The sequence below is a fragment of the Magnolia sinica genome, chromosome 6, assembly GCF_029962835.1.
Source record: "Magnolia sinica isolate HGM2019 chromosome 6, MsV1, whole genome shotgun sequence".
NCBI lineage: Eukaryota > Viridiplantae > Streptophyta > Magnoliopsida > Magnoliales > Magnoliaceae > Magnolia > Magnolia sinica.
The window spans coordinates 91,821,678-91,965,856 of record NC_080578.1 but is presented as its reverse complement, the minus strand read 5'-3'; the positions used below and the strand labels follow the sequence as shown (position 1 = coordinate 91,965,856).

Sequence of the window (144,179 nt, the reverse complement as noted above, 5' to 3'; positions counted from 1 at the left end):
CTTAAAGATTGTTGTTGACCGCTGAAATGTGTAAAAATTAAATATTCCCATGGATCCAAAAAATAATAGATATTGGAGAATTCCTAAATATAGGAGGGAGATAGAGGAAAAGTTGTAGACTAGAATAAAATGTTAAAATTAAATTAGCCAAGGATGAATATTGATTGAGAGAGTCATGGTGGTTTTGGAAATGTACAGAGAGTGGGAGATATGTTTCAGATCTACATTGGATGGGATTATAGGTTGAGTCCTTGTTTTAGTGCCCATATGGAGCGTGTCTCGAGCTAACCAAGTGCCATTTGGGAGTAATGTACATGAGATCCACCCCGTCCATCAGGTGAGTCGCCTCATGTTCATGGTATATCCGGAAAAATCGGGCAGACCCAAAACTTAGGTGGACTAAACCGTAGGTAACTGAGTAAATTCATATGCCCCAAACTTTTAAATTCATGTGGTGTGGTCCACTTGAGTTCCCAAATGGCCTAGTTTTTGGGGAGTCCTTTCATCCTGGTATGTTAGGTGAATGGATTGGATTGGATGTCCTAGACATCTCACCGTGGCATGACCAATGTTGAAAGTTATAATGGTACACGTACCCATCACAATTGTTTCCTTTGATGCCGTCTATCTCAGTTTTGTACAAGAATTTTGGCGCTCATGGCCAAGCAGATGGTTGTGCAGTTGATAGACTAGGTAGATCCTATTGTGTTTTTTATAATAAAAATAAATTTCAAAACTAAAAGTTATTTTTAGAAAGTAAATAAAAATAGTAATTATTTAGACTTTCCATAAATAGTGTGTATAGCCAGTCGATAAAAGAATGAGTTTTTGCTTATGCAACCAGGGTTCAAATCTCCTCGAGGACGGTGCATCGTCTGCGCACGCACGTGCACGGCACATTTAGCACTTCGCACGTGCGCATCGTTGCAAGGAGCAATAAATGCCACGTGTCGCTTATGTGGATACAGTTTTTCCTGTTGGATAACTGCTCCTGTTTGAATGGGTACATAAATAACTGCCATAGGACATAGAGTCATGTCATTTCATAGAAAGACAATTATTTGCTGTGAAAGGTTATGGATTTCTTATTTGATGCAGGACAATTAACTACTTGCTCTAGAAGCTCAAACTGTTAGAGTATGGCAAATTAATCTTTTTATCTCATAGCCTAGGCCCCACATCTCATGGGTTAGGACCTCGTTCGAACCCCCTTCGTGGGCCCCAAATCACATGGGCCGCCCACCCCGAGTGTGTCCCCGCAACCCACGGCCTACCCCACTCGAGCCCAGTGTGAAAATGCCCCTGCATTAATTGTCTTACATCAAATTAATTTCAGAGCGGGAGGTCTCGTTTTCGAGACTCCTCACCAGGGGTGATTAATGTAGGGGCATTTTCACATTAGGCTTGAGTGAGGTCGCCTGTTGGATGCAGGGGCACACTCGGGGTGGGTGACCCATGCGATTTGGGGCCCACAGGGGAGGTCTCGTGTTTGATATTTCTTACCAGGGGTGAGTAATGCGTATTTTACACCGGGCTCAAGTGGGGTAGTCCGTGAGATGAAAGGACACACTCAGGGTGGGCGGCCCATGTGATTTGGGGCCCACGAAGGGGGTTCGATCGACCAAGGTCCTAACCCATGAGACATGGGGCCTGAACTATGAGATAAAGGGATTAATTCGTCATACTCTAATAGTTCGAGCTTTTAGAGCAAGTGGTTAATTGTCCTGCATCAAATTAGTATCAGAGTAGGAGGTCTCGTGTTCGAGACTCCTCACTGGGGGTGATTAATGTAGGGGTATCAATTGCTAACACTTAAATATGCAAATTTTCGTATTGAAAATCGGATTGAGAGTTCATTATATCTTGAAGACAATTTGCAGATTTCCTTTGTTTGCACTTGCTGAAATTTTCAAAAAAAATGGCAGCAAATCTATCTTGAGAAATTGACTATTCAAGTCGAGCCTTGAACCCGATAGATCTAATCGTTTCGTTATCATTTTCTTCTATCCTCCATTGTGTATAAGAAACACTTAAATTTCTAATATTCAAGACAGATTGTTTATCTTTTTACAATGGAGGCAATTCATTCTATTCAAGTTATGAACCAAGACTTTGTATGACTGGATCGTTTTAACGGTCAATTCTTCTAAAGATGGCAGCAGAAGGTGTTTTTTTTCTGACTTCTCTCAAGTTGTCTTACATTCTAAATGATGATCTGTCTTTTCTACCCGACCTAAAAGAAGACGACTCAGATCAAGTGAAGGAAGAACGGAAGAAAAGGAAAGAAGATGATTTTCTATGCAAAGGTTATATCCTTAACGCCCTCTCTAATTCTATCTATAATTCGTACTATAAAATATCTTCTGCTAAAGATCTGTGGACAAAATTGGATCAAAAATATAAAACTGAAGAGATTAGTACTCAGAAATTTCTGATTAACAATTATGTCCACTTCAAGTTTAAAAATGATCAGCCAATTCTCTCCCAAGTAACCGAATTACAGAACTTGGTTGATGAATTGAAGATTGGTGGGATAGATCTTCCTGAAGAATTTCTGGTCGGTGTAGTAATTGCAAAATTACCACCATCATGGTTTGATTGTAAAAAGAAACTGAAACATGATGAAAGAAAGTACACTCTTGAAGGGCTTTAATGACATATTCGTATAGAAGAAGAGTGAAGAAACCGAAACAAGAAAGAAAGTGCTTCGGAAAATCATTCTAAAGCAAATATTGTATAAGATGACAAGCCAAAATCTCAGAACTCTAAATCTATTCTCCCAAAGAAAGATATAGAGTTTAAGAAAAAGGGCAAGTGTCACTTCTGCAATTAGCCTGGACACTACATAAAGGAACGTTTACACAGGAAGAAACAACTGAAAGCTCAGGCTAACATGATAGAAGACCAACTTGTAGCAATGGTTACTGAAGCTAACACAGTAATATCCGATGGTGGATAGTGGTTAGATACTGCTGCAACCATTCATATATCGAAGGACCGAAACATCTTCAAAACCTATGAAAGTATAACAACTGGACAAGAAGTGAAGATGGGTAATAATGTTCATGCAAACGTTGTTGGAAAAGGAACAGTAGAGCTTCAGTTTCCCTTAGCCAAAAGACTGACACTAACAAATGTATTGCATGTACCTGACATGTCTAAAAATCTAGTGTCAGGCAATTTTCTCAATAAGAGAGGATTCAAAATAGTGATTGAGTCTGATAAGTTGGTTATCACCAAGAATGGTATGTTTGTAGGCAAAGGATATTCATGTAATGGTATGATTAAACTGAATATTAATAATAATAATGATGTTTCCGTTTATATAGTGGATTTTGTATCTTTATGACATGCTAGACTATGTCATGTTAATTATCATTAAATGAAAAGGATGATGATCCTATGCCTTATATCAAATCATGAAATTCAACAAAAAGGGAAATATGATGTATGTGCCCATTCTAAAATAACCATAAAACCATTTGGGACTGGCATGAGAAAATCACAACCTTTGGAGATAATTCATTCCGATATCTGTGATTTAAATAATACCTTAACTCGTGGAGAAAAAAAGGTATTTTATCACATTTATCGATAACTTCACTAGATTTTTCTATGTATACTTGATAAAATTTAAAGATAAAGCCTTTGAAAAGTTTAAGCTTTATAAGGCCGAAGTGAAAAATCAATTGAATGTAAAGATTAAAGCTCTTAGAAGTGATAGAGCGGGTGAGTACTCTTCTAATGAATTCAACGACTTTTGTGAATCAAATAGTATAATCCATGAATTTACGACACCTTATACACCTCAGCAAAATGGCCTAGCGGAATGCAAAAATAGGACATTAGTTGAGATGATTAACTGTATGATATTAAATTCTTGATTACCACTGAATTTGTGGGGGGAAGCATTGTTAACATCAAACCGTATTCTAAATGCTATAAAAATTGGATATCTCCCTATATGAATTATGAAAAAGAAGAAACCATATCTTCATTACCTCAAAGTGTGGGAAAGTATAGCAGAAGTCAGGATTATTGATTCTAAGAGAGTAAAATTAGGTCATAGAGGAATCAGGTGTGCTTTTGTGGGTTATGCGATTCATAGTCCCGTATATAGATTCCTGATTCTAGAAAAAACTTCTTTTGCTCACAAAAACATGATTATAGAGTCTAGGGATGCTATATTTTTTGAAAATACAGTATACAAAGACTATATAAATAATCATACAAAAAGGCTAGTTAATGAAAATGTAATAGAACCAATGAACGAAAAGCCTAACAACTTTCATGATAAATCTAACACTCATCCAGAAGGAAATGAACCAAAGAGATCGAAAAGGAAAAGAAAAGAAACATCTTTTGGCTCAGATTTCTATATGTTCCTTATAGAAGGAGATAAAAATGAAATAAGAAAGGAGATTACTCTACCACTAAGTATTGAAAGTGATCCATCAACACTTAGTGAAGCTCTCTCATCTCCTGATGTACAGTTTTGGAGGGAAGCCATCGACGATGAAATAGATTTCATAGTCTCCAATAAACATGGTGTTTAGTTGATCTTCCACCAGGTTCAAAGCCTATAGGATGTAAGTGAATTTTTAAAAGAAAGTTTAATCCTTATAAAACCATAAATAAGTTTAAAGCTCTATTGGTAGCCAAAGGATTTAAACAAAAGGAAGGTATCAATTTTTTTGATACATATGCTCCTTTTGCTCGAATATCTACCATTAGGACTTTAATTGCTCTGGCAATAATTCACCACTTAGTAATCCATCAAATGGATGTCAAAACGGCATTCTTAAATGGTGATCTAGATATAGAAGTCTATATGAAACAACCTGAAGAGTTTGTTCAACTTGGGCAAGAGAAGAAAGTGTGTAAACTAGTTAAATCTCTCTATGGGCTTAAGCAAGCTCCTAAGTAATGGCATGAGAAGTTTGATCAAGTAGTACAATCTAATGGTTTTAGAGTAAACCAAGCAGATAAGTACATATATATTAAAGGTCAAATCATTATCTGTCTATACGTAGATGACATGCTAATATTATTTGGACCAAATGAGGACCGTATGAAAGAAACTAAAACGTTTTTAAGTACCAACTTCGACATGAAAGATATGGGTAAAGCCGATGTAATATTAGGTATTAAGATTTATAATCTTAATGATGGAATAGCCTTAACACAATCTCATTACCTAAAGAAAGTGTTAAAGAAGTTTAATCATTATGATAGTAAACTGATTTCAACCCCATTTGATCCAAGTATTAACTTGGTTAAAAATACTGGTAGATGTAAAGCACAACAAGAATATGTGAGTGCTATTGCGAGTTTAATGTATGTAATGAATTGCACTAGACCCGATATAGCATTCACAGTAGGAATGCTAAGTAGGTATACCAGTAATCCAGGACAAGTATACTGAAATGTGATTTCGAGAGTTTTAAAGTATTTAAGAAGAACCATAAACTATGGATTGCATTATAAATCATATCCCACTATACTTGAAGGGTACAACGATGCAAGCTGGAATGCAGATAGCATAAAATCTAAATCTACAAGTGGTGGGATATTCACCCTTGGAGGAGGAGCAATATCATAGGCATCTAAGAAACAAATGTGCATATCTCATTCTACAATGGAAAGTGAGTTTATTATACTTGGTGCTTCTTGTAAAGAAGGTGAATGGTTAGGATACCTATTGTTGAAAATCCTGTATTTACCAAAACCTACTCCTTCCATATCTATCTTTTGTGATAGTCAGGCTACTCTTTGTCGTGCTATGAGTAAGACTTGTAATGGTAAGTCTAGAAATGTAGGTCTAAGGCATAACTTTGTTAAATGATTGCTCAGAGATGGAGTAATCACAGCAGAACATATAAAATCCATCCTGAACTTAGCAGATCCCTTGACAACAGGTTTATCAAGAGATTAAATAAGAAGAACCACTAAAGGAATGTGAGTAAGATCCATAAAGATGTAACTTTCACTCTTGATAGCAACTCTGCCTATGTTTTGAAATATAAGCTAGGTTCAAAGGAACAAACAAGTCAAGTATGTAACTGAAACATATACTAGAAAAAGAAATTTTGAGTCTTATTCCTAAAAATCTAGTGTTTAGTTTATGCATTTCATAAGAGGCCGAGTACTAACTCTTAATAGATCTATAAGTAGAGTTTGCTGAGATGAAGTAGAATCATCTTTGATACATTTACCTATATGAGTAGAGAAGTGAGGCTACTTTTAAAGAGATTGGGATTATTTCTATAATACTCATGAAATAAGGATACACACAAGGCCAGAATTGTGCGAACTTTTAGATCTCCAGTTATATATGAATAGATGTATGTTATGTGTCCGGTGCATCATATAAGGTCCTTAGTTTAAGACTAATGGGTCATTAAGTACTTGGCATAACTTTGATACGTATACACTAAAGTAAAGGTTCAAATTCAAAAGATACCTTTACTTATGCACCTATTTATACTGAATGCCATTCGTTCTAGAATCTGATTTTAATTTTGAAATTGTGGGGGATTGTTATGTTTTTTAGAATAAAAATAAATTTTAAAAATAAAAATTATTTTTAGAAAGTAAATAAATATATTAATTATTTAAACTTTCCACAAATAGTGTGTATAGTCAGTTGGTAAGAGAAGTGATTTTTGCTTATGCAACCAAGGTTTAAATCTCCTCGAGGATAGTGTGAAGCACAGTCCGCGCCCGCGGCGTGGGCTATAGGGCTGCTTGGGCACTTTTTGGCACTTTATTAGGCGTACTTAGCACTTTGCGCATCGTCGCAAGGAGCAATAAGAGCCTTAGTCTTTTTGGCACACGGTTCAAACCTTTTTGGGCTATGGTTCAACTGGTATTGAATCGGGGTCTACCCTAATGTTTTATTACTTTTTTTTTTTAATGATTGAGAGTAATTATGACATGATTATACATGTAGCACCTATGCCACGTGTCGCTTATGTGGATATAGTTTTTCCTGTTGGATAACTGCTCCTGTCTGAATGGGTACAGAAATAACTGCCATAGGACATAGAGTCATGTCCTTTCATGGAAAGGCAATTATTTGTTGTGAATGGGTATAGATTTCTTAAAGAGGCTCTTTAGCACCTCTTCAGGAAGAAATCCATAACCTTTCAATTGATATAAATCCTGGATACTATAATCCAGAAGAGGATACTCTTAATCCTTAAGATTATATCATCTTCTGTACAATTACTCTCAATCTAATCTCTTGCTGAGTTTTCTCTGAATGTCTTAAGGCATATCGGTGTTAAAACTAGAGATCTGTTCAATACTTAAATGTGCAAATTTTCGTGTTGAAAATCGGATTGAGAGTTCATTGTATCCTAAAGACAATTTGCAGATTTCCTTCATTTGCACTTGCTGAAATTTTCAAAAAAAGGGCAGCAAATCTGTCTTGAAAAATTGACCATTCAAGTCAAGCCTTGAACCTGATAGATCTGATCATTTCGTTATCGTTTTCTTCTATCCTCCGTTGTGTACAAGAAACACTAAATTTCTAACAGATCCCATACACATAAAAGTAGCTTCTCTCCCACATGATAAAAGTCACATAGCCAATGCCGGAGTGAGTCATACTAGTAGACCTGTGGATGTCTTCCGGCAAGGATCTTCCCAAGCTATATTAATAGCATGACTAAAATTCTCCAAAAAAATGATTGCGTGCAGCATGTAAAAAACTATGTTTTGTGGGCTCAATGTTGAAAGAGTGCGTTTAATTTGGTACTGTGATTGCATGCAGCGTGTAAAAAACTATGTTTTGTGGGCTCAATGTTGAAAGAGTACGTCTAATCTGGTGCAGTATTGATGTTTGTTCCACTGATAAATTTTTGGGTCAATTGAAATACGTTGTGATTTTTTCGGTTGACTGAGAGATTGTTGATGTCTCGGTCAACTGAAGGTGTGATTGAGTGGAATGCTTAAGTGCGCTGTTTTGTTTCTAATTCTGTACTAGAGTTATATAAACTGGGTTAATACAAGATTATGGTTAATATCTGAGGAAGAACAAAAGGAGTTTAGTATGTTTTTAAGGGCCTTAAAGGAGAAGCTAGAGTTTCTCATCTGGAAGTTGTTCCATCTCTTCTAACTTTCTAATTATAGTAGATTGTTGTCACTTGGTGGTGTGATTTTTTCCTGCAATGGTTTTGAGGTTGTTTAGATTTTTCTTTTCCTATTACATTATGTGATTCCGTCTGAGGTTGCTTCCACACTGGATAAGACGTGTTAGGGCTTGTCACGTCCCCCAACAAGTGGTATGTTAAGTAATGTTGGTTAGGCATTGAGGTGTGGGTTGAAGCTGTTAATACAACTTGTTATTTAGTGAATCGATCTCCATCTACGCTGATTAATTGTAAAATTTCAAAGGAAATATGGAGTGTTTATGAAGTTGACTGTTCAGGACTACAGATTTTTTATTGCGAAGCATACTATCATATACCATCAGTTGAAAGACAAAAGCTAGACCAAATAACTAAAACATGTACTTTTGTTGGCTATATGACCAGATTTCACACAATATCATATTTAATTGGGACGTCAAGTTTGATGAGGGTTATTTGTTCTATAAAGATGAACACAAGGAAATTGAAAAATCGACGATTAACGTTGAGATAGATAAAATTAAAACACTTGAGGAAACTGAGCCATATGAAGAGGTTATGGCACCACCTGTCATGAGAAATCTACCAAGAGATCGCAAAGTATCGTTGAGATATATGGATAACTCAAATGTTATGTTTTCTTTTATTACAGATAAGGGGAATCCATTTACCTTTTAGTAAGCATTAAATAATACAGATGCAGATAAGTGGATTGTAGTGATGCATGATGATATGGACTCTCTGAACAAGAGTGAAACGTAGGAGTTAGTGGAGCTACCCATTGGGAGGAAAGTAATCGGGTACAAGTAAATTTTTAACAAGAAACTAGATAAATGCAAGTGAATTTTCACCAAGAAACTAAATAAGTACAAGGCAAGATTGGTTGCAAAAGGCTATGCTAAAAATGAAGGTGTCGACTTTGGTGAAATATTTATGGTTGTGGTCAAGAAAGTATATATCATATTCATATTTAAATTGGTTACCTAATACAATATGAAATTGAAACAGTTAGATGTGAAGACTACATTTCTACTTGAGGAACTAGAAAAGTAGATCTACTTAAAGGGTTCGAAGTACATGGAGTATAGAATAAAGATTATACGTTAAAAAAGTTATTGTACAGCCTGAAACAGTCGCTTAGGGAGTGGTACAAAAAGTTTGAATATTTCATATTGAGCTAGCGGTTTTTCATAAGCGAATTCGATTATTATATCTACTTCAAATCACTTAGTAATAGATAATTCATTATTCTGGTACTGTATGTTGACGAATGCTTATCAACAATTATATTATGTCTAAAATCAATATATTGAAGGCTCAGTAATTTAGGACATTCGAGATGAAATATTTGGAGACTAAAAAAGGATTCTCGTTATCAATTTAAACAAAGACATGGAAAAGAGTAGGCTTTGGTTGTCTTAGGAAGATTATCTTGAGGTCTTAGTCAATTTTGAGTATGATAAGGCTAACTCGGTTAGTACAACATACACTTCTCACTTTTTGGCTTTCTTCAGAGCAATGTTTTACGTCAGATGAAGAAAAATAATATTTTATGTACCCTACTCAAGCACAGTTAGTAGTCTTATGTACGTCAAGGTTTGCAATAGACTAGATATTTCAGACGTAGTTGGTGTTGGGAGTAGATACATGTCAAACCCTGGTAAGTAACACTGGGAGGCAGTGAAATAGTTGTTTCATTACATACGAGGTACGATAAACTACGTCCTAACATTCGAAAAATTTAAGGAGAGGCCTGTAGGCTATGTAGATTCGGATTATGCCAGTAATGTGGATAATAGAAGGTCAACTTATGGTTGCTCATTTGTGTTAATGGTTGGAGCGATCAATTGGATGTCGAAGCTTTATTCTGTGGTTACTCTTTCCGCAACCGAAACGGAATATATGGTAGTGACAGAAACATTCAAAGAAGTTGTTTGGTTGAAATGGATGATGAATGAATTGGGGCTTCAGAAGGAAGTTGTGCATGTGCATTGTGACAATGAAAGCATGATCAAATTGGTGAGGAACTCGTTATACTATTTCTAGAGTAAATACATTGATGTCCATCATCATTTTACCTAACATATGCTAGAGGAATTAAGGAGATGTTACTCTTGAGAAGATTCAAACCAGTGAAAATTCGACAGATGTTCTTATGAAGGTGGTTCTTGTAGAGAAGTTTAGATTTTTCTCGACTTCTCTTGGAATGGCAAAGAATGAATGAAGATGGAGTGTGCACGAGAAGTGACGATGTTCGTGCTATTATGAAGGAGAGTGGATATGGTGATAACAACTTCGAACAGTGAAGTTGAAGGATTAAAGCCACGGTGGAGATTATTGTAAGAGTGCCTTTAATCTGGTGCAGCGCTGTTCGGTCGATCAAGGAATTCTTAGGTTGACCGAAGCACGTTGTGATTTTATCAATCGATCGAGATCTGTTTCAGTTGACCGAGAGACTTTGTTGATGTCTCGATTGATTGAAAGTGCGACTGAGCTGAATGCATAAGTACATGGTTTTGTTTTTAATTTTGTATGGGAGTTATATAAACTGGGTTAATACAAGATTAGGCTTAATCTCTGAGGAAGAATGAAAGGATCTTAGCACGTTTTCAAAGGTTTTGAGGAAGAAGCTAGGGTTTCTCTTCTATAAGTTATTCCATCTCTTATAACTTTTTTATTATATTGGCTTGTTCATCGTTTGGTGTCATGGTTTTTTTCCTGAAATGGTTTTTCCACGTAAAATTCATATGTTCTCTGTGGTTGCTTAAATTTTTCTTTCCATATTGCGTTGTATAATTCCGTCTAAGGTCGCTTGTAAGCTGGATAAGTCGTGTTAGGGTTTGTTGTGTCTCTAACACTCAATATGTTTAAATATTCAACCTCCACTCCATTCACAGGTGAGCCTTTCTATTTTTATTGGACAACTAAAAAAATTTAGCCAAATGCAAAAGAGAGGCGGGCCCATCACATGACCAACACAAAATCATTCTTAAAACAGTTACCTATAGGTGGTGTGGCCTGTTTAAGGCTGATTTTTAGAATTTCTATTCATCCTAATTAGGTGCATCTAATGAATGGATTGGATGAATATACGCAACATGGTGCGCCCCACACACAACGTATGGTTGGAGTCAGATATGAGTTGTTCTCTTTACTATGACCTGACCTCACTTGTGGACATAGTTTAAAAACTCAACTCAATATCCAACTGAGTTAGTAAAGCTGACTTGAAAATTCAATTGGACTGAACTTATATTTAATAACTACAAATTCATTATGCTAACAATAAATGCTTAAAATTGGATGAATATAACCGCATGTAGTTAAGGAAATAGAATTAGTAGATGGTCAGTTGGTAAATGATGTCACATGCCACATGTTTGAGTCTCTTGACTCATGCTAGTGACTCTGTTTGAGTCATGCCAAGTCCACTGAGTGGGCAACCTATAAATTGGGGCGCAACCCTGATCCTAGAATCTCAAAACACAATTCGAACTAGTGCTATGATAAACCTGAATAACTTAGAAATTATAAATGAACCTGAACTCTGATACCCTGGAACCCTAATAGACTTTGCACATAAGCATATCGTGTCATGCAACGATTACCCAAACCCTCCAGTACCAAGTGTGGGACATGCATTGTCAGATCCCCAGTCCTTCAAAACCCTAATGGTTCGATCAGATAGAGCCCGTGATAAAGCACCTCGGTTGAATACTCGAATCGTATGTTAACCCACCAAGTATGTTCGATCTTTTTCTCAAACGCTAGGATGTTCAAAAACCATGATGAACGTAACATTTAAATTATAGGTTAACTAAAGAAGCTCATCTGAACAAATCCCCAAACCCTAGGACGATGAAAGATCTCATTTTGAGTTGAATCTAGGCTCTGTTAGTTCGATCGATATAACTGTTGGTTCGACCAACCTGTGTAGCTTGAAAACCTGAGAAAATCTTATTTTTTTCGGTTCAAGTCAATTCAACTGACAACCCCTACTAGTCCGACCAACAGTCCACGAATTTTAATACTCTTGCAAATCATTGGCTTTCTAATTGGGGCTATATAAAGCCCTTCTGCTTTTTTTTTTTTTTCTTTCATGCAAATCATCGACTTTTTAATTGGGGCTATATAAAGCCCTTCCGCCTTTTTTTCTTTCATTTTAAATAGAAAGAAGGGGGGATTGAGAGAGAGAGAGAGAGAGAGAGAGAGAGAGAGAGAGAGAGAGAGAGAACAAACCGCCTCACATGTGCATGCATGCCCTTCATAGGTGCATGTATGCTACCTGTGCTCTATCCAACGAGTACGTGTGAGTTTTATGAAGTTGAATTGGTTTATAGTAACTGCCCAGTTGCGTGCTCAAGTTTAATGCCGGTGTAACGTCGATGGATTGTACTTGTGGGCCCAAATTCAAGGCCAAGTCACTAAATTGAGTTAGCCTAGGCAATTCGGTGAGTAGAAGCACCTTATTAGATTCTAAGGGTGTGCCTTGACTGTTGCTTTTAGGAACAATATATATAGGTTAGGTTTGCCACTTTTATTAATCGTTTATATGGGTCAATTGTCACATTTACAAATTATTTAAGAAAATTTGATTGCCATCTCCATGAACCGAAAAAAGAATGCTTTGTACTTCTCTATGAACCGAAAAAAGAATGCTTTAGACTGCCGACCCTGCCTTATGTTTTAATGAACTTCGTCCTTGATATTTATACCCCTTGTGGCCTTTTTTGGTAGGAACCTTTGTTGTCTTTTTATTGCACATTCTCAGCTTAAGTCACTTTTTAAGTTGAACCCTTTTATGCCAGAAGGGCTATTAGACAAAAGGATTTCTCATTCAATTTGATTGTCATAGATCAGGTTGCTTGTAATTAAGATTAATAATGGTTGGGTTGATACGTATTCAGGCATATAAATTTTACCGGATGCCTAATCATTATGGGCATACTTTTCTCTATATTTCATTGGGTGGTTAGCCACTATGGGTGTTGCATGCCAGTTAGATGTGCATCTCCTAACCTCAAATCATTGATAGGTTAGATTGCAAGTAGATATGACTAATAATTATAGTAAATTGATTTGTTTGTAAATTAGACTGCTAAAAAACTAAGTAGATAATGATTATTGATACGCATTCGAAGTGTGCAAATTTTATCAGGTGCCTAACTAGTATGGGCACACTTTTCTCTATATTTTACTAGTTGATTAGGCACTATAAACATCATATGCTAGTTGGGTGTGCATCTCCAACTCGAAATTATGGTAGGTTAGCTTACTCGCATATTAGGTCGTTAATGGTTTATCATAGGTATCCTAGGCATATGGATTTTATCGGGCACTTAACATGTATCAGCATACTTTCGAGCATTTTACTGATTGCTTAATTTATTATGTGCATCCTTTTTCTGTTGTGGATCTTACTATCTAGTTAGTCAATTGGGACGAGCCTTTTTATACTTTACTGATGGGTTAGCCGTTATGGGCAGTCACATGCTAGCTAGATACACGTCCTCAACCTTGAGTCTAGCTCTCGCATCCTTGCATACTAAATAGGTCTTACCTTGTAAAAATTCACCTACCATGTTGTTACATTACATTGCATGTGTGAATAATATGTATGAGTTATATATTGTAAATTGCCATTTTAATAATAATCTATGCTTGTCTATTATGTCGCGTGCTAATGTTGGAGGTATTTCTTTACTATTTAGGACTTTGACGCCTTCCATTTGACATATGTTAGAGTTTTAGGAGTAGAGTGAGGCTTTTGGGGCACAATGTAGAGCTTACTAGGGAGTAGAGAGTTGATGAGCTTTTCTTTATTTTTTTAGTTTATGTCTTAAACAATTTATTAATTATGGTTGTATACCCCCAGCCGGGGGATTCAGATGTGTACATTTTGATACTTACTATGGCACTCTCTGGTTTAGTTATCTATACCTGTCTTTTGTTACTACTGTGTTAATTTATATCACTCTGATTACTAATTGTGAGTCGAATGTTAAACTGAATATGCAGGCAAGGTAGAAATACTCTTGCGTGCAGCTCTTATTTAGTTCACACCTCAAACTTGAGTTTTGGGTCTCGTTGCTCGGGTGTCGGGTTTTGGAGTATGATAGGTTAACTAGAGTCTCGATACATATGACCATTATTGGCCGTTTTCTTACGTAATTTTCAATAGTATTCTTTTATGTGGAGCCTCATAGATTCTTTTTTGAATTAGTGGGTTAATAATTTTGAATTGTGCTATTGCCATGTACATTCTCTTGTTTCCATGGTGCATAATATATTCTAGTTAATTCTCTTCGCCAATCATTTTCATAACATCATGTGCATAGTTGATTCTCATCGACGATCTGCTTATTCTTCTAACTCTCTTTCTTCGATTATTTTTCTTTGAATTTTGATTTTTCACTGGTCTTCTTTGGTCGATGCAAGTGCAGTCGTTTGGTATTCCTTACTAGGTCAACCTTCTCTCTAGGAGCGATCATCTTTCTCAAAATTTTCATGATCATATTGATTCTCATTATAGACGGGAAATGATCAGTATCCATGAATATGGCTTCTTTTTCCTTATCTGAGAATTTCAACATTCCTGAATCAATATTATCTTAGATAACATTTCTAAAAACAGTACAATTTATAGTTGAATGAGAACGTGATTCATGCCATTTGTAATATTTGATTTTAAAAAAATTGTCAATCATAAGAATTCTGTCTTAGAGAAAATTTAATATATATATTGCCAAAAGCAGGTCAAGAATCTCATCAGCCTTTGTTATATCAAAAGAGAAATGCCTTCCACGTTTTGGAAGTTCTTTGGCAGCATTTGAACTTTGAGAAAAGGATTCACCATCACTTTTGGTTAAGACTATACAAACAAAATGTTTCCTTAAATTTATTTTGGCTAATACTATGACACCTTGTCATTGTGTGGTCACATGTGGGCGGGCCCCAAAGTGGCTAGCAGGCTACCATGCACACAGTGAAGGTTGAACTTTGTCCCACATCGGAAGCGTCATCTGAAGTTGGGATCACTGTAAGTTGGGTTCCTTCCTTAACAGGCATAACGCGTTTTAAATCCGTGAGCTTCGACAACGTGGGAAATATCATGTAATGTGGGGACGGGCCTTACAAGTGGTATCAGAGCCAAGGACAGTTCTGCCCTTAGTGGGGGATATTGTGACGCCTCGTCACTGTATGGTCACATATGGATGGGCACACGTGTAGGCCGGCCCCAAGGTGGCTGACAGGGTACTGTGCACACGTAAAATTTTGTCCCTACATCGGAAGCATCATCCGACGTTGTGGTGGCTATAAGTTGAGTTCCCTCCTTAACAAGAATGATGTGTTTTAAATCCATGAGCTTTGGCAAAACAGACAATATCATGTGTTGTGGGGACGAGCCTTACAAATACTATCTCATAGTTTGGGTCAGGAAAATATGTCCCAAGAGATACATTCTTCTTCTGGCTTTCTTCATGTAAAAGTCATTCGTATTTGGTCACTCTAGTAGATAAGTCAACCCAATCTTCAAAATTTATCCTCTCAAAATTCTTTTAGAGTTAAATATATAACCCTTCCATGGCCAGTTTGATTAACTGAGCCTCTGGCATGAAGATTCTACATCTATTTCTCGCTATCTTGAACCAATCAATATAACTCTCAACTGGTTCATTAGGTAATTTCCTTAAGTGAGACAAATCGGCTAAAAATAAATTAGGCTCAATTCGAAAGAACCGAGAATGAAATATTTCTTCCATATCTTGCCAGGCATGCACTAAACTTAGAAGTAGATCAATATACCATGCCCCCCAAGTGCGTTGTTGTCCACTATGAGCTGTCCCATTAGGGGTATGCTGATAATTTCCTCACATTCATTCAATCGGTCATTGTGACAATTTCTTCTAATATTGGCTTGAGGCAGTGTATTTTGGGCAACTTGCCTTGATCCAACCAAACATTCCATGGAGGTGGAATCGGTTTTCTTGTGGAACGTTTCAGGAAAAACAAAAAAAAAACAAAAGGACCTCCATGTTGTGCTGTCATGCTTCGGAGAATCTCTGATTGAAAAATCTTAAAATTCGGTTGACAACTTTGACCTGAGCCCTAGATTGTTCCGTTAATTATTGTAAATTGCATGCATCTTGCAAATTACTCAGTAGTGAGCTGTGGGAATTCTTGTTGTATTTTGTTTTAAAATAGCATTAAAATTTGAATTTTCAAATTTTCGGTAATTTTCCTTCAATTTTGAAAAGTTGTAGTATTTTTGTGTTGTGGGTTTTGTCCCACATCGGATTTGAAAAGGTAAACTATCTTGTATATAAGATAGTATTTTTGCTTAGGGCTTGAGCCCCTTTCAGGGGGCATGTGAATTTGGTCCTGTGGGGGGCTATGCCACATACGCGCGCGCGCGCCGAGCCGAGCCGTGCCGTGCCGAGCCGAGTCGAGTCCGAGTTCGAGTCCGAGTCCGTGTCCGTGTGCGTGTGCGCATGCGCGTGCGCGTCGCGTCGCGTGTGCGCCTGCGCATGCGCGTGCGCGACGCGACGCGACGGGACGGGACGGGCTGGGCTGGGCTGGGCGTGGGCGCGGGTGCGGGTGCGGGTGCGGGTGCGGTGTGTGTCGCACTTGCGCCTTTTCGTTTTAAAATAGAGAGATGCGTCCCTTCCGGTTGGTTGCACCTGTTGGGTTTAAACCCAACGGACCTAACCTTTTGTAAAGGGTGCTTATGCACCACTTCGGAGTCTATATAAAGACTACCGATTCCAGTTTTAATACACGAAAAATTCTTCTCTTATAAAACGCTCTCTGATATTCGGTTTTAAGCAATTTTCTACTGAGTTCATCGCTGAGTCAACTCAGCACTTTCGGATTAAACTGCAAGTGGTTCGAGCCCATGTACAGTGAGTGCACCGCTGGGACCGGGTCATAGTCGTTGTATCCTGGAGGTCGATTGCTCTGGAAACCTGTTGCACTTGGGACGTTGTCCAAGGGGAGAAAATTCGATTTCAAGCCAAGTGACTCAGTCACGCCTCGACTCAATTCAATAAGTTCTTCTTTCTCAAAATTTTATTTTTCTTTTTTGGTTCTCGATTTTTAATAGTCTATTTAATTCAACCAAATATTCCAACAATCTTGAAATTGAAATTTGTTGAATTACATGGACTATGGCTACAGTAACAGTAAATGCTTCTGCTGAGTTAGCCAAAATCTAACTGTTCGCTGGACAATGCTTTAAATGGTGGAAACAAAAACTGATATTCACACTGACCACCTTTAAAGTTTCATACATTTTATCTGAATCATTTACTATAGATCCAACAAATCAAACTGAAGTAACGGATGAAAATAATTGTAAAAATTATATTATAAACTCTTTATCAATGAACTATATGACGTATATGCTTCTTACGTGTCTGCCAAAGACATATGGACTGCTTTAGAAAAGAAATACATATTAGAAGATGCAGGCGCTAAGAAACATGCAATTGTTAATTTCCTTCATTATGAAATAACAAATGATACACCTGTCACAAATCAGATTCATGATTTTCAAAGTCTAGTTCATGAACTATCGACAGAAGGAATTAAGTTGGATGAAGTGTTTCTGTCAGGAGCACTAATAGAAAAGTTACCGCCCTCCTGGAAAGAATATAAGAATAGAATGAAACATAAAAAGAACGGTATTTCTTTGGAAACCACTATCGTACACATACGAATAGAGGAGGCCAATAGAATCAGAGACCAAAAAGAAAATAAAAATGAGATAGATTCAAAGGCGAATCTTGTAGAATCAAGTCGGGCAAATAATAAGAAAAAGGGCAACTGTCATAACTGTGGCAAACCTGGACATTATGCAAATGAATGCAGGCTCAAAAAGAAGAATGCAAATAATCAATTCAAGAAAAAGGGAAACTGCTACAACTGTGGAAAGCCTGGGCATCATGTCAAAACCTGCAGGCTTAAGAAAAACAAAGATAAGCCGCAGGCTAATCTTACAGAAACAGGCAATGAGTCTGACATGATAGTAGCTGTGGTGTCAGAAGTCTTCCTTGTAAACAACTTGGAGTGGGTACTAGACACTGGTGCAACTAGGCACGTGTGCAAGGATCGTAGCATGTTTACCTCCTATCAAGTATCAGGAGATGATGAACAGGTGTTCATGGGTAATGCTAGAACGTCTCCAGTTGTAGGGAAAGGGAAAGTACTTCTGAAACTCACTTCTGGAAAGACTCTGATGTTGAATGATGTCCTACATGTGCCCGACATTAGAAGAAACTTGGTCTCTGGTTCACTCCTCAATAAGGCTGGTGTTAAGTTAGTATTTGATTCAGATAAGCTTGTAATGACTAAGAATGAAACTTTTGTTGGTAAGGGGTACTGTAGCGATGGCTTATTCATTATAAATGTATCCAATGATAATAATAAGAAGACATTCAGTTCTGTTTATACCGTTGAACCTTGTTATCTATGGCATAGTAGATTAGGTCATGTGAATATAACATCTTTGAAGAAAATGAAAAGATTAGGTTTATTACCTAATATATCTAATGAAGAATTTGACAAATGTGAAACATGTGTCGAATCAAAATTCATTAGAAAACCCTTTAAACAAATAGAAAGATCATCTATTCTATTAGAGTTAATACACAGTGACTTAGGTGATTTTAGAAATCACATGTCTAGAGGTGGAAAAAGATATTACATAACTTTTGTAGATGATTACTCTAGGTTTACTAGAGTCTATCTGTTAAGGAACAAAGATGAAGCTTTGGATGTATTTTCTAAATACAAAATTGAAGTTGAAAATCAGTTAAATATAAAAATTAAAAGACTTATAACAGATAGAAGAGGTAAATATAAATATTCTCAATTTAGAGAATTATGTGAAAAGAGTGGAATAGTTCACGAAACTACAGCTCCTTATACACCAGAATAAAATGGAATAATAGAACATAAGAATAGAACTCTAAAAGAGATGATGAATGCTATGTTAAACAGTTCAGGCTTACTCTCAAATATGTGGGGAGAAGCAATTTTGTCTACTTATTATATCCTAAATAGAATTCCTTCTAAATCTTCGGAACAAACACCATATGAACTTTGGAAGAATCATGTTCCTAGTTACAAATATACTAAAGTGTGGGGGTGTCTTGCTAAAGTAGGATTACCTGAAATTAAGAAAAGAAAGTTAGGTCCTAAAACGACCGACTGTGTATTTATAGGGTATGCACAAAATAGTGCAGCCTACAGGCTTCTAGTTTTAAAAACTAAGGATAATATTCTAGATCCTAATACAATTATAGAAGCTAGGGATGCAGAGTTCTTTGAGAACGTATTCCCTATGAAATCTAAATTTATACGAATAGAGGAAGTCAATAAATCAGATATTGCATCTACTAGTAAAAATGCATACGAGAAAGTAGTAGAAGAAATACAACCAAGAAAAAGTACTAGGGTTAGAAGAGAAACTAACCTAGGAGATGGTTTTTTCACTTTCTTAGTAGAAGATGATCCTACAACCTATATAGAAGCAATTAACTCTCCAGATGCAACCTTTTGGAAGGAAGCAATAAATGATGAGTTAGAATCTATTATATCTAATAACACTTGGAAAATTGTAGACCTACCACTGGAAATAAATCAATATGTTGTAAATGGGTGTTTAGAAAGAAACTAAAACCAGATGGGACTATTGATAAGTTTAAGGCTAGGTTGGTAGCGAAAGGCTTTAAACAAAAAGAAGGAATAGATTACTTTGATACTTACTCTCCTGTAACTAGAATTACAACTATCAGGGTCTTAATAGCGATAGCCTCCATATATAAACTGGTGGTACACCAGATGGACGTAAAGACAGCTTTCCTAAATGGAGACTTAGAAGAAGAAATATATATGGAACAACCTAAGGGTTATAAGATATCAGGAAAAGAAAATAAATTATGTAGACTAATTAAATCATTATATGGTTTAAAACAGGCTCCTAAACAATGACATGAAAAATTTGATGGTGTTTTAAAATCAAATAGTTATCATATAAATGATGTAGATAGATGCGTATATAATAAAATTTCTAAAAATGATTATGTTATTATATGCCTTTATGTTGATGACATGCTTATTTTTGGAACTAATATTAAATTACTTAATACAACTAAGAAATTCTTGTCATCTAAGTTTGACATGAAAGACTTAGGAGAGGCTAGTGTAATCTTAGGTATTGAAGTAACCAGGAAAAATGATGTTATTATATTATCTCAATCTCATTACATTGAGAAGATATTGAGAAAGTTTAACCATTTTGACTGTTTACCTGTCAGTACTCCTTATGATTATAGTGTGACTCTCATGAAGAATACAGAAAATAGTGTTTCAATTGGAGTATTCCAGAATAATTGGTAGCCTTATGTATCTAACAAACTGCACTAGACCAGATATATCTTTTGCAGTAGGAAGGCCCTGGAAAAGAGCATTGAAATACCTTATCTAGAATTTTGAGATACCTAAAAGGCAGTATGGCGTATAGTTTACATTATAATGGTTATCCCCCTGTATTAGAAGGATACAGTGATGCTAACTGGATCAATAATTTAAATGAGACAAAATCCACTAACGGAGCAGTTTCTTGGAAGTCTACCAAGTAGACATGTATCACTTGGTTGACTATGGAATACAAGTTTATTGCCTTAGAAAAGGCTGGATCAGAAGCCGAATGGCTTAGAAATTTCTTAATTGATATACCATTATGGCCAAAGCCTGTATCGGCCTGTCTATTCATTGTGACTATCAAGTAGCTATAACAAAAGAAAAGAGTAAAATATATAATGAAAAGATCATACGTATTAGACTCAGACACAACATAGTGAAACACATGTTGCGTGATGGAGTCATATATATTTACTTTGTGAGGTCAGAAAAGAATCTGGTAGATCCTCTGATCAAAAGACTATCTTAAAGGTTAGTCAATGATATATCGAAGGGAATGGGGTTGAGACTAATATATAAGTTACCAGTGTCAGCAACCCAACCTATATATACAAGTGGAGATCCCATGAGATAAGTTCAATAGGTAAACAACAAGACACGAGGTAGACGATTGCACTGAGTTGTATGAGCCCCTTCTATGGTGTACAGTGCGAGCAGCAACGCAGAAGGATGAGTTGTTAGAACTCTTAATGAATCCATAGCCATATATTTGGTGGTGTATACAGTTGCTGCATACACTTGATGGAATTCACCTATATGGGTGTGGAGGTGGAGGCCGCTTCCTATGAGAATCTAGGCGAATTCTCTAGAGCACTCATGAAATCCAGGTAATGGTGTATGGCCGAAACGCACCGAACCGCAGAATCACTTGCAGAGGAAGAGTTGTGTGAGTGGCATGTACTTGCGATCTACATTAAAAGGATTCAGGTTCAAGACTATGGTGTCACCTGATTCCTGTAGACCTGTCTTGCTTACTCTAATGTCGGTTCAAGTCTATGGTGACACCGGCACCATTGCACAACTATTACGCTTTAATCCGAAAGGGTTTATTTTAAAACATGTGGGGGATTGTTGTATTTTGTTTTAAAATAGCATTAAAATTTAAATTTTCAAATTTTCAGTAATTTCCCTCCAATTTTAAAAAGTTGTAGTACTTTTGTGTTGTGGGTTTTGTCCCACATCGGATTTGAAAAGGTAAACTATCTTGTATATAAGATAGTCTTTTTGCATAGGGCTTGAGCCCCTTTCAGGGGGCATGTGAATTTGGTCCTGTGGGGGGGCTATGCCAATAGCTCTAATTTATGCCATTGACCACACACGCGCTCGCGCACCGTGCCGAGCCGAGTCCGAGTCTGAGTCCGAGTCCGTGTTCGTGTGCGCGTACGCGTGCGCGACGCGACGAGACGGGACGGGCTGGGCTGGGCGTAGGCGCGGGTGCAGGTGCAGTGTGAGTGTACTCACGTGGGTGTGTGTATGGGTACTTGCAGGGCTGTATGTGCGAGAGTGTACTCGCACTTGTGCTTTTTCGTTTTAAACCAAAGAGATGCATTCCTTCCGGTTGGTCGCCCTTATTGGGTTTAAACCCAACGGACCTAACCTTTTGTAAAGGGTGCTTATGCACCACTTCGAAGTCTATAAAAAGACTACCGATTCCAGTTTCAAAAATATAAAAAATTCTTCTCTTATAAAACGCTCTCTAATATTCGGTTTTAAGTATTTTTCTACTGAGTTCATCGCCGAGTCAACTCAACATTCGGATTAAACCGCAAGTGGTTCGAGCCCATGTATAGTGAGTGCACCGGGGACCGGGTCATAGTCGTTGTATCCCGGAGGTCGATTGCTCTGGGAACTGTTGCACTTGGGACGCCGTCCAAGGGGAGCAAATTCGATTTCAAGCCGAGTGACTCACCACGCCTCGACTCATTCAATAAGTTCTTCTTTCTCAAAATTTATTTTCCTTTTTTGGTTCTCGATTTTTAATAGTCTATTTAATTCAACTAAATATTCCAACATATCTCGCCCATAACATAAAGATATCATGTGTGCCAAATGGCCGCATCTATACTGCTCATCTTGGACTGTCTAGATCCTGCCCAAACACATCCACTTAAAATTTCCACCATCGCATATATTCATCTCAAAATGCAAACGTCCATATGGGAGGACAAAATGTAGATATCAAAAACCATAGTGGGCGCCACAAATTGATTTGTATGCCATAACATATAACCGTTTGTTTAAAAAAAAAAAAAAAAGCCAAGTATTTATTGGGTCCGATCTCTGTTTCAAGGCTGACTTAACAAATTTACAGTCGCCATTTAATGCCGAACTCCTTTGCTTTAGCCCTTATGGCTAAGGACGTCAATCGCTATTTTGCCATTTCCCCTTTATCAGACTAATAACCGCAATTCAATGGGATCATGCATCCAAACACGCCCAAAATGATAGATTGACTAGATGTCATTAAAATATCATGGTGGGCCTCACATATCAATTTATATGTTAAGCTTAACATAGAATCGATTGTATTGGGTCTCGCCTCTCTTTATAAAACTGTAGTCACAATTTCAAGCTCAACTCCTTTGTGTTAGCCATTAATGATAAGGACTTCGATCACTATTTGCCATTTCCACTTTATTAGACTAATAACCGCAATTCAATTGGACCGTGCATCCAAACACACCCAAAATGATGGATGGATTAGATGTCATTATAAGATCATGGTGGGGCCCACACATCAATTTATATATTAAGCCTTAACATAGAAACCTTTGTATTGGGTCCAGCCACTCGTAAATTGTAGTCACATTTGCAAGCTCAACTCTGTTTTAGCCATTTCGATCACTATATTTGCCATTTACTCTTTTATCATCCTAATAATCACGATTCAATTGGATTCTGCATCCAAACATGCCCAAACTGATGGATTGATTGGATGCCATCAAAACATCATCGTTAGCGGCCCCCCCAAATCGATTTGTACATTAAGCCTTAACATAGAAAATGTTTGTATTGGGTCCAGCCTCTCTTTCAAGGGCAACTTTAATTCAATTTGATTGTTCATCTAAACACCCAAAATTTTCCTAGAAAATCCATTTACCATCTGATTTGGATTACTTTAACATGACTAGTTTCCAAAGAATCAGATCCAATTTTCTTGGATCATTAGCTTTGATAGTACATGCTTTTTATTGCCCCACTTGCGATGGACGATTCAAGATACATCAAAAATAGAAACCAATCGAATCCGACCGCAGGAAGAAAGAAAAGATGTAGGTGTTGTTTGGATACCAATCTTCATAGTTTGATATTTTCTTCATCTGTCATACAAGTGGTTGATGAGGGATCTATTAAAATCAAAGCATACAATCATGTTATGTCAAGTATTCATTTATTTTATGCACACACTACTTATGTTATTACAGTCATCATTACAAATTGGACAAAAAAAGAAAGAAGAAAAATGAAAAAAAATAAAAATCAGCCTCTGAAATTATTGAACTGGTTTGTGTTTAGGCGGCGAGGTCGAATTCCAGATCAAGCTTTCATGGGATAACGTGTTTTTCCTCTTTCAGGCCTTCCAATGAACAATTCAGTTTCTACTTCAGGATCTTGAGTTTCGTCATCATAGGGAACAATCTCCTTCTGAGTGGGAGAGAGTTGTTGCAGTGGCTGCACCTGGCATTGGAGATTCATGTGAAAAAAACTCAATCATCAGCATTGCTCAGCCAAATTCTTGGTGAAAGCCTAAGGAGATTTCTGTGAGGAGAATTGGGGGTTTTATAGGCAGCATACGGGTCAACTCAAGACTCGCTTGAGTTATCGCACCCCGATCGGTTGGAAAAAACCATGCAGCCCTCGAGTCAGCCAAGTTAGAAAATGAGGTTTTGTATTAAGATAAAGAAAATATGAGATTTGAGAGAGAGAGAGAGAGAGAGAGAGAGAGAGAGAGAGAGAGAGAGAGAGAGATGAAATCCATCTTAACCAACAAATATATAAAAATATATAAAATAATTACAAATGGTTCACTTCGTTGACTCGATTGGGTGACCGAGTCCTGGGTTGAGTCCTGGTTTTTAGACAATGATTCATGCCAACATGGTTTTATGTGCTTGATCCAGGATATTTATCAGGTGGGGTGCACTCATCATAACGGCCACACATGAGAGTTGATTATGGGTTGTTGGTCATACTTTTCTAACTGTCCATTTCATCTGATATATGCCTTTCAATAGCCAAAATCTCAGGCCAGGAGATGGTGCCCATCAGATGAATGGCCCAGATCATATGCCATGCTGCTACAAAAACCCTCTATCTTCTTCGCATGGATCTCTTCAGCATTTCTCAAAATGCCTAATGGAGGGGCAACAGAAAGAATACATACAGATAAATCATTGGCCTTCTTCGACAATATTGCATTTTCCTCTGTTAGAAATCTCTCCTGAATTTAATCAAAATGGCAATTAGTATTCCTCATCAGTAAAAGCATGAGATGGTTTTTTTTCGCTGAAAAAAAGTGTCACTCGATCGCTTGTTAAAAAATCATTCTCCAAAAGAAAGTCGTATGGATGTGTATTTCAAAACTGCATTTTCCTTGTCATTTACCTTCTCTTTTAGCTGTTGAATCTGCTCCGTAAACAATTGTGTCTGAAAGATCAACGACACCGAGCATGTTCAATGTCAATAGAGATGCATATATGCATTTTCTTTTGTTTTTTGCAGAATTATTCATATGATATTACATGCGCCTGCACCTGCCAAACTGGCATGTGTGCAAGTTATTAGGCAGTTCATCACTCAGTCGATTGCGAATGAATGAGCCTAGTGGAAAAATCAGGCAGATCCAATCATCTGGTGTGCCACATTCATTGTGGGGCCCACCTGATGAACAACATGGATAATGCACACATGTGCCATCTTGGCTCAAGTGGGGCTGGGGGCACTTGTGATTGATGGTGTACCTTTCTTGCTCTAATGCTGCTTAGGCTTCGCTCTAACTGGCTCTCGATTTGTTGCAGTTCCTCAATGGGACATGATCCAAGACTTTCTCCCAAAAGCTTGCTGCAATGAATTCCAATTTCCTAGTTTAAGAACTGAAATCCAACATCATCATATGAAATCTAGATAATTTGTTAGCTATGATTTAACGAGAACACAAAAAAAAAAGAGAAGAAAGAAAACCGACACACCGCTTAGAGACTTCAAGGTGCTCGATCTTCTTTGCCATGTGTGCGGCTTCGAACTTCCATTGCTGCATGGCAAAACAAGCCATTGTGAGAATTAATTCATAATGTAGATGCACAATAGGATGATCTGGGACAGTTGATTTGGTGGGCCACCAATTTGGAAGGATCGCAGTGTATCTGGTGAAGATTGTATACAATCTGGAACTGCAGCAGGTAAACTGCTATGAAAGCAGGACCTTTGGATTTTGTTGAGCTACTACATGAAGATTATATTAAAAAAGATAGATGTCATGGCGAAAATTTCACTTGAACAGCTGCAAAACCAGGTACATAAGCTTGGGTTTTAGATTGGAATGGCTGTAGTTTAAGAAGGGCGGAATTGCCACAGGCGCCATTGCTAAAGAAAGCCTAAGGCATGCCAAGTCATTGTGGTTTTCAGGATGCAGCCCATTCAGGTGTGGCCCACAAGATTACCTACCTCCATCACTTTCTCCCCATGCAGAAGGGGGGCGGCATCATAGTTATAGAATTTGGTGACTCACTTAGCCAAGTCAATTCAACTTGACTAAAAATCGAGCCGAGTCACTATGAACTTGCTAGCGAGCTTGACTCAGTTCAGATTTGGAATGACTTGGCAAGTTCGACTGCTAGCAAACTCAGAAAGACCAGGTGATTCATTTCTATAACTAGTTTGTGGGATTCAAAGCCATGACCTCATGCAGTTAGGTACCCTCCATCACTTTCTCACCATGCAAGAGGGGGTGGCATCATAATTATAGAACTTGGTGACTCACCTGAAACTCGGCCAAGTCAATTCAACTCGACTAAAAATCGAGCCGAGTCACTGCGAACTTGCTAGCAAGCTTGACTCGGTTCAGAATCAGGATGACTTGTCGAGTTCGACTTCTAGTGAATTCAGAAAGACCCAGGTGATTCATTTCTACAACTAGTTTGTGGGATTCAAAGCCATGACCTCATGCAGTCAAGGACCCTCCATCACTTTCTCACCATGCAAGAGGGGGGTGCCATCATAATTATAGAACTTGGTGACTCACCTGAAACTCAGTCAATTCAACTCGACTAAAAATCGAGCCGAGTCACTGTGAACTTGCTAGTGACCTCGACTCGGTTCAGAATTAGGATGACTTGTCGAGTTTGACTTCTAGTGAATTCAGAAAGACCCAGGTGATTCATTTCTACAACTAGTTTGTGGGATTCAAAGTCATGATCTCATGCAGTCATTGACCTTCCATCACTTTCTCGCCATGCAAGAGGGGAGCGGCATCATAGTTATAGAACTCGGCGACCCACTTGAAACTCAGCCAAGTCAATTCAACTCAACTAAAAATCGAGTCGAGTCACTATGAACTGGCTAGCAAGCTTGACTCGGTTCAGATTCGGAATGACTAGTCGAGTCCAACTGCTAGTGAACTCAGAAGGACCCAAGTGATTCATTTCTATAACTAGTTTGTGGGATTCAAAGCCACGACTTCATGCAGTTAAGGACCCTCCATCACTTTCTCACCATGCAAAAGGAGGGCGGCATCATAGTTATAGAACTCGGCCAAGTCAATTCAACTCGACTAAAACTCAAGCTAAGTCACTGTGAACTTGCTAGCGAGCTCGACTCAGTTCAGAATCAGTATGACTTGTCGAGTTCGACTGCTAGTGAATTCAAAAAGACCCAGGTGATTCATTTCTACAACTAGTTTGTGGGATTCAAAGCCATGACCTCATGCAGTCAAGGACCCTCCATCACTTTCTCGCCATGCAAAAGGAGGGTGGCATCATAGTTATAGAACTTGGTGGCACACTTGAAACTCGGCCAAGTCAATTCAACTTTACTAAAAATCGAGCCAAGTCACTATGAACTTGCTAGCGAGCTTGACTCGGTTCAGATTCGGTATGACTTGTTGAGTCCGACTGCTAGTGAACTCAGAAAGACCCAAGTGATTCATTTCTATAACTAGTTTGTGGGATTCAAAGCCACGACTTCATGCAGTCAAGGACCCTCCACTTTCTCACCATGCAAAAGGGGGGTAGCATCATAGTTATAGAACTCGGTGACTCACTTAAAACTCGGCCAAGTCAATTCAACTCAACTAAAAATCGAGCCTGAGTCACTATGAACTTGCTAGCGAGCTTGACTCGATTTAGATTAGGGATGACTTGTCGAGTACGACTGTTAGTGAACTTAGGAAGACCCAGGTAATTCATTTCTATAACTAGTTTGTGGGATTCAAAGACATGACCTCATGCACTCAAGGAGTGTCTACCACTAGACCAACCATAACTATTGTCATTTAGCCTGGGTATTTTATACTCAACACCCTTTCTAAGAATTTATCATTAGAATAATATATGATTCCTTATTTAATTATTAAACATTGAGCCAAGTCAAATTTTTTTGGATTTCTGGCATTGAAATGTAGTAAAACAAAGGGTTTTTTTTTATAATCCATTTTAAGGATAGTTGTTTGTGATAATCTCACATTTCTTACTTAATTTAAATCACCTGCCTGAATAGAAAGTCATGCTTGATGTTAACGGATGAGGTTGAAACTTGATTTTCCACACATTACACTCTTGTAGAAAACCGAGATAGGAGAAGATGTTTTCTGTATATGTGTAGGTGGGGGATCAAGATTTTACTTATAAGAATAAAGGCTGGAGTAATTCAAACCCAACTACTCTTATAGGAGTTTCCGTACTAAGAGTCCATGCTTCTTTGAAATAGTGTGCATATGTGTTATAGTCCAAGCACACCATGCCTTACATATCTAACCTGATCATAATTAATATGGGGCCCACCGGTATGCTCAGTCTAAATATCCAACGGTTTGATCAATCTGAGCCATTGATCATGTAGGCTCACCTAATAGAAGTCTTACATTCTCTCACTTTGGCCACAATGATCAATGTCAAAATATTTTTAAAAATATTTTATAAAACATAATTTGTTTACAACTTCCTAATGAATACCCATTAAATTTTCAAGTCATTAGTGTTGAATAATATGAACAACGCTTCTTAGATCTCATCTATCAAAATTGCTAATGTCGGATTTGTTGGGGTCTCTTCTCATGTAGAAGTGGGCCCCACATGTGCAAGCTAAACTAGCCTTTTATTGTCACATGTGTGGGAGTATTTTGGTATTTTGGCCAAGCAAACAAAAAATGAGAGAAGATGGCTTTTTCCTAAAGAGAGTTCTAGCAACAATTTGGCTTTGTTCTTTTCCTTAGAGAAAAAGAGGAGAAGAGAAGAAAAAAAGGGGATTTGTTAAAAGAAGAAGATCAAGAACCTTCTATAACTAAACCTTTGCATTTGGGTTCATGAAGATCCATCCACAATATTGATTTCTTCAATTGTCTTCTCCAAGGGTTACGTTAGGGGTTTTCTACAATCCCTAGTTGGTGAGAAATTCCTTACTTTTATTGTTGCTTGTAATCCACCTTTAGGTGATATAGTTTAGGTATCCAAGAGAGATCACTTAATGATTGTACTTACATTATTTCTATTATAGTAGATTTGTATTGGACTAGGTCTCGTGGTTTTTCCCTTCACATTGGAGGGTTTTCCATGTAAAAAATCTTTGTGTCTCTTGCATCCTACATGTTTGATAATTTGCTTGTTTGTGTTAGAAGTAATTTTCATTCTTTAAATGTCATATATTATTAATCTCATTAATTTGTACATAGAAGGGAAAAGTGTGTGGTTTCCCAACAAGTGGTATCAGAGATCTGGATTTTGCTCTAATTATTTCGTGTGTGAATCATGTAGGCAAGAACTAGTCAAATGGTTAGCTTGAATGAAAATAATTGGATGATTTGGAAAGTCAAGATGGAAGATTTATTGTATTGCAAGGGCTTGTACGCACCCGTTGAAGGTGATGGGTTCAAACCGAAAGATTGACCGATGATGAGTAGAAGAAACTAGACTGGAAAGCCGTTGGGTTTATTTGGCAATGGTTAGATGACAGTGTCTTTCATCGTGTGTCTACAGAAACTTCGGCACAATCAATTTGGAAAAAATTGAAAGGGTTGTATGAGAGTAAGACTGTGGGCAACAAGGCTTTCATGATTAGGAAGCTCACAGATTTGAAGTATAAAGGAAGCTCAATTGTGGAGCATTTGAATGAAATTCAAAGTATTGTGAATCAGCTCTCATCTATGAAGATGATGGTAGATGATGAGTTGCAGGCTTTGTTACCTCTCAGTTCTTTGCCTGACAGTTGGAAGACACTGGTGGTGTTACTTAGGACTTCGCTCCAGATGAAGTTGTTACAATAAGCCAAGTTACAAGTAGTTTATTGAACAAAAAAACAAGAAGGAAATCTTGGATTCTTCTCAGTCAGAGGCACTTGTCAAAGAAAATAGTGGGAGAAGCAAAAGCAGAAAACCTCACTACTGCGAGAAATCATGAGGTTAAGTCCAGGTCATGAAAGGATGTTAATTGTTATAGGCCACTACCAAAATGAGTGTCGAAAGCCCAAAAAAGAGAAGTAGAAAGGAAAGAGGGAAGGCTAAGGCAAGAAGAGAAGGACAAGTACAGTTGTTTCATATGGTGATATTATTATCTTCTTAGGTTGAACATGCATATCTCAATCTCACTTGTCAAGAAACATACTGGGTCATTGACATCGGTGCTTCATATCACGCTACTCTTCGCAAGAACTTCTTCACATCTTACAAGTTGGGGGACTTTGGCATTGTAAGGATGAGTAACAATGCCTCTTCAAAAATTGTGGAGATGAGTGATGTGCATGTTGAGATCAATGTTCGTTGTATGTTGGTTCTTAAGAATTTGTGAGACATGTATCAGATCTTCACCTTAATTTAATTTATACGGGAAGATTGGATGAAGAATGTTACAATAATCATTTTGGTGGCGGATAATGAAAGCTTACAAAGGAGTCCCTTGTGGTGGCAAGAGATCAGGTGTTGCACTTTATACAAGATGCAAGCAAAACGATAGTCTATACAGGGCCGAGGTGAACACAACAAAGAATGATTCTTCATGATCTATGGCACAAGCGGTTGGGTCACAGGAGCAAGAAAAGCCTACAAATCCACGCTACGAAGTAGCTACTTCCTGATATAAAAGGTACACCTATAAATAGTTTTGCTTGGTTGGAAAATAACATAGGGTTTCATTTAATAAAAAGCATCCCCTTAAGAAAATATATATCTTGGAATTAATTTACTTTAACATTTGTAGTCCTATGAAAGTGTAAACTTTAGGTGGTGCTTCTTACTTTGTTACCTTTATAGATGATGCTTATAGAAAGGTGTGGGCATATGCCTTGAAGACTAAAGACCAAGTCTTGGATATGTTTAAGCATTTTCATACGATGGTGGAAAAGGAAACAAATAAACCGTTGAAGTGTATTTGTACAGATAATGGTGGCGAATATATTGTGCCATTTGAATAGTATTGCAAAGGGGTTTCATTTAATAAAAAGCATCCCCTTAAGAAAATATATATCTTGGAATTAATTTACTTTAACATTTGTGGTCCTATGAAAGTGAAAACTCTAGGTGGTGCTTCTTACTTTGTTGCCTTCATAGATGATGCTTCTAGAAAAGTGTGGGCACATGCCTTGAAGACCAAAGACCAAGTCTTAGATATGTTTAAACATTTTCATACTATAGTGGAAAAGGAAACAAATAAACCGTTGAAGTGTATTTGTACAGATAATGGTAGCGAATATATTGGGCCATTTGAATAGTATTGCAAAGGCCAAGGAATTCAACATGAGTAATCCATTCCCAAGACTCAACAATACAATGGTATAACAGAAAGGATGAATCACACTATATTGTATAAAGAATCAAGTGTGTGCTTTCACAAGCCAAATTGCCAAGATCATTTTGGGGAGAGGCTATGCGAACCGCTTGTTACTTAATTAATCTATCTCCATTGGCTCTGAATGGAAATGTTGCAGAAAGGATATGAATAAGGAAATATGTTTCTTATGAACACCTGAAAGTGTTTGGTTGTAGAGTATTTGTTCATGTACCCAAAGGTGAGCGGTCCAAACTTGATGACATGGCAAAATAGTGTCTTTTTACGCTATGCAGATGAAAATTTTGGCAACAGATTATGAGATCCAATTGACAAGAAGGTGATTAGAAGCAGATATGTGGTCTTTCTTGAAGAGCAAGCAATTGATGAATTTAATAAAGTTGAAAAGCCATAACCTAGTATTGATTATCTTATTGATGTAGATCTAGTTCCTCCTTCCGTGGAGCATGATGATGGGGAGATGTGCAAGGCTAAGAAGAGATGGTTGGTGATGATGTTCTTATAGGTGATATTGAACAAAAAGAGCAGGGAAAGCAACCCCCTCAAGAACCACCAATCGAGCCTCGATTGGGAATGACCACTAGAGCTGGCCAACCATCCAAAAGGTACCTACCTCATGAATATATCTTGCTTACAGATGGGGGTGAACCTAAGAATTATGAAGAAGCTCAAACCAATGAACATAAAAAGGAGTGAGTAAGAGCTAGGCAAGAGGAGATGGATTCTTTGCATGAGAACAACGCCTATGACTTGGTGAAGCTGCGAAGGGGTAAGAAAGCACTTAAAAATAAGTGGGTATTCAGGTTGAAGACTGAAGAAAAGAGCTCATAACCAAGGTATAAGGCAAAGTTGGTTGTGAAAGGATTTGGGCAAAAGAAAGGCATTGACTTTGATGAGATTTTTTAACTTGAGGTGAAAATGTCATCCATCCTGCTTGTATTGGGTTTGGTTACAAGCATGAGTCTAGAGGTTGACTAACTAGATGTCAAAACAACATTCCTTCACAGTGATTTGGAGGAAGAGATATATATGAAGTAGTCGGAAGGTTTTGAAGTCAAAGGCAATGAGCACATGGTTTACAAGTTGAAGAAGACCCTATACAAGTTAAAACATGCCTTGAGGCAATGGTACAAAAAGTTTGATTAATTTATAGTGGATAATAAGTATAGGTGAACCGCTTTAGACCATTGCGTATTTACTACAAAATTTTCTGATGATAATTGTATTATTCTTTTGCTCTATGTTGATGATATATTGATCGTTGGACAAGACATTGTCAAAATTAATAAGTTGAAAAAGAAGTTAAGCAAGTCATTTGCCATGAAAGACTTAGAACCCGCATAATAAATTATGCGCATGAAGATCTCTCATTATAGGAAGGTTGATAAGCTTTAGTTATCATAAGAAAAGTACATTGACAAAGTACTTGAAATGTTCCATACGGACAAGGCAAAACCTTTCAGTTCTCCACTTGCAAGTCACTTTAAGTTAAGTAGTGAGCAAAGCCCTTCAAGTGAGAAAGAAAAAGAAGAAATGAAGAAAGTTCCCTACACATCAACACTAGGAAGTTTGATGTATGCCATAGTGTGCACAAGGACAAACATCGCACACGCAGTTGGTGTTGTTAGCAAGTTTCTAGTAAATCCTAGCAAAGAGCATTGGAAAGTAGTTAAATGGATTCTCATATATCTCAAGGGTTCATCCAAGATGTGTTTGTGCTTTGGAGATGGTAAGCTTGTGTTTAAGGCTACACAGATGCAGATATGGCAGGAGACATTGACTCCAGGAATTTCATATCGAGATGCATGCTTATTTTTGTAAGGGGAGATATGACATTTTTGATTTTTTTTATTGAGTTAATTCTCAACTTCATCTTTATAAATCTTAAATTTATATGGGGCATCTGATTTCTCAATTGTGAGGTATTGGCACTCATAATAAGATTAGTCATCTATGAATGTGATAAAATACTTTTACCCATTTTAAGATGCATGAAGAAACAATTTGCAAATGTTTTATATGTATTATTTTTTATATGTATCACTTTTATTAGTCATATGCTCCTGCTAGCAATTTGCTTCTCAATCTTGGTTTTCTCTCCCTAAATGCAGAAAATGCAGACCTTAAAAGTCTGAAAAGTTTAGAGAGTAAAGATTCTTTTACGCATAATCCTTTTCATCATCTCATGAGATATGTACCCTAATCACTTATACTACAACATGGAATAATTTTCATTCTCTAAGTCTCCACTTATTTTCTCTCCCATTTCCATGTAAAGAATCAATGTTGTACACGTATGAGAAATTCAAATCTAGTTGATAGAGGTTATTAACTAAAGTGTTATTGCCAATCACATTCTAATCATGACAAATACTAACTTTTCTATTTTCAAATTCAAATAGATACCACATCCATCTAAATGAGAAATAAAAACAAAATTGCATATTATGGATGTAACGTTTAGGAATTTTTGTGCACGTGCATGCAAACTTGCATTCATCTAAGCATCCATGGCCTTGTGCAAGTTGTGACCATTGATACGCATGATCGAGCAGTTTAGTGCGAACTATTAACTTATGTAATGATCAATTATATGATGTTGTGTATAAAAATATATATGTATATGTACATGTACACTTGTACTCTCGTCACTTACCCTCACAAGATCACCAATTTATTTATAAACTATATCTAATTTGACCATTGTAGATGCCCTAAACCTACCCGATCATGACCCTCGACCCATGTGTCAGAACTACTCAATTAGGACCTCGTAGCTAAACTAAAAATCTGCCTAGATAGATTCCCACTTTTACACCTAATCAACACATTCTAAATTGTACAATCTTGAGTTATACCACCCAATAGCCAACCCATAAAGTTAGAGATCCATCCGTTTTCAGTTGACCCATGATCTCCACCTTAGATTTACATCACTAATGACCATTAAACCCACAACTTCGATTAGCCCTCTGAGACATGCAATATTGTACCTAAACTGTTCAAAACTACCTAACCAGGAAGATAAAGCAATCTCTTGATTTTCTCCTTCAATCGACATGTATAAATCCTCCATTCCCATCACTAATACTAGGCCTTTCATTCATCAACCTCCACTCTGCTCGCATATGCAACCATTCACCAAACTAATCATAAAAACACATAAGTATCCTTAGATCTAGTGATCTAACTGTCCACATCACCTTTGGACCACCCTATCATAGAGAACTGCCTAAGATCATCTAACCACATGTACTCTCGTCCATCCATGAATCAAAACCATCCACCCATTCATAACATACTAATTGACATTTTCGACCATTGAATTTGAATTCCAATTAGTAGTATATCCATCAATCATCTACGATTTCCATGGCATACACGTCCCTACACTAAGACCATTCTCCAAAAACCTTACAAGTTTGATCACTATGAAAATTAAACCATAACTTATTCGATTCAATTGATCTACATATTCCAAACTTCTTCGCCTAAGTCTTAATATCCACCATCCATCATAATCTTCATTATATCCATCGGATGGCCCACCCAAACTGATCATACAAAAACCACCAACATGATCCTTAGATCATCCTTCACAAATTTACCGGATCGCTTCCCATGACACGCCATCTTTGGGCCTATTCGCAGAGTCCCTAGACTTTCCCGAAAGATTCTTACAAAGCCCAGCTTTCTAAAACCTAAGTAAACTTTATGTATTCATCCACACCCTATACCGCACATCATCCTAAAAATTCCAATAGACAATCAATTCAAAAAGTTAACCGTACAAGTTCCTTATGCTTAAAGGGCCATGTGAGCCATTTACTCTACGTCTCTAAGATCATCCAACTGTTCATTTTGAAAATTAGCCGCTTTCAAATCATTCGATAAGGAATAACACTAAATTGGAATCGTTCATTCAACAATCCGAGCCATCCATCAGGTAAACCATCATCATTAACTCTAGCTTACCATTACACAGCTCAATCTGGACCATTAACATCCCCAATCATATCTTTCTAGTAGTGAAACAAGTCATTTGGATCAATAATCATAAAACAATCAATCAAGGCTATCAAATCAAAAGATCAAAACCATCCACATTCCCGCCCTCCATCCATGTAACCTCTGACGATGTGAGAACTGGAAGGAAGCTGAAAAATTATAAAACCCGACATTGATGATGTAAGAAACTAGAGAAGAACTCACAGAGAATTCATGAGAAAGAGAGCGAGCTTGATGTCGATCTGTGTAGTTAGAGTCTATGTCCATTGTTGAATGTGGTGAGAGGAAAAGAAAGAATGAAACCCGAAAGGAAAGGAGAAGAGATAAAAGAAAGAAAAAATAGGGAGGATTTGCTGAGTTCTAGGGAGCCGAGTTTGAGTTTGAGTCTAGCAAGTGCTTGTAAACCCTTGGGAATGTGGCAAGTCAATTGGAAAAGCCCTGCGCTACGTTCAACGTCGTGTCGCCTGTCAGCTCAAACTACAACTGAGTCACAACTAAGTCCCACTGAGTCAAGGTGTGTTCGAGTCCATCATGTGTCAAATAGGTGGGTGATGTGTCACATTCAGTTTTAATCCTGAATTTTATAAATTATATCTCATGCTTTGTATCTAAACATTGTTAAAAACCTAAATGTGAGCTTATGCCCTAAGATGAAAATGATTAAATCAATTTAGTAAGATGACAATGATTAACTTATTAAGATTGAATTATGAGTTTACTGAATTTTGAACAAATTAACATGTAGCATCCTGATTTTCAAACTGAATTTGATATGGAATTATGTATATATGTTGTTATGATGAAATTGTTGTTAATTATATATGGAGTTGGATTATCGATTGTGATGTTACATGCATATCATGTACATGTTGTTATTGAGTTGTGATTGCGATCATAGGTGCTCTATCTTGGATTATCCCTAAAAGATCAGCATGATTGCTCTGCCTTTGGTCATCCCTAAAAGATCAACATAGGTGCTTTACCTTCGGTCATCCTTAATGGATCAACAAAGGTGTTGTACCTTGGCTCATCCCTAAAAGATCAGCACAGGTGCTCTACCTTTGATTATCTCAAAAAGATCAATAGTATAGGTACTTTGCCTTGGGTTATCCCTAAAAGATCAAAAGCACTGGTGCTTTGCCCTAGAATACTAAAAGATCACAAATAGAAATGTTACTCATTTAATTTACCGTTCATTACTATTCATAGCATTTGCAATACATGCGATCTTAATATCTCATTACAAGTTCCTTGATGATACTCTACAATTCATGTATATGATGTGGTTATATATTTGGAAAATTTAAAATCAAGGTATGAGATGATCTCACGAAACTGTTATGCTCACCCCTCACTTTAAAATTGTTTTCGGGCTTAGAGTTTAACTAGAGTGAAGCGCTGTGAAGATCTAGCCAAATATCTAGTTGTGGTTTTCTTTTCCAGTTGCATTTGATGAGAAAAAAATGTATAGTGGAAACTCAGAAGAGTCCAGATTGTTGTAATTAAATTTTTTTTTTAATGAAAGTTTGGTATATTATTGTGCAATTTCTATGAAATTGTGTTTATGAAAGCTTAAAATTTTAGACCATGACTTGGGATTTCGAGTCGGGTCTGGCCAACTCAGATACTAGATTTCGGAGCATGACAATGAAAGGCACATGAACTATACCTACTAGATCTAACATGTCACCTAACGTTAACATAAACCCAGTGTTCGAATCATCTCCGATATTATCTTTATCTCCAACTTAGTGATACCGATAACACTAATAGCGATACCGATAATGCTGGTAGTATAAAAAATTCCAGATATTAGCAATGTATCTTTAAGTATCGACAAATGTATCAATATCGCTAATGTAATCGCCAATATTTTCAATTATGTAAATTCCGCATCAATATCGCCAATGCATGGCCAATATTTTTAACTATGTAAATTCTAGGTAATGCTTCTATCATAAGTGTATCAACAATATTTCAATAGTAAATTTTTATTTCAAATTTTTTTTTCATGAGCACATGGCTGTATGTAGTGTTCAATTTGTCATTGATAATATTGATAATATCTCGATATTATCGATATCGCAATTCACAACATACGCGATATTGAGACCACAATCTTTCATTTCCTTTCCACTTGTTGATGATTTCTTAGTGAAATATCACGTTGTTGATATTTTGCAATAACGATAGATGCTTGGATGGAAGGTTGGACAGTTAAATAGGCCAGAAGGGATGGTTGTATTGATTTCTTACAACAACATATGCTTTTAAAGCCCCATCAAATGGAAACTTGTTATGTATGCATTCTTTTTACAATTTGTATATTTCTAAATATGCAAATATGCCTATTTTAACATCTCCTGAAGTTTTGCTGAAATTTTCCACTGTTTTCCCCATGTTTCCTTGCATTTCCGATTATCACCGATATTATCGACAATATCGATATTGTTTCCGTATCCCTAGCCAGCGAAACTTGTAGTGATACCAATACTTTGAACACTGCATAAACCTTCAGAATTTAATTACCTCCACATTGCCCTTGTCCCATTGCCAATATAAACTGATTTTTTTTTCCAGCATCAGTTGGTTTTTGGTTCTATAACATATCGTTCATTGAATTACATGAGATTAGAAGCACCAGAATCAATCCCCTGAGAATCTATTGGCACATCAATTAATGAATCTCTATTCCTCTTGAACGCACTGCGAAATCAACTTGTTCAATGTTCACTTCTCTTTAAGTATTAGGATAGATTTGAAATGAACTAAATACAAAAACGAGTCTTGAATTATGAAGACTAGGAGTTCATCTTCAGTCTGTAAGTCCAATGCATAGGTTTTCCAAGATGTAGTCTTGAATATTTTCTTAGCACTGTAGAATGTATGATTCAATTTATGGAGAAATGAACTCGTTTCGGCTTTGTCAAGCATGGAATCAGTTTCTTATTTCATTGTCTCAAAAATTAAATTCTTCATGATTTCGAGATACATTTTATTAAATTTGACCTAAGCCCTATAATGGGCAATTTCTGACTTTGTACTGGCATCAGATGGCTTAGAAGGGTCTTCCTCTTCTAGGGCAAGGTCCAATCCATGTAACTTAAACCAATCTCAACAGACTAGGGCAATTTCTGACTTTGTACTGGCATCAGATGGCTTAGAAGGGTCTTCCTCTTCTAGGGCAAGGTCCAATCCATGCAACTTAAACCAATCTCAACAGACTCCTTCCATTTGGGATAATTAGTTCCAGCAAATGATAATATAAAATTGTATTAGGTTGAAATGTTGAAAAAGTTTATAACTAATTGTATAAAAAAAAATACACGCAAATTAATAAATACATCCCATCTAAGCAATACGTGAACATAAACTAAAATTCAACTGATTAGGGCCTTCAATCGAGTGGCCAAAATGATGATGGGTCTACTTCATCAATCTAGCGATAGCCTAGTGTATCATCATGACTCCTTTGGGTGAAATTACGACATACTACTAAACGTGAAGTTGATTACATAAATCTAAGCCACCCAACACCTTTATATGAGATGGATTTCTTAAAATTACCAACACCAACCACTCCACACTACTCATATTCTGCCATGACCCTTCTTTGTTCCTCATCATTTACCATGGACATAACGTAACCTAATGCAATCCCAAATATGTACGGAGAATTATCGAATTTCACACTCGCGTCTAAAATCAAAGATTTTCACCGATTGGAGTCACTTTGCTAACTAGCACAACCAGTTCCAACCTTCGAATATCAAACTCCAGGATCATTACATGGTCCTACCCTCAACGAACCATCTTAACAAAGTTCGATTTAGCAGAAAATATGATTGACGTCGACCATCAATAACGGGAGAATTTTGTTCACACTTATTGTTAGATTCTGTCTTCCTTTTACCAATAGTTAGTATCAATCCCTAGGCATGGGTAAGGGCCTAATCAAGACTTGACAGACATAATAGGAATGTGAAACAAAATACAATCATTCTTTTTTAATGTAATCAACCAATTGTTTTCATATGAGTCCTTTTCTACCGTAAGTTAAGAACTCGAGTATATTGTGCGTAACTTCATAATGATTATTTCATTTTTATGGACTGTTTTGATCAGATATCACTATTTGGCCCATACTTTGGTCAGTCCGAGCCAATGGATGCTCCAAGAACATATGCCAATTAGGCTACGACGGAATTTTCGGCCTCATATGATCTGAAATGAATCAGATCTGTTCAAAACATCCCGTGGATGTACATGATCTGTCTAATCTAATTGGACCACCTTGACGAGCGTATCAAGAACATGCATCATACAAAATTTCATCTCATTGTAAGTAATAGATCATGAGATAAGGCCCACTCAATAAATGAGCGATATTGCCCATCCAATAAATTCATGATTAGAAATCCGACAGAGGTGAGTGACCACTTGTTTTGAAGCTTTTAATAGGAAGAACAAAAATTTCCCACAATCTTTTGACATCATTAGAATTGGATATGGGCCATCCAATGCACATTTAATGGGATTGACATGCTAATCCAGTGGTCTAGAGGTCGTGAGGCTCATCCATGGTAAGCCAAAGGTGGGCACCACACTCTCAAGTTATCGTATGGTCAGATCCACACGGATGATCATGATTGGACACAAATATAATCATATACAATATGTACAAGATGAATGGTGTAGATCGCATGTGGACATGTGGGCCTACACATTTAGAAATTTTCAGATTTTTTTAAAAAAAATTTTTCCAAAATTCCAAAATTTTAGATTTAGGAACTTTATTTGTATTAAGATTTAACGAAAACAAAAAAAAAAAAAAAAAGAAAGCTCCAATTAGAATAAGCATCTAATGAGAAAAGAGAAAAACAAGAAGAGAGGAGTGATGATGCCACCCCTTCCTCTCTTGCACGCCCAAGGCTCTATCAGAGGTTTCTTTAATAAGGACTGGGCTTAGAGCTCGGCACAAACCAAGCCAACTTGAAAGGTCGGCTCGAATTGGTTTGAAAAAGCTCGGCCTGGATTGGTTCAAATATAAGTTCAAAACAAACCAAGTTCAAGCTCGGCTCAGATTGGTTTGAAAAAGCTCGGTTTGAATTGATTCAAATAGAAATTCAAAACAAACCAAGCTCAAACAAGGGCAATATTGGCTTGGCTTGGCTCGAAGCTTGGCTTGATTCAGCTTGATTCAGGTTGTAGATTGCATGCAGATTGTTTCCTATGATGTATCCACCTGAGCTTTTAATATGATTCAATTTTGAGATCATGTCCTAAAATGATATGTAAAAACAAATGGACATCATAGATGATACATATACATGACATGGATAATACATAATAAATATGCATGAATGCACAATGTTTCTTGTGGTTTAGTCCGCTTGAGCTTTGGATATGATTCAATTTTGGATCATGTCCTAAAATGATATGTAAAAATGGATGGATGGCGTGGATAATACATATACCTGACAGTGGGCCCACAAAGTTTACTCAGTACGCTAAAGCAGGATTCGAATTGGCTGGCGAGCCCTATGGAGGATATTAAACTTTATGTTAATTTTTAGTGTTATTACCTTTGCATTAGTCTTTGTTAATGTTATTTTGTAGTTTCATCTTTGTATTAAAAAAGTTCATATTATATATATATATATATATATATATATATATATATATATATAACAAAAAAAAAATAAGCTGACCCCTATTCGAACTTGGCTCGATTCGGCTCAGCTCGGCTCGAATATTTGGACCAAACCAAACCAAGCACAAGCTCATATAATCTAGACCAAACCAAGCTCAAACAGTGGGGATAGGCTCGAAACTTAGCTTGGATAAAGCTCGAATAGTGGGTGTTACATAAACAAGAAAAATCAAACTTGGGTCAAACTCAATTCGACTTGGCTCGTGTATAGCTCTAGCTGGGCAGAAGCTGTTGGCCGGGCCATCCTTCAGACAATGTGAACTGTCCATTCACCTCTTCATTCGAGCTTCTATGAGAGAGAGAGAGAGTAGTGCCTTCTTATGAATTGTGCGCTAGGGAGCTACATGTGTGTGTTCTTAAATATAAACTGCCCTTTATTTATTTTGGCCTTTTTGCTTGGGTGGATCCCACCATAATGTCTTTCTACAATCTCCTTTGATCATTAGATGCATAAGCTCATGTTCGGCCTAAGAACCAAACTTAACCGCATACATGATCTAGGTGCGCAACAGCAAAGGAAGCAATGGGGAGATACATGCCCATTGATTTTTTTTATGAGGCCCAGCATGATGATTATGTGAAATCTACATGAACCATTAGATGTCACACAAAAATATAGGCCTAGGCCAAACCAGGCCCATCCATGATTCAGGAGGGCCACACCAAGGAAAATAATTTAGAGGGCGCACGTCATCCCATAAATTATTTTCAATCATGTGGTCCACTCAATCATTGTTGGGCCTAATTTTTGAGCTATGTGACTAAAATTGGATAATCTATTTGATGGTAGGAATGGACTTTGGGAAAACATCAATTTGGACCCATTGCCTGCATACCAATGCTACCTAAATGGTATTACATGCCTGTTTGCCACGTGGGATTGCGGGGATTAGGTGGTATGAAATTGTATTTGGTCCAATTTTAAACTCCATCCCGCTTTTGGAAATAATGGGAATGATTGGATTAATCTGTGTATCCAATAGCGCTCATAGCGTAGCTGTAGCTCTACGTAGCATAACTAAATAGCGTAGTGTATGCTACAACTATGTGGTGTGTAGCATTTGTAGCATACATTATAGTGTATTTTTAATTTTTAATTTTGAAGAGTGATAAGAACATTTATTTTTCATTTATTTTTTATTTTTTATTTTTAGTTTTGTTTGTTAAAATTAGTGTAAAACTCATATTTCAAAAATAAAAAATACATAAAAAACTTAAAATGTAAAGTCAAAACCAAACATTTCTTTGTTTACTTTCACTTAAAATAGTGGTGATCCTTTAAAGTAGGTGTGAAACTCACACACTAATAAAACTTTAAAACTAAACTTAAAAGAAAAAGGGTTTCAAAATAGGGTTTTAAAAAACCCCTCTTTTTATAAATGACATCTATGTTGTACTTAATACTCTTAACCTGTAGGATTTTTATTTCTTTTCATATTTTTGAGTTGTGACTTGTGGTTTCAATTAGACATTATTAAGTAAAGCGGTTTGATTAAAAAAATAAAGTGGTTTGCTTCGAAAGTTATTGATGTGATAATTATTTGATTTGGTTTATAACTTTATATGTGGATTGGCTTTTAGTAAATAATAACTAATAACTTATTTGAATATGCTTATACTTGAAAAAATGAATTATCTTTTAGGCATTTTTATATTTTTTACTTTTTTTTTCTTACTATTTATCATTTTTTCTGCTATATTTAAATTTAAAAAAAAAATAAATAAAAGTTTCGTGTAGCTTACTCTACACGCTACGCTATTTACGCTACACATTATAGAAGGTTCAATGCTACACAACACGTTACTACTATTTAAAACACTGATTATATCATCCAATCTCAGCAGGAGATATAACAGGATTTTTAGTGGATTTCAAAATCCACAACATCTGTGGGCCCCATGTTGATACGTGTGTTTTATCTACATTGTCCATCCATACATGCCCTTTATACGTGACAATCAAGTTGCATATGAATATAGGTGACTAACGTCAAGTTGCATATGCATAGAAGTTTCACTTAATACAATATTTTTCCTAAAGGTAGAATTTGATCCCAAACATGGGATTGAACAGTCAAAATACCATGGTATTTCCAAACATATAATCATTGCGAAATTAAGGTGTTAATTTCACCTAATGAAATTCCATACCATTTAATCACATGCTTTAAATAGGCCATAAAGGGTCATCCAAATAAGATAGCCCCACAATCATGTATTTTTGAAATCCACTTCGATCATCAAATGCATGATCCAATTTTAGACGTAGGGCTAAAAAATTAGCCCAATCTATAATTCAGGTGGGCCACACCAAATGAAACATTTGAGAGAGGGATGTGCATTGTTGAATTTTTACAAGGCCAACCATGATGATTATATGAAATCCATGTGAACCATTCAATGCCACAAAAATGTAGGCTTCATACCCCAAAATTAGGACCATCCATGATTCAAGTGGGTCACACCAAGGGAAATAATTTAGTAGGTGGGCGCCGTTCTGTACACTTCCTAATTGCGTGGCCCACTTGACTCACATATCGAGCTGATTTTTGAGCCCTACATCCAAAATTTGGTCATGCACCTTATAATTGGAGTAAATTTCAAAATTACATGATGGTGGGGCCACTCTAGCCAGAGGTCCCTTTACATGAAGCCACTTATGTAAGGAAGGCCATGCCATTTTCATAGGATATAAGTATTCTAGCAACTGGTCCAAACTTGAATGTTTTTCCCAAAATCCATTCCTACCATCAAATGCATGACCCAATTTTAGTTATAGAGATCACAAATCAGGCCCATCAATGATCCAAGTGGACCACATGGTGGAGAACAATGTACAGAATGACGCCCACTCACTCGAGCCAATATCCAAAAGTAAACACCGTCTAGTTATTAGATTCACATTGTACATCAAGATCAAATTCGGACGGTCCAATTCAAATGGCAAGATGAGATCAATCATTGGACACAAGATCTCAAAGAACACAACCAAGAACGGCCCAAAACCGGCTGCTTTTCACTAGCCAATCATGCGATAAACATGAAGTAATTAAAACATTATCAAATAAGGCCAAAAAATAACTCAACACACACCACTCATCACATAAACACGAAAAAAATATTCTATGGAAAAGAATGACTTAGATCAGCCTGCACGCCCAAAAACAGTTTTAGAGAACTATAATCTGACCATTTTAAGCACCAAATGCAAAATTTTAAAACCAACCTGTTCAAGTGCCTAGAAGCCATTTACATCAATGGAAAGCATAATGAAACCGCTCTGATACAACTTTTTGGACTTTTGGGTTGAAACGCAGTGGAACAAAATGAGTTTTTCGAAAAACTAATTCATTACATTGAGTCAAGGATTCCTATATGCGATAATCTTAGATTTCACACTTAATCTAAATCACATATACCTGAATGGAAAGCCATGTTTGATATTGATAGATGAGGATGAAACTTGATCTTCCATACCTTACACACTTATAGAAATCTGAGACGGGAGAGTTTTTTTTTTTTTTTGTCCGTATAGGTGAGAAGATCAAGACTTTATTTATCAAAATAAGGGCTAGAGTAGTTTAACTCATCACAACTACTCCCTCTAAGAATCTCTACACTATAAGATTTCAAGTCTCTTTGAAATATTATACATACATATTATAGTCTAAATGCACCACCCCTTAATTTTTTGAGTTGATCACAACTATTATAGATATCCAACAAGTAATAAGTTTGATCAATGTGAGCCATTGATTATGTAAGCCCACCTAATAGAAGTCTTACACAATTGATTACTCGAATCAACCTGACACCCCTGGATACTGAGTTGAGTTGAGTTGAATTTTTAAACTATTGAGTAACATCATAAAGATTATTTGGAACAAAAATCAGGATAGTCCATTCACCAGGCCATTGAAATCCATGGAGAGCTGATGGTCTAACTTATTATTTGCATGGGGCCCACCCAATGATTAGATTGTTCCAATTTTTGCTCCGGGTGATCTTCATGGTATGCTCCACCCATTCGCACCCGAACCATTCACAGCTTCAGGTGTTCGACCAAAGTGATACATATGCAGGGAAAAAATGTCCATTCTGTTAACAAAACATTGATAAAAATGTCCAGCAACATTGTCAATGGCCAGACTGCCCCTAGAGGGGAGCGCAAAGATCCTTCAATATGAGGGATCCCCTGTGGATTGAAAATGTCTCAAAAATTAGCCATGATTTAATAACAATCAGCCATATACGGTTAAGAGCATGCAAAATGGAGGTTAAGAGTAACAATCATCGTCCATCAAAATTTCAGGCCATGATCACATAACCAGGGTGATTTTGGGCCACACACAACACGATGAAGATCCAATCCAGTGGCCCACCTTGATCATAAGTTGGTCATGTGAATTCACACTAATGCATGGAGATGACTGTTACTAGATGATCTGAACCACGAAAAACTCGCCAGCCATCTCAATTAATTGGCAGGCATGAAGAAAAATGTACAGGTGCTATAATCATATTGACCATCAATTAAAGGATATTTTATACTATCTTTTGCATGTTTTAGAGATCCAATTGATCTTGGTTTTGGACAGAGGCCCACCCAATAGATGGTCGTTTTAAAGGATGTCCTTGATCAACGAGCAGGTTCAGCAAACGTGGGTGAAGGTTTATAAGGTTAACACACAGGGTTTCAACTTGTGATAAATAGAAGGGGAGCATTTTGGACGTTGGGTTTAAAATCATGCAATGTGATGTGAGGGGTTAATGGGTTTGGTAGGTTGGCAGGTTTTCAATCCTGATTGCATCTTAAATGATGATTTGAACTGTTTATGCTCTGTAATCTGGGCTACCTGAGCAATTATAAAACTTGTTGAACAGGAGAGTGCGTATGAAGGTGAATATTTAATAGCTCATATTCAAGACCATGATTGAATGTCATGATCATCAATGAAAGCATGTTTATAAGACCATGACGGCGGATCCTATCAAAACCTGCTGCGTTCACGGTTCAAGTTGGAATGTTAATCAATATGAGAGTGGAATTGATTGGTTGAATACTGGAATTGTTTTCTAATTAAATGTGCATGGACATTTTTTCTTGCATTGATGCTTGAAAAGAGACGCCGGGCCCCATGGTGTGTATGACATCCAACCCATCCATCATGGTCACCCCAAAAAATTTAAAACAACACTATGGTGGTGACCCTAATGTATGGATTGGATGCCATGTAAGGTGTTGTACTCATGTTTAAATATATAACATATACTATTGATAATGAATTTAATATAAATGACAAGCATGGCATCTAATTTTATCTGGTCATATCTTATAAAGAGAAATGTGAAATACCATTGTATTTTGACTGTCCAATTTTATGTTTGGGATCAAATTCTTCGTTTAGAAAAAAAATACTATATTAATTGAGAAACTTGTATTTGGTGGAACATGGAATTGTGATCAATCAAATTCTTCCTTTCGAAAAAAATACTATATTAATTGAGAAACTTGTATTTGGTGGAACATAGAATTGTAATCAATCGATCAGATTTCACAATTGATGCTGGTCACCTGTATGCATATTTAACTTGATTATGATATGTAAAGGGCACATATAGATTAAGTTGTGGATAGAACACATGCATCAACATGGGGCCACAAATGTAGTGGATTTGGAAATCCAACTGTAATCCTGCCGTACCTCTTGTTGATATTGGATGATATGATACATGGATTAATCTAATTCTTCCCATCTTTTCCAAACACAAGATTGGAATTTACATTTGACCAAATGCAATTCCATACCACCAAATCGCTTCTAATCCCAAGTTCTAAACATGCCCTCAATGCCCTAGATACAACATGAATTTCTTGGGTCCTCATTTAAAATATTAAAACCATACAAATTGACAATTCTAACCATCTGATCAATGGCCAATAAGATGGATGGTAAAGATGATTTACGAAGAAAGAACTTCCAATTAATAATTTAACCATTTGTTAGGACTTTTCTCATGGGCACCTTGTAGTTCCAAAGATTCCCTTCAATCACAGCATCAAAATTACCTCATCCATGTCTTGTGAAATGAATGGATATTAAAAAAACCGGATAATCCGATTGATTCTATTTTTTTCTTGGTGTTCCATGAAATGCGTGCTGAATCTGATAAACAGCTCGGATCAATTGGTTCAACTGTCCAAGTTTCCATTAGCAAAGTAGTTTTTCTATGAACAGATTGCACATCTACAGAGGGTGTAATTCTGCGCAATGTCTGTTAGCTAGTTATGCCTGTTGGGTTCGTTTTCTTTTAATTTTTCTCAACATATCCCGAATTCGGTTGAGATAATTTTTTTGCTTTGAAGGGTTTTTGTTTGATCCCCTATTGTTCTTGTTATTTATATTCGACTTAGAATAAGAAGAATGGTAGTTGATCTATACTGAAAACATGGCACTTGATCTTATCTTAATCTAAAGAAGGATTCATATCATCAAAGAGAGGTGACCTGACCTGTACATTTTGTTCCACTGTTTTGTTGGTGATGCTAACGTCTTTCGCATGCCTTTCATAGCGATCAATTGTCTTATGCATGCTACAAAAATCCCAAATACATATCAAGAAATGATCAATATATAGTTCTGATCATGTTAAGAAAGCAGAAAGCAGTTATTATATACTGATGAAATTGCACAAGAAAATAGAGATTGCTTACCATCAAATTAGTTTTAAACACAACATTTAAATTATCAATGATAGATGCTACTGAAATTGGATGGAGTATATAATCACAACGGTGGACCCACTTTTGCTTTTTGACCTTACTAGCTGATATCAGTTTCTTCAAGTAGCCAATACAGTAGATGTCAATGGCATTTTGCATTTCAGATCAGTCAATGGGTCCATGCTTCTGTGATCAAATGGTTGACACTAGATAGCCTACGCAAATTCAAGTCACCAAATGAAAAATAATCCAAACCCTTCCATTGGTGACCAGTAAATAGATGATTATGAAAGTACGGCTTTATATTCAACCAGGAAAGTCTGAAAATTCAATTGAATCTTCCAATATGAGAGATTTTAGACCACGCCAGTCCACCATATAAACTAATTGGTACAAATTGAGAAACCGAGAGTATATTTTATGATGAGGAAGTAGCCTTTGATTTTCAATTAAATTCATTTCTGGACCAATCAAAAATGGAGGAACCGAAATAGCAAATTGGCAATATGAATACCAAGGGATTCACCAACTTTTTCATTCACAATATATCCCACCAATTATCGCTAATTCGCTATTTGATTCAATCGTGCATCCAAATGCCACATAAGATAATAATTACCAAATTGTAAAGAATGAAATATAGAAAACAATAGGAAAAATATACATGATTGCTATTCAATTCAATCATGCATCCAAATACCAAGGGCTCGCTGGAATTGAAGCTTCCTTCGCTAGAATCAATAATCGAAGCTTTGATACCATGAAAATTTTCATAGAGAGAGGAGCGGCGTTCACGGTGAATATGGTGAACCCTCTTGTTATTCTTTATTTATAAGAATGACAAGATGAGGGAGAGTTAGAGAAGGAGAAGTAGAAGAGGAATTACAGAACGAGAGGGTGAAGAGGAGTTAGAGGAGGACTTCTCAGTCTACACGTAGATCACACTAGTGACTCATCCATACATGTGGGAGCTTGGATCTCTTCCTTATCACTGATATATGTGAGATCACCATCAGAAACAATTCACAGAACATTCATGCACCAAACATGACATCATGCACCAACCATGACACTTGCAAGTGAATTTTTGGCCATGAAGAAGGCCGAAGCACCCACAGGCATGCTATCTTCAATCCCCCCTTGATAAATGCTATGTTTCTTACTTTAAGAGTATTAGATTTCTTTCCTTGTACATACGTTACGCCTTTTGGAAACAAATTATAATCTGTCCATTGTTACAAATACGGCGAAACCACACAGAAATCAGTTTTAGTCCTTCCAAGAGGATTGAAGATGTTGTGACTCTGTACTTTTGTGGCATGATTTTGAACACAAGATGCATCCGATTATTGCAGTCACCGATCATGGGTGATATTTCACAGCGAATAGTAGCATAGGGAACAACCTACTGAAAGTTCTGATCATTCTTCTGATTGTCAAGGAATAAGATCAAAGGCCCATAATGACCCTGTAATGGCCATCAGTAGACTGTAATGGGACAATTTTGGGATGATAGGTAACAAAATCTTTTTAGAAAAAATTTCCTCAAATTTCTTCAGAGAAATGGAATAAATGATTAGGAATATGCATTAGTGGGGTGAATCCAGATCGCGCAAACTTCAAGCTGATCAAGTGTACCCAAATTGAGCTGAAACCATTCAACCGATTTTTTTTTTCCTCCTCAATTTACTTGAGGGAAATGGTTTGCATTTTGGGCTGTTCAAGCGTGTACCCAAATCGGGCCGAAACTATTCTTTTATTTTATTTTTCTCAAATTTCATATACAAATAGCCATTTTGACAATGCGTCCAAATATGCCCTCATGGGGGTCCGATGTGTGGGCGTCCAAACAATAATAATAGTAACAATGATGATGAACGTGCCCTTTTAGGGGTCAATAACAAATAAAACTAATAATAATGACAATGACAATGACAATGACTAAAGATCAAATCCAGGTAGTGTGCTCCCACCTTTTCGGAAAGAAAAGAAAAAATAAAGGAATCATCGAACATAGCACTAAGATCAACTAAGTGTAGAAAGAGATTTAGTATAATTTCAGGTGCAAGGTTTTTAGAGGGTACTCAAGATCTAAAAGTCACTATGGAGAAACTCAAAACAGTTATAGGATGACATAAAGCTACACATCCAAGGGATCATCGAACATGGCACTATGATCAACTAATGCAGAAAGAGATTAAGGACTAGTATATTTTCATATGCAAGGGTTTCATAGGGAACTCAAGCCATGAAAGTCATTACAGGGAAACCACAAACAACTCTAGGATGACATAAAGCTACATATCCTTTGCAAGCTTTCTCCAAAGAAGAAAAGTAAAGAAAATCTCTCAACCGTTGTGTAAAGAAGTCCCAAAAGATATATGATGAACATCAATCTATATCTCCTTCAAAGATTTTCAAAAGAATCGAATATGCTTTGATATCAACTGTTATGGGTAAAATGGGATTGATCTGATGCCTGGGGCATAGTAAGGCTTTTATCAAAGGAAAGATCCCCAAGAAGGGTATGGGTACCAACCCGACCTCAGGTATTGAGCTCAACCTCAGCTACCAGCCCAAGTAGCAGCCATAAATCTTGACTTTGGTTGTCGAGCTCAAAGTCGACGTGATAATCTCAACTACTGACCTCGGAGGTCGGCCTCAAATGACCACTGACCTTGAAGGTTGGCCTTGACCATCGACCTCAGTCTTAAAAATCAACCACAACTTCAAAATAGAAAACATCCAGAGAGGATCCCCATCGAATATGGGCAGGGTTGCCTAAGCAAGATCTCAGCAGAGGATCACGCAAATTGAGGCGCGATCAGAGAAATATCCAAGGGTAGATGCATTCTACGATGCGGTCCCTCCAACAAACCTACCCCAACACGTAAATGACCGAGAGGGCTTATAAATATACACGCTACCATGAGAACAAGGTACGTACAACGACCTCAATCCGACTATGCTCATTGTGATCCTATCCTAACTTAGGCATCGGAGGGTCCCCAACAACCACCGACGCCCCCAATGTCTCCTTGTCCCCCATTAATTCGTAGGTACCCTGAGAGCGGAACAGGATCAACCAGATTCCAGCATCAATAACAACCATTTGTAGGGGGAAGTTCTCAATTGTTATAGCTTGACTATAGTTGCATGAAGCATGGAGCGAAGCGACAACAAATTCGGATATGGGAGCATTGAAGTGTCAATTTCAGAATGTAAATGGGAGTATATTTCAAAAAAATAAATAAATAAATAAATCAAAATGTATACAAATATAAATAGGTAAGAAGCGGGAGTATATGGTAAGAAGATGTGGCTATTTCCCCTCTACACTTGAGGTATTTTTCTCCCTTCTAGTTCCTGCCATGCTGCCAATGAATTTTGGCGCCTCTTGGATTCTTTCTCAGTAAAATTCCAATTTTTTGGATTTTTATTACTCTTCATATGTGTGATTTGTTTGGTTGAGTTTTGGGTGCCTCTAAATTTTTTTGTTGGACGAGGCATCCATCTAATATATAGTCTGCATGCTAGGTGCTAGGTCCTTGTCCTTCCCTTGGTAGGTGTATTTACTTTGTTTAAATCAATAAGATTACAGGTGCTGTGCTCCCACCATTCTAAAAATTTAAAAATAATAATAATAATAATAATAAATAAAAGCAGAAAAGGGAAGAAGTGGGACCAAAAGCGAGATTCCAAAGCGGGGATTTGCAATGGGAGTGGCTCCTAATTAGAAACATCCTATAAGTGAGAGCTTGAAATTAAGGGGGGCATGTTTGGATTGTAAGTTACTTAAGATAAGCTACTTACAGCCCAAGTAGCTTATCTTGATTTCTATTTATTAAACTGAAGTAATAAAGTAACTTTAAATAAAAAAGTTACATATGATTGATCATAAACTAAACTTACTTATCTCTTGCTGTAAGTAGTAAAAGTAACTTATTTGGTGGTATCCAAACGAGCCCTAAAAGACTTGGATATGAATAAAGAACATAATTTAGTTCATAAGCTACGCAAAATAAATATTTTAAAAATATGATCCATGTTGTTTGCATGCATACAACTCACAACATGAACACAAGTATGACCACCCAAACTAGCATATTAGGTCCTATACCGGTGAAATCTAACCACTTTGTTGTCTTTTGCCTCTTTTGCATTATCAATATGAGCATTGAATTTGACCTTAATGGCACCCAAGGCCAAAACCAAACATTAGTAGAAGCCCGGCCTTCATGACCAACTTGCATCCATCGTCCAAAAATTGCTTATTGGTGAATAACAATGTTCAAATTCTCTTTAACAACATCAGTCAAATTAGTAAAAACTGATCGAGATACCCATTCCAGGTTCGGTTATAGCCTAAGTTGGATGGTTGATATTGTAGCTTAGCAATCCAAACATCAATGAGGCAAACCCTAGGGTTTGGAGCCACCATCACATTTGGGCTAAACACATTTTCCTATGCTATCTTTCAACTATAATCAAAATGAAATGACTACCAAAAATAGTCCATGAGTGGGATGAAGTAGGCCAGGCCCCCCATTTTTTGTTGTGGGACCCACCCGAAAGTTGTAAAGCCTGCTTCTTTTGCAATCAATAAAACTATTGTTAAAAAAATAAATAATAAATAATAAATAATAAATAAATAAATAAAAGCTAGGGCAAAGTGCTAGAAGCATGCTATAGAGCCATTCTCAATAGATTCTGCGCAACAGCTGAAAGAGAACCATTAATGCTGTCAACAGGGAGCGGAGAAAACACGGAATGGAGAACCATTAATGCATGTTGATGCGGGTCCATTCAGATAATGTTGCTATACATCGCAGGTTGTGGTGAATACGACAGCAAAAACTGAAAATCAGCAAGTAATAATCAACTCACATGACCTTGCGAGTGACTCGGAGACAGGACAACATAATGAAATAACAATGAAGAATTTCTGTGAGCAGGGTCTCAGGAGGAAAACAACACTTCCCTTCAAAAAACCTCACTAGAAAGTGAGATAATCTGAAGCCATTAAGTAAATAAATAATGTCAATAAACTGCCTTTGATTAAAAAATAATAATAATCAGTTCACCTATGAAAGACCCACAAAGTTCTAAACTAATTCAAACTCTTTATAATCTCTAATATTGAATTACTGATCACCAACCAATCTCAGGGCCTAAGTTTCTATAAAAACTAATAAATAAAGAAACAAAAAGCAGTATGGCTGACATTCAATATTCGTGTAGGACCCATGATGGTAGCGCACACTGTCTGTATACTTGGCTCTTGATCATGCCTACATTACATGTGACATAACCAGTGTTCGGAGTATTAGTACTGTTACATGTATCAATGACCAACGATACATTAACATGCATCGGTATCTCCGATATTATCACCCATACTCGAAAAAATATCACTGTTTGAGGGAAACATTGGAAAAAGAGGGAACTTTCAGTGAGACTTCAATATGTTAAAAGACAAGTGTTTACACATATAGGAATTAATATATTGCAAACACAACTATACAAAGTAAGTTTCCATTTAATAGGAGCCTAAACATGTATTTTTGTGAAAAAAAAAAAAAAATCAACATAAAATAAATTATATAAATTTTGTAACCAATCAATAGATCAACCAACACTCATTAATATATAACATTTCCACAAGAACGAACAACGCAAAACAAATTTTCCAATATAAAAATGAAAATTAGGATTCCACCAATTTTTCTCATTTTTCCCAAAAATCCATATCAATGCATGAGAATCACACATAGACATGGATTTCCAATGCAACCGTACTAACAATTAAAAAAAATGTAGTTTTTATGGATTTTTCATTACCTTTGAGTTCCGGCTCGTCTTGAGTTGAGATTTCTTCCCATATCCAAACTTTGAATCAACAAAAACCAAGAGTGATCAAAATCACCTAAAGAACAAAATTCTAAAAAATGGAATTTTTTATTTTTGGATTTTTGAAAAAAAATCAAAATTTCTCAATTTTTGCCTATTTATAGATGTTTCCATGGTATTGGGATATTATCAATAGTATAACCAATACTAAGAAACATTTATAAGGGACCTTTCTCAAAATATCATTAATATTACTAATACATAAGGAACTTTATAAGGGATTCTTCACAAAATATTGCCAATATTATAAATAAATAAATAAAAATCAATGATTTTTGAAATTTAATTTTAAACTTTTAACAGTTCCAATATCACTATTATGATATTATCAATAATATTGTCTATATTTGAAACACCGAACATAAGACAAAGCGTCCGATATCAAAACATCACATGTACTAGAGTAAAAGATTCATGAAGTAATAATACTTGTAAAAAGAGGTAGGCTACATGGTAGAAGGTGACTAAGATGACCTACAGTGCATGGGCAAAAAGAGAAGCTAGCTTTGGAGGCAGTATAGTGATGTAGTATGGGTCTTGGAAAACTTAATGGGATGCAGGGATTGCACAAATTCAGGCTAGAAGGCTCGTGATTCAGTGAAAATGACCTAACACACATTATCGATACCAACAACTACAACTTCAAACCAGTTATCGAAATTGCACGTATAATATGCTGTTTGAAAACCTGCACGTATAATATGCTGTTTGAAAACCTATTAACGAGCACTCTATTGTGGCCAATCAACCAAGGTTCAATAGCCCCTGAATGGCTTTGCAAAACCCAATCATTTTAGGAGTCAATTTCAAGCCCAAAGCCAAATTTTACTATTTTTAGCAAGTTAGAATTCTGTTATTTGTAGGGTTTCAAGAGTTAGCTCTACTGCAAAGTCTTTTCTTGAGTTATCTAACAGTTGTTACAAGTTTGGGTATATTAAGACCGTCTTTTAGTATTTTTATTAAGTTTTACTATTTCAGAAAAAAATTTCTTTCTTGAGTCAAATTAGGAGCAATGGACTTCTTCGCCTATATTAGCCATGAATAAGATTAGTTTCATGTCTCATTTGCATAGATTTTCCACTCCCTTTTGATTCAAGGATTATCAACAAGGACACGATGACAATCTTTTTCCTTCTTTTTTTTTTTTTTGGGTGCACCTGTTACATTATATAACCACAATGAGATGGGCCAATATGGTGGCAAAATCCTCAAGAAAGATGGGTAGGTAGTGGTAAAATGTATTCTTAATTGGAGTCACTCATTCTAATTATTGCGATTCTTACTCTTATTTAGACAATGAGACTTCATATGACCCAACCAACTTCAATGATTAGAATAACAATAAACATGTCATGACAATGTAAAGAGCGTGTAAATTGGGTATTGTGGCAGGGTACAAAGGATACATGGAAGTGAGGGGTTGTAGCCATCGCTTGATCTAAAGCTAGTAAGAGCCACTAATGAATGCTAGACCAAGTGGGGATGCGACTCCTCTACTATTCTATGTGCCGCATGTATTGGCATATATTTCCATTATCACTAGTAAGCAATAGTGGTATGAAATTGTGGGCATTGTTCAAAGTATCCTTGATATTATCAAAATATTTCCACTATTATCCATATCTCCAGTTCGGTGATACCAATAACACTAGTAGTGAAATCGATAATACTAGTTGTATTGAAATTCCAAGTATCAGCGAGGTATCGTTATGTATTGGTAATGTATCAATATTGCCAATATTTTTAGTTATGTAAATTCTAGGTGTCGCTTGTATCACCAATGTATCAACAAAATTTTAATATAGTATCACCAATGTATTTTTTATTTTTTTTTTACATATGCACACACCCCCACACACTCACGCCATAGTGGGATTTCACCACCTATGGGTACTCGAACTCTTGACCAGGTATTGAAACTCCTAAGAGTCTACCACCCAAGTAAGAGTAAGGACCCATCGCCAAGGTATTGATATCACCAAAAAATTCGCTTATTAAAAAAAAATCATTTCAAAATTTTTTATGGGCGCATGGTTACATACGGTGTTCAATTTGTCAATGATAATTATCGTTATTGCTGCATGGACGATATCGAGACCACAATCTTTTGTTTCATTTTCAGTTGTTGACGATTTCTTAATGGGTGTTTGATTTTTCGTTTCTCGATGAGTCACCCCATATTAGCCATCCAAAAATCATCTACATCCACGATTTAGGTGGACCACACGATTGGAAGTAGTGCATAGGGTAACACACCCTTCAAACTATTTCCCTCAGTGAATACCACCTGAATAACAAATGAGCCTGATTTTTGCCTAATTTTTACACCCTATGCCTGCAGTTTGTGGAGCCATCTAATGGTTGGGGCGGATTTTATATAATCATCATAGTGTACCCTGTAAAAATCAAAGGTCAACGTCTCTTTCCCAACTATTTCCTTTGGTGTGATCCACCTGAATCACAAGTTAGTATGATTTTTTTGGCCTTGAGCTTAAAATGAGAATACGCATCTAATGCTCAGAGTGGATTTCACATACCACATCATGGTAGGCCTTGTAAAAAACCAAGGTTGGGCATACTCTCCCAATTGTTTAGAGATTTTGGCTAATATATTTATATATAAAAATCTTAGAGGACTCATGCCCTTGACTTTCTATAGGCCCACTTCGATGTGCATGTGAGATTCATTTTGACCATTAGGTATGTAATCCTACATTAGGCCCGAGACAAAAAATCAAGTGGACCTATCACAATAAATCACAATATCATGCAATATATTGCAATATTCATGATATATCACGATATCATGCAATATATTGCACAATACAAAAAATAAAGGGTATTAAAGCTGGGTTTCATATCGCCCAACTAGACTAATTAATATATCCCAAGATATATTAGTGATATAGCAAGATATTAAAAAGACTGGTCACAACCATACATGCATTGACAGTAATCTCAATTGATCCAATGACCGATTCATCATCTAATAGATCTTTTTCATCCATCAATGGTTGACTCATGTAGGATCATAATTACCTCAATGCTTTGTTTTCCTCAGCACCTAATTTATCAAATATGGGATCTCCTTCAAACTTGAGATACTCAATGGACCCAATTTGTTGAAGGTGGAACTTTTTATCAGAGTCCTAGTTGACAATGGCTTATTCACTGGGCACATTTTCTAGAAGAAATGCTAGAGATCTTCACGGGACTTGGACATAATGAAAGGGCCTAAATTACCTGCTCAAGCAAGTGCATTGACTGATGATTCACGATCATACCGTATTGAATTGTCACTGACACTACCAATGCATCAATCATCAACTCGGGCAATGCCTCGGGTCAAGAAATTGCCTCTATAAAAGCAAGATCTCGAAGTGTTTGGTATAAAGATTCAACTTGTCATTTCACGAATTTGGTCTCCTTACCATGACTATGAGTTGTTTAATTCACGTGTGTAGTTCTCTTAACGCTGTCCAGGGCTTTGAAAGCATGTGCCATGACTGGTATGATGTGTTCGTAGGAAGGAGAAAGGATGGACAAGGTGTAACTTTAAGGTAGAAGAGCTGAAACATGTTGCAATTTCACGAAGTTTATGGTGGTTTTTTTTTTTTTTCTTCTAAAGGCAACAAACAGAAAATTCATTAAACAAAAAATTCATGAAGTTTATGGTGTTTATTAGCACCGGAATTCAAGCATGTCATTCTGATAAGTGCCAGTTAGTTACAGAAGATCGTGCACAGAGAGCCACACACATTCTATATCCCGATCACTGAAATATTTGAGCCATAGCTCAATGGTAAAACCCATGATCTAGGGTGCAAGTCAAGGTCACCTACCAAAGAAATATATATTAGGGAGATTTACTAAGTAGCAAGTTGAGATTTGTTTGACTCAGCTGCTTGTTGCCACTGGGCTGGAGTCACAACTTTCTTTATCGAAAGCGCATGGATATTTTTCATCTACACTTCCAATGCAGAATTCCCAGTAACCTCTTCCCCTTAAATTGTTCCGATACAATCTCAATTGCAAAGCTAGCACCACACCCTCCAAACGTATCAATTACTTCAAGATGAGAAGGCTTCATCTTCTCAATTAAGGTCGCTTCAACTTCCTCCTTCGTCTCTCTCTCTCTCTCTCTCTCTCTCTCTCTCTCTCTCTCTCTCTCGTGTAACTTGGGGCATGATAAGGGCTGAAAATATAAATACATCTTGACCCTCAGGGGGATGGATGCACAATTGGATGTTGCCAACACAATGGCCGCCAACTCATAACCAAAGCATCCACTTATTTCCTTGATCGATGGGCCTTCTTTCCTTTCTTTTCCATGTTTATGCTTCTTCTTCTTTTTTTTTCTAATATCTTAGGCTTTATTTGGATAAGTGGAATGTATAGGAAAAGAAAACGATTTTCTTGATTTGATGTTTTCCATTGTTTGAATGGTAAAGAAATGGTTCTATAAAACAATTTATGACCTTATCCAGAATTGCACATTGTGTTGTGTACATGCCATTCAACTCATTCACCTAAGCATCTGCCTGACATGAAGGGATTGCATGGCTAGTATACCCTTTTGATATTTTGGTGGGCCCATGGTATGCACTTCTGTAGCCACCGATAAATGAATCTAGTCGAGCTCCATCTCGGGCGAGCTCCATCTCGGGCGAACTCACTGCTAGACTAGCTTGGCATTACATTAGATCTTATGGGGATAGGAAAGCGTGGTCCAGGTGGGGTGTGGCATTAAAAGCTCCCCCCAAACTCTCGTTGTTTGCTTCGAAGATCATCCACAATGCGGTCCCGGTGGATGCCAAAATTCAGAGCAGAGGAGTTTGCATCGCTTTAATGTGTGCTTGTTGCGCTCCAGCTTTCACGCCTTAAATCAGAATAGTTGACCACGTTTTCTCCTTGGGTGTCACAGCTCAACAAGTTTGGGTACATTTTGGAAGGCTCTTCAACATCCAGGGGCATACTACCTCTACGACAGTCGGTAGGGCCAGTTCATGGTGGGCGGCCCCATCATCTACGAGTAGATTTTTCCTCCTAAGGGGCCACATTCCCACCTTCATATTTTGGGAGCTAATAGAAGGCCAGGAATGTCGCCAGTTTCGATGGCTCTAAGATTAGCATCGTTAGGGTCATCTCAAACATCATCCACTGGATCTGCCTAATTCATCCCCTTTTTTAGCTACCCAAGTCCCCCAAATTGTTCACAATGATAACTCTCAGCACCTTAGGGATCGACAAACCCAAACCACTCCCGGCCAGGTTTCAAGTCGTCAAGTGGGTTAGACCCCACCATGGATGGATCAAAATCAATGTAGATAGATCAATGTTTGGCAACCTAGGCCCCTTGGGAGGTGGTAAAGTTGGAAGGAATACCGCAAGTGATTTCCTCTTTGCCTTCTCCTCTGGATATGGCTTCGGCTCCAATACGAGGGCAGAGATCAGAGCTATACTTGATGGCCTCAATGAGTGTGCGAGGCTTGGTTTCACTAACATGGAGATGGCGAGTGATTCTGAAACAATGGTCTCAGCCCTCTCTGAACAATCTCTTTGCGCATGGTCCATGTGGTATTGGAAGAATAGAATCAACTCTCTCATACACAATATGGAAGTTCGCATTGCCCACACCCATAAGGAGGCCAAATAGGTTGCGGATGGCCTGGCCCAGTTAGGGAGTGATGGGCAACAGAACCGGCTCTTCCGATCACAAGGAGAGCTCCCCCCTTCCATTCGTGGTCTACTGTTCCTATGCAGAGTTGGCCTAGGCAACCTGCGGGAAGCCTAATAACCTTTTCCTTCTTTTTCTTAGCTGCTTTACGATAGGTGAGCCCGCATCCTTTTGTCGATGGGCTTTCCCAAAGTAACCTGCTGTAAAGTCTAGATATTTGTAATGGAAAATTTTTAGTGTTACAAAAAAAAAAAAAAACCTACGGCAATCAAAATTATGATATGCACCATAATTGTCGTTATGGCCTTTTTTCTCTCCATAACACATAATGATTACCAGTGCTACCGATATGTAATTGATCATTCTAATACCTTGTGTACGCCTCAGTTTCAAATCAAATTGTTTTTTTTTTTTTTTAAACCATGGCCTCCCTATGGGTGCAGGCAATACAAACTTCCATATTGTGCATGAGAGAACCCTTGGCTTTACTAAATCTCCAGGCTAGGTTCTCTTCTCCCCAAACTGATTATAGCGAAAGAGGGAGCTTTTGTGAGGGGCTGATCTATTTCAGAAAACATAGCCGTCGGTTAAGAGATTTTTAGAGATATTGACAGGAAGGTTCGAGGTGGGAATCTGATTTTAAAGCTTGACATGGAAAAGGTTTATGATAGGGTCGAATGGCCTTTTCTGAAATAGGTGCTTATTAACTTTGGATTTGGATCCAGCTGGATTAAGATGGTGGAATCGTGTTGGAGTTACAATTGGTTCTCTGTCCTAATAAATGGTGAAAGTTACGGTTTTTTCAAGTCTACAAGAGGTTTGAGGCAAGGCGATCCACTATCTCCTAGTCTATTCATTTTGGCAGCAGAAGTTTTCAGCAGGGAACTTTCTAAGCTGGTTTCTAATGGGCTATGTCAGCCTTTTAAACTGAAACAAGGGTGTAAACAGGTTTCCCATCTGCTTTATGCAGACAATGCTGTCCTATTCCTCAATGGGTCCCACAAATCCCTTGAAGCGACGAGATCATTCATATCTAGCTATCAGTCCATATCCGGGCAAAAGGTAAATTTGAGAAAAAGTTCTTTCTTTTGTTCTTCTAAGCTCTCCATTTCCAGGATCAGGAGCATCGAAAGAACCCTTGGCTTTACTAAATCTGCTGTTGGTTTCACTTACTTGGGGGTCCCGATTGTGAAAGGGAGAAGTGTAGCCTATTTAATCCGTTGATTGGAAAGATGGCAGCCAAGATTCAAGGGTGGAATGCCAAAATCCTCTCTCAGGCAGGTAGATTAACGCTAATCTCCTACGTCCTTAGTGGGATCCCGGTCCACTCGTTGGCAGCCTCGGCGGTTCCGAAGAAAGTGCTGAAAATTATGGAAAGCAACATTGTTAGTTTCCTTTGGGGTTGGAGGGATGGCAAAAAGAAGATGGATTGGAAAAAATGGGACGCAATCACTATGCCAAAGGAGGGAGGACTGGGCGTTAGAAAGTTGAAGGAATTTATGAAAGCTCTCCACATGAAGTTGGCCTGGGGGTCTAGGTATGGTAAGGTGGGTAGTCTCTGGGCTGATTTTATGCGATCGAAATACTTGTAGAATGGGGCTGACGGTTACTCCAGCAGAATATCTTTGGGTGCTTCTCCAATATGGAAGGTGTTGGTGGGCCTCTTCCCCGCTCTGGACAGAAACGTCCAATGGGAAGTGGGCCGAGGGAATTGCAACATGTGGGAGTGCAACTGGTCTGGGCTAGGCCCTCTGATCTCTCTGCCTTCTCTGGACATCCCGTCTGATCTATTGGGGCTGAACGTTACTGATTTCATCGGCGAGAACGGCCTCAAGTCTGCCCCCCCTTTTAATCTTCCTAGATGGGTCAAGGACTATATTCAACGTGGTGGTTTCTGCACTTCTGAAGCGAAGAATATTCGTATCTAGCCGTTCGACCCCTCGGGCCAGTTCACTGTCAAAACGACCTGGGCCATTGGCAGAGAAAGAGGTCAAAAGAAGATCTGGGCGAATAGGGTGTGGCACCCCAAGATTCCTCCCAAATTTTCCATGTTCTTGTGAAGGTTATTGCAGGGGGCGTTGCCAATCAACTCCTATATCCAAAAAAAGGGGATTTACATTGCTTCAAAATGTGAACGTTGTGGGGCTGACCCAGATTCCAACCCGGTCACAAAATCTCCGTCTCATCTATTTATGTCTAGGTTTCTAGCCGATAAGGTGTGGAATCTGCTTGCAGGCTTTTTCGAGGTGTCTTTGCCTCGTCATCTCTCGGTTCAAGGCCGGTTCCATTGGTGGTAGATGAGGCCTTATACACTCTTCTAGCCTCTCTCTTGTCCTCTGTTTAGCCCCAGCCTTCATGCTTTGGGAGGTATGGAGGGCCAGGAATGATGTTAGGTTCGACGGCCGGAAGATTTCGGTGCATGGAGTTTTCGCAAAAGTCAAGTGGTGGATGGAGGTTTGTTTCCCCCAGATTCAGAGGATCCCCCCTTAGCAGGCGGCATTGTCTTCAGATCACTCTGGCCCGCTCCGTACTTATCTAATATGCCCTTCCCCTGATTTCACAATTGTTAAATGGATTAGGCCAAGAGAGGGCTGGTTTAAGTTGAATGTTGACGGCTCCGCTCATTCTAACCCTGGGCCTGTTGGCGATGGGGGCATTTGTAGAGACAACCTCGGCAATCTGATATTTTGCATCTGTCAGCAGCTATGGTAATTCATCCAACAATTGGGCTGAACTGCAGGCTTTTCACGACGGTATGAATTTCTGTGTGGATCTCAGATTGGAGAGAGTGATCATCGAATCTGACTCAAAATGGGCGGTGGATGGCATCATCGGGAAGTCCAACTGCTCCTGGAAATGGGCCTACTGGCGAGCTAGAATCAAGAAGCTAAGTGTCAAGGGCTCCTTTCGGATCTCCCACAACCCAAGAGAAGCAAATGGGCCGGTGGATGGGGTGGCCAAAGAAGGCATCAAGGTGCAAACAGACAGATTCTACCGCAAGGTCTCCTCCCTTCCCAGGGTGGTCAAAGGCCGTTTTCTTTTGGATAAAACATGCTTGGGCTCTATTAGAAAGCTTCGTAGAAACTCCTCTGTATAGAATATGATAGGTGGGACAGGGACTTTGCCCCTGTTTCCCGCCTGAAAAGTCTTGAATTGTAAATTTGGCGTTTTAATGAAATGCTTGTCTTGAGGAAAATAAAAAACCATAGCCAAATGAGTTATAAGTCACATCCGATGAACATGTTGCTTAACACATCCCGGTGGACCCCACACAACCTTTTCACACTAATAATGATTTCATCATCACTATATATATCTTTCATTATGTGGAAACATGCAAAGTGTAAAAAACTGAAAAAGGAAAATTGTTATTTTCTTTTGAATTTTTAGTCCAATGATTTGAAAATAAAAAATTCTTTATGGAAAGGGCATGATGGAAATGATTACTTATCAAACATATCATGGTTCCATGAGTTGTCCTTGTAAGTTAAATAAATATAAGAGATTATATGATCCTCGATCCCCCAAAATACCAATAATTGTAATATCCTAACCGTCTAGTATTTGATCTTTTCAGTTGGACCTGGCCAACATTGGAGTTCTTTTCTTCTCCATCTGTTTGTAGGCCACAAATCAAAGGGTTAGGATGAAACTCTCATGAAAATTACCGAGTATAGCCTGTCCACAGGGCAAGGCCATCCAAGCAACAGTCTGGATCACTTAACCATGGTCCCACAAAGCGGAGATGGAAACCTAAGCATACCATGCATATCCTCATCGTGGATTGAGGATCATGTAATTCCTTATGTGATTTAGATATTTCTAAGGGTGACAGTCTAATTTAGATTAATTTTCATTACCCTCAAAAGACAGAATAACAAAATGAAAGAATAACATTTTCTTTGTATTTCGAGTCTAAGTTAGGTCTGTAGCATCACACAGGAGTTGCTTAGAGCTTATATAGTACGAGTTCAATTTGCCCATTGCAACTCAAGATTGAGCATGTCACCCCTACTGGGGCCCACATGTAGGTGAATTGATGATTGGAACCCCGACGCGGTGGACTGTATGCCAAATGGGCTACAATAGGAAACTTTTTTTGAAAGGCCATTTGCCTCGATTTCATTAATCACAAAAGATTTACATCTCTTCGGGTGGGGCCCAACAAAAAGGGGCTGGCCACACCTATCATGTGCAACGAACAATAGCTAGAACTAAGGAAAAGAAAACACTCCAAGGGTCCAAACAAAAAAGGACCCCCAAGCACCACCAGGGGAGGAAGGAAAACCTGAGTCCACAAACATGACCCTTCAACCAGAAACCGCGGGAAGAGAGCTACCTCCGAAATCTCTTCCTGGCCGCCCCTAACCCCACTTTATCGAGGAACAGGAGGCCCCTAACTGCCTGAGGTAGGTCGGCTAGGGAAGAAAACAAGGCCGAACCTTGATTTTTGCTGCCCAAATTGGCCATCCCATCCGCCGGCCCATTACCTTCTCTACAAACATGAATAAACTTTACATGACAGTTACGACTAAGACTCCGGATTCTATCAAGCCAATACCTCCATTTCCACCCCGGTTGAGAGATGCCCGACAAGAAGTGCACCACAAGAAGTGAGTCTGATTCAACAATGATATTCTTCAAGCCGCGCTGGAGGCAGTGAACAAGGCCATCGTGGACGGCATGTAGCTCAGCCCTAGTGTTTGAAGCAATGCCATATCCTGCGGAAAATGCAAAGTGGAGTTCCCCCTTGTCACCCCTGCTTACTCCCCCTCCTCCAGCCACCCCTGGGTTGCCTCTAGATGACCCATCCACGTTGAGCTTCACCCAACCAAACGGCGGCTTCCTCCAACACACCACCGTTGCAATAAGAAACTTACAACAAAGAGATGAGTGTGACCATTGCTATCTATAGATAAATTTTGAACATTGAAAATAAAATTGCTCGCATTCAACTATAAAAATGTAAGTATGGGACAATAACTCTTAGTGGTTGAGAAGAATATGGACAATTCTAATTGTTGGACCATTTTATCTGTGGGGCTGAATGGACCGGACACACTCGATCTTGTCTCTATGGAGAAAAACAAACTTCTTCAACTTCCTCGGGGTGCTTCTGCTTTGCAGAAAGAAGTGAAGCGGAGATTGTTTGGTAGAGAACATAGACATGGTCAGGGCCACTTTATGAATGGGTTGGACATTGTACCTATTAGCCATGCTAGCACATGTGGTGTCGTGTGCATTACGATTATTGTACATGTGTGGAGGCTTAGAAAAGCTCCGTGAAGGAATATTCATAGGGTATGTTTGGATTCAAGAAAAGCTATGTCGCAAATAGCAATCCATCGCATGGGCACATGTGGTAGCTGGTCATGGCCATGCTATTGCTGACTAATTATTTCGTTCCTTATTTGTTAACACCTTAGAATATGGACTAGATAAATTGTGGCACGTGGACAACATAAAAATTGGTTGGTGGCACATTTACACCTGAAAATTGATCCATGTGTCATATATTTTTAATGCTTGAAGATTGATAGTGGTACATACATGTGGAATGTTTGAACTTGGACGTTTGCACAAGCATCAAGTTGGAACATGCCATGCACGAATAAGTGTAATCCTCATGTGCACTAAAAACATAAAGTGTCATCGACAAGTAACTCCACTTCTCTACTAGAGACCCAATTGATCGTCTGTCATACATCCGTAATTACTCATTCAAAAATGTATTGGTACCACGGACAAGGGAGTTGACAAACCATGGACATACATGGGTGTGGCTACTCATGTTACCTAATTTAATTTCGAACTCATACACGTGGCAAGTGTATAATATCTGAATTGATCATAAGGAGGCCCTTTCATGGAGGATTCATAGCCTAAAGCTCGCGCAACAATAAGATGATCTTAGAGTGTGCAATTATGATAATTGTGCCCATTAAATGTTGGCCTTTGCATGCTTTCGCAATTTTAAGATCTATCTACAAGCCACACATATGGGTGGTTTAATAAGAGCTACCACCCACCAATCAAGGTAGGGCCCAACTAATAAATGGTACCTCAGTATGGTGTTGGACTAAGGCTAGTGGGTAGCACAATTTCAATTGGCTTAGTATGGTACCATTTTTAATGGCTTATGAGTGACTTTTGCTCGACTCGTCCCTACTATATGATGCCAATAGCTTTCAACATCTAGCCCCTACAATTAATCTTCACAACAAGGGTAAGAGACAATAATTCATCATTAAACTGTCGCTGCTTGGTAGGAAATGTGTTTGAGATTTTTCTCCACAAGGGATGGCAAAGATTGGACTACTTCCTTTCACTTATTTTAATGTGTATGGCCCTCATTGATCTCTCCTCTTCACTAATTAGATGCTTCGGGAGACTATGAGATAGGCTTAGTGGGGCTCGCCCAAATGACTATGTGGCATCCACTCCATACATTGACTACATCAACACATGTCAGAATGTCAATCCAAAAATTTAGTAGATCTAGGACTCTAGTGGACCAGAACCAATGTTTTCTTTATCATTATCGTGTATTGTATTGCACCCTTGGGATATGAATACATATCATTTATCACATGAGATATATCAATTGTATCACATAATGTATTGCTATTGTTGGGAAACATGGGGAAACATTGAGAAATTGGTCGATTTTTTCAATGAAACTTTGGGGATTGTTAAAAAAAAAAAACATTAATACATAATTAGAAATTAAAGCATCATAAAAAGAAACAAGTGCAAATAATAAGTTTTCTTTATTTGGGGTCCTAATCCATGCACTGTTGAACTGAACTGGCGCAAGTATATTCATATAATTTATAAATGTAAAAAGACATGTATGGATACACAAGCAATATATTTAAAAGAAAAGAAGAAGAAGAAAATAAAAAATAAACTTGTGAATAATGTGTTGCAATGGCTCAAACCCACATAAAGCCGCATTGTAGCTCAAAATCATCATGTTCATCTTGAAGGGGCTAGGCATAGTACTACTGCTCCACAAACCAACAATATTACTATGCCCGGGTTATAATAGAATGGTACCACTTCAGATACTCAAACATGTTGCTCATACTCATCCTCTCCGACTTGAGAGAATTTAGGCAAATTTTGAATTTTTTTTCTTTCTTTTTTTTTTTTTTTTTTTTTTTTTTGTAAATTGACCCATCTTACCCCAAATTCCAAAGTTAGAGTGTATGTGATGATCATTTTATCAAACATTCTTGAATACTTTGAAACGGGGGACAATTGATCGCTGAATGAAGTGGAATTTCAAGAAAAAATATATTTTTTAAATATTTTTAATTATTATTTATAATTAAAAATATTTTGTCAAAAAATTCCCAAATTACCAAAAAAAAACTAGACCAAGTTATATACATATTTAATTTTATATTTAGACATAGATTGGATCCGGTTTGCGAGAAATTGAATTTTTTTTATTTTCTCCAATTTTCATAACTCAGCCTACCTCTTCCAAATCTCGAAATTAAAGTTTCAAATTTATGATTTTTTTTTCATGCAAAACACGAAAAGTGGTGGATTTATAACCATTTGACACGAATTTAACACGAGTCATATTAATTAAAGGATCAAAAATAAAAAATGCTCATCAGATTGAACAGGCAGGATATATCGACACTTCCTATGTGTTTCGTAGTGCATAGGTGAGAGACAAGATATATCATGGAAAATATCTGTCAATATTATCGATACTGATACTGAAAACATTGACTAGAAGTATAAAAACAGTGAGGATGAATTGCCCACAATTTTGTCTTTCTACCATATGATACACGTGTGGTCCCACCTCTCCCTCCTATCTCCGATTCTTGAACCAAAATCTTTTATGATATATTTTCTACATAATGCATAAGACCCGAAGTTTTTTTTTTCTTCAAGGAAAGGTGGAACAGGGCCACCAAATTTCATTCACAAGAGGGAAAATAAACTGTACAGCCAATAATTTAGGCGGGCCCCGACAAAAAGGAGAGGGAGCCGCCTATCATATGAGAGCAAAACATAGAACCAAAAGCAGAAAGACACTAGCACCCGACTCAAGATAGACAAGAAACGGCCCAGAGGGAGATTAGGAGAGCCTCAAGGAGCCAAGGCCAACCTTATCAAGGAAAATCAGGCCTCTAATCGTAGCCGGAAGCGAGGCCGAGGAAGCGAAGAAGGACAAGATTTGCGATTCGCTCCGCATATGAGCTAGACCGTCAGCTGGAACATTACCTTCCCGAAAAAAGTGGGTGAAGGACAGCTGACCCAATGTCTTCAGATTGCCTATTCTCTCCCTCACCGTAACCGACGGCTTAGAAGAACAATTACGAATATCCACCACCAATGTAGAACCGGATTCCACCACAATCGGCGAAAACCCCAATGAAAAACAATGGATTAACCCATCCCAAATTGCTCTAATCTTAGCTTGGTTGTTGGATCCCTCACCATAGCCTGACGTAAAAGCGAAGATGAAATTGCCATTCTCGGCCCTGCATAAACCGCCGCCGCCGGAAGGACCCGTCTGTATTGAGCTTGACCTAGCAGGTTGGGGGGGCGACACCTGACCAGGGAGGGAGCGGGACGAGTCTGGGGACGGCCAACAATGTTGAGACGCCCGAGGGTCAAACACTCTGCTGATTTGGGCAGATATGGGATGTTTAATGCTTCCCCGAGCTGCTTCAACCACCATTTCACTTGAGCAATGGAAGACGTAGTGTTCATGGTCTTGGCGTCAAATCTCACCTCATTTCTAGCCCTCCACGTTTCCCAAAATACCACACGAGGAACATAGGATTAGAGGGAAGAGATAGATTTTCCTGATGTGTGACACAGCCACCATTGATATAATTTAGCTTCCACCGAAGTTGCTTGCAGGTTTGGGATGCCGAAGATTCTGCCCGGGTGGTCCCACAGCTGAGCTGCGAACGTATTATTAAGGAAAAGATGGCGAAGGGACTCCTCCGGTCTGGGACTAGCCGAACCGACGCAGCAGACGCATTTTGACGCGAGGTGGAGGCCTTTCTTCTACACTCGACTGTCAACAGGGATGGCTCTCTTCAACAATCTCCACATGAACACAGGGATCTTTGGCGGAAGATTGCTGTGCCAAATTTTTCTGGTCCAGTAAAGAGGAGGGGACGCAGTTCTACTCATCCACCATGCCGACTTGACCATGAAACAGCCAGATGGATCCCATGGCTAGAAACAGGAATCTGGGTTGTCCTAAGTGGCATGACCTCCCCGAAGAATAGCTTCTAGTGCACTTTGAGGGAGAAGGGACTGCGCAAGGAGGGAGGAGGCACGCTGGGCCGAGCACATCAACAAATTTAGCGTGCAACAAATGGGGTAGAATGGGGCAGTCCACGATGGTGGATAGAATTCCTAAGCCAAACCAGTTGGTCTCCTAGAAATTACAATCGCCACGACCCACGGACCATTGAACCCCGTCATCAATCAAGTGGAGAGTGGCCTTAATAGACTTCCACAATGGAGAGAGCGAAGCAGACGCACCAACATTGCTGGCCGAACGTAAATCTCTGTCGAATCCGACCTTCATGAAATTCACCCACGGAGAGTTGTCGGTTCCGTACTTGATTGCCCAGCCCAATTTCATTCTCAGCGCCAAGGTATCCCAAATCGGATACGTATCGGCCGTTACGGCCTATACGTATTGGTAACGGTGGGAACCATTACGCATTTCGGGGCCGTATCGGCCGATTTCCATTTTTGTGCCCGTAACGGGCGTAACGGCCGTTACTGACCCGTAACGGCTAGCCCGTAACGGTCATATAACGGTAACTTTTTTTTTTGCCTTTTTAAGCTCCGTTTTTTCATTTTTTTGAAACCATTTGCTTCCAAACTCTCACTCAATCCTTCTACTACTAATTTTAACCAATCTTGGCTTGATATTTGAGATAAAAACACATTCTATTACGGATTTTCTCGAATCAAAGCTCGGTGCGCCATTTTTCAAAAATTCGCCAAAAATACGTATTTATACTTTTTTTAATATGTTTTGCTGTTTTAATTATGCCATATGATGTATTAATCATAGTAGAACATGTTAATGTGCATTTTACAGATTTGGGGTGCCATTTTATATTTTTTTCTATTTACGCATTAATTTTGGCCTTTTTTAAAAAAAATTCAAAAAATCAATTTTTAATGATTGTTTTGCTGTTTTAATCATGCCATATGATGTGTTAATCATAGTAGAACATGTTAATGTGCATTTTACTGATTTGGGGTTCCATTTTATATTTTTTATTTATTTTTTTCTATTTACACATTAATTTTGGCCCTTTTTTAAAAAATTCGAAAAATCAATTTTTAATGATTGTTTTGTTGTTTTAATCATGTCATATGATGTGTTAATCATAGTAGAACATGTTACTGTGCATTTTACAGATTTGGGGTGCCATTTTATTTTATTTTTTTCTATTTACGCATTAATTTTGGCCCTTTTTTTAAAAATTCGAAAAATCAATTTTTAAAGAATGTTTTGCTGTTTTAATCATGCCATATGATGTGTTAATCATAGTAGAACATGTTAATGTGCATTTTACGGATTTAGGGTGCCATTTTATATTTTTTTTCTATTTTTCGCATTAATTTTGGCCATTTTTAAAAAAAATTTAAAAAATTAATTTTTAATGATTATGTTGTTGTTTTAATCATGTCATATGATGTGTTAATCATAGTAGAACATGTTAATATGCATTTTACAGATTTGGGGTGCCATTTTATATATATTTTTTATTTTTTTCTATTTACGCATTAATTTTAGCCTTTTTTAAAAAAATTGGAAAAATCAATTTTTAATGATTGTTTTGTTGTTTTTAATCATGTCATATGATGTGTTAATCATAGTAGAATATGTTAATGTACATTTTACAAATTTGGGGTGCCATTTTATATTTTTTTCTATTTTCGAATTAGTGACTTTATGTTTTTATTTGCTTATATTGGACAGGTTTTGGAGCTTGTTAGGGTTTAGTTAGAACATAAAATCATCTTATTGACATAAGTCATACACTCATACTCTAATCTATATATAATTATCAAGTATCTACTTAAACCTAAAGAAATCTAGGTCTGGCCAACAACAAGTGAGGGAAGATATTGGATGGCAACATTGTGAGAGGGAACAAGTGAGGGAAGATATTGGATGGCAACATTGTGAGAGGGTTGATGATACTAGGCACCAACTGAGGTGCAAGTATTGTGATAGAATAGTGACTGGTGGAATTACCCGTCTCAAACAACATTTGGCACATCGAAAGGGTCAAGTTGCGGCATGTATTAGGGTACCGAAAAAGATAATGCATTTAATGCAAGCTAGTCTGGATGAGTCGAAGGGTAAACGTGTTGTTGTACAAAAGAAAAAAGATGATGTTTTGGATGCAGCTTGACAGGAGGTGTTTGGTCCTGAATATATGGGCATTTGTGATGAAAATATTATTGATTCTGATGAAGATTCAAATCGGGAAGTAACTATAGCTAGGAGAGAGAGCTTGCGTCTAGCTCGTGAATAGGAAGAACGTCGCCGCATGTGTGGCACGCATGGGTCAGTGCGTGATACGGGGGGGAGTGGGAGTGCAACTGCTTCTGCAGTTGGTTACGACGTGTGTTTGGGAGCCGACGACAGACATCTTCACGTGATGCCCCTATACATTTGGATGAAGTAAATGAGCCTAGGAGACCCTCTATTGAGTCAATCCTGTTTAGGAAAGAATCAACTAAACAAAAGAATATAAAACAAATGTGTAGTACTTCCATTGAGAAATTGGGTAGAGCAGCAGCACAGTTATTTATACATGCCAACATACCTCCTAACGTGGCCAATTCTCCATATCGGCAGGTGGTAATTGATGTAGCAGCAGAAGCAGGTGAAGGAATAAAAGCTCCCATGGCTAAGGAGATTAGGGGGAAATGGGCAGATGCAGAGTATGCGGATGTAAAAGCATACGTAGCTACCTTTAAACCTATATGGCAAGCCAGTGGATGCACAATCATGTGTGATGGTTGGACTAGCCCAACCAGACGCAGCATGATCAACTTCAGGAACTATATACCACAAGTCAATTGATGCCTCAAAAGTAACAAAAGATTCTATTTATATTACTAAACTAATGGATAAAGTTGCAGAAGAGATTGGAGATGAGAATGTAGTGCAGATTGTGACAGATAATGTAGCATCATATAAGCTTGCAGGACATGTTGATGGATAAGAGAAAACATCTTTTTTGGTCACCATGTGCTACCCATTGTATTGATCTTATATTGGAAGATATTGGGAAGAAGAAGAATGTTAAAGAAATAGTCGAAAGGGCAAGAGAAGTGACGATGTTTATTTACAACCATAATCAAGTAGTCACAATAATGAGAAAGTTTCCGAAAGGACGAGAGTTGTTGAGGCCTGTGGCGACTAAATTCGCAACAAACATTATAGCATTAGAGAGTTTATTCCAGCATAGGGGCGAGTTGAGTGAGATGTTCGCTTCCCGAGAATGGCTCAACACAAAACATGGAAAGAAGACATCAGGGACACCAGTTGAAGTTGTGAACACCATACGGGACAACAAATATTGGAAGAAGGTCAAGTTGATCCTAAAGGTGATGGAGCCACTAATGAGGGTACTCCGTCTTCTTGAAACCGACGAAGCACCTACCATGGGCTTCCTATATGATGCCATGGATAAGGCAAAGTTGGCAATTCAACGTGATTGAAGAAGCTAGGAGTCTTATTGGAGGGTGATCGACAAGAGATGGATAAAACAACTCCATCATGATCTTCATGCAGCAGGTTACTATATAAATCCTAGGTATAGATATGCCCAATCATTTTTTAAGGATGATGAAGTTCGTGTCGGGCTAAAAAATGTGATAAGGAAATTAGAGCCTGACATAGATCTGCAAATAAAGGTGTTAAATGAATTAGAAATATTTAGAAATCACCTTCGTAGCTTTGGAGATGTTCATGCACAGCATGCAGTATCTAGGTTGCAACTGGCCGAATGGTGAATTAATTTCAGAGAGATTACGAAGGCTCACCAAAAAATTGCAGTACAAGTTTTATGCCAGACAACATCTTCATCTAGCTGCGAAAGGAATTGGAGTTGTTTTGCGTTTATTCATTCAAAGAATAGGAATAGATTGCAGATTAGAACAATAGATACACTTGTCTTCATGCACTACAATATAAAACTAAGAATGCGACGACATCATGGGATCATTACAGCTGTCGATGACGGAGACTACTGTCCAATAAACTTGGACAATATTTATGATGAGGATGACCCACTTATACCTTGGTTGGAAACAAGGGAAAAGCAAATTGAAGACGATAGTGAAGAATTGGAAATTGATGACCCAAAAATATGTAGAGCACAACAAGAGAATCGTGCAGATGTGTTGGACCTAGTAAGAGGGGCAGCGTTTATGCCAAGTACGGGTACGGCTCAAGATCAACAAAAGAGTACGAGCAGTGGTAGCGTGACCGTGTCAGATGATGGTGACGATGACCCCCCTGCCCCTGGTGCTGGCACTTCCGGTGTTGCTCAGCGCCCTATACAGCAGTCTACAGATCACGATGCCAATGAACATCGACGAGGTGGTACACGAGGTCGGACTTATGAGTGTACCGAGTCATGATACAGCCAGCAGGAGAGTACATCTAGTGGTGCACTGGGTCCGGGAGGTCTGGAACATCAGCAGACTCATGATCTTGGTTATTATGATGAATATTCTTATGGTCAATTGGATTATGATTAAGATGATTATACTGAGCCTGTTTGTTGAGGGTCAAATATTGCATATCAGACCAGTTATTGCCTGGATTTATGAACATGGTACCGTTTAACAACCCATTTTAATCATGTTTCTGTTGCAAGGTGGAATTGCAAGCTGGGACTGGATCGGGATGCTAAAAGCATGGATTTAACGTTCAGAATGCATCAAGGCAAGGGACGGACTCCAAGGGACCAAGATCGACGGAATTACACGCCAGGAATCCGCGAAAATCGAGAAACTGAAACTCAAGCGGCCTGAAAGTCGGCCAGAATGCAAGATCACGGGGTTCCCACCGTCCGTTCAGCTCAAAACTTCATACATGGCCAGAGGCCCACAAATTAACCGTACATGTCGAATTTCAACCCTCACATCCCTCCAGAAGTGGCCCAACGGACAGATCAGCCCCTTTAATCGTTATGTGGGGCCCACCTGATATCTGGATATGCTTCAAAATTGGTCTGGACGGTTTAAATGATATGACAGAATGGATGGACGGAACGGATTTCTCACGACCATCATGATGATGGCCCATGAGCATCAAATGTGTACAGAGTGTATGTGCACTCAACGTGCACCGGATTGAGAAACCCGGTCAAAGTCGGTTTTGACCAACTTCCTTCTCCAAAACGGCAACTGCCGTTACAGCGAAATACGCTGTCATCGTCGGTTGATGCTGTGGGCCCCACCCCTTGTCCATATGAAGAATCCAAGCCATTCATCGGATCCATAAAAGCCTGCTCACCAAGTCCTAGGTGACAGAATTTTAATGTACAACGGATATTGATCCTTAACTGCCCAAACGTGAAACGGACGGCTGAATGAAAACATCCATGGACCACACCGTTTTTGATCTGAAACCAGCCATTCCCACCTGGTTTTTCAATCTTCATTCAGTAGACGGAGTGGATTTTCCTAAAGACATCGATCCCGTGCCCCACCATCAGCACAGCGCAAGGAAGTGCGAAGGCTCTACGTCCGGGAAACCGAGACTGCCGGGCCGTTCCTTGATCAAGATTGTGATCGGATCAGCAATCCAAACCGTTCAAACTCATCAACATGGAGCCGTGACCATCACCATGAAGGCCAAAAAAGGAGATGGATGGCCATTCGTTCCAAAACAGTCCGAAAAGTAAACAGTCTTGCGTTCTCTTCGCATAAACGCCCGACTTTCCGCACCGACTCCAGGAGTTTCGCACTCCAGCAAACCAACCGGCTTCCTTCACCTATAAAAGGGAGAGAGAGGACACGCCAGGGGGAGGAGGTGGCTGCACGTGAGCTTGGGGGCGGGCTTGGACGATTGAAGGAGAAGACAGGGAACTCCTTTAGTTTTCCTTATTTTCTTTTTCTTCTTCTTATTCTCTAGTTGTTGTTTTTTGTTTCCTTCTTTTCTCTCATGATTCCTAAGGTTATTAGCCTAATCATGTTTGGCTAAAACCTCTTAGCTAGGGCTAAGAGGTGAAGCTTGTAACATGATGGGAGACTTTACCTTATGCCGTTGATTTAATTTATATTGTTGAACTACCTTGATTGCGGTTAAATTAAGGGAATACTTTTAGTTTTTAATGGTTTGTTGTGACTGAAATTACAATGGATAATAATGGCTTTGAGTATTTCTTTCTCCTTTTTATGTTTATGACGTCAGGAAGCCCTGTTGTTCGCCATCGTCTCATGGGCATGGTCGGATGACGGTACCCTTCCTAACCTTCATGCATTGTTGATTGGTTGGTAATTAATGTAATTCTGTTGTTTGCTTTGTCTCCTGGGCATGGTTTGATGATGGAATCCATTCTAATTCATATACCTTTCACTTCTTGACAACTATATCAACGGAAGTTCAGTTTAAATTCCATAATTCTTGATGCAGGCATAAGATCTCCCTGATCTCTACAAGTGGATCCTCTGAATCCTTAGTTTCCTTCCTCTAAATTCATTAAGTTTTAGCTTCGTATTTCACTATTATTCCTCAAAAATCATTCGATTTAGATTTCATCTTAATCTGGTTCTCCTTCTACTTAGTTTCAGATAACATACAGGTATCAGTCCCTTGGGATTCGACCTCGGTCTCACCGAGTTTATTACTACATCACAACCCTATACTTGGGGAGTGAACAAGTTTTTGGCGTCGTTGCCGGGGACTGACAGTTGCGATTCTCTGAAATTAATTAGGTTTAGAATTAGTTTAAGATTAGAATTTGACTAACTTTAGTTTTAGATTTTTTTTTGATTTTTAGAACTAACTTGTTTTCCTGTTTTGTAGGATCCTGACATAAGTTTCTAAATTGGTAATTCCTTCCTAATTTCTCTGTTTTTTCTACTTTTAAAATTAGGGTTTAAATTTTAGAAATTTTCTAGTTCTAGTATTTTCCTATTTATAGGAAATAGTTTATTTTTAGAAACTTTCCTCTTTTTTTCTTTTTTTTTTTTTTAGAAACTAGGTCAGTTATTTCCCTTTTTAAAAATTAACTTTCTATTTTTGTTTTTTTAGTAACTTTCTAATTCTAACTCTTTTAGAATCTAATTTTGTTTCCTAATTTTCTTCTTATAGAATTTTTGTTTAGAAACTTTCCTATTCTGTAGGCTTTTAAGGTAGAAATTTCTAATTCGGTAAGCTTTCTCTCTACTCTCTATTTTCTATTCTCTTTTAGTAATTTACTTTCTAGATTAGAACTTTCCTAATTTATTTTAGAAAATTTCACTTTCTTTTAGGGGTTCCTTCTTTTAGAAATCAGTTTACTGCTATCTTTTTTTTAAAGGATTTTTCTTCTCGTTTTAGAATCTAACTTATTTTGTTTTATTTTGCAGGTTTTTAACTTAGGGACTCCAATTTGGTAACTTCTTTCTAACCCTCTCTTTCTTTTTAGATTTTCTTTTCTTAGGATTAGGTTTCGAATTTGATTGAGGGCTGCGAGTGTTTCATGCCCAAGTGGGCCCGTGACAACACTCGACATCTCTTGACTGAAGGAGGATTGGTTGAGGGGTTGACTATCCATCGCACGACTAGACACCACTCGAAATCCCCTGAGTTAATTTAAGTTATGGCTGAAGACCAACCTCCTCTACTTCCACCCAGGGTGGAGGATACCCAAGATGAGAATGAGGTGCATCAGGCACCCCCGCCTCGTACTTTACGAGATTATCTACAACCGGCGGGAGTGAGTACGCCCTCATGCTTGATTTTCCCTGAAAACACAGGACAAATGGACATCAAGCCAGGAGTTATCCAACTCCTTCCCAAATTCCATGGACTTGAATCAGAAAGTCCATATTTACATTTAAAAGAGTTCGATGAGATTATAGCTACATTATATTTTCCTAATGTATCTGAGGATACAATCAGGCTGAAACTCTTTCCTTTTTCCTTAAAAGAGAAAGCTAAGACGTGGTTACATTCACTGCGTCCTAGATCCATTGGCACATGGAACGACATGCAGAGGGAATTCATAAAAAAATTCTTCCCACATCATAAAACGATTACCCTCAGAAAAGCAATCATGAACTTTGTCCAAAAGGAAGAGGAAACATTCTTCCAATGTTGAGAAAGGTTCAAAGATTTGGTCAGTTCATGCCCACAACACGGATTTGAAACGTGGCGCATTACAAATTTTTTCTATGATGGACTGACATCTTCCATGCGCCAAATGGTCGAGACAATGCGTAATGGAGACTTCATTAATAAAAATGTTGACGAGGTATGGGATTAACTCGATAGTCTTTACTGAAAAAACACAATCATGGGACTATTACCCAAAGTTGAACACCACGTCTAGGCCGACTCAATTAAAGGAGAAAGGTGGATTATATCTCTTGAAAGAAGAGGATGATCTCAAGTGTAAAGTGACTACGCTCATAAGGAAAGTTGAGGCCATGGAAGGAAAGAAGGATAAGGTTAATGAAATTGTTTGCGGCATCTGTGATTGCAACATTCATACAACTGAAAATTGTCCTACAATACCCGCCTTTCGAGGAGTATTGAATGAACAAGCTAATGCCGTAAACAACTATCAAAGACCTTTTACTGGACCTAACTCCAATACATACAATCCTGGTTGGAAAAATCATCCAAACTTTAGTTGGAGGAATGGACAAACGGCTACCCCTCAAGGTTTCTTCAATCAAAATCCAAATCAAGTGAAACCTCAAGAGGAACTGGTTCAAAATTCCATACAAGAGTTGGCTCAAGCAATGCGGGGAATTACAGATTTTATGCAAAAGATGGATTCTCGTATGACGGTTATAGAAAAGAGGATGCTTCCTGCACAACCTCTCCCCAATCCTAAACCGCAGTACGAGATTAATGATCCCAGCTCTTCAAATCAGATGGGGCACGCTAAATCCATCACCACTCTTACGAGTGGAAAGATCATTGATAAAACTCTTCCGGTTAGGCCCGAAAAGCCTCAAGAACCAGAAGAGGACAACAATGATGGATCTAGTGATGCCCCACATAAATTAGAACCGGAACTTCTATAGAAGCCAGTTGCTCCGTTCCCCCAACGGTTGGTTGCACCAAAACGTCTTTCTAACTCTCAGGATATTCTAGAGGTGTTGAAACAAGTGAAAGTTAACATTCCTCTACTTGATGTCGTGAAACAGATTCCTTCATATGCCAAATTTCTGAAAGACTTATGCACGACCAAAAGACGGCAAAGTATTCAAAAGAAAATCTTCTTGACTGAGAAAGTGAGTGCCATCCTGAAGCAAGACGTGCCGCAGAAATTCAAGGATCCCGGTAGCCCAACTATATCATGTGTAATCGGGAACCATCGAATTGATCACGCACTTCTTGACTTAGGAGCGAGCGTAAATCTGATTCCCTACTCGGTATACAAACAGTTAGATTTGGGTGAGATAAAACCCACCCTGACCACACTACAACTTGCTGATCGCTCTGTTCGTGTACCAAGAGGAATAATTGAGGATGTGTTAGTCCAGGTCGATAGATTTTACTAGCCTATAGATTTTATCATCCTGGACACCGAACCCATCAATAACATGAGCACTCAGATTCCCGTCATTCTTGGTCGCCCATTCCTTGCCACGTCAAATGCAATTATCAATTGCAGGAATGGTGTCATGATTATGTCTTTTGGAAATTTGACATTGGAGTCAAACATCTTTTTCAATAACGGCAACAACGCAGAGGATGATGACGATTTCCACGACATTAACATGATTGACTCTTTCATGGAAGACACGACACCTCTAACCTTATCTTCCGACCATCTAGAGACGTGCCTGGCCCACTCCCATGATTTTGATGATGACATGATTAGGGAGACATGCGCCTTGCTTGATACTGCACCGGTACTTGAAGTTAACCGGTGGAGGCCACAATTTGAAGAATTGCCACAAACCGATGTAGTGCCTCTACCGTCTAACCTCATGCCGCCGAAGCTTGACTTAAAACCTTTGCCCTCTGATTTGAAATATGCCTATTTAGGTCAAGATGAGACATACCCGGTGGTGATCTCTGCCCACCTGGAGAAAGAACAGGAGAGTATGCTCATATCTACTCTCATTGAGCATAAAGGAGCCCTGGGATGGACGATAGCGGACCTCAAGGGAATCGATCCCTAGATTTGTACTCACCGCATATATCTTGAGGATAATGTAAAAACCGCTCGGCAACCACAACGTAGACTAAATCCAAACATGAAGGAAGTGGTTAAGGCCGAGGTTCTTAAACTATTGGACGTGGGTATCATATACCCTATATCTGATAGTCAATGGGTGAGTCCAACTCAAGTGGTCCCTAAGAAGTCCGGAATCACCATCGTAGCCAATGCTAATAATGAACTCGTGCCAACTAGAGTCACTACTGGTTGGAGAATGTGCATTGACTACAGGAAGTTGAATAACGTCACGAGGAAAGACCACTTTCCTTTACCATTCATTGATCAGATCCTGGAAAGGTTAGCTGGTCATTCCTATTACAGTTTCCTTGACGGGTATTCGGGCTACAACCAGATAGAGATAGCCCCTGAAGACCAGGAAAAGACCACATTTACATGTCCCTACGGCACCTTTGCCTACCGAAGGATGCCATTCGGACTATGTAATGCCCCTGCCACCTTTCAGCGATGTATGCTTAGTATCTTTTCTGATATAGTGAGACAATATCTAGAGGTCTTCATGGACGATTTCTCTATTTACGGTCCATCTTTCAGCAAGTGCTTGGAAAGTCTTAAATGTGTGCTGAAAAGATGTGAAGAAAAGAACTTGGTACTTAATTGGGAGAAGTGTCATTTCATGGTTCAGAAGGGAATTGTCCTTGGGCATATCATCTCGTCCAAGGGAATCGAGGTAGATAAGGCAAAAATCGATCTTATCTCTAACCTACCTCCACCCAAGAACATCAGAGACGTGCGATCCTTCTTAAGACACGCAGGATTTTACAGGCGATTCATAAAGGACTTTAGTCTCCTCTCTCGTCCTTTATGTAATCTTCTTCAAAAGGATGCTCCGTACGAGTGGACTGAGCAATGCCAGGAAGCTTTCACCAAGCTTAAGGGCATGTTAACCACTGCACCTATCATGCAGCCACCCGACTAGAGCCTTCCTTTTTAACTTATGTGCGACGCTTCTGATTATGCTCTTGGAGCAGTTCTAGGCCAGAGAAAAGATAAGAGACCCTACGTCATCCATTACGCGAGTAGGACTTTAAATCCGGCCCAAGTGAACTACTCAACTACGGAAAAAGAACTCTTAGCCGTAGTGTTCGCCTTGGACAAATTTAGGTCCTACCTAATTGGATCCAAGATCATTATCTATACAGATCATACGGCACTGAAGTATCTTCTTTCTAAGAATGATTCTAAGCCCCGCCTGATACGATGGATCCTTCTACTCCAAGAATTTGATTTGGAAATTAAAGATAAAAAGGGAGTAGAGAACGTAGTGGCCGATCATCTGTCTCGCCTTAATACCTCTGATTCCCCTGAGGCGACCCATATCAATGACACGTTCCCTGATGAACAATTGTTCAGAGTCTCCCATTCACCTTGGTTCGCTGATATTGCTAATTATCTTGCCACAGGTTCCATACCGACACATTGAACTGCGCAAGATAAGAAGAAATTTTTCACCAAGGTGCGCAACTTTTTCTGGGACGATCCATATTTGTTTAAATATTGCCCAGACCAGATCCTAAGGAGATGTGTGCCAGATGATGAGCATCAGAGTGTCATCTCCTTCTGTCACTCACAGGCCTGTGGTCACTTTTCTGCTAAAAAGACCACGGCCAAGATTTTACAGTGTGCTTTTATTGGCCCACTATGTTCAGGGACACTCATGAGTTTTGCAAGGCTTGTGAACGTTGTCAAAAATTGGGAGCATTGTCCCGTCGAAATATGATGCCTTTGAATCTCATCCTTATCATAGAAGCATTTGAGTGCTGGGGCATTGATTTCATGGGACCATTTCCCCAATCATTTGGAAATCTGTATATTTTGCTCGCCGTGGATTATGTCACTAAATGGGTCGAAGCGATTCCATGTCGAACTAATGACCATCGCACGGTCATTAAATTCCTAAAAGAGAACATCCTTTCGCGGTTTGGGACGCCTCGAGCCATCATTAGTGATGGGGGCTTACACTTTTGTAATAGCCCATTCGAGAGCTTAATGAAGAAATACGGTATCTCTCATAAGGTGAGCATCCCATACCATCCACAGACAAGTGAACAAGCTGAGATTTCCAATAGGGAGATCAAACATATCCTGGAGAAAACGGTTAACCCTGATCGTAAGGATTGGTCAATTCGATTAACCGATGCCTTACGGGCATACCGTACTGCTTTTAAAACCCCTATTGGAATGTCTCCCTTTAGACTTGTCTATGGGAAAGCTTGTCACTTGCCTGTGGAGTTGGAACATAAAGCGTACTGGGCGATCAAAAATCTTAATTTCAATCTGGACAACGCTGGCTCGCTACGTAAACTACAACTAAATGAACTTGAAGAAATCCGGAACGATGCATACGAGAACTCGAGAATTTATAAAGACAGAATGAAGGCATTTCATGACCAACGTATTTTACGAAAATCATTCACACATGGTCAGAAAGTCCTTTTGTATAATTCTCGATTACATCTCTTTCCAGATAAGCTTCGATCTCTTTGGACCGGCCCTTACATTGTGGTCACTGCGTATCCTCATGGGGCCGTTGAGATAAGAGATCCTGACAATGGCAAGGAGTTTAAAATAAATGGACATCGCTTAAAGCCATTTGTCAAGAAATTTGATTCAGAGGACATGTCCATACCTCTGACTGATCCTGTTTACCAGAATTGATCTCCTAGTCTGATGGAGGTATAGGTAGGTTTCCTGTTTTCATATGACTAGAATAGTTTCCTTTCTGCTGTTTTAGGATAGAAGGTAAACTTAGCGCTCCTGGGATCCAACCCAGCTTTTCTTTTTGTTTCATTTTCCTAGTTAGTTCAATGTTTGTGGGTAACATTGCTGCAAACCCTCACGAGACTACAACTCGTCCACTAGGAGCAACCTAGGGGTTTAAAGGCTTGTTGCATACGCTAAATGCAATCGAGAGTACCTGCGAAAGTAGTGTAGGTAGGATTTCATTTTTGTTATTTTTATTTTACTTCTGTTGGTTTCTCTCTTGTGCTGACCCAATCTTACGTAGATATCTTTGGAAAGCCTTTTGATTCTTTCGTCCAGGTACTATCTTTCCATCACTCCTCTTATATTTTTGTTGTCCCATGTGCATTGCATGCTTATTTCTTTTACATTGAGGACAATGTAAATTTTAGGTTGGGGGTAGGAGATTAGGTTATCTAATCAGTGTTTTCTTGGTCTTGAGGAAAAATTGTGAAATTTTTCAAAAATTCTTCTGACATTTTTGTGAATTCGAAGTGATTTTGACAACCATCTTGGATTTAGAATTCAAGATACGTAATGTTGGTAATTTATGACTCGTGGACTCAGTATCTTTTAGATTTCACATTTAAGTTTGAATTGTCAATCCATGATTAGAAGTTTTAAATATTGATTGAATCATGATTTCACAAAACACATCTCGCTTGCACATTAAGGGTTCAATTCGATATTGAAAGATTAACTTGGTAATCACTAAACATGAAAGGAACCAACTTGAGAAAATTGAATGGATTGGGCAAACAGTCTTTACCATAGGTTTGCTCCCTATAAGTGAGGATTCGATTCCCCATGGATGATATTTGAAAAAGATTTGGGTGTACAGTCTTTACCATAGGTTTGCTCCCTGTAAGTGAGGATTCGATTCCCCTCTTAGGGTTACTTTTAATGAAAAAAAAAAATCAATCAAAAATTAAAAGAATAAAAAGATAATGTGTAAGGCAAAGTTGGGTTATCGTGAATTCTCTTATTGGTTACCAAGAATATCTTTAAATAGAGAGGTGAATCTTAATGTTGATAAGTCGAGATTAGACTATACATCCATGGAATTCAATGTTTAGAATTTTTCTAATTCCTGAAATAATACTTTGAACTTGATTATGAAGTTTATCGTGCGCCTGAGTCAAGGAGAAAGTAATACCCAGCATTCATGAATCCGAGAATTCTCATATCTGGATTATTCTGCAAAAATCACTCGAGTTTATAGAAATTGTTTTGTAATTCTCAACTTACTTTTCGCATATTTTGCTCGGGACTAGCAAAATGCTGGTTGGGGGTTGTGTTGAGGGTCAAATATTGCATATCAGACCCAGTTATTGCCTGGATTTATGAACATGGTACCGTTTAACAACCCATTTTAATCATGTTTCTGTTACAAGGTGGAATTGCAAGCTGGGATTGGATCGGGATGCTAAAAGCATGGATTTAACGTTCAGAATGCATCAAGGCAAGGGACGGACTCCAAGGGACCAAGATCGACGGAATTACACGCCAGGAATCCGCGAAAATCGAGAAATTGAAACTCAAGCGGCCTGAAAGTCGGCCAGAATGCAAGATCACGGGGTTCCCACCGTCCGTTCAGCTCAAAACTTCATACATGGCCAGAGGCCCACAAATTAACCGTAAATGTCGAATTTCAACCCTCACATCCCTCCAAAAGTGGCCCAACGGACAGATCAGCCCCTTTAATCGTTATGTGGGGCCCACCTGATATCTGGATATGCTTCAAAATTGGTCTGGATGGTTTAAATGATATGACAAAATGGATGGACGGAACGGATTTCTCACGACCATCATGATGATGGCCCATGAGCATCACATGTGTACAGAGTGTATGTGCACTCAACGTGCACCGGATTGAGAAACTTGGTCAAAGTCGGTTTTGACCAACTTCCTTCTCCAAAACGGCAACTGCCGTTACAGCGAAATACGCTGTCATCGTCGGTTGATGCTGTGGGCCCCACCCATTGTCCATATGAAGAATCCAAGCCATTCATCGGATCCATAAAGGCCTGCTCACCAAGTCCTAGGTGACAGAATTTCAATGTATAGCAGATATTGATCCTTAACTGCCCAAACGTGGAATGGACAGCTAAATGAAAACATCCATGGACCACATCGATTTTGATCCGAAACCAGCCATTCCCACCTGGTTTTTCAATCTTCATTCAGTAGACAGAGCGGATTTTCCTAAAGACATCGATCCCGCGCCCCACCATCAGCACAGCGCAAGGAAGTGCGAAGGCTCTGCGTCCGGGAAACCGGGACTGCCGGGCCGTTCCTTGATCAAGATTGCGATCGGATCAGCAATCCAAACCGTTCAAACTCATCAACATGGAGCCGTGACCATCACCATGAAGGCCGAAAAAGGAGATCGATGGCCATCCATTCCAAAACAGTCCGAAAAGTAAACAGTCTTGCGTTCTCTTCGCATAAACGCCCGACTTTCCGCACCGACTCCAGGTGTTTCGCACTCCAGCAAACCAACCGGCTTCCTTCACCTATAAAAGGGAGAGAGAGGACACGCCAGGGGGAGGAGGTGGTTGCACGTGAGCTTGGGGGCGGGCTTGGACGATTGAAGGAGAAGACAGGGAACTCCTTTAGTTTTCCTTATTTTCTTTTTCTTCTTCTTATTCTCTGGCTGTTGTTTTTTGTTTCCTTCTTTTCTCTCATGATTCCTAAGGTTATTAGCCTAATCATGTTTGGCTAAAACCTCTTAGCTAGGGCTAAGAGGTGAAGCTTGTAACATGATGGGAGACTTTACCTTATGCCGTTGATTTAATTTATATTGTTGAACTACCTTGATTGCGGTTAAATTAAGGGAATACTTTTAGTTTTTAATGGTTTGTTGTGACTGAAATTACAATAGATCTGCAATGGCTTTGAGTATTTCTTTCTCCTTTTTATGTTTATGACGTCAGGAAGCCCTGTTGTTCGCCATCGTCTCATGGGCATGGTCGGATGACGGTACCCTTCCTAACCTTCATGCATTGTTGATTGGTTGGTAATTAATGTAATTCTGTTGTTTGCTTTGTCTCCTGGGCATGGTTTGATGATGGAATCCATTCTAATTCATATACCTTTCACTTCTTGACAACTATATCAACGGAAGTTCAGTTTAAATTCCATAATTCTTGATGCAGGCATAAGATCTCCCTGATCTCTACAAGTGGATCCTCTGAATCCCTAGTTTCCTTCTTCTAAATTCATTAAGTTTTAGCTTAGTATTTCACTATCATTCCTCAAAAATCATTCGATTTAGATTTCATCTTAATCTAGTTCTCCTTCTACTTAGTTTCAGATAACATACAGGTATCAGTCCCTTGGGATTCGACCTCGGTCTCACCGAGTTTATTACTACATCACAACCCTATACTTGGGGAGTGAACACTGCCGTAGCGGCTCATTACATGTGTCCTTCGGTCTGTTTGGGTTTGTCACTCTCAATCAAACACATATAATAGGCAAGTTGTTAATAACATTGCTCAACAGTCATTACGGGGAGGCTCGTCATAACATCTTGAATTTTCACTGCCCGAGTAAATACTCGTTAGGATCAGTCATCCTCTGGTTTCGTTGATCTAGTATTTCCTTCTGGCACTGGATATTATGGATATGCAGCACCTACACCTATTGGACAGCCTCAGAAGCAACCACAAAAAAGCAGATTTTTATTTTGGTGGTGACTTGTGATTGTCAGTATTTATTTGTATTAAGGTAAGTATTTGCAGCAAACAACTCACAGTAGTATTATTGCAAGAAGCCATGCACACTTGACACTGTCGAACTTGTATTTAAAATAGCTCCCCTGACAACCAATCAAGTAATCCTTAATCAAGTTACAGGGGAGTATATCAAACACTACTAATTTTATTTTTCAGGAATCACACTATCACAGTCACGTGCACCACACTGCACAGGACCACAGGTATGTTCGAGAAATTCCTCAAAAATAATTGCAAACACCTAATGTAAGATATTTTCATATTACATTCATTCTAATATATCTATCATTGATAGTAGATAGTTAGAAAATTTAAATATATGAATTTTGTAGTCAAATTCAGGTTATCTGGTTCATAAATTCATCAGACGGTCTGATACAACTTCTCACCAAAGAGTAGACCGTTACACCACCATAAACATGTTCCAATTTATAAATGAATGCATATTTAGAATGCTTAGAATATTCCGAATTTAATCTATATTTTTTTGGCAAAAATAAAATAAAATTTGCGTCGTTACGGGCCGTTACGCCCCCGTATCGCCATTATGGTTTTGGAGGTCACCGTTACGCCAACCGATACCGATACGGGACACCTTGGCGCTGACATCATCTCAATAAGAGATCTAATTCCAAGACCCCCTTCCATCAACGGCCTGGAGATGGACTGCCAATTGACCCAGTGGAGCTTCCTATTTCCGTCCGCCCATCCCCAGAAAAATTGGCAAATATCTTTTCAAGAGTCTGAAGGAGAGATTTTGACACCTGCGTTGCAGCCATAACGTGGATGGGAATACTCCCCAACATGTGCCTGATGAGAGTACCACCCTCCCCCCCCCCCCCCCCCCACCAAGGAGAGATGCCTGGTTTTCCATCCATTAATTCTGTTACTAATTTTGTCAATCAGGAATCTGAAATGAGAAGCCTTCGCGCGTCCCCTAATAATCGGCACTCCAAGATACCGAGAGGACGAGGAGGCCCTGGGGATTCTTAACATAACCTCAATTCTTCTAACCCTGCTTGCTGCCAAATTATCCGAACACAAGAAAGAGCTCTTTCTAAAATTGATTTGCTGACCCGAGGAAGCTTGCAAGGACTGCAGGAAATTTTTAGTGGCCTGAATGGACGAGAGGCTGCCATTAATGAACAAGAGTGTGTCGTTGGCGAAAAGGAGGTGAGATATGACCAGGAAGCCCCTATGGAGGTGAAAACGATTTCCGGTCCCAGATTGCATTAACGCTTTGAACCCTCTGCTCAGAACTTCCGCTGCAATAACAAACAAACCCGGTGATATAAGATCTCCCTGTCTCAAACCGCGGGAGGACTCGAAGTAGCCAGAAGAGTCCCCATTGATCAAGACAGAAAACCAGTTGTTGGACCAACACACCTCGAACAGGGCGATAGAAGTGGTATTGAAACCGAAATAAGCCAGCACACCTTTCAGAAAAGACCAGTCGACCCTGTCATAAGCCTTCTCGAGATCAATATTGAGCATCAAATTCCATCCACGAACCTTCCTATTGAGGCCCCTAACCATTTCTTGGGCCAGTGCCACATTTTCTACAATGGAGCGGCCTATAATGAACGCCACTTGCTCGCCCGAAATGATTTTGGGGAGAAGTAGACTCAGCCTGTTGGCAAGGATTTTTTACAGCATTTTGTGCACAACATTACACAAACTAATCAGGCGAAAGTCTCTCCAACAGAATGTCGAAGACGACTTGGGGATGAGACATATGAGGGTTGAGGAGAACGCTCTCAACATAGGGTCCCCAAGAAACCAGGAAGTAGCCACTTTATGGAGATCCTGACCAATGATGGACCAGCAAGAGGAGAAGAATGCTGCTGAAAATCCATCTGGGCCGAGCGCTCCATCTAATGGCATTGTAGAAATCGCTAGCTTGACCTCCTCTTGGGGGGGGGGGGGAAGGCTTTCATTATCCTGAGAATTTACCAGATGTGGGATGAAAGTAGAGAGGTCTGAAGGGATGATGGAAGGGTCCGCTTCGAAAGCCATTTGGAAAAAATTAACTACTTCAGCTTTTATTTCTACCTGGTCCGTTATAACTTGGTCGTTATCGCCTGCTGTTGAACTGATGAAAGCACGCCGGATCTCTCTTGCGCTAAAAAGTGGAAGAACTTAGTGTTTCGATCTCCCTCCTGGATCCAGAAATCCTAGACTTTTGTTTCCAAAATACCTCTTCCATCAGCTTAGCTTGCTCTAGTTGTTGCCTCGCAATCTGGATCTCATTAGAAAGATCATCTGCCGGATTCAACTGCCAATGATTTTCCAGGCTATTCAGGTGCGCCGCTGCAGCCTGGACTCGAGAGGAGACATTGCCAAACATGTCTCTGTTCCAGGATTTGAGAGCTTGCTTGGTTCTTTTGAGTTTCAGCTGAAGGTTTATCAGCGGCTGAGAAGAGAAATCCTCTTCCCAGGCCTTCTTGATCACGTCTTGGAAGTCGGAATGCAAGGTCCACATTCTCTAGAACCTGAAAGGTCTAGGAGACGATTGGGTGGGCCTAGCGAATAGCAGACAAAGGAGCATGATCAGAGCTTGCTCGAGGCAGGTAGTCCACCCCGAACTGCTGCCAAAGATTAAGTCACTCTCCATTAACGAGCACTCTGTCCAGCCTAGCCCACTACACGATGCCCCGGACTGATTGTTCGACCAAGTGAACCTATTCCCTGTAAAACCCACATCACACAAACCAAGATGTGTTCACAGCTTCCAAGAAATCCGAGCAACTAGCCTAATCATTGGTGCGGCACCCCATACGTTCCACCACTAACATCAGCGCGTTGAAGTCACCCCCTACGGCTCAAGGGCCCTGATAAGTCCTGCTTACCGTGACCATATCTTCCCAGAGAAGATGACGATGGAACCTATCACATTTGGCATATACAATGGATAACAGTATATTATTGAGGAGGTTAGGAATACCTATATTCAGAGAGCATTTGAGAAGAGGAAGAGAAGACCGAAATGTTAAGATTGTTGTTGCTGAATACCCAGATCTTGCTGCCTTCGTCTGCGTTGGAAAAGGAGGAGTGGAAACCAAGCTTTAGGCCTACGCTCACTCTTCTAGAGTCTGGAAGCATGGGTTCCAAGATAGCAACAACCCAAGGGTTGGATTTACAAATGATGCGAGTCAAAGTTCTGATCGTAGATTGATTACCCACACCTCGAGCATTCCAAATGATGATGCTATCCATTAGTTACACAACCAGAGTTGACAGCCCGTCTCTGCAATTTCCTCAATCTGCAATACCACTCGCCTTCTTTCATGTTAGCCATATCCCTGTTCTGAATTTCTGGTTCTTCCTTCTAACTTTGGTCCTGATTGAATCCTTGATTTTGGTGCCAATTTCAATTTGAGGCATAATCCGGAGAGTTTCATCTCCTTGTTGCAGATCTGCGCCTGAGGCAGGGATGGTTGAGCAGTCATCCATCATCACCTAATCAGCATCGCAATCCTCAACGGTCTAGGGGAAGGCCTCTTCCATGGCTAATTGAGAGAGAGGTCGATGTGAGATGGAATTGATCCTCCTCATCTTCCCTAAGAAGAGTCTCAGGGCTTCTTAGTTCCATAGACCGCACAAATAAAGATTTGGCTAGAGCTGCTTTCTGATTCTCAACCGACGCCCCCAGCGGGGAGTTACCTGCTGAGAAGGATCTCCTAATCGCACCTGGCCCTCAGATATTTGAAGGAAATTTAAACTGCTTGGAGTTAGAATAACTTATCTCCTTGGACTGATGCTGTGGGAGAATTATCCAATGAGGCGCAAGCTCTCTCCCTGAAGAGGTTTGAGGGCCTGGAGTCTCAAGAGATTGCCGAGTAGAATGATTAAACGCTGGCTGTTGCTCCACAATTGAAGGAAGGCTGTTATCAGGAACCCCCTGATTTGGAGAAGCTGGCTTGGGGGAGTTAGATTGCCTACTGATCACCTGGGATGCAAGGTCCCTGACTTGGGGAAGGACCAGTTGGGGTGTGGTTCTGGCCGCTTGATTGTTAGAGCTGGGAGATTGTTGGTATAAGGTTTCCTCTTTCAGGCCTCCAAGTGGCCTTATCCGCTCAAAGAAAGGGGATAGGTCCACTTCCAAAGGCCCTCTAAGGGGTCGAGGAGATGAGGGAACGCTAGATGCGAGGCAGGTATGGTGCTGCTCAAGTTCTCGGGACCCTGATGGACTAGCCGTTGGCTGAGGTCTGGGAGATGGGGCGCTGGGTTGGGCAGGTCTGACCATACTCAAGGGTTGGGACAAGGCGAACAGATGGTGCTTAGGAGACACCGAATGGGAACGATCAGGATCCCCATTAGTCTTGGAATTGGTATCGTCATCTGCCAAGGGCAGGGAGCTTGGCAAGATAAAATATCGCATTGGAAATATGTCTCCTGAATCGGGCTCGTCACTACGGTTTGCGACCTGCTTACTGCTCGAGGAGAAGAAATGGGTAGGTGTTAGATGCTCGGAGGCAGGGGTAGTAGGCGGGGGAAGCATTGGGACAAGCTCTTGCTAAGGGATAGCCCTATCCCCTGTAGGCGACTCTGTCCTGGAGTTCAGTCTGGCCCAGGCATTATGTCGAACACTTGGTGGGCGAGTGGGGGAGCGAGACTCCTGATAATCCTCCGTGCTGTGGATCAAAAGACGTTCAACGACTAGGCTCTGGATCAATAGAGTGGGGAACTAACGAGATCCCATCAGAATCACTGCCACTATCTACCTGAACCGTCTGACAGGGGGCCTAGGAAGGGCGATCAGTGCCCATGATGTCCATTTCCAATCTGGCCGAGATGAGAAATATCAATCCAGCCACCTGGAGCAGAATCTGTTTGTTGATATCTATCTAAGGATTCCTTCTGATTTTGACTGTCGCGAACATCTAGAATATTCTGAATTTCGTGTTCATGTCAATTTGCAATACGCTCCCGAATGCATTCGCCAGATCAACGATGATCGATTCTGACCAGGCATGTGCTGGAATACCTTGTAGTCGGATCCAACACCCCTCGCCGATTGGGTTAAATCTGGGGGACCAAGGTTCCACGTTCACCAAACCCATATCATTGGCTAGGGTCAGATTAACTAGGAAATCGGACAGCTCAAATTTCTATTTGAAAACTATCTGGAAATGAATACCTGAGAGGCGAGCCACATCAATCGAAGAAGCCGCGAATGGAGATGACCTTAGAGTGTCAATGAGCTAAAGAATCAAAATGGAGGTGGATTCGGCCGTAGCAATCAATCCGAGCTCAAGCTGTTTGAGTTTTCTCTGCACCACCCGACCGTCCGCCACAGTTGGCGCATCTCCTCTAGGGACACAGGGAGCAGTATTTGGAACTTTCTCCCAACTTCTTCTTGCAGGAGGTATAGTTGGGGGGGGGGGAAGAATTGGAAAACAAATTTCCAGGTTTGGGGTGGGCCAGGCAGGGTTTGGCATCTTTCACGGTGACTATTCTCCCATCAATCCGGTGACCATCCAGAACTCCTTTAGCAGCTCTTGTATCATCTTCGTACCAGAATCTCACAAATGCAAAGCCTCTCGATTGAATGGTGCCAGGAAATTTGGGGAAGAAAACTTCCGCCACCTTTCCATACCGTTGGAAGATCTTGAATAAGTCTTCCTGGGAGCAGTCGAATGGGAGGTTGCCAATGAACAGAGAGAAACCACCGAATGGGCCGATTCCGCGGGTGCCGGAAAAGGACATCGATGATCTCTAGGGTGGGCACGCTCTCTCGAGTGCCCTCTGATTCTCTAGGGTTTTTTTTTCTTCCAATGGCTAAGACCTGAAGTTCTAGGAGGCCACCACATTGTATATGTCAATCCACTGTCCATCGGGGGTTAACATTCTTATTTAACCATATATAAAAAATTTCATCCCCATAAAATACTCAAATGGGCCACCCCATTGGGCGCAATGTAAACTTGCTCCCAAACCTCAAAGTTCACAGTGTCTCTCACCTAGTTTCGGATCAAGCTAAGTTTTCTATCTTCTTTTCATCCCTATGACTTATAATCGAGTATCAGGTTGTAAGATACGTGACATGGTTGCCAAATATAAAATCCTAAGGTTTAGATACCATCCACATTGTTCCATATGCTATTGTCCATGGTTCTCATCCTATATTGTGGGCAGGGCAACTCTAGTTTTGAGCCACAATGTGATTATGGATTGTAAGGATATGCAACAAGCAACACTAGTGGTTACCACACAAATGATTTGACAATGGGCAAAAAGTATGCTTCCGCTTATGGATAGGGATATCTAATTTATGGCTATTAGCAAATGTGTTCAGGAATTTTATATATACCCACCCCATATCTAGCTCCAGATCCATATCCACTATAGACGGTGATGACTGCATGGAACCGACAGATGGACATGCAGATCTAGTTCAGAGAGGAAGAGTATCAGCGATATGTCAAATAGTATTTCCACTGGAATTATTCTACTATGACCTAGGCAAAGTATTATTGGTGCATAAAAGAGAAATACTATGGTTAGCCCCATCGAAATAGAGATCATGGCCTGGAGTCGTCACGCAACTCTGCACGTTTAAGGCATGGCCTGTAAAGTTGTTAGAGAAGAAGAAGAAAGCAAGAGAAAGGATAAGGAAGAGAAAACAAGGGGAGAGATTTTTCTACGGCCAAGATCTATTTGCAGCCACCGGAATCAACACCCAAATAGAGTTCAATATAACAATTGCTAGAAAATTTCCTCAGTAGTCTCCTCTAGGCACGGTGTTTGAGCATATCCTTTTACCACCACTCTTTCTTCTAGACATTCGATCGAGCCATCAAGTAGGTATTTGATGAAGAAAATCCACTGACGGTGCCACACTGAGCGTTTACTATAAAGGGACCAGTTCCCAAGTGTCTATCCGATGCATAACAGTAATTTCTTCTTCCATAATCTCTCCACCACCCAGGGTGTGCCAATACCTAATAATGGGATGTAGGAAGGGCCCCTTGTGACTAGGACATGGCAAAGGTACGGGCAAGGTGAAAGTATATGATGATATGAAACAAATTTAAAGATATGGGTGAAGGGTGTGAAGGGTACAAGAACAAATACGTATACGAAGAGCAATGGGGACGTTGAGTTCCGAAAGTGGAGGCAGTGTTGCAGGAGTCTCTTACAAAGGAGATAGTTATTAGCGTGAACTAGGGACCAATAACTCATTAAGATGCTAAGGTATGGTTTGAGTCAGAAGAACAGAGGCACGAGGAGTGGGAGAGAGATCTCCCCCCTGCAAATAGATGCAAGATGAAAAGAATAGTGTATTGTCAAAGAAGGTCACATCTGCACTCACTAGTAGTTGATTGAATGACGGTTCAAAGTATTTTTACCCTTTCTGAGTGAGAGACTAACGCAAGAAAGCATATTCGATGGTACATGCATCAAGTTTATCTGCACCAAGACTTGAGTGCAAGAACAAACACGATATAACCAAACACTCATGAAGGTATGGGAAAGGCTTTACCTTCGGGAAATAACACATAAAATGGAGTTTGCTCATTAATAATAGAGGAGGGCATCTAATTAATAAGATGACATTTTGTAGGTATGGCAACGTTCCAAAAACATTTAGGAACGTGAATAGGAGTAAGAAGGTACTGTCCAACTTTAAAGAAAAAATTGATTCTTCTTTTCTTTTCTTTTCTTTTTTTTTTTCTTTTTTCTCCTTTTTTTTTTTTTAATGGATTGAATTCATTGAACTTGCGATGTACGGTCATTCGAGCTAGCCCAAACAAAAAAGGAATCCGGGCCAAGCCTATCATGTGGAACATCTAGACAATGTACAGAAACAACACGAGAGGGCTGAAGAGAGGGGATCCAAGCGAGAATTGACAAGCATCCTTGAGCTGAGCCTAGCTATAGAATGAAAAGAGAGAAGGGAGCAGAGGGATCCAGGAGCCTGTTAAACCAATTGATTCTTCTTTTCATCAACCCAATTCTATTGAGTACAAGTAATAGATGTCTAATGGATAATGACAACCAACGGTAGGAATTCTTGGTAGTGGGTTGAGAGATACTCAAGTGTATCGTTGGATCGATGACATTTGATTTTGGTGGTATACATGTGTACGAATCTCATAATAAAAAATTTGATACAAGTAATACTTTTGACTAATCTTTTATAATAATAATAAAACCTAGGCCATTTCGAAAAAATCATCAATAAACGTAACAAAAAACTTAAAATTATGAAGATTAGTTATTCGAATTAGACCCCAAATATCATCATGAATCAAATCAAATAGAGATAAACTTTGGTTATGATGAAGTAGCGAACAGGTAGTGTGAGTGGTGTGTATGGCCGATTGACAGGCATCACATTTGATAAACGAGACATATGACTAGAAACAAGAGTTTTTAAGTCAATAAGGGGTTATCATACCAACCATGTGATTGTAGTGAATGATGTTGACGTTGAGGGCAACTTGAATGAATTGAGGTTGGTTTCAGGTAGTATAATCCACACATTTCACACCCTCCACCAATGATCTTCTTTGTTTTAAGATCATGAAATGTGACTGACAAAAAGAGACGGAACAATGTGACGTACTGGTTAGTTTACTAACGCATCATAGGCTACGAGGAAAGTCATGCACATACAAGACTTAAGGTAATGTGAAGACCGGATGAGGCTACTCCCGGACCAAGGAGAGTATATGGAGATCCATTAGCTAGGAAGACTAGGGGTTAGCAACAAATGTTTCAAGAGACGTGAGGAGGGGATGATGTACCTATCATATAATCGGTGGCTCATGAGTTAATTACCCAAAGTGACAATCCTACGGAGGTAGCAAGATCATTACCTGAGATGGCAAGAAATGCCAAAGATGTGGAAATGTGGATTGTTTCAATATTTCTATCAACGGTTTCTTTGCTCGCTTGATCAGCCATATGAGCCAGAAACTGATGATGAGAGCAAGACCATAACAACAGTACAAAAAAAGGTGGGCCACACAATCACAATGACCAAATAGTAATATGTCGGCAGCCACTATCAATAGCATTCACCAATACGGCATGTCATTTAGCAACTGCATCGACCAACGAAGATATCAGATATTAAAACGATCCCAGATAGAACCAAACCGGATGGACCACAGACAAACCCAAATCTAGCAACATGATATTGGACAGCAGTAGCAGCCACAAACAGATTTAGATTAGGCTTTTGATATTGATAGTAATCGGCATATGTGAGGCCCCCAATGTAGCTGCACAGGTGGGGCCTAATTTCAGAGAAACAATTAGTGAGATGATAGGTCCAGCAAATGATCAAGAGATCAATGATCAGTGATCACTGTAAACAAACCGATGGGCCCAGTGAAAATAGCCAGAATGGCGCCCTAATGTGATATATCACGAGCTCAGAAACACAACATGAACAAGCGGGCCAATGTCTAAATGCCAATGATCTTGACAACGATGATTAGCAGGCCCATAACACTAGGACCTAATAGTGATAATAATGGCAGAAAATGGTAATGAGGCTTAATAGTGATCAACTGGCCCAACAATCAGCAAGCAGCAATCCTAGAGAGGCTTGGTGATGAGGCTCAACAATCAACAAACATCATTTTGGATGTTAGCAAGCAGCGAGCATGCCTAAGCTAGGATGAGATGACAATGATCTTGGCTGGTGTAAGCCTTAGCAGCAAGAAGTGACCAGAAACAGCGATTAATGGTCGTATACGGGCACATGGCATGAAGAGTTGGGCCACAAATCTCTCCCTGTTGAAATCAAACACCATAGATCTGAGATTGGGACACTGATCTACAATGCTGATGGTCTTAATCAGTGAGTGGACCATGTGAAAGGGATCCCAACTGGATCTTCTGATTGCCAATATCAGTGATGAATGGTGATTACCCACAACCAGCAGTAGCTAACCGGCATTAACACCATCAAATCAACATGGCGTAGAGCTTGTCCTCGACACATCGATCAAAGAAAGAGATAAATTCTTATTGTTAACACAAAAAAGATATCCGTCTTCAGATCAAACCTGATTTTGGACTGACAAACAAAGGGTGAAACTGAATCAAAATGAAGCAAGGCTAGATCCATTGGAAAGGTGATCGAAATTACCTTCCAATGAGCCTAGGACCACCTCCTTCTGAGGCCGGATGAGTCAGATACAGGTAGAATCCCTGGAACTATAAGATTCCAAAAAGCACCTGGGGAGGTTGCTACGCACATAAGAGAAACAAGCTTGAAACTCTGGGTAATGGGTTTAGAACCATTCTGAGGATTTGAAGTTCATTCGAATGTCTTTCTAAAAAGTCCAAGATCAATCCGAGTTAGGACAGAATTTATGACTTTCCCGTCACAAGATTGCAAACTTGGTGAGAAAGCTAAGAAGATTCATGTCTTATGATCATTTTGTGGCCACTTTTGGTGGGCCATATGAGCTTGATGGCTCTAGTTTTGAGACGGTTTGATAGATCATCGAGTTGTCTTTCTGATGGTTCTGGAAATCAGAGTTGTAACGAAGGAGATACAACAAATCCACCGACTTTGTTAGCCAAGGCTAAAATCATGCTATTCATGACAGATCATTGAGCCTTGCTTTAGAATAAATGGGTATTCCATTGGAATGTAATTAAGGGCAGTGTTGTACCACACCTGGAATGTACACAAATCCAGAGAAATAGAACGGCCCTTGGTCTGTTTGCTCCTTGTCACTTGTATGTTGGTGAATGATTGTGCAAGACCCCAAACCGAACATTATGAGTTTCGTATGCCGATCCCCGAATCGAATTAACACTTGTTAATGAACGAAAGTGACAACAACAGCTTGATCTAAATGAGCAGTAATTATAACAGCAACAATGTTTTGGTTGAATGGAGGAACAGCAGCAGCAACAGCGTATACAGAAGTAAACAATAACTGCAATGTAGTCTTCACGTTACACATATCTCAGTTGGCAATAGGGTCAAACGGATCTGATGCAGTGGAACAGCGACAAACAATGATAATGACCGGCAATAGTGATCTAAATCAAAATGATCCCAATATCCTTTCCTATTGAACTATCTTTTATAACTTACTCAACTGTGTCTTATTCAACGGTATACATATGCATTTCAACACAATCGCACATGCGCATTGAGAGCACATCAAAAGTATATTTCTTTTCTTTAGCTTTTGAATGTATTTCTTGTATTTTCATATATATCTTCATACATTTATAATTGCTTTGAAATTGATTATGAATATGGTTGCATCGCTTCTGTCAAACCATGCATAATTTAGGACCCTACATAAAGGAAACTTATTAACTACACTTCTTTTTATTGATATTTTGTCCTCTGGGCATGTAATGACGTCTTTTTTAACTTCTCATAAAGTTCCATTAAAAATTTTTATCAATTTCCCAATGTTTCCTAAAAACAATAATACACTACGTAATAGATTTGATATTACTCATGTGATACCCAATATGTTTCCATTCTCAAGAGTGCAATACATCTACCATTACTAAGAAAACGTTGCGGGGAAGGATTTTGGTTGTTATTTTATTAGTAAATAGATAACTCATGTATAAGAGCCATAGTTTGATTGACTCATTTGAAATTATATTATTTTCTTCTAGTGTGAGGAGAAGAGAAGGAAGGCTTTATATCCATTGGATTTCCTGGTTTTTATTTTCCAATGTTGAGTCGCTCACAAGGCGATCATATCACATGATTAATATGATTTTTTGTTTAGTTGCTCAAAGAATTGAGTATTGCTTATCAATCGAAAATCATGATTGTTGATCTTCACAACCATCATAAACGAGTGTGCTTGTTGTTTTTGATGAAATGAACGACCATTAACAAATAGTATCAAAAGGGAGTCACGCCTCACGTGGTCACTCCATGTACTAGTTTATCCTTCGTCTTCCATCACTTCAACAATCACCACCCATTGCTCACAATCAACACCATCATCATCCATTGTCATAAACATTCAGCCTATCCAAGTTGTTCATTGCCAAATGGATCAAATATTCAATTGTGAAGATGTGCCCCATCACAATGTTTGATTTCTAGGCCATAGCTAATGACCAATATCTGACCAAAAAACCCAAAGAAATCAACCCAATCATCATTGATCGCTGTCAAGAAGACATCATTGACCTCAACGGCCACCATCACCTTATCCCCATCATCATTGATGATCCATTGTCATTGTATTCTATGCCGTCGATATCCACTGACCACCCTAAATGCATCATTCATGTATCCAACAAGGCAACCTAGGAGGGAAGGTAACCATAGCATTTGATTGATGTTGAGTCGTATGAATTCAATGTTTGTGTGCACCTCATGCTACTCAAGGACTCCTTAAGACTGAAAAAAAAAAAAATTTAAAAAAATTGCGAGCAAGTTTTTCAATCGGTAGAGCGATGCAAGGAGCATCTACTCTAAGCCAATCTCATGGATAGTGTTTAGATGACCTATCATCTTACCATTTGAAGGCCCATGTTTTCAACGCACTACATAGAGACCATTGTCATACCCAACCGGATTGCTCTTTGGATCATTTAGTTCAAACCAAGGTAGAATGTTATTAACAGTTCTCATAAAGACCTACATCTTTGACCAGAATTATTTCACTTCTGGCCCAATTAGCCTCATCAAATCCAAAAATGGAGATCAAGGAGCGAGCCACAATCTCTTGCACTTTAGGATCAAATTTCGGCCTCAAGGGACCCTAGATATATAAGAGTGATGGGCCCCATGGTTTGGTTAAACCATGGGGCCCAAATCTAGAATAAGAAAACAAGCATCCCACTTTTGGAGAATCAAAGCGTTCAAACAATGGGAATTTAGCCACGTTTGAAACCTAGAAAATCCGAAGAACACAATCTTAAATTGTGTAAGGAACTGATGGACAATTTATTGCCAGCTTTTTCATAAACATCAATGCACTCTCCTTTCTCTCCTTATCTTAGTTAAACTTCTTAAGAGAGAGTGTTTCCACACATCTCTTAGGGGATATGTAACTAACAAGTATTTATTTGAGTAGGCAGATCCCACACGGTCCAAAACTAAGATTTGCATAGATTATGTTCCTATTATTCTACCTGTCATCGATTTTTTCCATTAATCCATAGTTTAGGAAAACTTTTATAATTAGTTGACCTTGTTAAAAGTTTTATATCATTGGGGAAGTGATGCAAAAGGATGCTGGGAGTTATTTTATTAATTAGTTGGCTCTGATTGCATTTACTTTCTTGCATCTTGATGAGCAGGTCACCACAGACACGGACCGTCTTGGTGCATGGCGCTGTATGGTACTGAATGTACAAGGCCGTTCCAACCGTTAGATTTGTTGCAACTTGGAATGCGTGAGAATTTGGTATCATGGCATATGCATGTGCACCTTTAATTTTTTTATATTACTTATATGATCAAGAGAAACTCTGGAGTTCAACCAGCCTAAAAGTTGGGTATTAATTAATGCTAATTAATGTTAATAATGACTATGGAGAGATAGGGTCACTGCCTCTAGTAGACCCCTCCTTAGTGTTATGTGAAATCCACCATAAACACTAGGTGTGTCACCCAATGTTAAGCGCATGGTTCAAAAATTAGCTCAATTCATGATTCAAGTGGATCACATAATTAGAAATGATATAGGGCAACGCTCACCTTCCAAAACTGTCTCTTAATGTGGCCCACCTGAATCATAAATGGACATAATTTTTTAGCCAAACGCGTAAGCTTTAGTGTGGCATCTAATGGTTGGAGTGGATTGCATATAATCATCAAAATGGAAGTTTTAAAAATCAAAAGAGGAAGTCTCCCCAACTATTCCCATGATGTGACTCACCTGAATCACAAATGATATGATATTTTAGCCCCAAGTCTAAACTTTTGCATGGCATCTAATGGTTGGTGTGAATTACATATAATCATCATGGTAGGCCCTATAAAATCAAGAGTGGTTGTCTCTCTCCCCCTTGCTTCCCATGATGTGGCCACCCTAGGTCACAAGTCATCCTGATTTTTTTGCTCTGAGCCTAATATGGGATTACACATCAAATGCTTGGAATGTATGTAACATATACATCTCAGTGGTCCTATTAAAAATCAAGGACCAGTGTACAGTTGTTATTATTATTTTTTTGTCTTTTTAACGAGGTCTCAAGTCCAACAGGCTGACTACATAGTTTAAGGTCCAACTTGTTAGTTTAAGGTCCAACTTTCATGTGAACATAGAATCCAACTCTTCTCAGAGTTGCCGCCACCATGAGCATCACCTTTTGAAAAATTCCACAATAGCCACTCATTAAGTAGACCACACCTATGTTCCGCAAGTTGTTTTATATGGTGTTGGTCACTTAATGTGCGGATAGGACTAACCATCGCACCAGGCGATCAATTCATGAAAGGGATGGATGTGACATGCACTTAATACTCTGAAAGTTATCATATTGGTGGACTATACCTTGTGGTCTAACCTATTGGGCTTGAACTCTTTCTTCTTCTTCTTCTTTTTGGTGGAATACATCACCATTTCTTCAAACGAGTGGGAGACAAACACCCACCCTTGATTTTTTATAAGGCCCACTATGATGTTTATGTAAGTTCCAAATCCACTCTAACTATCAAATATGTAATCACAAATTAGACCTAGAGCTTTAAAAAAAAAAAAAAAAAATCAAGTTAACTTTGATTCAAGTGAGCCACACTTGGGGAAACACTTACGAGAAAAACTTACCCTCATGGTTTTTACAAGGCCCACCATTATAATGGAATGAAATCCACTCTTACCATAGGCATGCGGCCCAAGCAACAAACCCATATGTGATCCAAGTAGGCCACACTAAGGGAAACAAATTGGAAGGTGAGCATTATCCTGTATATTCTTTCTAATCATATGGTCCACCTAAATCACAGATGGGGTTGATTTTTGAGCCATGGGACTAACATGAGTGACATACCTAATGGTCCGTTTAAATTTCACACAAACGTTAAGGTGAGGCCCACCTGAGCAAGCTACCCCTTTTCTTTTTCTGCATCATATTTGATAACATTAATTAGCCAATGACTAATAGCCATATTCTTAGTAGTTTGGACTTGAGAATTTCTCTATCATAAATAAATCGATAGCCTAAGAAAGACCACAGAATTTGGAAATATTCCAAGAAATTCATCAGCTTAGAAACTACCAAAATTCATCACTATGTGATGCACCACAAGTTTAGGGAATATATAAAAATAGAGAAAACCAGGATGGTCCATTTCATGGGGTGACCTACACCATCGAAATCAATGGACAGCAAATGGTCCAACGGGACCCATGTTGTGGTTCCCATAACAAGTTCACTGCTCCAAAAGCTTGCTCCAGGTGATATTCATGGTACGGCCCACCATTTTTCCCGCCAAGCAACATATTAGCAAAAACTACCAATGTAAACATTCCCATACGTCGTCCTACCTATGCATTTTTTTATAAAACATGTGAGATTATGGTGTTATTTGGACAGATCCAGGTTACTTATCAGGGATGAATACAATGTAGCAGTTGAGGATTGCGTCTAAAGAATTGCATTCGGGCAATCATAGCCATACCATATATGGGTTGATATAAAAAGATGGCTATAGAAAATAAGGCCAAATTAGAGATGGATTAGATCATCAGATCATTGTGAGTAATGCACTGCAGCCTTAGAAATGTGTTCTGGAATTAATGGACGGTTCAAATCAATCCATTGGACTGATGCAAGTAGGACTACTATAACCTGTAGTGCCCCGAGAGCATTGGGGCATTTCTCTTTAAACCATACGATAAGTGCCCGTTGAGAGAGAATTGGAAAGTTCGACCAAAAAAGAGATAATAGAAAAGGTTTCAGCTGTTGACTAGTTTCAAGAATGTCAGCTTTAGCGTGTTTGGCTTTTAAAATAAAATAGAGTTTGACAAGAAATAGAAAAGATTTCTTTATTAAGAGCCTTTTTGTAGAGAACAATCGAGTGTGGTGAGATGTATATTCCATAAAGGAAAGGATAACGGTAACGCCTCATTTCTCGTTTCTAACAGTTGCAAACAGCTACGTTTGCTCTTGAAAATTGTGCTACATAACTTCTAATACAAGTTCTTTTTCACTAAAACATTAAAACGAATCAATAATTTCAATAATTTATTATATTTTTTTTACTTTTAATAAAAATAATTAATCTTTCAATAAATTTATACTTAATCTTTTCCTACTTTTCTTATTATTTTATGTTATGTTTGGTAGCACCAAATGTCATTGAATTTTTTTTATTATTAATCTCTCCCGGCTTCGTGTGGGTCATTCAAGTACTCTTTGTGCACCGGTAGAATGACAATTAGCATCGACACCGTTATCTCGCGATGAGAACGAAAAACGGTGAAATGGGTGCTTCTACAAATGCACTGGTTATGAGGGGGAGAAATTCTGAGCGGGACAGTAGTTTCTCAGGATCGAGGTCCAAATCCAATGACAAGGGCGAAGGCAAGTGGAAGTGTTAGAATTGTAGGATGCTTGGGCAAATGAAGAAAGATTGTCAGAATCCTATGTCGAATAAGGAGAATTCAAATAGTTCTTTCAGGGAACCCAACACTGCGGAATCCAGTGAGGAAGCGAACGGTAGAGACGTACTAACCACATCAAACTTCAGGTACTTTGATCGAGAATAATGGATATTTGGATACAGGGGTTTCGTACCACATGACCTCTCGTCGGAGTTGGTTCACCAGTTATACCCAATGCAATGATGGCCAAGTGTTTATGGGCAATGATAATGCCTGTAAAGTTGCAAGTGTTGGATTAATGTGCATCAAGATGTTTAATGACATGGAGTGTATCTTGACCAAGGTAAAACACGTTCCTAATTTGAAGAAGAGCCTGATATCTCTAGGAGCACTCAAGGCACTTGAGTGCAAATTCACCGGATTTGACTGTCTCCTTGAAGTTTCAAAGGGAGAACACATAGCCATGAAGGCGCAAAAGAATGGACATCTTTACATGTTAATCGGGAGCACTTCATCGAGTGAAGCTACAGTGTCTGTAGCAGTTTCTACGTTTGCACATATGTGGCATGCACACTTGGGCCACATGAACGAGCGGGATATGCGGGTACTTTCTAACCGTTGTTTGATTACATTTTTTAAAAGTAATGATTTTAGTATATGCGAGCATTGTATATATAGTAAACATTCAAGGTTATCTTTTAAGTATGCAAAACATGTTTTCAAGGGTGTTTTTTTATTATGTGCATTTTTATGTATGAGGGTCAACGCCTATGATTTCTGGTGAAAGGTCATCATGGTTTGTCACATTCATTGATGACTATTATAAGAAAGTGTGGGTTTATTTCATAAAAAATAAATCTGATGTTTTCACCAACTTCAAGTAGTGGAAGGCCTTGGTGGAAAAACAATTAGGGTGAAAGGTAAAAGTGTTGGGGATAGATAACGATAGGGAATTCACTTATTAGGAGTTCAATCGATATTGCAAAGATTAAGGGATTGTGAGGCACAACACAGTGTGCCACACACCATAGCATAAATCAGGCTTTCTTAATGCTAGGTTGGGCAAAGAATTATGGACAAAGGCCATTAACACGGCTTGTTATTTGGTGAATCAATCCCCTTCTATGACCATTAAATGTAAAATTCCAAAGAAAGTGTAATGGTTAGCAGGTACACTACTTGGGATTACGAGTATTTGGTTGCGATGCTTACTCTCATGTACCGTCAGTTGAGAGAGATAAGCTGAACCAATGGGCTATAAAAAGTACATCTTTGTCGGCTACGGTGATGGCATGAGGTGGTGGTGTGAAGGGATACAGGTAGTATAACCAAGTCAAACGAAAATTTATCTTTAGTCGTAACGGCAAATTCGACGAAGGATCCTTGTTCCGTAAGGATGAACAATAGGTAGAAAAGTTGGTTGTGGACGTTCAGTTAGTCACAAATGAGACACATGCTGATACAAAAACGTAAATAGAGGTACAAGAGTAGGTGGAGCAGTCACCTGTGAGAAAGAATCTACCAAGGGATCACAAATTACCGGCGAGATATAAGGATGACTCAAATGTCGCATTTGCCCTCATTACAAATTAGGGAGATATGTCTACTCTTCAGGAGGCTTTTGATGAGTCATATGCCAAAAAGTAAAAAACTGCGATGAATGATGAGATGGATTCCTTGTACAAGAACGAGACGTGACGATGGGGACATCAAAGGACCTATTCGGGTGTACCAAAGACGGAGACGACCACCCATGTCAGCGCAACTTTCTTTGTGGATGGGAGACAAGTTCCAGATGGGGCCCGCCAAGTCATTTTGAAGACCCCACATGCATTGGACGTGCATTAGGAAGACCCTACCTTGGGACGATGCATGAGGGTTGCTTAGGAGATCATTTTAGTCATAGAATTTCTATTTTGTGTCGATCCGACCGTTGGATCTTGTCGATCAGGCCATCGAATCTTTTAGATCTGGGCCCCTTGGACTCTAATCTTGCTTTTTTATGTTTGTTTTTTTATGGTTGAGATTGATAATATGTGTTAGTTTTCATATTTTGGCTGATGGGCCACTTTACTTAAGTGAGTGGCATAATTGTAATTATGCTTGATTTTAATTCCGAATTTTTAATTATAAAAGTACAGGGAGGGTGAAGTTCCAACCCTGGTGGAGATTTGAGAAGAAAAAAAGAAGAGAGAAGCTCTCTTATGTGAAGGAATTTTTCTAATTGTTTTCTAGGATTTTTTTGAAAAAAAAAAAAAAAAACCTCCCTTCCAATTGAATTGTGGAATGGTACAAACTTGTTTGGTGGTGGATTCCCCAAAGTACATCCTTCCTCTTCCTCATCTTCGAAAGGTATTCCTCTTCTTACATCCTTCCTCTCTTCTTCGAAAGGTATTCGTCTTCTTCTTCTTCTATTGTCTTCCTCTTTTCCTTCTTACAACCTTTTAAACCCTATCTCTTCAATTTTCTACTTTCTCCAATTTCTAAAAACCTTCATTCCAAAATCTCCAATTCCCATGAACTCTAATTTTTTCAATTTCAAATTTTTCCCTTTCCTAACCCTAATCATAAAACCTACAAATCTTTCCATTGGGTGTGGAACGTGCCTATGCTAAATTGGAAGTTTTATCCTTCCATCAGTCCTAGTTTTAATTGATTTATGTGATTTCTTAGCACGTGGGCATGTGATTTAGGTCAAAATCAGATTTTATTTCCTATTGTTTACTCTTAATTAATTGGTAGGATAGCATCTTTTGTTAATTGAATTACTTTATGGACCCTTTCATAATTTCAACATTGTATGCTAGCATTAAATCATGTGTTCTGCATCACGTGGGAGCTAGTGGAACTTCCCGTCAGCCGAAAAGTGATCGGGCGCAAGTGGATCTTCAAGAAGAAACATGATAGGTACAAAGCAATATTGGTAGCAAATATATATGCTCAGAGAGAAGGTGTCTACTTCATTGGGATATTTGCGCCTATGGTGAAGCTAGTATCTAACAGATTCATCTTGGCCCTACTTGCCCAATATGATCTCGAGCTGGAGTAGATGGATATGAAGATTGCCTTCCTGCATGAGGAATTAGAAGAGCAGATTTACATGAAGCAACCATAAGGTTTCAAAATACAAGAGGCGGAGAACAAGGTTTGCAGGTTAAAGAGGTCATTGTATGACCTGAAACAGTAGCCTAAGTGGTTGTATGAGAAATTTGATTCTTTTACGGTGAGTCAGAGGTTTACTAGAAGTATGATCATTATGTTTATTACAAGACATTGAGTGATGGGAAATTCATTATCTTAGTATTGTATATTGATGACATACTTATCGTTAGTCATAGCATGTCTGAGATCGACATACTGAAGACTCAGTTGTCAGGTACATTCAAGATGAAAGACATGGGGGCTGCAAAGAGGGTTCTCGGCACTAATATAACAGAGACAGGAAGAGAAGCAGGTTATGGTTATCTCAGGCAGAATACCTTAAGAAGGTATTGATGAATTATAGGATGGACAAGGCAAAGCCGGTCAGCGTTCCCCATACAACTCATTTTAAGCTTTCTTCGGAGACTGAAGCAGAATATATAGCAGTGACGAAAGCATTTAAGGAAGGTGTTTGGTTAAGAAGCATGATAAATCAATTGGGCCTTCAGCAGAAGGCCATGCCAGTTAATTGTGATAGCGAGAGCGCTATCAATTTGGCTAAAAATTCTGTTTATCACTCACGTACTAAACACATTGATGTTCGTCACAACTTTATTCGACAAGTGCTTGAGGAAGGAGGTGTAACATTGGAGAAGATTCACACCAGTGTGAATCCAGCAGACATGCTCACCAAGGTCGTTCCTACAAAGAAGTTCAAGTTTTGTGCAACTTCTCTAGGCTTGGTGATGGCGTAAAAAAAGTACGGAGTGTGCACGATAAACATTGATTGAAGCTATGATATGATACAGAGATAAGAGACGAGGTCAAGAAACTACACGTTTGAAGATTGAAGACATGGTAGAGATTGTTGTTAACAAATGTCTTAAATCTGAAAAGTTCGACTAGCCTAGAGAAAGTTCGCTCAAAGTCCAACAATTATGTATGTTGGAATTTCCAAGGTCTTTGACCAGTCGAAGGTGCCCTTCGACTAACCCAAGCCTTGCTTCGACCAGTTGAAGGTTACACAGACTGCGCACGGACTGCGTAAATTTGAGGCGGTTTTTGGACTATTCCAAGTCGGTGCGAAAGTAGAGTTTCCTAAACTATAAATAGGAGTCCCTAAGGCCTTTCTAAAGTATTCCAAAGAGTTTCTAGAAGGGATTATAGGTTTCAAAGGGTGTAGAAAGGGTGTAGAAAGGGTGAGATTCGAGGTTGTTCGAATCGGGTAAGTCTTTTCTCTTTGTAATTTATGCTTTCATAGTAGATTTCTATCGCTTAGTGCCGTGGTTTTTTCCCAAAAGGGTTTTCCACGTTAAATCTTTGTGTTCTCTTGTGTTTGCTTGGTAGTCTTGGATTGCTATCCTAGATCCATCTCTATGTGATTCCGCAACCCAATCCCCAAAAGAAATAGCCCTTTGCGGCGACCACTGTTGAGGGTCGAATATTGCATAGCAGACCCCGATTACTGCCCGATTTTACGTACACGATAATGCCTAATATTATAATTTAATCGTGTTTTTGTTGCAGGATGTAATAAGGAGCTTGGACTGAAAAATAGTACTAAAAGCGTGGATTTGACACTCCGAAGTGACCAGAGCAAGGGACGCACTCCAGAGAACCAAGACTGAAGAATTTACATGCCAGGGATCCGAGGAAATCAAGCCATTCGAGGCCCGAAATTGGTGAAGAATGCAAGATCACATAGTTCCCGCCATCTGATTGGCTCAAAACTTCATACATGGCCTGAGGGCCATAAATTAACCGTACATATCAAATTTCAGCCCTCGGATCCCTGTGTAAGTGGCCCAACGGACAGATCAACCCCTAAAACTCTGATTTTGGGCCCACCAGCTATCTGGATATGCTTAAAATTTGGTCTCAACCTCTCAATTCACATGACGAAAGGAATGGACGGAGAGGATTCTTCATATACATCAAGATGGAACCCACCTTGCATGGTGCGTGTGCACAACACATGTACAGTGGTCGTGCACCGAACCTCCCAAAGTCGGTCAGCACACGCTGACCGACTCTCATCTTCCAAACCAAGAACGGCAACAGCGTCTTGACGCCGATCGCCGGTTCTTGGTTGTGGGCCCCACTAATCATGTAATTTGAGGATCTGGACCGTAAATTAGGTTTCCAAAGGGCGTATGATCCAAGCCTAGGTGGCAGAATTTCAAAAGACATCGAAGATCGGTTTTTGATCGTCCAAACGGAAGATGGACGGTGGAATAAATCGGTTTGCGGGCCATACCGAAATCAAACCCGAATTGGCCTTCCTGTGTGTTTTTCCGGTTGGAATACAATGGGTGGTATGGATCTTCCATCTGACTGCAATCAGGGGGGGCATCACACTTCACAGGGTGACGTGCGTCGACTCTATTTCGCAACTGAGGCTGCGTCCATTCGTTGTGGGCCACCATCATGCAGTAAAGGCTTGATCCGAGTCATCCATCAGGTAGAGGAAGCAAAACCAATCAAATTCATGCTGATCTTTGGCGGCCATGTACATTCACAGGATCGTTACAGCTATCGCAAGAAGACCGTTTAGCTGCCAATGCAGCCTGATTGTCTGAGTGGGCCGCATCAACGGACAACCATAACTCTCCATATCTGGTCGAAATTTCGAGGAGAGGATGATAGACGGCGTGGATTTCGCAAACGTCATATAAGACGGGCCCCACCAGCAGCCCGCGTAAGAGCTTCCGCGTTGTGCTGCGCACGTAGCTGCGAAAGGAGTTGCGGAAGCTTCACCGACTCCAGTTACGCACTCTCTACCGCCCTTGGCAGCTATAAAACAGAGGGAGAGAGAACGTGAGGTTAGGATTCATCTAGGACATGGAGTGCAGCCGTGGAGGCGAATTTTGAAGCCGAGTTCCTGGAGTTCTTTTTTTTCCTTTTTCTTTTTCTTTTTGTTTATTTCTTTCCTTTCATATTTTTCCTTGGTTTTAGCATGATCATGCTAGGCTAGACCTCTTAGCTAGGGCTAAGAGGTAAAGCTTGTAGCGAGATGGGAGACCCCATTTTATGCTGGTAATTTAATTTAAATTTATAAACTGACTTTGATTTTAGTTTGATAATTAAGGGAATGCTTTTAGTTTTTAATGATCTGTTGTGACTGAAATTACAATGGGTCTGCAATGGCTTTGAGTATTTCTTTTTCCTTATTGTGATTATGACGTCAGGAAGCCCTGTTGTTCGCCATCGTCTCTTAGACATGGTTGGATGGCGGTATCCTTCCTAACCTTCATAATCATCTGATTGGTTGGTAATTAGTTTAATTCTGTTGTTGACTTTGTATCCTGGGCATGGTTTGGTGATGGAATCCATTCTAATTCATATACTTTTCATCTCTTTAAAATTATATCAGAGGAAGTTCAATTTAATTTCCATGTTTTATGATGCAGGCATAAGATCTCCCTGATTTCTACAAGTGGATCCTCTGAATCCCTAGTTTCCTTCCTCTGAATTCCTTAAGTTTTAGATTAGTATTTCACTATTATTCCTCAAATTACAACTCAAATTAGATTTCATCACATTCTAGTTTTAGTTCTAGTTAGTTTCAGACAACGTACAGATATCAGTCCCTTGGGATTCGACCTCGATCTCACAGAGTTTATTACTACATCACAACCCTATACTTGGGGTGTGAACAACCACTAGCAATCAGTCTACGTTAACGACCCTCTCATTTTACTCTGCCTTCTCAAACCTCTCAATTGCTCAGCAATGTGGAGGATTTGAATCACTTGCTCTATCACGGTAACATTGCAACAGAGGAATAAACCCGCTTTTCTTATCTTTTTGATATGCCATTACTCTCTAATTAGCCCATCGATCGAAGAATTAGGCAGTAGACCAGCAAGGCTAACCTGTCCTCCAGATTTAAACATCTCTAGGGATTAACCCCGTGTTTTATAGTATGGGAGCTCTGGCTGCGTCACATCACATTCAGATTTGAAGGTCAGAAAATGTTGATGATTCAAATTATCTCCAAGGTAAATAGAAAAAAATAGCTAATGGAGGTGGGAATCATCTGACGGAGGGTGTTAGGAATTTGCTAGTTGAGCCTGTATCCATCCAGTGTCTCGGGCTTGAATGTAATGTCTCGGGGCATGATGATAGGGTGGCTATCGTCAAGTGGCATAAACCAGAAAGGGGTTGGCTTAAATTGAATGTCGATGGCTCCTCAGGGGGGGAGGGGGTGGTAAAGATCATTCTAGTTGTGTGATCTTTATATTCCATAATTGTTTTGGTAGGGTCTCCAATACAATAGCGGATACTCAGGTGATGCAAGATGGCCTTGAGATTTGTGCAAGCATGGGTCTTACAAACATCATTGTGGAGACCAACTCTTGTATATTAGCGGAAGCAGTCTCAAATCTCATAACCTCATGCCCTCAAAACATCCGGTACCGTTTGGGGAATATCCAGAGTAAGCGGCATCCCCTCAATCGTATGTTTTCTCATATCCTACATTCCGACCTTCCCTAGGACGATTTGACCCAGAGGTTTCGCGTTTGTGCGATATCAGTATGAGGATGATGCCCGAGTAGCCATTGGCGTCCTCCATGGTAGGAGGATTGACAGTAGAGTGGTGAATGTCCAAGCTGCAAAGCAAGACCTCCGCCCCCATCGTTCTACCTTTCTTAACCCCCCCGCTGCCCCGCCCATTCCTACCCCCACTGCAGACCAACCCGATAACCCTAATATTCCTGGCAGGGCTCCATCTCGCGACAAGGGCATTACAGCCCCTTTCACTCCCCCCACCACTCGACCGGCAACGCTCCAGGATGAGGGGTTTGTTCAGGTTGCCCCCTCTATGCTGGCCAAGAAAATGGCGGAGCTCAACATGGGTCCGATTGGCAAAGTTGCAGACCCAACCACGTCCATCCTCCATCTTATGGATATCATCAGGGGCTCCAGATTCCAAGCTCTGGCTGTTGATGTCACAAGGCTATCCAGCGACATGTTTCTCCTTGGCTTCAAATCGAAGGAGGATTCAGTAGAGTTTGTTAAAGATTCCGAGCTCCATCAGAAGATGGGTTTAAGTGAAGTAGCCAAATGGAAGCCTAAAGCCTCCCTGGTTTATGAGGGAGGCTAGTTACGCCTATTCGGGATACTAGCGCACGGCCGCACGCATGGATGGAGCAGGTCATTAGGGACCTCGGTAGCAGATATGGAAGGGTTACTCAAATCGATCCAAACAGCAAGTATAGCCTGTTTCAAGCATTTGCTAGGGTGAAGGTCATTTTGGAGCCAGGAACAGAGGTCAGATGGTCGCAAAAGCTGATGGTAGATGGGAAGGTGTACTATGTGGGAGTGGAACTGGAACCACTCAACACCATCCAGGGATCCATCCGAAGAATGAATGGCAGTCCCCAACCTGCAAAGAGAAACACGGACGGGCTACACAGGGGTCTCAGCTCGACCCCCAGTCCAAGACGGAAGCGTAGTATAGATGTCTGCAGAAATTCCCAGGAGAAGGAGCCTGATTTATCCGCTGAGGAACAGGTGGGGTGCTTGATATCGGAGAATCAGGGATGTGGGTATGTTGACCTCCCCTGCAGGAGCTCATGGGGCTCCTCATACCATCCCTTTGGTAGACACTTCGAATGTTGTGGTGGAGCTCCAGCACCCCACTGCCCACTAGCTTGATGAGCCTAGATCCGTTCAACCCCCTCTGGTGTTGCTGCATGATACTTATATACAAGGAGCTATTGAAGTCCAGCTAGATGGGAGGTGTGCTATCCCTCCTCGCAGCCCCGTGGTAAACTGCAAGCTTCCTTTGCTGTCGGTCGTTGATCCGTAGGCCAGGATGCGTTTGAGGGACATGGCTAAATCGATTGGCTGCTCCCCAACATCCCCCTCATATGCCAATGAGGACAAGGCAGCTACACATTGCTGGGATTCCGCTTCCTTTGTCCCCTAATCAATGGAGAATGGGGTCCTCAGTCCCCTAACCCTCCTCTAAGGCAAGGAAGTGAGATCACTCTCATGGTTGACCTCTCCCCGTTTGCGGCCTCTATTCAGCAAGAAGGGGCACAGATAGGTTTGGACCCGCGCCCGCTTCCATCCCACTTTGGAAAGGTCTCTCGATAGCCCGATCCAACGGTTGAGGTAGATACATTAAATCACCCCAATGCAGGGGAGATGGGATGTCCAACGCCACTACAGGATGCAACAGAGGCAGACCCAGATGCAGAGAACATTACCGTCAGGGATCCAACTATAACAATCTGTGAGGAGAACATAGTAACCATGGCCAAAGCTGCAATTGCTGTCAAAACAAGACAAACCAAAAGGCAATACAAGTCCAGAGCACTACTAGCAAGAGTACCCCACCAGTTGGAGTGGAAAGGCAGATTAAGGAGGTTGGAGAGAAGGGTTGTTTACTCAGGATGTATTACTGATGGATAGCTGCCTTGTTTGGAATGCCCGTGGTATTGGGAACGCCCCCACCATCAGAACAGCGAGAAGAATTATATCAGAGCACAAGCCCTGGATCTTTGCCATTCTCGAGCCTATGCTCAGAGAAGAAAGAAGAACAGCCACAGGCCTTAAACTCGGTTTTCACTCCTCTTTATCCAATGGAGAGGCAGGTGGAAAAGTCTGGGTATTCTTTCATTCCTTTGTAAATGTTGTTGCGGAATTGTTCTAACCAAGTGATCTCTCTTAGAGTCTCTTTGCAGAACTTGCAGGATCCAGTGTTGCTATCTATTGTCTATGCAAAATGCACTACAAGTCGTAGACGCGATCTATGGGATGAGATTGCTACCATTAGTAGATCCTTTAGTGGCCCCTGGGCAGCGTGCGGGGATTTTAACGCCGTGGCAAATATGTCAGAAAGGCTTGGCAGCAAATTGCATTTCAATGTTGGAGATGAGGATTTTGCAACACCATTAATAATGCAGGGCTTATTAATGTTGGTTTCTCTAGTAATAGATTTACGTGGAGCAATAACCAAGAAGGGAACGCCAAAGTATGGGCGAGACTGGATAGGGTTGTTTGTAATGGCGAATCGATCAGGTGCTTTCCTCGTTTTCAGGTAGTCAATCTCCCTCGTGCTAGATCGGACCACGCCTCGCTGCTTATGAATTTTCCTCCTGCAGCCCCGTCTAATGAGAAGCCTTTCCGATTCCAGCGGATGTGGTTTCTTCACGAAGGTTTCATGCAAGTTGTCAAAGAGGCGTGGAATAGTGAGTCCGCAAGCTCGCCAATGATCGCCATTTTGCTAAAATTAAGAAAAGTGAAACAGTCTATCAAGACATGGAACAGAGAAGTCTTTGGTGATGTATTCTCAAAACGAAAACAAGCTGAGCTTTTCCTGGAACAGCCGGAAAACAGTTTGCAAGATTCTATTGCACCTTCCTCGTCGGAGGACCTGTTGGCTGCCAAGCGAAACCTTGCCCAGTGGGAGCTTGCTGAGGAGATTTTTTGGAAACAAAAGGCGTGCAACAGCTGGTTGACAGAAGGAGACCGTAACACAAAAAAATTTCACCTATCAGCCATGGAATGTGCAAGAAGAGCAGATATCAAGGAAATTAAGCCTGATGCAGACACAGTTATAACTGATCTTGCCTTGATTAAAGATGAGGCTGTTCGTTTCTTTGCCAACCTCCTAACGGGTAACCAGACCTAGGGGATCTTTCTTCATGGGTTGCTGGCAGATTGTGGCGTCCGACATTCATGAAGCAACGACTCACCTGTTTAAAAAGAAGGGGGGGGGGAGATATCCCAAGAGCTTTCACCTCCTCCCTGATCTGCGTTATCCCAAATCAACTGCTTCATCGTCCTTCGATCACTACAGGCCGATTAGTCTCTGCAATTGTATTTACAAGATCTTCTCGAAGGTAATTACATCCAGGTTAGCCATCGTCCTCCAAAATCTTATCTCCGTTGAGCAGGGTGCGTTTATACAAGGTCGGAATATCGCTGAAAATATAGCGCTGGCCCAGGAGGTCTTCAGGGATTTAAACAGGAAGGTGCGTGGTGGCAACATTGCCATTAAACTTGACATGGAGAAAGCATATGATAGGGTCAACTGGTCTTTCCTCAAACAGGTTCTTCTCCGCTTTGGCTTTAGTAGGAGATGGGTTGATCTGGTGGAGAAATGTTGGAATAATTGTTGGTTTTCCATCCTTGTTAATGGAGAAAGCTTGTCTCCATTGAGCAGGGTGCATTCAAACAAGGTTGGAATATCGCTGAAAATATAGCGCTGGCCCATTGGCTTTAGTAGGAGATGGGTTGATCTAGTGGAGAAATGTTGGAATAATTGTTGGTTTTCCGTCCTTGTTAATGGAGAGGACAAGGGATACTTCAAGTCCTCGCGCGGCCTCAGGCAGGGAGACCCACTATCTTCGAGTCTATTCATTTTAGCAGTGGAAGTTTTTAGCCGGTGCATCAAATCTTTGTATAGTCAGGGTGTCTGTCAGCCCTTCAAGCTCAAAATGGGCTACCCCCTCATCTCTCATTTGCTATATGTGGATGATACATTACTATTCAACAATGGCAGTGTGGCTTCTCTTGCAGCGATCAACAATTTTCTTAGCTCGTACCAACACGCGTCGGGCAAAAAAATCAACCATTCCATGAGCCATTTCTTTTGTTCCTCCAAGTTATCCCCTGGTAGAGTCAGACAAATTACCAGCAGACTAAACATGCCGAAAGCGACATCAGGAGCCCTCTACCTGGGTGTCCCTATATCGATAGGTAGGCCAGCCAAGGACGTTTTCAAGCCACTTATGGAAAGAATTGTTGCAAGGGTTAACGGTTGGAATGCCAGAATTCTTTCCCAGGCAGGTTGTATGACACTAATGAAGCACATTTTAGGAAATATCCTGGTTCACACGATGGCGGCCACGCCCATTCCTACCAAATGCTTGTCTAAGATGGAAAAGTGTTTTGCAGACTTCTTCTGGGGCTGGGCTAACGGCAAAAGGAAGCTTCATTGGATTAGTTGGAAAAAGATTGCCTTCCGACTGAAGGAGGGATAGGAATCAGAAGGCTTCGAGACATGATGGCGACTTTGCATCTGAAGATGGCCTGGGCCCTCTCTTATGGTAAGAGCGGTAGTCTTTAGGCAACCTTCATGAGCGAAGTTTGGAGATCCGCTTTCTTCGGAATTTAATTCGCATCGTAATTCTTCTTCCCCTCCTGCGTCCTCCCTGATTTGGAGAAGTATTCAGGCATTGTTTCCTTTCCTGGCATAGAATGCTCGGTCCCAAATTGTTAAAGGTGATTGCAACATTTGGGAGGTTGATTGGATAGGGATGGGTCCCCTGCTTGACAGAGCTACTGACCAAATTCCTCTCCATGTTCGCAACATGAAGGTGGGTGAGTTCCTTGGCAGACACGGCCCGCTACCTCCCTCTTTTATCCCAACCTTCCTGCCGCAGGAAGTTCGCCACCTTATCTTCCAAAACGGTTTGTGCACTACAGACAAAGAGGACGTGTGGTGTTGGCCGCTCACTACTATGGGAGTTTTCTCTGTAAAATCGGCCTGGGATAAATTCCGATCGTGCGGGGTTAGAAGAAGCTGGTCGAGGTGGGTGTGGCATCCTCAAATCCCTCCCAAGCTATCCATGTTCATGTGGAGACTTCTGGCAGGTGCGATTCCAGTGGAGCGATTCCAGTGGACAGTAGGGTCCAGAAGAAGGGAGTTTGTTTGGCTTCTTGTTGTGAGTGTTGCCCCATGAACGTCATCCGTCCGCAGTCAATCACTAAAGCATCTTTTCATCTCGGGCCAGCTAGCCACAGTCGTTTGGTGCCATTTTAGCAATATCTTTGGGATCAGCCTGGCCGATCATAGCTCCCCCCTGGAGAGGCTGACCCAATGGTGGGGATCGTCCATTGGTGCTTCCTTATTTTAGGTTCAGGCCCTAACTCCCATCTTCCTGTGTTGGGAAATTTGGAAGGCGCGAAATTCTGTTAGATATAAGGACAAGAAGTTATATATAGGGGGAGCTGGGGAGGGCCTACAATGGAAGCCAGCCTTCCTCCTAGTTGGCTCGTCTTCAACTGAGGAATCTCCATATCCCTGTGGCCCCCCAACCAGCCAAGAGAGTTGAGATTGTGAAACGGGGTAGACCACCTAGAGGCTGGGTCAAGTTAAATGTGAAGGCTCAGCTTTGCATAACCCGGGAAGGGCTGGAGGTGGCGGCATATGCAAACGGGATGATGGAAGTTTGATTTTTTTGCTTTTTCGCATGGATACGGGATAGGTACAAATAACAATGCGGAATTCTCAGCGGTTTATGAGGGCCTATCCATCTGTGTTCAAATGGGTCTTTGGAAGGTGACGGTTGAATCAGACTCCCAAGTTGGTGGTGGATTTGCTCAACCATGTTTCTCAGGTGGGCTGGAAATGGGTATATTGGTTGGCCCATATCGCTAGCCTCAATTGGAGGGGGTCTTTTCACTACGTTCACATCTTTAGAGAGGGAAACAGTCCGGCTGATGGACTTGCTCGTCTAGGCAGCAATTCTCAAGAAAACAAGATTTTCCACACTTTGCGGGACCTCCCTCATGATATCTGAGGGAGGGTGGTGTTAGATAAAGTCGGGTTGGGTGCCGTCAGGGTGGCGAATCATGTATGGTTTCTTTTCCTTTCACGATAGGTTGCCCCTAGTCCCTTTTTGTGCTATTGGGGTGACCCGAAATACAGTCCCTGTATCATTCCCATCATGAAATGAAATCTTTGGTTCCTCCTAAAAAAACACAAAAAAAAAAAGGTGCCCCGTTTTTTTATGGGGTCCCACCCAAAGGTGTGTTGATAGTTTTTATATAATATAATTCATATTTAAAAAAAAAAAAAATCGAAAGTACCATAAATTAAACCTTACAATAATTTTTTTTTCTTTTTTTAACAAAAAAAACCCACAAGTCAGCAACTAACAACTTTAACAAATGCCTACTGTTAAAGTCAAAATGATAAAAGTTACTGAAATATTGTTGAATCTCATCATTACCATACATATTTCCTATAAATATGTATTATCTCACTATAAAAAATACAGAATTGCATTATCATAGGCTCTTAGATAGCCAACTCAATAGTCTTTCAATAGGGACTAAATCTATAATTTGAAATTTACTTAATCCCACAAAATATGCCATAAAATACTATGGTAAAAACTTATTAAGATATCTTACTAACTTTACCTATAAAACTACTAATATAACAAACCCTACGAACTTCAAAACCTAATAGTCCATCAGAACGATATACAATAGTTGATCCATCACATGTATTTCATCTTTTTCCATCCACATGTAATGACTGGCTTGGATCATTAATTTCCTCGGAATGAAGGTTAGCCTTCCTAGAGCTTAAGGCAATTTGAAGCTCCTATATAAATATGTGTGTGTGTGTGACCAGAGCTTTGGATCAAAGTAAAAATTGGGCCCGAGGGTGTTTCATGAGGTGCTGCTTCACGTGGACCATTCAGATTTTGGAGTCAAATCACGTATGATGAGTTTTCAAAAAAGTTCGCACGAGTTCCGTGCGAACTGGTGTGTGCGTGTGTGTGTGTGTGTGTGTGTGTGTGTAAGTTTCATCCAACCCTATTTCCCTCCCCTCTCTTTTTCTCCCAACTTTCTGCTTCTGTCTTCTTCTCCTCCTCTTTCCCTTCAATCTACAAAGTTTTATGGTATCAGAGTTACGTTGTCTCTAATTTATCAAAGTAATAGGGAAGCTTGAAGGACACTTCATGGGTTTTAACCAATGTTGTCAAATGGCAAAAGCGATCTCAAGTGATACAAGGAGGCTATGCACTTATGCAATGGCAAAATCGCATGTGCAATGGCACAACCCCCAAACAATTTTATTTTTTTTTTTTGAAAAAAAAAACTGAAAATTCAAGAAAAAATGAAAAGATATGATAGGGAATTGTTTTTATAATTTCCTTAGATTATTAGATTATAACAAGTCAACTAACAACTACTCAAATGAATGCATATACCAAAAAATGTGAAAAACCAACGTATAAATTTTATTAATATCATTTTAAGAGAAAATGAGAATAATAGAGAGAGAGAGAGCTCTAAGAGGATAGGGAGATTGAGAGATGAGAATATTAGAGTGAGAGGGAAATAGGGTAATATTGTTGTGAAAATAGGGGGGTGTGAAAGCCTATCTATATGCAAAAAGTGAGAGAAATGAACAAAAAAAGAAGAAGAAGAAGAAGAAGTGCCAACGGTCATAAATCAAACTATTGGGAAGTTATGCCATTGCAAACTGTGCATGTGATGACATAACGGCATATGGCTTATGCGATTCCATACTTCTTTGTACAACCACATATGCCTCAGTGGCATAATAACCACATGTGCCACCATGGCATATGTGGTCGTAAGAGAGTAATAGAGCTGTGAAAATATGGGGGTGGGATTGCCTATTTATAGGCAAAAAGTGTGAGAAAATGAAACAAAAAAAGTCCCAACGATCAGAAATCTAACTGTCGAGAGCTTGTGCCATTGAAAATTGTACATGTGAAGACATAACTGCCTAACTACGGCTTATGCGATCACATACTTCTTTGTGCGACCACATAAGCCATATGCCACCAGTGCATATAGGGTCCACCATTCCAAAATGGCATGAGCGATCGCATAATTATTTATGTGGTCGCATGTGGCAACAATGACTGTGTACACTAGAGATGGGCTGTTTTCGTACAATTTTTGGGACAACTAATAATTTGTTTTCATAAAAAAGGGACAAATTGTGATAAGCATAGGTCTGTTTCAACAGGTTTTGGGACAAACATTTTTTTCCAGTTTATGCTAAAAAAGAGGGCAAAAAATTGTGCTGAAATTAGTTTGAAGTTTAGGACAGATAATGGACGAATTTGGATCAGGTGAGAGGCTGGTTTGTGATTGAATTGTGAGCATGTTTAAGGCCTGTGTGGGATGTATTTGTTACCTGAACTAGAAGTTTAATTTGGGACGATGTCGACAATCATCCTCTTTTTCTTTTTCTTTTATTTTTTTTTTCTTTTTTTGGCTTCAGTTTAAAGATAGATTCAGTTTGATGAAAAGTTGGGAAGTATTTGGATATTAAGTTTGGAATTGTAGGAATTTTGAGGAATTTATAGATACAAGGTTTAGGGTTTGAAGAATTTTAGGATTTTGGTAACATGGGTTAGTTTTGGGGATCTTAACCGAACTGAATTGTGAGGTTAGGAAATTAGGCAAGTGGAAAATTTCTAGGGTTTTGAGTTTGGGGAAATTAGGGAGGTGGTAATATTTGCAAAGGAAAAAAAAAATAAGAAAAGGAGAAAAAAAAATCACTGAGTTATCTAGTTTCATCACTAACACTGAGTTATCTATTTCCACAGTTGAATGTGTCATTTTCATAAGGTGCGCAGGAACTTGCTTTGATACCAAAATTGATGTGATAAAATTGAAAGATTTAGAAACAGAAATAGATTAAAGAGAAGTACGTGCCAAAAAGCTAGATTTCTTAACAAGTGCCGCATGTAGATGATTAGTCTGGAAAATGGACCATATGTATATTCACAAACAGCCCAATAATATAAACTAGTTTCATGAACTTCCAAACTGATTGAAAGGGCAATCAATATGGATCCAACAGCCTTCTAGCATTAACCAACCAGAAAGTAAAACACCAGATCATTGAGGGGAATGAAAGCAACTGATGCAGAAAATTGAAAGCAACTAATGTTAAAATACCATTATTCAAATAAATTCATCATCCAATGTTCATAAAAGGCCTTTATATGTTTCTGAATGCAAAGTAACCCTAACATAATCCTAACCATCCAATATTTCTAAACTTTAATGACTAAAACATCCCGAAATAATTGATAACCACTCATGCTTCCAATAAATTGGCTATAAGTAATTCAAATGATATGAGAATTGAAGATAACTTAATAGGCTTTCAATGAGAACCAATTTCTACTGTAGAAGTGGCCTACAATACAAGTGACCAAAAAACTAAAAGGGAAACTTATTTGTCGAGTCACGATTAGCTCTAACTCTCACAGTGGAGGACATAACAGTTTATCACACATGTGGTCCAACAGGAAGAATGCATCAGATCAACTAACGAAAAGCCCTACTTGCACGTACCTTGAGAACTCACATTATTTATATGGACAAAGAGATGGTAGCTTGAGGATTCACATTATCGCAAAACTCAACCAACTGTGAAACAGTAGAAATAGTGATATTTGTGGAGATGGGATATCCAATTCATGGTGTGTTTTATTGTTTAAGGTGATGCCAATTCTACTCAAGAGGGATAAGTGGTATGACATCGCAGAAAGAGTGTTAAATATACATGCTTGAAAGTGAGTTACATATGCTCAAGTGATTGGCTAGGAATGAATGCTTGCATTGACATAGACAGGAAGCAAGAGATGGATGCACTTATAAGCATGTTCTTGGAGAAGGCGATGCACAGGCCAATCTCATTCTCCGAGCATTTGAGCGAGGTGCTAAACATTTAAGAATTAAAGTATTTAAGTACTGAATGAATGTCGGTGGATCCATGATTCAAATAGCAGTTTGGGAGTGTGACTCACCTGGCAACGAAAACGGTGAAAATTGACTGTGGACAGAAGAAGAAGAGGCTGTAGATCTATATTTAGAAACATATAATGGGTTGACAAGAATGGGGTCGTTACCGAATAAGATATCAAGTTGAGATTTAGATCACTGATGCCAACTAGGAAAAAGCCGATGATCACCAAGATTGTAAGTAAGATCTGGAAATAGCTAGATAACATTAAATATGTGGCTTAAGTTCCCACTCAAGACCCAATAAAGACTGAACTTACGACCTGCAGTTTAAACACTTGAAAAAACTTGGCCCGACTTGAATATATTTCATCATGACTCAAGAAGAAACAAGATTTGATCACAGCTCAGTCAACTGGAAAAAAAAAAGAATCAAGTTCATTTAAGGAAAAAAAAAAAAACCTCAATGAAACTCAAGTAGACAATATTTATATATTTTAAAACTCAAACTATTAAATAGTAATGAAAAACCGAAAAAAAAATTAAAAATTAAAAAAAAAAAAAAAAGAAAAAGAAAAAAGAAAAAAAGAGAGAGAACTTAAGGACGCGAGTCTGAGTGACTTTACTCGACTAAATAGACTTACAATTCGAGTCCAGCTGTCCAGTGTTTAAACTATGGGGGGGAAAGGATCATGATGAGATTTGCTTTTGTTGTAGATTCGCAAGAAACAAAAACCTCATTTTTAATATGTTCGTTGGGCCATGTTTCAATGCTCAACTTATATTTAAAAAATGTCAGGAGCAGGTATGAATTGAAAAAAAAAAATAATTAAAAAATAAAAAAATCACTTGGCAATAGAGCCAGTTACCCCTTTCAAAGGTTTGAGGCTAAGCTTGACAAATAAATAACTTCAGTCACCCAATAGTGTTCAACACAATGCTGATCACCGTATTAATACACGAAATACCTAATATAATTATTTTTTAGTCCCCATATGTTAACTTAACCAAGTTTAACTTATCTAATACCTTCTTTTTTGCGGGGAAAAAAAAAAGATAAAAATTGGAAAGTTAGAAGTTCTATGGTACAATGCATAAGCAATATCTTATGCAACTCCATCGCATTTGCAAGTATAAGACTTCAAAACTCAGTCCATCGAGGCGAAAGAAGGTGCCACAGCAACGAGTCGATGGTTGCCAGAGAAGTTTGCATGTGAACCCATCTCGGAAGCATCTTTGTAAGTATTAATAAAGATTTTAAAATATGTATTCATGTTCACCAAGAATATACAAAAACTATTCGGAAGAAACTTATTTCACCAAGATTCGGAAAAATGTTAAAAACAAAATTGGAAATAGAGAAACTGGTTAGTATGAAGATGGTCTCACAGAAGCCATGCAGGTAGTATCTAATGGTTGGAACACCAGGAGAGATGGAAGCAGGAGAAGAACTCCAGGACAGCAGGATGGTGCCATGGGTAGAAAATTCCTGTAACTAAGATTCTCACTCTCTTCCGTCTTGAGAATGGCAACCATAACAACTACATTGGGCAAGGATTTTGAAAAAGAAGAAAGAGACCACTTTTATACATTTTACTGGATCTTCCAACTTCAATGTATTCAATCTTAAGGGTACCTAGGCGTACCATATATCCCCACCGTCCAATTCTTTTGGGTGGGAATCCACACAAACATTTCCTACCATATTTTTGCATTGGGGCAGGAACCCAAATTAGATTTTCACAGGAGTCCATGCACCCACAAAAATCTGTGAATTTTTTACTAGGACTGTTAATCTGTAGATGGTACTTTTCTTAACTAGGAACGTTAATCTGTAGACCCTACTAGTTGAAATGTCATTATTACTATTTCTTGAGTAAAGCACAAAGCCTATAAAACCCTACCAGCATGGAATATTGTTGTTAGTATTGGGTATCTTATCAACTGGCAGACTGAGTGGAGATACCTCGTTTCAACACTTGAGGTTTTGGTATCGATCCTTAGTGGGGGTGGCTAACATGGAGTATGTGTACTGACATGGGTGTGTACTAACAAGCTAACCCAAAAAAAAAAAAAAAAAGAAAGAAAAGAGGACGGAAGAACCCTAAAAGGAAGAAAAGCAGGCATACAGCAGGTATCTTATTAAAAAAAATTTAAAATTTAAAATTTTAAAAAAGACCCTATGCAACCCCTACAAGAATATAGAGATTTGGGTATGGTGGGTATCTAATGATAGCAACTACAAACCCACTAAAGATTTTAAACGTCGTCCCATATATTCATACATAGTAGAGAAAACCTAGAATGTTCTCTGAATGAATGGTTATGATAATTGGATCTGTGTGATATTCGGTTTCCAGAGCATTGAAGGTGGGGCCCTTCAGGTGATCATCATGGATCTCTCACGCAAGTGCATTTACACAAAATACCAATCAATGGTAAATAACTTCGATGTGGGACTAAGATGCTAATCTGTCCTGATAGTAATACGACTAATCTTTAATGTATAAATAAATTGAAGGAAAGAAAACCAAACACCCATGAAAGAGAGATTATTTTAGCTGCACCAAAAGACACCTCCCGTATAGGAAGAATACCTAGAGTCTAAAACGAGCTGGAATGTAACATCTGATAGATGGGGGGGGGGGAGGGGGGGGGGGTGTGAAACATAGATAAAAAAAGGAGAGATAGGAGGTTTGTATGAGGCCATGAAGGTGAATCCCACCAACCAAAAAGAGAAGGTGACTGATTCTCGGAAGGATTGCATTCAGGGAGAAGAAGAAATGGAAAAATGGGCTTGAAGGCAACAAATCAGGCTATGCATTGCATGTATCTTTTCTTTTTCCCCAGAAAGTTGGGAGCGCACCTGTAACTCTTATGTGAGCATTCTAAGAAGCTGACTATTTGAGAGAGAGAGAGAGAGAGAGAGAGAAAGAGAGATCAAAAAAATGAAGTGGACAAGACTACTTTTGCCAGGGTAACATACCACTCATAATCTTCTCCAAATTTGGATATAAAGCGTTGGGGAGCTGTTTCATTTTGGGGCGGGCGGAGAGAGAGAGAGAGATGAAACGTGGGACATGGGCTAGGAAAAAAAAAAAACAAAATGGGCATCTTTGCAAGACAACTTCTATCAAGCTACCATATATTGGTGACCTTGCAGCAAAACGGATGCAGATCGTACTTTGTGTAAGAGAAGAGAAAGAGAGAGAGATCTATCCAACCATATACCCAAATCCTACTCTCTACTTTCGCAATTTTACCATTTAGCCCTCATCTCCTCTCCCAAACTCCCTTCTCTTAGACCATAAACACTCTGCAAAAATACAGTACACTACTATTAAATAAACAAATAAAAGCCAACCCGATCCGTCAACTCCATTCTCCTAAAAGGACGAATTCCATCAACCACTTTCAAATTGCGTAAAAACAGAAGCTAAGGGCATTTTCGGAAAAAATAAACACAAGATCCATCGTACCTTGAACTGGCGAATTCGTATAGTTTCCCCCTCGGAGAGAAGACGATCAATGCCACCTCAGCATCACACAGTACAGACAGCTCAAATGCCTTCTTCAACAAACCATTCCTCCTTTTCGAGAACGTCACCTGCCTGCTCGTCGCGTTCTCTATCCTCCTCATCTGCGTTTTTCCCCTCACCATCTCTCTCCCTGAAACGAATCAAGATCCGTATATCTCAATCCACCGAAACACAACAAAAAATACATTCACATAGATAGAGAGAGAGAAAGAGAGAAAAAAACACCTGCAACGGATATCTGATGTGGTTGTTACAGATGCTGCGATTTTTAGCACCAAGATGGAAAAAGAACGACAGTCAGAGATGGAAAGAAGAGAGAGAGCTGAAGCCCCTTTTTCTTATATTCCTCTTTTATCTCTTCCTCTCTACTCCGTCGAAGTCTTAAATGGAAAAAGACTCGTCTTTTTTCTAATTTCGGTAAAGCAATAAAGGTAGAGCAGAAAATATGCGGTAGCAGTGAAGACAGGATATTTCATCCTCCATCCGAGGATAGATTATATCCTCGGGTTTTCATTTTGTAACTGTAGGACCCTCGATTTATTGATCTGTACCGTTGGTCTTTTGTAATACAAGGTTTTGAGTTAGGTTAGATGTTAAAATCCATCCTATCCTTCTATTTTTTTTGGATAATACGATTTTTCTATTCCAACCGTGCGTTGAATGATGACCATATAAGATCTTTTAAGGCTGCTTCTTTGGAGAATATTGGAGGGATCTGGTTCTTAGATGTGAAATTAATCAGATTAGCGGTCTCGATTGAAGCACGTAGGAGTCATTCGAGCGAACGTAAAGATTAAGGATATTGTGGCCCGAGGACGTCTGATCACCAGACGGTACAATGAGGCTGAGACTGGACAGGAAAGCGGGGCCCACGGCGTACGAGAGTTAGCAACCTGTCTCCATCTTCCGTACAATTCCGTACCGAATGGGCTAGTGAGATGTGGACACGTGTCGGAAGGATCGGCCATCCCGTTCGTTGCCAGACCGCGTCACGTGGCTACTCCTTGTGGGGCGCGTCGACTCGATTCGACTTTTCACATGTTTTTAACATCGCTCTTTTATCTCTACTTGAGCGTGCAAGTGATTCCACCGTACGCACTCACCCCTCAACCGTACACGTGGCAAATATAAAATCAATCCATTCCGTATAATTTATACAAAAACGTTAATTTATATGATAAACCAAAATAATAAAATTTTGAATAATTAAAACATTCGATCAAGTAAAATATATTGACCTAAATAAAAACGTTGGTCCTATCATTTTATATTCCCAAAAGAAGATCATTTTATCTTGGACCATAATATAATATGTTTTTAATGGTATGGATTTCAATAAATTTCATTAAATTATATGATATATAGCTGCATATGTATATTAACTATAGTCCTGCTGACTACAATGTATTGCCTCGTTCTGGTAGAGAGCCGAAGGAGTGATGGCCGAGAAGGCGGGGGTTGCTACCATTGGCTGAAAATTAGATATTTTTAAGGTGGTGCGGCACCGACTTGGCGGCTTTTTTGCCATTTCAGTGCTCTCGCAGAGGTTTTTCTTGAGGTTGGAGTCGACTTCGTTGATGGTGTTGGGGGGACCAGCGCGTGCTCCGACGCTTTTTACTTTATTCATGCATTTCACCTGAGAGACCACCATTTTAATCTACGAAAGAGTACCTTATATAGTAGGGCGTGTTTAGACGGGCGCCGGATGTCGACTCACGGTGACACATAGGGGTTATCCCATAACCCCTCATCCAAGTGGGTGCTTGGGTAGACCTTATACGGATGGTTTTGCTGCCCTCATCATTGTGACATCAGATTTCAATAGGATTTGACGTATCAAGTCTCCTCTTCTCTCCATCTCACCAAATCTTATGGGATTCGCCATAAAATTAAAGGCAATTTTTAGATGACAGTCTCAAGTGTTTCGATCAGTTGATGGAAGAGATGAGGCACCGTGGCATGAATGGTGGTGCATGTATAAATAAGATAGATGGCGGATAATGTTTGGACAGAAGATCGCATGGGTTTGGTTGTCCGACTCCCTCATCGGCGTTAAAGTGGGTAATTTTCGGTCGTCTTCAACAACCTCATCTCACAGCCACGGTCGGACGAGTTCGACCAACGACGTATCCAGCCACTCACGGAGTTTGCGGTCAATGTTGCAGATCCCTAAGGTGAATCTTTATCCCACCTTTCATAAGGCCAGTGATCCCCGGTCATCGAACAGGTGGGTACCTGAACCCGTGGGAGAAAAAATTCCTAATTTTGCCACTGTTGTCCGTTTAGGGCATGTTTGGCCAGGTGGTTTAATAAGGATTAGGAAGGATGGGATGATTTTGAAGGTTGTAGGGGACTTGTCAATGGATATCCGGTATTGTTGATGAAGATGTTTATAAATACAGGCTTTTAGAGCAGATCAGACGATCGATCCAATCCGTCTGCCATTATCGTCATCCCACCATATCCCACTGCCATTAGTGTCACCCCACCATTTGACATGAAAATGTAAATAGCTGCATCTCTTCTTTTTAAATAACCGTAGAAAAGGTTATGCCTGTGATTATTTTGCACATGGATTCGTTTTGCCTACACCAATTGGGAGATTTGGGATATCACAAAAGGAAATTGATGATGCATGGACTATGGGTATCGCCTACACTTTGATATTCGACTGAGGAAGTATGTACTACAATCTCTGTTTTGGGCATGGTATGCATATAACAACATCCTGCATCTCAGGAATGGATAGCGTGCATCTTCTTTCTTAGCCAACTATTTATGTAATCCCAAATCTGAGTACATTTAACTTGCATTGTGGTTGTTTGGATCTCTTTTTCGGATTGGTGTTGTAAGGCATTGCAATAAACTGCTTTAATGTCTGTTTAAGTGTTTCTTCATTTCAAATAATGTGTATCAAATCTAATTGTGCTTTCTTATGAGTGAAAGAGAAATGCACATGATTGGTCGTCATTTGTTGTTGTTGTTGTTATTGTCATAGATCTTGATGGAGTTGAGGAGTTGGAGTTTTTTTTCCCCCTCTATTTTAAGATCATTGTAATACAAATTCTGGCCAGCATGGAAGTACCAACTATAGAGAAATCACTATCTGTATTGTGTGTATGTGTGTGTGTGTGTGTGACTGTGTGTTTGTGTATGTTTACATTCTTTTTTTAGATAATGGGTTGCTTGGGGAGTGTTTTTTCTGGTCTTGAAATGGGTCAGATCTGTTTTTGGTTGATGAGTTTTACGTTTTTTTATTTCTTGGATCTTGAATGGATTTGGGTACTTAATTTGGGAGGAGAAATATATCATTAACATGATTAAGAACAGTCGAAGAAAAACCAGTTTGCTGCATTGTGTGTGTGTTTTTTATTAAAAAAAATAAATTTGGGATGCTTTAAAAATAATAATAATATGTTTTTGGCGAGTTGTTTTTACTTTGATTGAAATGGGACAGATTTGTTTTTGGCTTATGGGTTTTTGTTATTTGTTGGATCTTGCATGGATTTTTCCAGTTTTTTTTTTCCTTTTCTAGTGAAAGACCAATCTAATGAGATTAAGATCATTAGCAGGACTAAGAACTACAGCTGAAGAAAATCCACTCCGTGCACTGTGTGTGCCTGTGTGTGTGCATTTTTCTTATTCCCTTTTTTAAAATATAAACATAATATGGAGTTTTCTTAAATGAAAATAGGTAGGATATGTTGAGATAAGCTTTATGCCCAAAACATGATAAGAAAGGAATTGTCGATTGTTGGTGGTAAGGAATGAACCAATCCCAAATACATTTTCAAAAAAATGGCTCCAAAAAATGATCAGGAAGGAATTGCCCCTTAGTTAGCTTTTAATGGTTGTTGCTGAGGGTTTGATGAAACATTTGTAGAGTGAAATCTATGTTAAATTGGCCCCACCCGTGGGCTCCACTTGGGAACAGACGGTCGCGAATCCCCATGTGGACGAGGATTGCATGGAAATGGACCCCACCTGTCTTATAGTATAGCATGCTCGAACAAGCCTGAGTTTTGGAATAGACTAGGATTTTTTATTCATCTTCCCCTTCATCCTGAAGAGTCAGACACAGTGATCCAGATTTGATAAAAGAGACACCATAGTAGCCCCACACATACATCAATGGTTGGTGTTTCATCCTCATTGTTCCTTGTGGTGTGGCTCTTACGGGTTTTGCATCTGGAAGATTTTTGGCCCCAGGGCCCGATTGAGGTGTATGTCTGATAGAAGGAGTGGATTTCACAAAAATAAAAATAAAAAGAAAAAGTAATGGATTTTAGTAGATGACGTTTGGGCAGAAGATCAAGATTGATCATCCATTCTGGCCAGCTAATCAATTATTCACGTGAAAATTCTTGCCAAAAAACGTATTCAGAAGGTCACGTAGATGTGGATGTAGTGAAAACACAAATATCAACTTGTTTTGGTCACTGATGTTGCGAATACACGTTTTTAATGGTGGAGGTGTAATCCCCACTCTCTGGTCTACTTGAGACTTGCACCAGCCTCATTTTTAGAATCATATTATATAATTTAATGGGAAAATCAATGAACGGCGTGGATGATACATCACCGTAGGCCCCACAGAGCAGTGTGCGGATGGAGAACTGTCCGTGCGGTGGTAGCATTCAATCTGCGTCCGCACGTGTATATACCTATTCGGCCGGACGTCTACAGCCATCCCACCACCTCCTAAACACGTTTACTGTGGGATCAGATGAGAACTGTCCAATCCCACCGACTATCCAAACATCCATGGGACAGATCCCATGGGCTATCCCGTCCCATGGGATCAACCGACATCCACTGACACAGCCTTGCAACCTTAAAACTCATCCAATCCCTCCTAATCCTCTTAATCCGCCCGACCAAACACGCCCTAAGTTCTCACTTCATTTCGTTTTTGGGAATTTATCGTTCCGAGATGTGCCTTGATTGAAGAAAATATTGTGAATCGTTGTGGGGGAGGGGAGGCATGCTCAATGCCTCCCATCGCATCCTTCAACATCCTCTCGTAGGGTGGGAGAGGAAGTACGTACATGGCAATATTACGTGGACTTGGATTCCGTAGTGACCCCTTCAGAAGTACATACATGAGTTTTGTCCACGTCATCCATCCATTTTTCCTACTCAATTTTAGGACATTAGCTAAAAAAGGGCAAATCCAAAGCTCAAGTGAATCACACTAAGGAAATGGTGGGACTGTATGCCTATCGTTGAAAACTTCTTGCAGGCTAAAGAAGGCTTTGATTTTTTATTTTTTATTTTCCCTTTACGAACCAAGTTCATGTGACTTTATGAATAAGTTGGATGGCAAATAAACATTGCAGTGGGTGCATAGGAAGATTTCAACATTAGGCATCACTAATTTAGACTTAGCTCATTTTTAAGCTTATATCTTAAAATGAGCTCCCTGATTTTTAATAATAAAAAAAACAAGTGCTTAACCTAATTGATAGAAATACTCTCAGTAGAAGGGTAGGTCAATGGATTAATTCTTAACAATACAGTTAACTTAAAATTTTAAAAAATTAGTAGAATCTTTTAGACCTAGGGCTCTTTCTCTATTTAAAGGGAGGAACCAATGGAATCTTCTAGATCCAAAGCTCTTTCTTTGTTTAAAGAGAGGAACCGTGGAAATTTTTTTGCGGAAAACCCTAAAACCAAAGAGCCAGTAGAAGAGATAGAAGACCTATAAAGAAGAAGCTTCTACCGATAGGTCTCAATCGTTTTCCTTTGTTTTTTCTGAGATTCCATCTAAAAACCATGTATCTAAACAATGAACGAGGTAGATCAACCCTATGTCTGTTGTTTTAATTTATGGAAAAGTTTTGAAGATAAGAGAAAAACTTTGCACAAGATCTCATATTGTATGAGATCAACTTTGAGAAATTCAATCATATCAGTCCAAAGCGATTCGAATCAAAGGATCTTGAGTCCGAATCACGTCAAGGCCTCAAATCCTAAAGTGATTTAACTGGTGGATTTTCCATAGCGATCTATGGATAGTATAGATGATGATAGATTATGCTATAAAATGATTTTGTGCAATGATTATAGACCCCGATAATATGGATCCTGGCGATCCTCTAATTTCCCCAAACTTTAAGAGGGAAATAATCATTAGATGGTTTGAACCTAATCTTTGATTGATGGAATTCGTATAAGTTGAGGAGTGAAGGAAAAACTATAAAAATTTTGAAAATCGGATATGTAAATTAAAAAACCTATTTGATTCAGTTGATCAATCAAAGTTGATGTTTAATCGATCGAATGGGTTGATTTTTGTCTAACAAACAAAGTTGAAAAATCATATCATGATCCGATTGATTGAAGTCCTAGTTCGATTGATCGAGGGTTTCCTCGAGTGATTTCGATTAATCGAAGGTACTACTCGAGAGTAGCAAAATATGTCCAGTGAACGAACTAAATTAAATCTGACATATTTTGATTGATCGATGGGTAGGTTCAATTGATCGAATGTGACAAAATTTGTCTAGAAACTTGAGATGTTAAAATCTAAATTTTATTGTCGATTGATTGAAAGATCTATCGAGGGCTCTTGAGATAGCTCGATTGATCGACTGCATTGATCAACAATTCTTATTGATTTCAAATTAAGTAATGGATTAATAAGACTAGTGGGTCATACTAGGAACACTCACCAGGTTGCTTGCTGATGCCTGTGTGAGGGAGAAGCTATGAGCACTGTACCAGGATTCAGCCTCTTCATCAGCAATATCACGTTTGACACCTCCCTTAAGGATTTATATAAGATTTTTGGGAAATACAAGAAAATTTCTAATGTATACATCCCCTGGGATTGGAAGTTTCATCGACATAGGGGTTTTGGCTTCATCAGGTTCCTCTATGCTACGGATGTATATGCAGCCATGGGGGTTCTTAATGGCAAGAGGGTCGATGGTCGGATTCTTACTATGGATATGGCAAATCCCAGAAAGGACACTCAGCCTCGAAAATCCAATAAGCTGGACTCTGTTGTTCCAACCCCCATCTCTCCAACTACTAACTCCTTCTTAAGTGTAGCTAGGGATGCTCACTTAAATCAACCCTCTCGTCCAATCAGGGCAAGAGCTGGATTGGGCCACATAGACGATGAGCTCTTAAATCTAGATAACATCTCTTTCTGGGCGGATTGCAAGGAAGTAGAGCCGAAATAGAAACAACTGGTGCTAGCCCTAGTGGGCCACATAGTGGACAAAGATGTTCCTCTCATCCGTCTCCCCCAGGGTCTTGTTGGGTCAAGATATGCTGCCTCGGCGATTGACATTGCCCGCATAGCTCCAAATCGCTTCATATTATCTTCAAAACCAGGATGGAGCTCATCTCCTTCTACTATGACTTTTCTCTGCATTATAGGATGAGATTTCCAAAGTTGAGGTATGGAGCCCGACATCGATGTCTTGTATAAAGGGTATTTGGATTACTCTTTACAGGATCCCTGCACATGCCTGATTAGAGTCAAATTTTGTCAAATTAGGGAGCACACGTTTGGAAAGGTTGTAGAGGTTGAGAGATGCTCAGTCCTTGGATTTGTCCAAATTGAGGCTAAGGTCAAGGTCATCCTTCAGCTGGGCATGGACACCCAAAAAGTGCGAAAATTAATTATGGCGGGTACAAAATATCCAATTTTGGGAGTCTTAGAGTCATCATTGAACTTGCCTAGAGGAGAAATTCAAGTGCAGGGATCAATTCAGATCGCCCAACATCTCTATGAGGTAGTGGCTAAAGAGAGTTTTTCACCACCCCGTGCGCCCTCCCAATCCTCCCCCACAACATTACAGTACACCTTCAGCTCCCCCTCCTGTTGCTTGCAAGTATACTAGACTCATACCTACCTCGCAGGGTACCACAATTTCTCCCCCTCCAAGTGCTTGTGGAAATGTCCCAGAGACTCCTACCTCTGCCCACGTAGATATTCAAGGTATTGCCCACTTGGGAACTCAGTCGGTGGCAGTTATGCCACGAGCATCTTCTGGCCATGACTTGGCAGGGAACTCTGCCTTCCCACTCTTGTCCAAGTAGCCACCCTAGAGAATCCCAAATGCACCCATAGCTCCCCTGACTTTGTCCAACTCATTTGCCTGTCTTCAGAGGACTTGGTGGCCGATATTGTTATCCCTACAACGTAATATGTGCATCTTAGCTTGGCCTCTTCCCTCGAGAAGGCAAGATGCTATAGGGGAGCTCATAAAGCTCTCTTGGAGGGCCACAGTCCACTCAAATAAGGCAAATCATTTGAGGAATTTTCATAAGATGCTGCAATGGCAGCATGGAACTCTGACCCGATCAGATCATTCGTTAGGTGAGAGGCTATCAGTGACATGCTACTCTCAGTAGATCTCTTCCTATTTTGGCACATCCCACCACATGCGCCTTCTTCGCCTCCTTATGCCTCCATACCGATGTGCATGTCATACCCAAATGCTCCGCAATGACCCTCCCATGTTCAGGAAACCACGTGTACAAACATCTTGTAGTCCAAAGCTCAGATGACGACCACAATGCCAAAGTTTTCCTCAGTGACTGATCATGCAGAAGGAATGCCAGACACCATGAGAGCCACCAAATTTCATAATCAAACTCTAGTGGATGGTGGGATTGCCTCACATTTAAAGGAGGCCCCAATCCTAGAGCGAGGAGCTGTAGATACTGGGTCAATCTCAGAACAATGATGACACCCTAGCAGACTAAAGAACAAAGTGAGGCGGCCAAGGCAAGTCCGAGATAGTGTAATCTTCCCAGTACCGTAGGTCTTGCAAGAGGCTGGAATGGGAGACTCATAAAGCTGAAACGATGGTGGCCTGCAGGAGGTTGGAATGGGAGACTCAGAAAGCTAAAACTATGGGAGGGGGGGGGGGTGATGGCCAAGAATTTAATATATGGATAATATGCTCATCTGGAACGCTCGTAGGGTGGGAAACGCTGCCACAATCAGGACCCTTAAGCGTCTCATCAAACAGTTCAAGCCAGGTATTGTCGCTATCCTAGAACCTATGCTTGGGAGTGTTAAATGTATGCGCACAGGTCTGAAGTTAGGCTTCCACTCCTCCTTCTCCAATGCCTCAGAAGGAGGTAAAGTATGGATTTTCCACACCTCTTCAATATCCATCAATCTAATTTCAACATCTAGCCAAATGCTTTCAATCGCGGTGGGGATTCAGGGCACACAGGAGGTTACATTAGCATCCTTCGTATATGCTAAGTACTTCAGGTTCCTTCAGAGATCATTGCAGGACCAACTAGCCCTACTGGCGATGGGCTGTTCTCTTCCCTCGGTGATTGCATGTGACTTCAATGCGGTCTTAACTCCTTAGAGAGAAGAGGATCCAGCTCCTTCGACTCTCATAACATAGCTGAATTTGCAAATGGGCTGAATAGAGCAGGCTTGATCGATACAGGCTTCTCAGGAAGTAGATTCACTTGGTGCAACAACTAGAGTGGTCAAGCTGGGGTATGGGCCAAGTTAGATAGAGTATGCTGCAATACCTTCTAGATGAATACTTTCCCGTCCTTCCAGGTGATGCATCTGTCCAAACTGAAGTCAAACCACGCCCCTCTTCTCCTCTCCTTTCCAACCCAACCGAGGACTTTTTTAAGTAGTTCAGATTTCATCGTATGTGGTTTTTATATGAATCTTTCCAGGATCTGGTCCAAAGGGCATGGACTTCAGATATTGTGGGGGAGCCGATGCTTTATACTTCAAAGCAAACTCAAAATGTTAAAATCGCATTGAAAAGATGGAATAGAGACACGTTTGAGAACATTTTTACAAACTTGAAAAAGCCGGAAGTAGATCTCGCAACGACTGAATCTGTTGCGCAGGGCTCCAATAATCCTGAAATCTAGCAGAGGCTTTAACTGACCAAGGACAAGCTAGCCCATTTAGAATTCTGTGAGGAGATCTTCTCGAAACAGAAATCTAGGAACCAATGGCTCAGGGAGGGTGACCGGAATGCCAAGTTTTTCCATAGCATGGCCTCAAACCGAGCAAGAAGATCAACTATAAGTATGATCAAGTTGGAGGGAGGGACAGTTGTAGCTGACCAGGCGTCGATCCAACAGGTTGTCATTGATTTTTTCTCGTCTCTTATGCAATCAGATTTCCAAGTGAATATGGAGGATATTCTGGACATTATCCCTTCCTGTATCACGGATGAGGATAACAGGGCACTGTTGGAAGAACTGTCGATCAATGAGGTTCTTGTGGCAGTAAAGGGGATTCCAGCTGATGGAGCTCTAGGTCTAAATGGTTTTTCAGGTCCCTTCTTTGAAGGATGCCGGCAGAGAGTGGGCCAGGATCTCTTTGAAGCTACGTGTTCCCTTTTCCAACGTGGTGCCCTCCCGATGGCCTTTACTTCAACCTTAATATGTCTCATTCCAAAATCTTCATCTCCAGATAAATTTCATGACTTCCTCCCTATCAACCCATGTAATTGTGTTTATAATTTTTTTAAAATTAATTGTCGATAGACTTGGTAGAATTCTTCTCAAAATCATTTCAGTTGAACAAGGAGCTTTTGTACAAGGGAGATCTATAGCGAAAAACTACACACTTAACAAGAAATATTCCGTGACATCAATCGTAAAGTTAGAGGAGGGAACATCCTCATCAAGCTGGATATGGAAAAAACCTATGATAGACTCGTTAGAGTTTTCTTAAGACATTTCTCTATAGATTCGGTCTGGGTGTGACTTCGATCGCAATGGTTAAAAAATGCTAGTCCAACTCCTGGTTCTTGATTCTGATTAATGGAGAACTATGTGGCTTCTTCAAATCCTCAAGAGGCCTTCACCAGGGCGATCTCATCTCGTTGTGTCTCTTTATTATAGAGGCAGAGGTTGATTCCCAGAGGATTTTGTCATCCTTTCCAGACTCGCAGAAATTGCCCCCCGATCTCTCATCTCTTGTTCGTAGATGACATGGTCCTCCTTGCAAACGGTAGTTGTGAATCTCTTCAGCGAATTAAGAACTTCCTTTCCCAATACCAGAGAGCTTCCGGTCAAAAGATCAACGCCTAAAAGAGTTTCTTCATCCTTTCTTCTAGTTAAATAAAGATGCGCGCAAGATCAGTCCAGAGAATCCTGCGTTAGTGAAGGCCTACTCATGTAGTACATGCGGGCTTCGCTTATGCCTACCTATGGTAAAAGCCTACTAGGTGTAGATGCGAGTTGACGGATATTTGACCCAAGAAAGTGGGCGATCATTTGACTTGACATGTATTTCATGACATCTCAACATACACACTCACACCATATACATTTATTTGATAGTTAAGTTGTCCTATCTTATATTGTGCTGTGTACGAACCATGTTGCAGTCACTCATTAGCCTGACTAGCTAACGTCATGGATTGACAACCGTACAAAGATAAATAAAATAGGAAACCCGAATCAAGAGCCAAAGAATGAGGCTGGGTTGGCGGATGTGCAGGACCAATGATCATATCTGGCGGAATATGAACTTGCCACATTAGATGAATGGCTTGTTTATGTAATTAATTAATAGGTGATTTAGTTTTCATTCATTTCAGATATTGATGTTTATATTAAATTTGGAATTGTTTATAACTATGATTTTATTAAATAGTGTTTGATATTTTAGTTGAATAAAGTTTCAAATGGATGGACATAGTTTAGTTTTAGGATTTCATTTGTGCAGTTGTGAATGTGATGAAAATGGTATTAGAACGGACATGTGATTATGTGAATGCTAATGTGATGAAAAATTAGAATGCATTAAATTATACCTTTTATCAACTATATGATAAGTGAAATTATGTACACTTAGTATACGAGTTGTGGACTATAACTTGGGTCTGAGAGTTCACACTCTATATTCGAATTGCGGGGCGTGACATGAGTGATATCCGTATATTCATAATTCACCACGTTTTCCCATTAGTGGGTGAATCATATCCCAAGATTCATTCCAAATGTTTTAGTATCAGTACAACCAAATTTTGGACATTTTTTGATGAGGTTTTCCTCCTCAGTTCAGAGGAGAGATAGTGCAACCTGTTGAAAAAAATGGATGTTTTTCCGCGATGCTCGACCAGTCAAGTGGGCTGCTCAACCGGTTGAGTGGCGCTCAACTCAAAGTCCAGCGAGCAATTGATTTTGGAATTCCATGGTGCTCGACCAATCGAAGAGTCTGCTCGACCTGTCGAGGGTCCGCACGACCGATCAAGGACCCTGCTCGACCTATTGAGGTTCCGCTGTGTCCTTGACTAGTCGAGGTTACGCAGATTCATGTCTGGATTTTGTGCGGACTGCATAAATTTAAGGCGGTTTCATCAAGGTACGTAAGAGAAGTTGCCTAAACTATAAATAGGGGTCCCTAGGGCTTTTCTGGGGAACTGAGAAGGCTTTCTAAAGCTATTGTGCTAAGGGTTTTGATGGCCAAGGTGAGAGAGAGAGAGGAAGCTTGTGGAAGGGAGGGTTATACTCGTAGAGGTGATTTATTGTGTAATCGATGTCTCAACGATTCTACGTCCTCGTAATCGGTGAGGTCTCTCCGTTTTTCTTTATTCTCTTATTGTTTATCCACTCCTGCATGAGTGAAGAAGGTTTGATCCAAGTAGTGTGTTCTTGTGATCGGTTGTAACGTTCTACTTCATAGTGGATTGTTGATCTGGACGAGGTCCCGTGGTTTTTACCTCTTTGAGAGTTTTCCACGTAAAAATCTCTTGTGTCGTGTGGTTTATGCTTTAATTTATTTCATTGCTTCATTATCCCATAATTCTGGTGGTATTTAGGAGGATAGATCCTAAGGTTTTGTGCAAAGGCCCCCAACAAAGTGGTATCAGAGATAGGTTGGTTGATCGGAGTGGGATCGGTTCTGAATTATGGAAGGTGGCTCATCATGGATGATCAGTCTCAATGGTTCTAACTGGACCATATGGAAGGCTAAGATGGAGGACTTGCTTTATTGTTAGGACTTGTATGCTCCAATCTTAGACATATCAGTAAAAACAAAGGATATGACAGATGATGATTGGAAGAAATTGGACCGAAAGGCAATGGGGTTTATTAGACAATGGCTGGAAGATTCTGTATTCCACCATGTGTCTACGGAGACCTCAGCCGCTAGCCTATCGCTGAAACTGCATGGGCTGTATGAGATGAAGACAGCTGATAGTAAAAATTTTCTAATAAGATGACTTGTGAATCTCAAGTTCAAATATGGTGGTTCTGTGGCTGAACACATGAATGAAGTCAGCAATATATTGAACCAACTCTCTGCCACGAAGATGGTCCTAGACGATGAATTATAAGCTTTGCTATTGCTTAGTTCATTACCCGATAGTTAGGAGACATTGATGGTATCTCTGAGTAACTCCGCGCCAGATGGAAAGGTGTCCATGAAATAGGTAACTAGCTGTCTCTTCAATGAGGAGACAAGAAGGAAGTCTCAGGGGTCTACTCAGTAAGAGGCCCTTGTGACACAAGATCAAGGAAGAGAAAAGAATAGGAAGGGCGAGAATGCTCGAGATAAATCAAGAGGCAAGTCAAGTACCAGGAAGGATGTTGAATACTGAAATTGTGGCAAGAAGGGCCACTACAAGCATGAATGTCATAAAAAGAACGACAAGAAAGGAAAATGAAAGGAGAAGGAAGATGAATCAAACTCCACTGCGGTCACTTCAAATGGCGACGTTGTAGTTATTCTTTCAGTGGATCATGATGTTTATCTCACGGCTACAAGTCGGGACACCGACTGGGTGATAGACTCAGGAGTCTCGTTTCATGTGACTCCACGCAGGGACTTCTTCGCAAGCTATAAGTCAGGTGACTATGAGACCGTGAAGAAGAGAAATTCTGGCATATTGAAGATCGTAGGGGTCAGTGATATTTGTGTGAAGACCGATGTGGGCTACACATTGGTTCTCAGGGATGTGAGGCATATCCCAAACCTTCGCCTCAACTTGATGTCGACGGGAAGGCTGGATGATGATGGCTATGAAAGCCAATTTATTGGTGGGCGCTGGAAGCTCATTAAGGGATCGTTGATCGCAGCCAGATGAAAGAAGTATTGCGCCCTTTACAAGGAAGTGTCAGTGTGTGAAGGGTGGGTTGAACGCCTCGGAGGATTCAATTATTAGCATGTGGCACAGGCGTCTAGGCCACATGAGTGAAAAAGGGCTTCAGCTACTAATGAGGAAGTGGTTCTTTCCAGACGTGACATGTATACCTCTTAAAACTTGTATTAATTGTTTATCAGGAAAATCGCATGGAGTTTCATTTGTTAAATCTGATTCTCATGTTAATAAAGTGCATGTATTAGATTTAGTTTATTCTTATGTTTGTGGTCCTGTGAGGACAAAAACCTTGGGTGAGGCATTGTATTTTGTCACTTTTATAGATGATGCATCTAGGAGGGTTTGAGTTTATGCATTGAAATCCAAGGACGAGGTCTTTGGTGTGTTTAAATTATTTCATGCTATGGTCGAAAGAGAGATAGATAGATCAACGAAGTGCATCCGCGCTGACAATGGTGGTAAATACATCGGTGACTTTTATAAGTATTGTAAGTCCCTGGGTATACGGCATAAACAGACGGTTCCCAAGACCCTCCAGCATAATGGTATGACTGAGCAAATGAATTGCACCATTGGAGAGAGAATCAGATGCATGTTATCCCATGCGAAGTTGCTCAAGACGTTTTGGGGAGAAACAATGCACACAACAGCGTATTTTTTAAATAGGTCTCCATCAGCCCCGTTGAATGGAGAAGTACCCGAGAAGGTGTGAACTGGACAAGATCCATCGTATAATCATCTCAGGGTGTTTGGATGTAGGGCATCCGTTCAAGTACCAAAGGACGAGAGGTCCAAGCTTGATATGAAGATCAGGCAATATGTGTTCTTGGGGTATGGTGATAAAAAGTTCGGTTACTTATTGTGGGATCTGACTGAGAAGAAGCTCGTCAGAAGCAGAGATGTGATTTTCTTTGAAGGCTAATATATAGAAGACATTTGTAAGCCAGAGAAGAACCAGCGTACTTCAAGTGAGCTAGATGATATGGATCCAATTATTCCTTCCGTGCTGCCTGATGATGGGAGAGTATAGCAAAGTGCAGAAGACGAGAGAGTTCCTACAGAAGATGGACCGGGGGAGCAGCCCCCACTTGATCCACCTGTTAAGCCACAGGTGAGGAGGTCATCTAGGGACAAATAACCGTCCAAGAGGTACTCGCCGCATGAGTACATTATGCTCACTAATGGCGGAGAGCCAGAAGATTATTCTGAGGCCCTAGCCAACAAGCATAAGGGGGAGTGGTTAAAAGCTATGCAAGAGGAGATGAAATCCTTGCATAAGAATCACACCTATGATATGGTGAAATTGCCTAAGGGCAAGAAAGCTCTAAGCAACAAGTGAGTATTTATAAAGAAGATTGAGTAGAAAAATTCAGAGACGAGGTTTAAGGCCAGACTTGTGGTAAAAGGGTTCGGTTAGAGGAAATGTATAGACTTCAAGGAGATATTCTCACCAGTGGTGAAGATGACATCCATACGGGTGTTGCTTGGGTTAGTGGCTAGCATGGATCTGGAGATAGAGTAGTTAGATGTTAAAACTACCTTTCTCCATGGTGACCTGGAAGAATAGATCTACATGCAGCAACCGGAGGGGTTCGAAGTTAAGGGCAAAGAGCATATGGTGTGTAGGCTAAGGAAGAGCTTGTATGGGCTGAAACAAGCTCCACGGCAATAGTACAAGAAGTTCAACTCGTTCATGTTAAAGCATGAATATGACAAAATGGAGTCGGACCACTGTGTGTTTACGCGCAAGTTCTCAGATAGTGATTTTTTAGTTCTGCTTTTATACGTTGATGACTAGTCGATGAGTATTCTCTACCAGTTGAGGGTCCACTCAACCGGTCGAGAACCTTGCTCGACCAGTCGAGGTTACACAGATTCATGTCCGGATTTTGTGCGGACTGCGTAAATTTGAGGCGATTTCGCAAATGTGCGTAAGAGAAGTTGGCTAAATTATAAATAGGGTCCCTAGGGCTTTTCTAGGGAATTGAGAAGGCTTTCTAAAGCATTGTGCTATGGGTTTTGACGGCCAAGGTGAGAGAGAGAGAGAGAAAAGAGAGAGAGGAAACTTGTGGAAGGGAGGGTTGTGCTCGTAAAGGTGATCTATTGTGCAATCGATGTCTCAATGCTTCTGCGTCCTCGTAATCGGTGAGATCTCTCCATTTTTCTTTATTCTCTTATTGTTTATCCACTCTTGCATGAGTGAAGAAGGTTTGATCCAAGTGGTGTATGCTTGTGATCAGTTGTAATGTTCTATTTCATAGTGGATTGTTGATATGGATGAGGTCCCGTGGTTTTTACCTCTTTGAGGGTTTTTCACGTAAAAATCTCTTGTGTTGTTTGGTTTATGCTTTGATTTATTTTATTGCTTTATTATCTCATAATTCTGGTGGCATTTGAGAAGCTAGATCCTAAGATTTTGTACAAAGGCCCCCAACATTTCTATGTGATCCTAACGTTTCTTCCACAACCAATATAGATAACAGAATTCAATTATAAAAGAAATTAACTTTGGAATCCTTTTCTAAGAAAAATGCCTTTGAATCCTTTTACAATTATGTTTGTTTTGATAAAATAAAAATTAAATTTCAATAGATAAATTTTACAAATTAAATATTGAATTATTCATGGTTAAAACTTCTTATCATAATAAATGAAGTAAGTACTTTTATTCAATTTACTTTATATTTTACTTTATCAGGGTACGAATAAACAACTATATTACACACGTGGGTTAGAGAATTTGCAAGAGTGGGTGGGCAATTCCATCCCTACTGATTCCTGCAGCGTGACCCACTTCATATTTTTATCTGACTTGTTAACGAGTTTACATCCGAATACAAGCATGTGTAAAGGATACATAGATAAATTTTCATAAATGCCTTTATCTTTCCAACCCACGTGTCACCTGTGTAGAAAATTTGATAATTGAAGGTGTGAACCCGCCCCGAGATATCTTGGCACGAGAATCCCTGATAAATCAGATCATTGCATAGGCTACACCTATAAATCAAGTCATGCCACTCCTTTTGTTTTTTTTTTTTTTTTAATTTCTTTTATCTTTTTATTTTTTCTAACCGAGTCATGCCATTAGCTTTTTAGTGATTTTGATGTTCTATCAAGGCTGATCAGTGGATCAAGTTGATTGTTTTTCTGAGCATTCATCCTTGGATGGCCCACCATTTTTACGGATTGGTTATCTTCCACTCGTACATATTTACATGCTGGCGGAAAAGGAAAAGATTGTGTGTGATATTCACGCACAGGAGCTGTATCTTATCATTTCTCCTCGTGGGAGGAATATAAGATATGGTTGTTAAAAATAGATGCACCCATACGAACCAATGAGTTGGCTAATCACACGCGCGGGTAAAGTAGCTCCTTCATACGCCACCAAATCTGCTCAGCTGCCGTATGGGATCAAGATCCAAGCTGTCCATCAGATGGGACCCACCTTGTAGATACCCCACGCCTTATAAATCTTCTGGAAAAAACAGCAGCGTAACTACTGAGCGCACGAAACCTGAAAAAGACTTCTTAGCCGAGCTTTTAAGCCGTCCATTTATTTTCAACATTGGCAGCCACATAATGAGTGGGCCCGCTGGTCATCTCAGACTCAGGTCAGACCTGATGGACCACGTGATTATTTTTTTCTGTACACATGTGCAATGTCACAAGGTCAGCATATGTGTTGGTTAGTTGAGGATCTACCATACTCAAGCGATTTGGATTTGAAAAATCGTCAACTACTAATATGCGAATCTACCCCTTACTGTAAATAGAAAACATGGGTGCGTTCCAAATTGGGGAGTAGACGGTGATTCCTTAAAGGAAAGAAACAGAGGAAAAAAAAAAAGGAACAATGAAAAGAAAAGAAAAGGAGACCAGGTGTAGTCGTACACGGTAGGGGTGACAATGTCCTGGACCTGCTGCAATAGGCTGGGGGTGTCAACCGGTCAGGTTAGGGCTGGGCTTGCTGTACTGGGCCCAAACTCAGATGGGCTTGATGGGCCTAAATAGTCTAGCCCAACATGCAATAGTTTTAAAGGGTCCTGGCCTGAGCTTGAGTTCGAGACTAAAGCGGTACAATCTCAGAGAAAGTTACATTATCTGTGATGGAATGAGAATCTCTAGGGCATGTTTGAATTCACGTATTAGAATGTATTATATTGTATTCGGGTACTATTCATGTGTACATTGGATCATTTTCAAAATACATCCAAATCAATTAGATACTAATCCATGTTTAGATATGAGGTATTGCTTGGCATAGTATACAATATGTTATATAGATCAATGTTTAGATATGACATATTATGTCTGCGTATTATAGAATCATACAAATTTCAATAGAACATGTACGGATGGTCAACCCACGTTTTTAAAGCAATTTCTCTACTATATCATAGAAACTCGTGCCCAAAGTTATTTGATTCCATCAATCCGTTCCATTGAAAAGATCCATCGTTGAAATATCCTACCCATCCATCCATGCATTTCACGTATTAACGGTACGGAGGTGCTTGACCATGGTAAGATTTTGAAGCTTATCATCACTCCATGTTGGATTGTCATCGCTGAACTGCGAATCAACATGACAATGAAGCCCACCTTGGTTACCAGTGGGGCAACACCTTGCGACCACGTCTCCATTCAAACTATAAAATCTATTCACAGTTATGTAAGCATAACTAAATTTCCTTACAAATAACAGATCCAATAATGAATCTCGTTTTCTGACATATACTATCATTATTCTCTGGTAGCAGATTTTTTATGTTAAATTCATGTTTACAGACAATTATTTCCCAGCTGTGTCTCTTTGGTATTCAGTTATGTACGCATTACTGCAGAATTAAAAACATGAAATTAAGCAAGCATGAATATGTAATACTGGCCTACACATGAATATTTGTTTTTGGGAATTTAAGCATATCCTTGATATTTGCTTACAGTTATTTGTCCAAATAATAATATTGGTTTCCAGGGTCTCCAACCTTGAAAACCCTGTTTACACTTTAAACGAAGCTGAATACGATAACCACACTTACTTCAGGCAACATATGATCAACATCTCTTTATAGATTTTTAAGTATACGTGAATATATGTTGATAGTTAGTTAAGCATATATGGATATCGATCTACAATAAGGTATGTCTGTATGAAACACAATTTCATATGAGACCAACAATGGATAGTCAATCATAGATTTACTATTCTGATATTTTGTTTACATGTATATGTTTAGATAGCTAACAGTGGACATCATACAATTAGATAAAAATGACAATCTGAGAATCAGTAATGACATATTTGTTCGTAGAGAATGAAGATTGCAGAGAGTTGAAAAAATTGTACTGACAGATGGGAGACTTCTAATGTCTGCATCGGCACATGATTAAATTTAAGGGTTAGGCTTTGATTCAGCCATAAACAGACATTAGATTAATGTGATGGAAGTTTAATACGGATCTTTCATGGCATGCATGACTTGATGGAGAAATGTAGATGATGATGAAAATCGAAAACATATTCTTATATGACCTTTGATATTAACAGTTGCCATTCTCAAACATGTTTGTGTTACCACACACGGATGGAAAAGCATGAAGCTATTGGAACTTTCAAATAAGTTCAAAGATGGAAAGGCATGCATCTACCATTGAATATCTCAGGGTAACCGCATGTAACCAAGCAACCCTTTTGTTGTAAATATGCAGATGCACGATGATATCAGGAACATCATACACCAATCTTCCCGACAGTTTACAGGGAATATGTTAGCGAAATTGGTTAACATTTGATGGAGAGAGATTCATCTTAAAAGGGCCATAATAAATTGATAACATGCAAAAAGAGAGAGTGCAATATAGAGGAACAGGTGTTTTAGGAGAGTAATACCTCACAAACAGATCAACCCGGAAGATGCAGAGCATGTTTAGGGGAATAGGAAATCTTTCCAAATGTAGAAATCCTTTGAAAAGATCAAACGAAGGATGAATTTTTATAAACCAAAGCATTCTAAAAATCGAAAAATCTGCAAGCCATAGACAAAATCGTCTACCTGATTCTGTGGCGCATGCACCCGTCATTTCCATTCCTCCACACACACCACCCCGATTCTGCAAAATCCCAATGTTAGATTCTTGCCCTCAGAGATTTTCCCTCATTTTCACCCCAGCGGAGGTATAGCCATAGTTGGATAGGGAGTAGATGCAATAAACACCTTGGGGTATATACGGCAGACCGTATACACACCATGTAGTAAAGGAAACAGAACATGCATATCTCTGAGGGCGATGCAAGGGCCATACAGATGCAAACCGCTCATGGTTACTGGTCGTTGGCTGCTAGTATTACCCTTGTTTGGAAGAGAGAGATTCATACCTGTAGGATAGCTGTGTGAAACCACAATCAGGTTTGTGATTACCCGATTGGCAAGTCACAATGTCATAAGCAGGTTATCTAACCTACTGAATGGAGTAACCTGCATTTGGAAGAGAAGATTTTCAACTGCAAAACGACATGCAGAAGGTTGGAGATGAACGAAGGGGGTGTTGGTGTAGAGATGTCTCCTTCTCCCGTTGGAGATAAGTCTCTGAAGATTTGAAAAACTCGTCCGCTGCCAAATATAGCGCAATGAAGAGAAAGTACCGACGACAACAGACCCCATTGACAGTACTCTACCGTCTGTTCGAAATTTTGGCTCGCGTCTGTATTCGCGCGCATGAGATTCAAGTCCTATTCACTTCAATCCAAACACGGTAAACGTCACATCGTAACATCTAATACGATACAATACATCCCAAAACACGTATCCAAACAGGCTCTTAGTGATCAATAACTAGCCAAAA

At 39.6% G+C, this 144,179-nt stretch overlaps 2 protein-coding genes and 1 non-coding gene across 5 annotated transcripts; 1 reads left to right on the top strand and 2 right to left on the bottom strand.

Moving 5' to 3' along the window:
- Positions 1-23,914: 23,914 nt before the first annotated feature.
- On the bottom strand, positions 23,915-123,661 carry LOC131249067 (MADS-box protein SOC1). 3 transcript variants are annotated; one of them, XM_058249631.1, is made up of 9 exons: positions 123,481-123,655; positions 123,196-123,385; positions 53,899-53,946; positions 47,847-47,928; positions 25,811-25,872; positions 25,583-25,682; positions 25,227-25,268; positions 25,006-25,062; positions 23,915-24,299 (listed from the first exon to the last, which is right to left on the bottom strand). In XM_058249631.1, the coding sequence occupies exons 2-9, from the start codon at positions 123,375-123,377 to the stop codon at positions 24,159-24,161; spliced, it is 714 nt and encodes a 237-aa protein (XP_058105614.1). In that variant the 5' UTR covers positions 123,378-123,385; positions 123,481-123,655; the 3' UTR covers positions 23,915-24,158. The 3 variants fall into 3 exon arrangements, with proteins under 3 accessions (XP_058105614.1, XP_058105616.1, XP_058105615.1); XM_058249633.1 differs by lacking the exon at positions 25,006-25,062 and having other exon boundaries at positions 123,481-123,661; XM_058249632.1 differs by lacking the exon at positions 53,899-53,946 and having other exon boundaries at positions 123,481-123,651.
- LOC131250273 (small nucleolar RNA R71) lies at positions 76,930-77,036 on the bottom strand. Its single transcript, XR_009173200.1, has one exon. It is a non-coding gene; the product is annotated as a small nucleolar RNA R71 (small nucleolar RNA).
- Positions 123,662-129,965: 6,304 nt separating the features above from the next.
- LOC131249730 (serine/arginine-rich splicing factor SC35-like) lies at positions 129,966-130,445 on the top strand. The gene has a single exon (XM_058250498.1). It carries the CDS (start codon positions 129,966-129,968, stop codon positions 130,443-130,445), a length of 480 nt encoding a protein of 159 aa, XP_058106481.1.
- The last annotated feature ends 13,734 nt before the right edge of the window (positions 130,446-144,179 follow it).

What these genes read in the sequence shown, in the direction of transcription:
- LOC131249067 (XM_058249631.1), bottom strand. Translation starts at nt 123,377, where the DNA reads ATGGTGAGGGGAAAAACGCAGATGAGGAGGATAGAGAACGCGACGAGC. An exon ending in CAGTGGAACAAAATGTACAG is followed by an intron (nt 25,873 to 47,846) that starts GTCAGGTCACCT and finishes TTTGCCATGCAG; the next exon opens with CAATGGAAGTTCGAAGCCGC. An exon ending in AGAAGGCCAATGATTTATCT is followed by an intron (nt 24,300 to 25,005) that starts GTATGTATTCTT and finishes CTCCAATGCCAG; the next exon opens with GTGCAGCCACTGCAACAACT.
- LOC131249730 (XM_058250498.1), top strand. Translation starts at nt 129,966, where the DNA reads ATGAGCACTGTACCAGGATTCAGCCTCTTCATCAGCAATATCACGTTT.